Raw genomic sequence first — 126729 nt, 5'->3', positions numbered from 1 at the left:
TGTATGTATATATATATATATATATATATATATATATATATATATATATATATGTATATGTATGTATGTATGTATATATATATATATATATATATATATATATGTATGTATGTATGTATGTACGGTACGGTGATTTCTGTGTACCGTTTCATATACCGTACCACATATATATATACGGTACGGTACAGTACGGTATATGAAACGGTACACAGAAATCACGGTTCAGTACCTCGGTTTTGGGGTTACGATATGAGTTCGGTACATTTACATGTATATTGTATATCACTCAAAAGCGTGAGTCAAAAAGCAAAAACAATGGTCATAACAGTAATCATCAACAGAGATATGGTAGAACGCGTCGCTTAGTAAGGCAGAGAACTGGCTTAAATACCTGGTTACAGGAAATGATGAGACAGGAACAGGAAGTGACAGACTTCAATATTCAGGTGATGGCTTCCTCTGGTGGACTGGTGCCTGATCAAACGTTACAGTTACACTCTTAATATATATACATACTGTGTATATACACACACACAGGGCTTGACATTAACAACCGCCAACCCGCCAAATGCGTGTTGATTTCAGCAGTGGCATGTACCACTGTCACTCCTACTTGCAACTTTGTCGGGTTGAATTTGAGATATAATATAGGCTATACATTTTTCAATGGTAGTCTTTTAAAAAGGTATCTGAAATTACTAAGTGTAATGTAGTGTTGTCAAAAACAGATTTTTCGAATACATATCGATAATGAAATAATGCTTGCAATACTAATTTTCAGCAGAAAATACTAAAAATTATACTAATACTAAATACAGATACTAAAAGAATAAACATGTTCTGTAATAGGTTAGCAGATTTTGCAGAAATCAAATTAAAAGGGACTGATCTTGCAGTTTGAAAACTAACAGATGAAGCTTAATGCAACACTCTTAATACTCATGTAATTGTGTGAAGTTAGACAGTCAGAAAGTGAGCATGCTTTCAATCATTTGTGTTATTAAGAAGAGTGGATGTCCATTTTCTCATCTTCATACATTATCAAAACATCTAAACAGCTGCAAGCCTATTTTTTTTTATTCTCTATTGGACATTAAGGTAATTGTCTGTGAGTGCATACTTATGCTTACTTCCCTGCTACACAGCATACAAAAGCAGTCAAATGAGATGGAATATGGAATAATTAGTATTCATGATGCAGCAACCAAAGAACCGTTTCATAAGAGTCATTATTTTGGGAATTAGACTACACTCGTTAAGCTGTATGTTTATGATTCATTAAGAAGAATTGACTCAAAAGAGCCATTCATTCTGTAATCGGACCACACTGATCGCACTGTAGATTCAGCGGTGTTGCAGCATATGAAGTATTTCAGAAAGCTCTATCTGAGGATTTTATTACGGTAGCCCATTCACATTGATGGAAGAATGCATGTGCGAAAACTGATAATGGAACTAAACAGAGAGAATGTTTGAAAACAGTAATTATTTTTGCAGTTCTGTTCGAAGTTAGTGGTGCAGAAATTACACACATAACCTACTACACTCCTGTATACATAAAGAATGTGCTTCATCAGCATTCTTCGTGAAATTTAGTTCACTACTTCCGAAGTCTTTACAGATGGTGCAACATATTGTGCCAATGTGCAGTCAAACTGTGAGTCTGTATTAGTAACAGTACAGTACTAACTTATGGAGTCTAGCTTCTGCTGTGATTTCTATTACAATCTCTTATAGATTTCCTCTTTTGCTGCCCTACTAAATAAAGACCTTAAGAGCACTTAGTGCATGCTCTCTATAATCAATATATATTTAAGACACAAGTAACGCTCTGCTGGTCAATGGTGCTCATAAGTACATCAATGAAGTGCTTTCTCTAGTGGGTGAAATCTACAGGGAAGAATCTAGTGTGCTTTTCCAAGCTGGGCCACTGAAGATGTGCTACATAGATAGTGACAAACATCTGGCAAAATCAGCTAATATCCATTCATCCATCCATCCTCTTATTCATTCCTCATCCATCATCCTTTGTTTCCTCAAGGATTGCCCACCTGCCATCTGCCCCAAGTACAGTGTGATGTCTCAGATACGCTTTTACAGATTATTTTACATAACATTGCCCCTTAACTAGACCGCTGACCTGTGGACGACCCTTGAACTATTGGACAATGATTATCAGCAACTTAAGTGAAAAGCAATTATGTCTATCTCCATATGGCACAAGGGATTGACGGCAGACCACAGTCATTTGAATTAACATTGCTCTGCCATTGACAGGGGATGGTTCAGTGATGGAAGAGCCTCCTTTCACATTCAGTTTTACAAAGCACACAATACAAAGCCACTTTCATTATGTCTTACAGGAAGGGTCATACAGTACAAGCTCAATTTCAGCCCTGGAGATGAAACACAATGAGCTGGCATTTGGGGTAAGAGATAGCTCAGAGGGAGAGGAGAAATTCATCACGGTTTGGTGATAAATCAAGGAGAACCCATCACTAATTAAAGTGCATCAGCAGTGTGTCTCACGCCTCATGGTATCGCTTACAGTATTATAACTTTCAGTTCTGCAAATTATGTGCAAAACAAAGAAACTCATTTGTACGAGAATGAATCCAAGCGGTCTAAAATTGCCTTCCTTTTATCCACATACAAGACGACAGACAGCAATTGTTTTTTCAGAGCATATATTTTCCATTTACATAATGTTTAGTCATGGTAGGTATAATGAAATGCAGCTGAAGAAGTTTATGAGGTGCACCTGCTGGGCTGTTTTCAAATTTGTTTAATTTTCATTAGGCAACCAGTCGACATGATACATCTACGTCTGAAGTTATGACTGGCCTGAGATCCAGCTTTATTCTCATTTCCAGATGAGAGGAATCTCTCTCACTTCCTGCCCCTGATGATGGTCAGATAACAGTAATTAAGACATGTAATTATAATAAATGATGTTCCTCTCAATGGGCAAAATGTAGGTTGAGAATAAGTGCAAAATAATCAGCATGCTGCACACAAAACCAGAGAGACTAGCTGCAGTGCAATAATGACATTCATTTCCCATGACATGGCATGAATCATTACCGGACTGAAAAAATTAAACATCTTCTAATTGCAGGATGGTAATGCAACTACAGAGAGGTATATGTCTCTTAAAAAATAAAACAAAAATTCTTAACATTTGTTCCATTGGCCGTTTGAAAACAAAAGAAGACATTTTGAAGAAACTTTATGCATTCTTTCATAATGACCATAGGATTTCTAAAGTAAAAAACAAGCGGTGCATTTAACTCATGTGCTATATTCTTCTAAAGCCTTTAAAGCCATATGGTAGCTATTGACTTAAGCAGGATATGTTGGATTAAGATTAAGCCCAAATTTTAGGATTGTGTATAGAATATGTTCTCTCTGTTCTCTCCATCATCATGGGATTTCAGTTGGTCTCTCAGTTCCTGACATATGTTCCAGACGGAGAATAATCAAAGGTCTTATCAGAGCTTGATGGATGGTCAAATCAAACAACCCCATCTGTAGGACAGGAATCGGCCTTGGAATGGAAACTTGCTCTCTTTTCTCATGCTATCTCGCTCTCACTACATTTTCTTTTTCCAACAATAGCCGACTTACAGAAATTTATCTGCAACAGAAATTACGGCAACCCTTTTGTGTCAATATACATTTAAATGACTGACTTAGAGGGAAAAAAAAGAAAGAAAAAAAACTACATTAAAAAGGCTGTGGTTCACCTTTCCTTGACCTGCCTGTGTTTTAATGTCCTTTAAGTGGGTGTGATTTGTTCCACAGTGTCACTTGCACATGTGATGGATTTGGTTTAGTGGGCTGGTGAGGTACAGTGTGGGCGGACACGTGGGGACGTGTGCTTTGCACTGCATCACTGACCACTTCTTAATGGATACAGGAGATTTATGCAAGCAGTCACAAAGCATGGGGCTGTATCCCTCTCACATAGCTCAGCTTCAGAGTGGCCCATCTGAAAACCTGCATATATTTTATCGTTGCCAGTTTTATAGTTTGGAGGATATTAACTGAACTGAAACACAAAGCCGCCTCTGAATCTTACGGCATTTTCCAAAACATTCATTAGTTTCTTGTACTCATCTACAATGCTGAATAATTTATGAGGGCATCATCACATCATATACCACTCTTCACATTTAATTACTTCTGTTAGGTGGGAATATGCCAATTCAAGGGATTGTTTTTTCTCTGTATTCAGTCATGCATACCCTAGGCATTGTTAATAAACTGTGGTTTGGTGAAGGCATAGCAGGGGTGGGTGCATACATATAAAACATTTTAGCTAATTAAAAAATGCTAGAGCTTTCAGAGTTCCAAATGGCAACTAAAATTACAAAAAAAACAAAAAAAACAAACATTTGAGACAATGTCAACTCTATAGTCAGTCAAGAAACCTGTGCATGTACAGTCATGTAAAAAAAGGACACCCTATTGAATTCTGTGGTTTTATGTATCAGGACATAATAAAAAATATCATTGGGTCCTTGGTAGGTCTTAAAATTAGGTAAATAAAACCTCAGATGAACAACACCACATGCCATATTAAAATGGAAAAGCCATGTGTGACAAACTAAGAACACCCTTACTGCTTCCATATAGGAATTAAGAGGGTGAGTAGCAGTCAGGTGCTGCTAATCAAATGTCTTTGATTAATTGATCATTAGCAAGTGTGATCACCTCTATAGGGGCATTCACACCGGAGGAACCTTTTCATAGTTCCTAGACCTATTGGCGGAAGTACCTGGATTTTGGTGTGTTCGCACCGCAAGAACTAGGAACGATTTTAGTTATAGGAACTCCTTTTGGAGGAAGTCATTTAGCTCCTACTTCAGAGTAGGGTACTATCCGTGACATTAGCATACGCTGATTGGCCGAATGCACGCAAAAACACCAGCACCTGCCATTTTTAAAATATACTTACTCCACAAACTAACTCTACGAACATGGAAAACAGTAATAGATGGGCCTCTTAACCTTTACGCTGAGGAGAAAATCCAACGCAACTTTGAGGGGACCACGCCAAACATGATTATGTATTTTTGCTCAGCTAGCGACACTGGATATCAACCACACGGCATACGCTTATAACTTTTCATTACTCTCTACTTTCTATGTATAACAGTTCTCGGGGAACCACCCTGGTGGCTAGTTCCTAGAATTACCCGGAGCGAAAGCCCCTTATAAAAGCAGAAGTTTTGTCAGTTTGTTGGTCCGGAGCATTCAGGAGTACGTTAACACAATGCCAATGAGAAAAGACTTCAGCAATGATCTTAGAGAAGCAATTGTTATTGCCATCAATCTGGGATGGGTTATACGACCCTTTCCAAAAAGTTTGAAGCCCATCATTCTACAGTAAGGAGGATTATTGATAAGTGGAAAACATTCAAGACAGTTGCCAATCTTCCCAGGAGTGAACGTCCCAGCAAATTCACCCCAAGGTCAGACCGTGCAATGCGTGCAATGCTCATAGAAATCGGAAAACACCCAAGACCTACCTCAGACTCTACAGGCCTCAGTTAACATGTTAAATGTTAAAGTTCAAAGCAGTACAATTAGAAAAAGACGGGACAAGTATGGCATGTTTGGAAGGGTTGCCAGGAGAAAGCTTCTTCTCTCTAAAAAGAACATGGCAGCACAACTTAGGTTTGCAAAGTTGCATCTGAACAACCCACAAGACTTCTGGAACAATGTCCTTTGGACAGACGAGACCAAAGTGGAGATGTCTGGCCATAAAATTTGGCGAAAACCAAACACTGCATATCTGCACAAACGCCTCATATCAACTGTCCATCACGCTGATGGAGGGTTGATGATTTTTGGCTTGTTTTACACCTACAGGACCTGGGCACCTTGCATTCATGAGTAGGACCATGAAACTTCCCTTTTTACCGAAATATTATAAAGTCAAATGTGAGGCCGTCTGTCCAACAGCTAAAGCTTGGCCGATATTGGGTCATGCAACAGGACAATGATCCCAAGCACACCAGCAAATCTACAACAAAATGTCTGAAAAATAAAATAATCAAGGTGTTGCACTGGCCCAGTCAAAAACAGATGCCTACAAACCTCAATGAACTAAAGCAAACATTGTAAAGAAGAGCGGGCCAAATTCCTCCAGAACGATGCGAGAGACTAAAACTGTCATACAAGAAATGATTCCTTCAACTTATTGCTACTAAAAGTGGCTCTACAAGCAAGTTACTCATTGGGTGCACTTAGTTTGTCACCCATGGCTTTTACATTTTGGCTTTATTTTTATTACATAAATAATGACACAGTGTAATATGATATGAGGTTGTATTTACCTAACCTAATTTTAAGACCTGCTAATGACCAGATTATTTTTATTATGTTCTGATAAGTAAAACCATAAAATTCTAAAGGGTGTCCTTTCTTTTTTCCACATGACTGTATATGCAGTTTCATCTAATTCAATCTCACAAGAAAACATTTTATGAGGTGGTGATTTCATGTGAATTATGATTACAATGCCCACTTTAAAAAAAAAAAAACTAACTCCACTCCTAAACATAACCATCACTTGGGTGTAAGAAAATCATACAAAAAAGTACAAAGGAGATTGTACAAATATATTCAAATGAACCACCAGTTTGGCAAAACATTAAATAGTTATTATCAACCTTCAATTTGTGAACAAATTGTATAAACTGGTTCTTTTTAAAAAATGCATCTGTCACAAACTGGTTTGAATCAGACTCAGTCAGTGGATAGTTCAGAACTGAGTTCACAACTGATTCCCTCACTGAACCAACAGACATCTTTTGTTTATGTTCCATTCAAAATGATTTGTGATATGTATATCTTAGCTCCATGAGATTACTTTAAATTACTTTATGTTATGAGAACATGAATATTCACAATATAGCTGTATAAATTATGTCATTAATTGTATTTTTGTTCTACAATAAATTAATAATCCTTTCTGAAATAAACAAATGGTTGTGTAATACAACAGGTTTCATTCTAAAACATGTCATGTGGTGACAATTAATTCATATTCGATAGGTTTAGTAGCTGTACCTGTTTTTAAAAAATTGCATTTAGCATGACAGATTTTTTTTTTTAAAAAGAAGAGATATTTCTGCATTATACAGAAATGCATTCATGACATGACAAAAGATGTTAAAAGCAACTGGGTTATATGTTCTCTTTAAGACTCAAATACTGATTTATCTGAAAAACTTCACATCCCGAATTATGTTCAAGGGCACAGCAAATGTAAAGAAATCTAATTATTTTACAATAACTGGAAGAGGAGACATCTTGTGGTATTGTACCAAAAGCATTTCATTGTTCATCAAAAATCTATGTAGATTCATGTCAAGGGTAAAAAAGTAATGCTATAAAAAACCTCCATTTAGTTGAGAAAAGTGGTCCTTTGTAAAAATGTAAAAACTTCACATCCCACATTCTGTTCAAGGGCACAGCAAATGTAAAGAAATCTAATTATTTTACAATAACTGGAAGAGGAGACATCTTGTGGTATGGTACCAAAAGCATTTCATTGTTCATCAAAAATCTATGTAGATTCATGTCAAGGGTAAAAAAGTAATGCTATAAAAAAACCTCCATTTAGTGGAGAAAATTGGTCCTTTGTAAAAATGAGAGTGCAGGAGCATTTGCAATGGTAAACGCTAATTTATATCTTTAGAAGCTTGCAATCGATAGCTTTATTGACATGAATTAAACCCCCTCATAAAAAAAAAAAAAAAAAAACGTGTTGTGGAGTCACGTTGTGAGATTAATTTTGGCTCCGTCTTCTAAATTTGAACTGATGACACCCCAGCCCATTTGTCATTTGTTAAAGGTGGTCTCTGTGACACCACACTCACTGGAATTCTCTGTCAATTAGATCAATGGATTGATTAATCCTGAAGAGCTACAGATGGTTCAGGAGCTTGTATCTAAAATCTGCCTAACTAGACTGGACAAGCCTTGATGGTGTTTCCTGTCTTTCACCGACACCGTTTTTCCATCTTGCTGGCTGTGATATTTCTTTATATAACCGTTCTATAAACAAAAAGTTAATACAGAGTAACTTACATTGATTTTAGTCACAGTATAATGCGAGACAATTAGAGAAAATAGTTCCAAATGAAGCCACAGCAAAATTAAATACACGTCTCCGAGCAACAGGGGTAATGGGTATTTCTGCTTTTTTGTAAACGCCACTTACTGTCAGAGAGTGAATTCACTTTTTTATTCAGCCCTTCTGCTATTTCCCCTATTTAATACATTGGTCTGAACAGAAAATGTGAAAATCACGTTGAATCTTCGTGCTGAACATTCGTGTTTAAGGCAGTGGCATGCAGTGGTGTTCTGGAATGATAAAGCAAAGTCCTCAAAGTTTTTTTATTTTTATTAAATAAATCAAATGTAAATTCATATTATAAGTTGCCACATTTTCCTGGTTGAAAACATTAGCATACATCAAAAAAGAAAAAAGAAATACAATCAAGTTAGTGTTTTTAAGCATTTTTACATTTATTCCAAAATAATAGGCCTAACTAAAGGCAGTAACAAGTTAAACAATATATTTTATTTGTGATGTTCAGCTGTTCTTATTCAACTTAGGCTGCAACTCAACTTATTTTCAGATCATCAGTCATCAAGCACGGTAAACACTGGTCACAGACACGAAGATGCAGCCTACCTTTAATTTCTCCAAGCTGATTGCTCACTAAACCTCCTTTTCATCATGTTCTCAGGCCATTTCAAGTTTGATTCTTGTAGATAACTGATGATGTGCCATCCAGTATGTTAGGCTAAGACATGAGATGTGTTTAAGGAAGCTATGTTCATGGTCTTTTCCTGTGTTGGAGTGCCCCCTGGGGAAAAGACAAGTTATAATGATACAGGTGACTCGAGCTCTCCACGATGGCTAATAAAAACATGTTGTTCTCCAGCATATAAAAAGCCTCCGTCTCTATAACGAACTACAATTCTGACGTGACAAAGCGGTGATATCTAAATGATTGAGTTGTTTACTTACTTTTTAATAAAGTCTTACCATGAGCGTCATTTTGTTCATTCAGTCTGATTCACGAAACGCGGAAAGCACGAAACAAGAGGCGGGATTTATTGCACGAATCCAATCAAAGCATGATGGAGTATGGAGGCAAAAAAGTCTCAAATAAATTTCACGCAAAAAACATGATTCATACATGCATAGACAATTTCACATGCATGAAACCTAATTCACGTACACAAAAAAAATGTAAGTGCGTGAAAAAAAAAAATCATAAAAAGCAATTCACATGCGCAAAATAAAATTATATATTCGTATTTTTTAATTTCACAAATGCAAAACACAATTCGTAGATATACAGCTGTGCACAAAAACCTTTGAATATTTAAAATGTACAAGTTTATCCTTGAATGTGAATGTGCAAATCGTCATTCACGTGTGAATCACCTTGGATGTGTGTGTGTGTGTTTGAGACTTTCCTGGCAGCAGATGAGTCGTACTCTTTAGCCAATCAGATTTAAGCTTATCAATCAACCAATCAGTATCACGTGAGGGCGGGCCTACCTGCATGTTATGTCATCAGCTTTCGACCAGTTCATGGCTAAGCAGAGGTATGTGCAGTTGATCATATAGACAGTATATAAACTGGACACAGCGACCCCATTGGATTCAACGGAGAAAAGTGAAGTCAATTAGAAGCACTCACTTCCTGATGGCTGAGCGTACTGCGCAGACTCAAACTGAGCTTGACGACGTAGATGTGACGTGAGCAATCCGTCTGTCTTCTAGTAGCTGTGCCAAGAGAAATCTGAATCATTCCCTTCCGAATCTTGCAGAGACGGAGAGCGTGAGTAGGAGGAGTCCATGAGCTAGGAGCAGGAGAAACTTTTGCTAAGTATTCTGATTAATTATTTTGTCATTTTACCTCCACATCCCCCCGATTTCCCGCGAGCTTCTCCTCCTGTCCATACGGTAATTTCTCTACTGTGCGACAGAGAGTCGCGTGGTTATGACGCAATCGTTAGCCTATTTTTACAAAAACGGCTTCTACGGGACCATAACGTAAGATACAAGGTAATGGAGCCTTTTATACATTTTCGTGTTTCTTTAGAAATAAATAATGGACAAATGGAGTCTTTAAACGCCTCAGATGTAAAGTTATTCGCTGTCAAAGTGACGCCAAAATGAATGGGAGTCAATGGAATGCTAACAGCAGGTGATGGTCTGCTAATTAATGGGGGCGCCCAGGGAAGCTTCAATATTTTGTGAAACCCTGCCCCCCTGGTTGATCATTCATTTGTGTTAACTGAAGTTTAAGTTGTTAGAGATCAGTTGATCAGATAATCATCTGGATGGTCAATACCCACCCTAGTTCTCATAGCACTGGCCTCATCGAGATTGTTGTTTAAAGGTGCTCTAAGCGATGTTGGGTGAAGTCACTTCTTGTTGACGTTCAAAGTATTGTCAAACAAAACGGAGGCTAGCTCGACCCTCCCTCCTCCTAATCCCATCCCATCCCCCTCCCTTCCGTGCTTCCTGAAACAGTCAAGAACCATTTAGTAAAACCAAACTGGATTTACATACCTGTCCAGCAAAAACAGAGCCACCTGAATTTCGGATTGGAAGCCCTTCTGCCCACGGAGTTCTCGCCACCTTTTGAACGCTTTTCTGATGTAATTTCGGGACTTCGCGCATTCCTTCTTCTTTGTTCATCGGAATGTCATCTCTTTGGTCGTGTGTCAGCCATATCAAAATTCTCAAGAATATACATTTTTAATGTTAGTCGTTGTCGTTGTCTAGGACATCTCTCCTCTAGCTAACTTCCCTCTTCATGCTTCTCTCTCCTCCACTCCCCACACCCCCCTTCATGTGCACGTGCACCAACCCCCCAACTCCCACCCCCAAATCATTCTTGGGTGCGTTTCCCGAAAGCATCGTTGGCCAACTATGGTCGCAAGTTCCGTGAACTCTATTGGTAACGACGGAACTTGCGACCATAGTTGGCCAACGATGCTTTCGGGAAACGCACCCCTTGTCGGTTATTGGCTGGAACACTGTTTGTTATGTTTCGTGGTCCAGGCTGGGCCAGTTTGTTTTTCTTGCCATTTGTGGAGCCTGGGCTGTCTATAGAGATCGTGGTTTTTTTACAGCGTGTTCAGGGGACAGGCAGCTAGCGGATAGTGAGGAGATGTTTGCTGTATGTGACAAAAAAATTTTAGCCTAAAAAACATGTGACATCGCTTAGAGCAGTGGTTCCCAAACCTGTCCTGAAGGACCCCCAACACTGCACGTTTTCTTTGTCTCCCTAATCAAACACACCTGATTCAGCTCATCAGCTCATTATCACATGGGTTAATGAGCTGATGAGTTGAATCAGGTGTGTTTGATTAGGGAGACAAAGAAAATTTGCAGTGTTGGGGGTCCTTCAGGACAGGTTTGGGAACCACTGGCTTAGAGCACCTTTAAATAGCATATAGACCTATTTTAATGAGCACCCACTGTTTATTTGCCATTTGTACAATTTGTGTATGTTGGTAAATTATTAAACACTTGTTGTTTCCCTGCATTTTTCAGGATAACTCACCTTTGGCATGACATCTGGATAGCAGTCACAAACATCTTAATTCATGTTGTTTCTTTATTCTCTTTTATACTTTATTTTTTTGTATTAATGTCTTGGTAACACTTTAGAATAATGTTTCATTGGTTAACATTAGTTAACATGAACTAATAATGAACTGAACATATACAGCATTTATTATTTTTTGTTAATGTTAATTTCAACATTTACTAATACTTCATTAAATTCTTATTAACATTAGTTAATGCACTGTGAACTAACAATGAACAGCTGTATTTTTAACTAACGTTAACAAAGATTAACAAACACAGCAACAAATGTATTGATCATGGTTAGTTAATACATTTACTAATGTTAACTAATGAACCTTATTGTAAAGTGTCACCAGTATATTCAACATTCATTCCCTTATGTTTTTTGCTGTATTGTCATCTCAAGGCAATTAAGATTATACAACTACTCAGTTAAATCTATTCAAATACCATCACTTAATCTCCCACTTCATCTGTCTGCACCTCTTGTACTATAGGTTTTTACTATTTTAAATATCTGATATGTCCTAACAGAGAGGTCTACTGATGATTGAACACAATTCATTTGTTAACTTTTCACTTGATGTATTGCACTTATATTTATATACGTTAAAAGCAAAGAAGACTGACTGGATCTCACAACTCTGGAAGAGACGTATATTTCTCTGTACTGAAAGTTGTGCTTCATACTTAAGATTGTCAGTTCATGATCTTCATATGTAACAGGAACATTAATCATGATCAAGTCATTTTATAATATATTTTATTCCCAAAGGATTCGGAAACTTTCAAATGAATAAAATGTGTACATCAAATGTAACTATGTCTTTGAATCTATTAATTCTGACAAGAACATTTAATAATGCATGAATAGCAGGGCTTTATTCCTAAAGCGTGTACATAAAGTCAGCAGGAGACAAATTAATACAGTAACAATGCATCACTTTCAACCTCTTGTTGAAACAGCTGTCAAAATGGATGGCTTGCAACATGACGGTTTTGAAATAATTACGGTAGGAATGGTAAGATCACAGTACTGGTTGTCTGCAACTTCATACATCATCTGTCTCGGAAATCTGAAACAATAAAACTACATAATATATGCAGCTTAAAACAAAACAGATGTCTCCTATATATGCACGTCATTACATACATTATCATCAGTTGAATGTGTGGTGGACAGGACTTGAAAATTCATCAATACTAAAAATAAATGTTTATGTTCACATGTGGACTAAACAGCAGTTAACAAACTATTGCTTCAACTGATCTCTAAAAAACACGAATCATGTTTTTTGCGTGAATTATATTTGAGACTTTTTTGCCTCCATAATGGAGGCACGGCCTCCTCTCACATGACTTCCAACCGCACGCTTTGTTTCTTTCTTCTTCTCACTAACATTTAGATATTTAATAGAATAAAACACCAACAATAAAAAGAACTAGATAGGTTAGATGATTGCCTAAAAAGTAAATATCGCCGTCAGTTAATTCTGTTGTTAACACTTTCTCTGACAAGTGGATGCGATGACGAGACTATAGTTTTCCTGTTTATTCATGTGATGTTCAGCATATCTATGGGCTCGAGGGAGGTAAGAGAGATGTGGACTCCCACTGGTGTCGCTGTTGCATAGTGTTATTTGTTTCCTATAGGCCTACACTTTTTAACGTCACATTTTGTAATATTTGCATTATTTTATTTTTGTAATTTTGATTATTTTATTTTCTCATACAAATATGAGGCGGCGCTATACCTTCCTTGCCTCCTTGGAGGAGACACCCCTGATTTCCATTTATAGAACACATTTTAGCATTTAATGGAATGGAAAAAAAACCCTGCAAGGTCTAACTTGTTTTTTAAAGTTCAACTTCTTTTAATAACCTGAGCATGTAAAAGCAGTGATATGCGTTTACATAGAAAAGACATTAAGTTGTGATAGTCTTTTCTTCCCTATTGTGACGTATATATCCAAACGAAAAGGGCTTCTTGAACCAGAAAAAAAAATGTAGGGAAGGACTTGATTTTATGATTTTATCAACCATCCAACGATCAATTCCCCATATGGGAATTGATCGTTGAATGGTTGTGATTTTCTATTGCTGTGATCTCATGCGAGTGACAGGTTGGGAGGGGAAGTTCATTTTGATTAAATATTATGTATGTTATTATGTACAGTATATTAAATATATATATATATATACAGTGAGGAAAATAAGTATTTGAACACCCTGCTATTTTGCAAGTTCTCCCACTTGGAAATCATGGAGGGGTCTGAAATTGTCATCGTAGGTGCATGTCCACTGTGAGAGACATAATCTAAAAAAAAATCCAGAAATCACAATATATGATTTTTTAACTATTTATTTGTATGATACAGCTGCAAATAAGTATTTGAACACCTGTCTATCAGCTAGAATTCTGACCCTCAAAGACCTGTTAGTCTGCCTTTAAAATGTCCACCTCCACTCCATTTATTATCCTAAATTAGATGCACCTGTTTGAGGTCGTTAGCTGCATAAAGACACCTGTCCACCCCATACAATCAGTAAGAATCCAACTACTAACATGGCCAAGACCAAAGAGCTGTCCAAAGACACTAGAGACAAAATTGTACACCTCCACAAGGCTGGAAAGGGCTACGGGGAAATTGTCAAGCAGCTTGGTGAAAAAAGGTCCACTGTTGGAGCAATCATTAGAAAATGGAAGAAGCTAAACATGACTGTCAATCTCCCTCGGACTGGGGCTCCATGCAAGATCTCACCTCGTGGGGTCTCAATGATCCTAAGAAAGGTGAGAAATCAGCCCAGAACTACACGGGAGGAGCTGGTCAATGACCTGAAAAGAGCTGGGACCACCGTTTCCAAGGTTACTGTTGGTAATACACTAAGACGTCATGGTTTGAAATCATGCATGGCACGGAAGGTTCCCCTGCTTAAACCAGCACATGTCAAGGCCCGTCTTAAGTTTGCCAATGACCATTTGGATGATCCAGAGGAGTCATGGGAGAAAGTCATGTGGTCAGATGAGACCAAAATAGAACTTTTTGGTCATAATTCCACTAAACTTGTTTGGAGGAAGAAGAATGATGAGTACCATCCCAAGAACACCATCCCTACTGTGAAGCATGGGGGTGGTAGCATCATGCTTTGGGGGTGTTTTTCTGCACATGGGACAGGACGACTGCACTGTATTAAGGAGAGGATGACCGGGGCCATGTATTGCGAGATTTTGGGGAACAACCTCCTTCCTTCAGTTAGAGCATTGAAGATGGGTCGAGGCTGGGTCTTCCAACATGACAATGACCCGAAGCACACAGCCAGGATAACCAAGGAGTGGCTCTGTAAGAAGCCTATCAAGGTTCTGGCGTGGCCTAGCCAGTCTCCAGACCTAAACCCAATAGAGAATCTTTGGAGGGAGCTCAAACTCCATGTTTCTCAGCGACAGCCCAGAAACCTGACTGATCTAGAGAAGATCTGTGTGGAGGAGTGGGCCAAAATCCCTCCTGCAGTGTGTGCAAACCTGGTGAAAAACTACAGGAAACGTTTGACCTCTGTAATTGCAAACAAAGGCTACTGTACCAAATATTAACATTGATTTTCTCAAGTTCAAATACTTATTTGCAGCTGTATCATACAAATAAATAGTTAAAAAATCATACATTGTGATTTCTGGATTTTTTTTGTTTTGATTATGTCTCTCACAGTGGACATGCACCTACGATGACAATTTCAGACCCCTCCATGATTTCTAAGTGGGAGAACTTGCAAAATAGCAGGGTGTTCAAATACTTATTTTCCTCACTGTATATATATTAATTATTTATTATTTCTATTTATAATTATTTATAATAAATAGTGTAGTATCCCATAATTTTTTTTGAATAGTCCGTTTTGATTTCATGGTGACTTGCAGTGTAGTTGAACACAAACGCTCTATGAACAGGCCATAAGACAGTTCCTTTAAATGATTTGTGCTTGAGTTGCACTTGTACATCAGATTGTAGCTCATATCACATGGTGTTTACATTCTCTAAGCATTATATTCTGACACATTCTCATTCATATAAATGATGTACAGAACGCATCCTGCCAAATAAATATAGCTTTTACAGCACCAGCTATAATGCACTAATGTATGCAGCTAATGTAATGCACTCAATAAGAAAGCACTTTTACACAGTTCATTTGCACAGCCCCCCTTTAATGTGTTGTACAAAAGCAAACGGTAGAAGTCATTTGTCATGACTGAATATATACGGAACATTTTAATTGTTGTGGGATCGTTTTGTTATCATGCTCCCAGTGCAAATCACATGATGAATACTGTGATACATACATGTATGATGTGATTACATATAAAACTCCATGAACAATACTTTTAATGCTTCCTGAATGCTGCTTGACCAAATAAAAGCATTCATTACTTTTCTTTGTTCTCTCCTATTCTTGATTATCTTTTCAAAATCCAATACGTAAACATTTTTGCAAGCAATCTGCCTATTTTAAAACGATCCTTTCATAGAGCACTGTGATTTTCAAAGTAACCGATGAAGGCAGTCCACTGGTCTCCATAAAAAAGAAAAAGAAAAGAAACACTCACTTATGTGATTAGTGATAATCAAATTGTGCATATGGGGAGGTTGATTATGGCTTAATAAATAATGTGGGGTCTCCACAATGATATCAGTCAATTCACATTGGTCAATTCTCATTAGTTGTTGCTCTGAGCTACGGAGGGCAGACAATCATAATGGATTTTACTCTCTGCCAGTCAGAGATTTTTCTCTCACCTTTTTCCAGGGCTGTTTTTGGAGTCTTGCATGGGCTGAAGCCCCTGTGACAGGTGAAACAGCTGCCGTGCCATACTGTCCTCTCTAATGATGACCTAGTTTGCCAGGTGAGGCCAGGCCCACCGCAAAACACGTCCATGTTAATTACCGTTCAATTACCTTGGCAGAGACATCAGATCCATCAGAGGAGCTTTTAACTAAACCACTGGCTTGATATAGAGCACACTTAAAGTGATAGCCAAAGATGTGAGATTTGAATGTGTGATGACTAGAGTAGATCTTAATATGCTCATTACTTTAACATAGTGACTGAAATTAGGTTTTTGAAACATACTACCTTTCAAAAATTCGTCAGTAAGATTTTTTTTTTTTGGAAAGAAATTAATACTTTTATTCAGCAAGCATGCATTAATAAAAGTGACAGTAAAAACATTTATAATGTTACTAAATATTTCTATTTCAAATAAATGCTGTTCCTTTTAAACATTCTATTCATCAAAATAATAATATTGTCTCCGCAAAAGTATTAAGCAACACAATTGTTTTTAACACTGATAATAATAAGAAAGATTTCTTGAGCAGCAAATCATATTAGACTGATTTCTGAAGGATCACGTGACACTGAAGACTAGAGTAATGATGCTGAAAATTCAGCTTTACCATCACAGGAATAAATTACATTTTAAAATGTATTCAAATAGTTATTTTAAATTGCAATGATATTTCACATTTTAATCAAACAAATGTATTGGTGAGCATAAGAGACTTCAACCCAAAACTTTTGAACTGTAGTGTCATTCAACATGCATTTATATGAGTAGGTCACGTGATAAGGGCAATATGACGAATGTTGTACGTCCAGATTACATTTATACTATACATATTCATATTATATATACTTTTTTTAGTAATTACTTATTCAGAATAAGTCCCTACACAAGAGAGTATGTGATTTCGGATGCAACCTACATGACAAGTCAATGATTTCTGATACTGCAATTTAGGCCTCTAGGTGTCAGTGTAAGTCTGCAAAACATAATTAAATCAGCGATGATGTCAGACTATATTCACCATGGGCTCCCTCTGGAAATTCCAATAGGTTTTTAAAATCAGTTTTAGATTTATGTGTAAAATAAGGCCAGTGGATAACATTACTTAAAGATACTTTCACATTTTGTTCTAAAATATAACTTACTTAGCCTACAGTCTCTTCATATTTCGAGAAATTATGAAGCCACTGTGCATTTTAAAGGAACACGTCGACTTTTTGGGACTTTAGCTTATTCACCGTATCCCCAAGAGTTAGATAAGTCCATACATACCGTTCTCATCTCCGTGCGTGCCGTAACTCTGTCTGACGCACCCACCGCTAGTCTAGCTTAGCACAAAGACTGGAGGTAAACGGCTCCAGCTAGCATACTGCTCCCAGTAAGTGACAAAATAACGCCAACATTTTCCTATTTACATGTTGTGATTTGTATAGTTACAGCGTGTACAAATAACAAGGTCACATGAGACACAGCCATCTTCTAACCGTATACATACTGGGAACTATATTCTCAGAAGGCGAAGCACTGCTACTTGGGCGGAGTGATTAGCGCAACACCCGAGAAGCCCCGTGGTGAGGAGCAGAGAGTTCGCTCAGAGTTGAAGTAATAGAGTCAGCAGTGCTTCGGCTTCTGAGAATATAATTCCCAGTATGTATACGGTTTATCTAAGTATACATACTTAGACTGTCTAACAGGGTTAAAGTTTAGTTTTCAGATATAATATCTATATTTCAGATATGAATATAACTTTAAAAAAAGTCCAGTACAAACATTTGTCACACATCAACGGCAGCTGTCACAGTTGCTATAGCGACAAGAACAATCTATGTAGGCTAGACCGTCCCATTTAACAACGTTCGGTCCGACCTTCGAAGGATGCAGCCTCTTAATTGGGACACAGCTCTTGCCATAACTTTGAACTGTCACTTAAAGGGTCAAGATGCTGTCTCAACTCCACTGAACAAACCTGAAGTGTGTGTGCATGCTGGCCACCTTATATGTCTGGGGGTGTGGCCTGGCATGCAAATTCCACACACCGATATCCATTGGCCTTTTCTGAAAATGTCAGAGGTGCTTGAGGCTCCCAAGTGCGACCCCTATGGTGCGTCTCGAAATCGTGTACTGTCTGAGTAGGTGCTACATCTGAATTTGAACTTGGCGACGGTTTAAAAAAGTACATTCTATATAGTATGAATGTGTAATATGAATGTATTCCGGATGTACTGCATCCACCATGTTGCAATCCGCACTTCAGAATCTCGCCGGAAGTAGAAAGTCATCTGGGGACTTTTCGCCTACTGTTTTTCGAATACTATGTATTTGGACATACTACTCTGTTGGCGTACTGTACTCTGTTGGCATACATAGGGATGCGATTTCGGACACAGTGCTAGTGTCTTAGACTTCATTTTACTCTTAAGATTTCTGTTTCATGCCGACTTTAATTTAATCTGAGTAAAACGTCTTCTCGAACAAGAACAAGTGTAGGACTGGACTTAATTTTGTCCATCAGGAATTGATTGGATGGTAGTGGTTTGCTGCTGTGATGTCATGTGAGTGACAGGTTATCCTGCCCACACTCCAATACACACTTTATCCGAGGAGAGAAGAGATATCGCTGCAATGAATGTAATATTTCACAACTTTTTTCTGCTATCTCAGTTCCCATTTTCCCTCAGAGGCAGCTAATATCATAATGATGAGAGACGGTTCGGCAACAGCTGGGCAGTGTAATGAATATGCTCAATATCCAGCAGGAAGAGCACTCCTGTGGGTTCATCTTTTTTTTTTTTACTGTCATTAACCATATGCCACTTATGTCATGGAGTATTCTTTTTCCTTTCATTAGGTTTGGTATTCATAGAATCACAAAGTTGGATTTGTTATATTGGTGTGGACACTCATTGTTTAGACCACACAGTAAGAGATGTAAAACACAAGTTGTATTTGGCAATAACAAACTTTTACTCCGATGATTGCTCATTTACACCAGCCACTTTTGTGGTAAACCACATAACATTTCCTGTCACATTAATTTTTCGTTTCTTCGGAAGATGGATCTTGGTTTACTGAGCGGCGTTTTGGGAGATGACAGTACAAACATCTCTTTGAAGAGCCAATTGTTTGATGCTGAACTCTCACAAGGGATTCTGTCACAAGCTGACACCAAAACATCCATTGATCCATTTTCCACACAAGCTGTCCCATTCCAAAGAAGACTCCCAAAAGGTCTCCAGGCTTAGAGCTGTATATACTTTAAGACAGTTTATATATAAACAATGAATCACGATTTTCTTCAGCTGCGCTATTCCGCCCCCTAGAGGAACCAGAGCATCCTGTTGGGAGTACTGCCAGGAACAAATCTGTTACTCTTTTGCATTTGGGTAAAGACTTGTTGGAGTGATAACATTCTTTGTTGCTTCCATGATCCATCATTAAGCTAGGATACTGGCTTGAAATGTTACGAGGGGTTTAAACTGGTGGGTCACAACAAAAAATGATCACAAAATGATATATACATATATATCATTCACACACACACACACACACACACACACACACACACACACACACACACACACACACACACACACACACACACACACACACACACATATACACACACACACACACACACATACACACACACACACACATATATATATATATATATATAGTGTGTGTGTGTGTGTGTGTGTGTGTGTGTGTGTGTGTGTGTGTGTGTGTGTGTGTGTGTGTGTGTGTGTGTGTGTGTGTGTGTGTGAATGATATACTGTATATGTTTATATCATTCTGTGATCCTTTTTTGTTGTGACCCTGGTGGGTAAATTATAAAAGATAAATTATGATCTATTATCAACATCCCAATGAAACAACAGCAGATTGATGAACATGTGCAACAAATATTCATTGGGAACACTTTACATCTGCTGCCATCTACTGTTCATAATAAAAGATACAATGCATTTAAAAGGATTATGTCATATTTTCTAAGAGACAGAAGGACTACATTATATCTGTAAAGCTGCTAGGACTAATATTTTGCAAAAATAGAAAATAAAAAAGTGGACATTTTTATCTGAAATCTGTAGTATTTCTTAAAGCTAAAGTCTTGTACTATCATGATATTTCAAGAAGGCGACAAATGAGCAAATAATGAGTAGAATGTAAATCATATAGTACATGAATACATGAATATGAATGTGTAGTTTCATGATAGATATATTCCAAAGTAAAATGGCATTACCATCTGACACCCTTACAATTCCATGGTACAGCCACAGTATTTTTGGAGGGGGGTCAGTAGAAGTATAGTAAAGTTGCAGCACTATCCACAGTGTCAACAGTGCTTTTGAGTAACAAGTATTTACATCTACTTCAGTCTATTCAATAAAAAGAGAAAGCAATAAAAAGAGATGAGCTTTCTGACTTACTGTGGTGTTTGAAAAGTAGATTCTAAGAGCCCTTGATGTAGTACCACTAACAACCACAAGGAGGACTCAGATAGCCATAAACATTTTTGTCTGTTTTTTTCCTCGACATGAGTGGGTTGCAAAATATAAATCCAGAGCTCCTCCACCTCCAGTAATACACATTTTACTTCAGTCATCTCAGTAGTTCATAAAGTGTTTCTTTGACAAATGCAATTATTTTCTTTTTATGATGCTTGTAAAATGTAAAACTGATTGGCTTCTATTTGTATTGTGAACTACTGTCACAAAGTTAGAGAGCCAGTACGAGTTAGTGATAAAACTCCAGAACGAATGGCCCATATGAGCTTCTTTTTTTGAGTGATTCAAAAGCATACAACACATCAGTATAATTTACGTCAAGCGTGAATTCATGAACCCACATGTTAGTCGATTACAACTGATAGTTTATAATTTTTTTTTTTTTTTTAAGTTAAAAATATTAGACGTCAAAAGTTATATTAATATCGGACGTCATCATAGTTGGGTAAACTTTCAGTGGTAAATGGGAGACGATGGCAAATGTAATTTTTGTATCCCCATTTGCTCCAATAGCAAAAGAAAAAGTCCATGATACGGTTACCAGTTACAACAACTTTCCAAAAGAGGGAAAAATAAGCAAAAAAAAGGCAAAATATATGTATTAATATGTTTCTTTTTTAAAGTTAAATCATTAAATGCCATCCTTCAGCTAGAAAAATAGTCCCTGACAGTGACAGTAAACAGTAACAAATGTTTTAATGCCTTATTATTTAATGCCGCTCAAATAAAAAAACAGACTGGAACTGTTCTCATGTGCTGTGTTAAAAAATGTTTTTTAACACAGTATATGATTTTCCTCACACACATACATCTGCAAAGTGGTCTCAAAATTAAAGGTAAATGATGCAACATAACGCCAGGGTCAGTTCATTACATAAATAAAAGTTACTTTTGCTGAAATACATAATACTACATGGAACCGCAGCAACACAAAGGCGCAGTAATACTGATATAATGAGGTCACAGGTGTATGTTTGTAGATTAAATACAAGGCTTCGAACGCAGCTCAACCAAAAAGAATCAAGGACAGGAACTATCCGTTTTATAAACACTCGCACAGCAGTGTTAAAGCAAAGCCACTTGAAGGCAAAACTGCAATCTTTGCCAGAAAAAGTGTAAGGCTTGCTATCGCTGCGGTATGCAGGGAAGGAGACAAGAGGCCATTTTTTTTAATGGATGTCAATGTTGGAGAGGCTTAACTATGCAGAATAAACCGCTTTTGTGAGGAAATAGATTATCATTCATTGAATCTTCAGCATATCCAACCCGATCTCACGGGAAAACGTACAAATTCTACGAGGTGGCTAATTCGTAGGAATTCATACGACCTCACTCGTACGAATTAGTACGATTTTTGCAAAATCGTACATATTTTACGAATTGCCCAATTCGTATGAATTCATACGAATGACCTACCCCTGACCCCGCCCCTAAACCTACCCATCACGTGGGTTTAGAAAAATCGTACAAATTCGTACGAGTGAGGTCGTACGAATTCATACGAATTAGCCATCTTTTTATCATTCGTACGAATTCGTACGAATTGGTCGTGAGATAGTGTTGGCATATCAGCTAATCTTTAACATATTTTCTCTTAAACATTAGTTTCTGATTGATCTATTTTTAGAGTTTACAGTACACCATAAAAAATGCTGTTTTATGCAAGGGGGTAATGTTTCAGAAAAAACTGAAGCTTCCCCGGGGGCCGCCATTGATTAGCAGACCCCCACCTGCTGTTAGCATTCCATTGACTCCCATTCATTTTGGCGTCACTTTGACAGCGAATAACTTTACATCTGAGGCGTTTAAAGACTCCATTTGTCCATTGTTTATTTCTAAAGAAACACGAAAATGTATAAAAGGCATTTGTAAAAAACGTTATGGCCCAGTAGAAGCAGTTTTTGTACAAATAGGCTAACGATTGCGTCATAACCACGCGACTCTCTGTTGCACAGTAGAGAAATTACCGTATGGACAGGAGGAGAAGCTCGGGGGGACCGTATGGACAATCGGGGGGACGTGGAGGCAAAATGACAAAATAATTAATCAGAATACTTAGCAAAAGTTTCTCCTGCTCCTAGCTCATGGACACCTCCTACTCACACTCTCAATCTCTGCAAGATTCGGAAGGGAATGATTCAGATTTCTCTTGGCACAGCTACTAGAAGACAGACGGATTGCTCACGTCACATCTACGTCGTCAAGCTCAGTTTGAGTCTGCGCAGTACGCTCAGCCATCAGGAAGTGAATGCTTCTAATTGACTTCACTTTTCTCCGTTGAAACCTATGGGGTCGCTGTGTCCAGTTTATATACTGTCTATGTGATCAACTGCACATACCTCTGCTTAGCCATGAACTGGTCGAAAGCTGATGAGGTAACATGCAGGTAGGCCCGCCCTCACGTGATACTGATTGGTTGATTGATAAGCTTAAATCTGATTGGCTAAAGAGTACGACTCATCTGCTGCCAGGAAAGTCTCAAACACACACTTGTTTACTTCCGGTATACTGCACGCGGGGTTTTGTATGCGCCGTCTCTCCTCAAAAGACCAAGATTCCTTGCGAATAGAACATGCGCAGAACACAAATCAATGTTCCTTTTGATGGGGATATGCCGATACGCGTTTACATGACCAAATATTCGGGTTAGAAAAGGGGTACCCCAGGTATAATATCCGGGTTTTTAAAAACCGGGATATGAGCATATCCGGGTTTTTGCCGGTGTTCACTTGGCCGTGCGCGACCGGGTTATTGCTAATATTCTGGTTTTGAACGGGTTATTGGCTGCATGTAAACGTAGTCAGTGATTGACTGTCACACAAATCTGAACGGAATTCATCGACTTTGAAGCTGTAATGTGATTGGTTGTCAAGGTACACATGATCCAAATTAGAGTTATGCTTTCTCTAATAGTAGAGCCGCCGACCCTCGTATCTCCCAACAATAAGATCATCTCTGGTGAAAGTCGGCATGAAACAGAATTTATGATAGTCTATCAGAATAGTTTTCTTCCCTATATATATATATATATATATAAATAACACAATGTATAGTGATATAAATGTAGGCCTATATTACCCTTTTTTATTTAGGAATATATCACAATTGTGTAAACTGTTTGAATTTTTTTCAATTTTCTCACACACACTGATCATTTCACTTCAGAAGTCATTGATTCATCAAATGGGGTCATATGGATTACCATCGTGTTCGTTTTGCTTGGTTTTTAAAGCATCAACTTTGAGAGAATTTTCATTTCTGGTGGACATAATCCTTGCCTCCTCTAAAAGGACCTGTGCCCAAATGTCTTACTATACATTATGCAATATGTGCTCAGCCATCTAGTGTATGTGTCACAGTATGTTCAGTGTGTTTAGTTTTCATGGACTTTCAGTTTGTTTTCATTTGTCATGTGTATTCTTTGTTCAGATTCCCGCCACTCGTTTGTCCCCTCGGTTACGGTTGTCATTAGTTCATATGCGTCAGCTGTGAGTGATCAATTATCCTCGTTTGTGTTCCTTCTTAAGTTGTACCCTCAGCGGCACTCATTGTCTGGTATTGTTTGTGTTTACATTCTGTTTCATATGTTGGCTGTTTACTCTTCTGTTATTGAATCATCGTCTTCATCTTCCTTAGTGTTATATGAGGTGTAAATAGTTATTTTGTAATCAAACATCAGAGTCTGTTAGCCCTTCCTTTTTTGGCAACGTTGGGAAAGCTGTGACATTTGAGTGCATGAAGTGTCCAACATTCTATACTTTTTTTGTTTTGTTTTTTGGTTGAGTGCATTGAGTATTTAGAGTGCACTTTTTCTCTTTGGAATTTTCAGTGTGAAAACACAACTCAGTATTTATACTACAAAATGGATTAGAATAGTACATAAGTACTTGAACTTGGACACACCTTCTGAAAAGTCTGTGTTAACACCTTTTGTGTTCTAACAAACTGTATTAACGTCTATGAAAAAACAACGGTAAGGTAAGCCATACGACCACAGTGGATAAATCAACGTCTTCTGAAGTAAAACGATAGGTGTGTGTGTGTGTGAGGGTAAAATACTAATATTTTAAACTTTATAAACTATTTATTATTGTAATTTACTCATCATATGCCAAATCTTTATTAAGTACAAATCCTGAAAGCTGCTACATTCATTATGATTCCCAGCCCTAATGTAATGCTAAAGTATGTTCAGCACCCCCCCACCCCCCACCCACCCCCCACCCACCATCCCCCACCCCCCATGGACACACGCACTTGTGCAAATGCTGACGGAGCAGCTATACGGAACACACTAGAAAAATGTAGTCATTTAGTAGACAAATACTAATTCAGACACACCAATGCACGCTCTCAGCAAGTCCCAATTCTGTCCGGTTCAGCGATGATAAACAACACCCTGTGTATCAGCCATACAACACACACTAAAGGCTTTTGACAAACCATCAGGAGCTTTCACACACAACCATCCTATGTGATGTCAGAGACCATGCAGAACGATTTTGGACACCAGACAAAAAACGCATTAAATCTCTGCCACGGCAGCTGTGGAAGTAAATTGTGAGAGAGCATTAGGATTACGTTTTCCCCATAACCAAACTTGTTACCGAGGACAAAATTAAGCTAAACTGGTAGATGTACAGATTGTGGGTGACAACTTTGAGTAAAACAGAAGGGAATGGAAAGGAATGACAGATTAAGAGGAGCACAATGCTGCATATATGCTGTTTGAAGGGGCTAGACAAAGACCAGTCGCTACCCCCTCCACCCCTCCTCTCAGTGCCAGCTAAAAATACTTCCTTTTCAGGCTTGCGCGTGTCTGCCTTTGATCTGCGGGCCACTCCGGGCCCTGTGCGTCAGCAATGACGTCAATCAAGCTGGAGAGGGGCTCCTGTTGTAGGTGGAGCGGCTTGTGGGTGGGCTGCTGCAGCCGGCATGAATGAACAACCGAGTGCTGAGAGATCCGCATTGTCTGTGAAGCAGCGGCCCCGGATCCCAGCCTTATTCAACCTCACATGCTTTACATCGCCCGTTAATTGGCAGCCTCTCAACAACGTACACAAAATGTGTTTATTTACTTAGTTAGCATCGTTTGAGGTGCTGCTTGACATTGAGTGGGTCATTTTCCATTGTTGTCTATGTAAACGTGTGCTAGACGGACATCTTTGACCGTTGCACTCGTGTCTCGCACAAGACAGCTGTATGTTTAGAAACTATGCATAAATGCATGATGCCGTTTTGTTCATAATTGTTTATGCTACTTACGAAATTATATATTTGATTTATTAACATTAGTTTACACGTTATGCACTTTTTTTCATTGCTTTGAATTGGCCTAAACAATTGAATGCGGTGCGTTAATATTTTGCTCGTTGCGCCCTTTGCTCGTTGTGCCAACAACTGCCAACTGCTCGTTGTGCCAAAAGCTTTTTCCGCAAACTGAAATTATGCCTTTTAAATTCGAATATAATTAGAATATTAGTAATTTTTAAGTAAAGTAAATTTTTTCGGCCATTTTGACAGCCATAGGGCTTGTACGAAGATTGTTGGCTTTTTGGCTAATTGCTTTGTTCATCTTTTGCATTTTAGCGTCTGCTAAATGCATGAATGTAAATGCAAATGAATTGGTAGACAACCAAACAAAACTGCATCTGCATTTGTTTTCAACAGTTTATATTCAAAGGTTTGTATATTACATCCAACTCTAAACATGTTTTCTAGTTAAATTATTGCTCTTTTTCTATCCCAGACGAGGTCCACACTCTTTGTTTAGATGATAGTCATGTGTTGAATTATGCGCTCGTTACATCAAGCAGGGGTCTTCAGAGCGATTGAAGCTGGCAATAATGGCGACACAGTGACTCACAAGCCCTCACGTGGAAATCTGAATGTAACTCAATAAACACACACACACACACACACACACACACACACACACACACACACACACACACACACACACACACACACACACACACACACACACACACACACACACACACACACACACACACACGTGGTTACTTGGCAACAACACTGTTACTAAGAGACTGATTGCAAAGGAGGCTGGTTTCTATGGCAACAGCTGTGGCTGAGTCATCCGCAGTGCAGCATGTTGCTGGACCGGCAAGCTGATCAGTCTCTGGTGTCATGGTGAAAGTACAAGGCCCTGAAAATAAAATTGCTGTTATGTCACAAAGAGTGATGTGATGCAATGCAACACATTTTTATTCCTCAAATCTGCCTCCTAAGGGATTAAATTACACGGGACACATGGAAGAGGGCTGGTGTGTTAAAAGTAAGAACTATACACTAATACTCTGCGCCCTTGCATAAATTGCTTTATTATTCAATGGACAGTTACATTACCTCATCCATTAGGTTTGCTTGAATTGAATAGGTTACACACACCCAGCCTATTGTCATCATTCCAGCTGTTATGAGGCCCGTGGTCGGTGACATCTGGATGAAAAGTGAGGCTTGAGTGTAGAGTGATCTGATTGGCTGTTGTTGACCCATGGTACATAAAAAAACAAAGACAGCTTGAAATCCTGCTTCATGAATCATGCCATGTATCTCAAGTATGCTATACTAGATTATATTCACAAAAGCCTTTATGTTTGCAAAAGGATCATATGTTGATAAAACATAAAAACTGCATTTTTACACATCACAAAGTCCATGATGTGTTGTTGGCTTTACTATTTAGCAGTATAATTTCTCATAATCTCCAGTTTTCAAACTTTTTAATGCCAGGGACCTCCAAATAAATCAATCACCTTGAAGGGACCCTCTTCCTAACATAAACTGCATATATAAAATCAGTGTATATTAGGTCAAATCGCAATTAATAGCATCTAACATAAAAGTAATGTAACTGTAAATATACATTTGTAGATATGTGTACACACACAGACACACATATATTTACAAACTTATGATAGATGCGATTAATCGATTTGACAGCACTAAAATAAAGTAGAAAATATTTACCAATTATTAAACTGACATACTACAGTCTGATATAGTGCGTAGTTATTTGTACCACTATTGTAAAGCATCCTCGAGTTCTGTAAAGGCGCAATATAAATTAAACATTGTTATTATTAGTAGTAATTATATGCATCTATCATGATTTCAGATCAGTATTTAAAATGGATACTAGTTTTTTTTCAGCCCCACAGAGAATCATTTAAAACAAGCCAACTATACAGCTGGTCTGTTCAGTCTCTAGCCAGATGCATGGGATCAGTATGTGTGATTGTTATTCCGGTGAATGGGATATTGGATTTAATGTTCCAGGGCATGGAGTCCCTGTGGATTACACTGACCAAGATTCCCTTGCCTTTGTCCGGACTCAAAAAAATGATTTTATGGAAATAGTCATTTTCATATGGTTCAAATATCCTGCAAATGTTTGTATGCTTATCACATACAGATTGTCAAACTCACTCTCAGGTTTACTCTGTTAACTCTCCTGACCACAGTTTACAGTTGGTGGATTGATTTGACTGCCCAAATGAGCCAAGCATTGCCAGGTGTCTCCTACTCTGCACTCTTTGATTTTTGCATAATTATACATGATCCAGCTGTCATTTGCCACCTCAAGACAAAAATGAGATTTGCACCAAAAACATTAGATGGGAGGTTCAAACAGCCACATACTTTGCATTGTTGTCATGCTGGCTTTTGAGAAAAATTGTATGGAGGACTAGTTTCAAGTTTAGGTTATTTCTAGAGCACATCTAGAAATAATAGAGTTTTAGGTCAACACAACAGGAGTGTTGACCAAACTGAATTAAATGCCAAAGGAAAAAATAATGTTTTAGGATTAGATTTAAAGGCAGACAGTTTTGGGGCCAACCTCAGACAAAGGTAAGGTATTCCAGAATTTTAGGGCAGCAACTGCAAATGCATGATCTCCCCTGTGCTTCAGCCTTACTCTAGGGACAGTCAGAAGCATGTGGTCGGCAGACCTCAGAGACCTTGATTGGACATGCAGTTGTATAAGGTCAGAAAGGTTAAACCTTGAACCTTAAAAATCAATCCTAAAATGCACTAGAAGCCAATGCAGGGATGTCAATATGGGGGAAATGTGTTCCCGCTTGCGTGCACCTGTTAAAAGTCGAGCTGCAGCATTCTGCACCAACTGCAAGTGTGAGAGAGGCCTGCTGACACCAACATAGAGGGCATTACAATAGTCTAAACGAGATAAAGATAAACAAAATAAAGTCATTTATAACCGTTTCGAAGTCATTGAATGACAAAAAAGATTTTTAACAGTGGGTTCAGCATAAGTAAGTAGAGAGCCCGGATAAATGTAGAGGCCTTGTGTGTACTGCTTGCGCCAAATGTCATGATTTCGGTCTTGCTCTCTTTAAAATGTAAGACATTTAGAGACATCCATGCTTTACTGTCCTTGAGGCAATCAAACATTAGTTTTAAAGGGCTGGCATCTTTTTGTTTCAACGGTTGATAAATTTGTGTGTTGTCTGCATAACAATGAAACGAAATGCCATACTTCCTAAGAATGGACCCTAATGGGAGCATGTACAGGGAAAACAGCATTGGCCCAAGAATAGAGCCTTGAGGGACTTCACATTGAAGAGGTGCCGAAGAGGAAACAAAGTCTCCAAAGTGGACAGAGAAATTCCTGACTAGGTGTAAAATTTGCATTAAGAGAAGCATGTGTTTTAAAAAGACAACTTTTCTCATCTCATGTCATTGGCAGCCATGGCCCTAAAATTCAGTCTAAAGTTCATTGGCTTCTCTCATGTGTGAAATGTCCAATGCATTTTAAATTGATCCGCCAAAATAATGCATTTAAATGTTGCATTTAAAAATGATTTATTGATTTAATATTTATTGTAATATTTAACAACATTTGCTTCAGTTATTTACTTGTTAATCTGACTTGTATTGTATTTGTTCATTTGAAAAGTTTGTTATTGTTTTATTAATCAAAACAAAACATTGATGATTGTTTACCCTTGATGGGATTTAATTATTACATGCGTATGGCACTCCTAGTCTTCCATCTGTGTATTACTTTAATTTGTATTATAAACTACAGAACTGAAAAAAATTGGTGTATAAGATTTATAATTTTTACTAAATAATTACACAAATAGAACATTTCACAAAAAATTACAAAGAAATGGCAAGTAACACATTAAATTAAATACGATTTTTTAAATAAGAATGACAGTTAATATTTTCTTGTAAAACATACTCCAATAATCTTTAAATCATTCAGTGTAGTTCCTCAAAGAAAACCTGGACCACATTATTACTGAATTGTCCAGACAAATTCAAAAGTGTTAGTGAAGAAGCGAAGCAGAAGGTGGAAAACATCAGGTTTTGGCAGTTATAGCCTGGTCTCTCACATACCTCGTTTTTATTGACATACCATAACCGTCTCCCTCTCTGAGCTGCTTTGTACAATAATCCAGAGTAAGCACATCTTTATGAGATTCCCTAGACATGCAGTCAAAGTACACAAACACGCAAACCAATGGCGAGTCTGCAAGGACGGGGCCTGATTGTGAGGGAATCCTTTGTACGGCATGAAGTCATGACTGATGAGATTGGTGCCAGCCACGGAGAGTCCAAGAGGGGCCCTTCCATTCAGAGGACCACAAAAAACATGCAACCAAGGGTAGGAAAAGTGAGGGAACTAGATTTAGGACAACACTGCTTCCTTCTCATTTTAAAAGAACTAACCAAATCCCCAGGGCAGCCCCTAAAGAAAACAAATTCAGTATGCCAGATGGCTAGTGAGACCATATACCCTAAATAGATGATTAAACACAATACAGTCACATGCCCATCCACCCCACCTTCCTCCATCGGAAGAGTGAGGCACAGTTGCCCCTACACTCATGCATTATTAAGAAGGTGCACTTCTCCCCTCACCAAAATCCCTCCATTATTTATGCTGAAGGACTGAGTAGGATCCTAATAGGCATATAGGATTTCTTCATTTCTTGTGCAGGCTCCGTCCAATGAGGGAGGCTGGGAGTGGGTGGGAGCAAGTGAGCGGGCTATAAATAGACAGCTCTCTAGCTCTCTGACTCCGTGTGGAGGCTGACACGGGATGCGCTCAGCATGCATAACAAGTAAAGGTAGCACCAAAGGATTCTTGCGCCCAAGCATACAGTTGCACGCTGCAATTCACTGGCAGCCATCTGACAGACCTGCTGATTAAAAACAAGGTGTAAAGTGGAAAAGTCTGTCTGTCTGTGAGAAGCTCTAGTTGGTCCTCGGCATAAATTTCAGCTAAACTACTGCTGTAGGAGATGCCGACTTCTTGGCTGAGCACTGAAGCCAGTATGATGTTATGTAATGGCAGCTAAAATGGGCGTCGGATACATCCTATGCCTCTGGGCAATGCTGAAATGACTGATCGGAGTGTGCATGAGTCAAACAATCTGCTAGTGCACACCAGTGTCCTTAAATAATCCAAAATTTTATTTGTAATCAGTTAATGACAGATTCAGCTAACTATATATATATATATCGTGGCCACTTATTACGAATTCGTTCTCTCGTTTTAGTAAATCATAGCCACGATTTATTAATAATCTCATTTGTTTGAGTTAAATAGTGGCCAGGAATTAAGAATTTGTTCCCACAACTTTTTAATTTGTCCCCAGTAAATTGTGGCAACTTTGAACTAATTCATTCTCTCATTTTGATTGAACTAAAACAAGGGAGCAAATTATCCCTGATCTCTCACATACATCGCTAAAACGTCTATTTGATGTGTGTTTTCATCTGGGAGATGTATTTATTTGAATACGTCTCTAAGATGTATAAAATATGTTGAAGATTAAATAAGCATTATTTTCAATAAGCAATACAGCAACATAATGTATTATTGTGTAATTAATTGTTCTGTGATGCAGAGAATTTTTGATGTGTTAAGTTGCAGTCACATTTACCGATGTCTGGAAATATTTCCCCAGACAGATTTTTATGCACAAACATAAGCAAATGGGGGAAAATAAGTTGAAGGGGGTAAAACTGGGCTACTCCACATCGATCCCATTAGTCTGGAACGCCAACAAACAGATTGATAACAACACGGATAGTGACCAGTTAATACTAAATTAAAACACAACGCTAATCACATTTATTTAAGGACTAGAACGACCTGTCATATTAAGATTAATAATTGTATTGTGTAGCCTAATATATTATTAATCAATGCATCTGGATGCAATGCAAATACGTGGTTATATATAAAAAACAATGCCTTCATCTTTCTCTTACGGAAGAGTTACAACCAACGCTCACAAAACATCCAGTGCTCACCAGCCCAAAGCGATGCATTATTGATATTTTCGCTGCTATCTCTTTAAATGGGATTGGTCTGTTTTGTGTGCGTGTGCATGTGAGAGAGAGAGACAGCGAGTGGGAGGCAAGCTTTGTGTGGAGAAACAGAATGAACGGGCTGTTATTTTAATCTAGCGCATTAATTCACTTGTTTAATATTTTTTCCCATACACATATGAAGTGGCATTTTCCGGCTTTGGAACTGGGAGATGTTTACATCTCAAATTATCATCACCTCCGAAAGGAAATAACGGGCAGGGCTGCTGCTGCTGCTGCTGCTACTGGTATATTTATTTATTTTCCCTCATGCGTCCTGCAACGTTGTGGGAACCGCGATCGAGCCAGGCAGCGATCTCTGATTTATGATGGATTAATGATCGTGTGAGCTGCATATGAAAGAAAGGTAAGATAATCGACTGTTAATACATTCGATTATTGTTTAATGTGATGCATGTTTTGATCAAGCTTAGATGGCGTTTGACGCAAAGGATTCAAGGAAAACCAGGATACTGCTAATAACAATTGTCCCCGGGGAACAAGCCTTGATAGGAAGAGGATCAATAGTGGTGATCTAAAAAAATAAAAATAAAAAGGGTGAAAGGACAAGGAAACGAGAATGCAACATTATTACCGCTCGGGTGAACGTGCATGTATTTGGATGCGTCTCAAAACCTAATGTGCTGCCTACCCAGGCTGCATTTTTGGACATCAGTGGCGCATGCTGCCCAAAAATGCTGCACGCGACCATACACTGCAATAAATATTGCCTTAATGAGTATTGTCATAGCAAAACATCGTAATATACTAATACTAGTCCCCGTTGTCAAATAGTTTGGTTCACTTAATCCTCACTTAAGTTCGTTATATTGATGCTTTAAACAAAAATTGTATCTGTAAAATACTAATACAAACTTCTCAACTAAAATCATTTCTTGTTTAAAACCAAATAGAAATACTGATTAATTAGGAAAATAACATGTGATGCCCAGGCAGCTCACTGGGTTTTGACACGGCCTTTGTCTCGCTTATGGGATGCTGAATATTCCTCATGTACATGACGTCACCTGTCCGTCTTCCTGAGGTCGAGATACACACGTTATCCTCCGCGTTTCGCGCGGTTGTCATGACGTAACAGGCAAATGTTTTGTTCGACATACGGCAACGGCGTTTACACAATGATACAAGGCCCTACAGTGTTTGTTAATATTTAGACAACTGCATGATTCCACACTTGGCGCCAAGGTTGCTCTCTGTGCAGTGTTATACGACGACAGGAACTTAAAGGGATAGCTCACCCCAAATTAAAAATTCTGTCATCATTTACTCACCCTCCTGTCTTTTCAATACTGTATGATTGTATGTGAAACAGAAAAGATGTTTATAATATTAAGCATCTTTTTTTATACATTCAAATGAATTGAAGGTTTAGAGTTACAAAATGGTGATTAAACGATGACAGAATGCTTATTTTCAGGATTTCTTAACAAGTCTAGTCAGGGATTGATTCTGCTAAGCTGTTTAGAAGCTTGGAAGACCCTTAGTGATTAGGCCTACTATTTTAATTCAAAATCACCCGTGAGTTAATGAGAGTTAAGCTATGTTTAGAAAAGCATATGATCGTACTACTCTAACCATTACAGCTGTACAGAGTATTGTGCACTGAGCATGCACATTTTCTATATCAATACCTGGATGACCGACTACATTTGGACAATAATAAGCCGAATACTAGAGAGATTACTGCACAGAAAGCACCGGAACTCAATATCTGGTTGTCTGAATCAAAACCGCAGCACGTGTTGAAGCGCTGCCCACGAGGCTATGCGCTCTGACAACATTAAAACGTTAAAATTAAGATCTGGATGAAACATTAACAGTTGCACATTTTTTTCCATTGGTTTGTCAGTAATAAGACCAGAGTTAGCTGTAACTAATATCATGGGTTAAAGTGTGGAGCCACACTCAACCCACAGAACTTAGTGTACAGACAATCCCATTCTCTCCTGGTCAGTTTTAAGGCCTGTTCACACCAAGGATTAGAACTACAAAGTCTTTATAATCATTCTAATTCTGTGAGAATAGTGAAGTACACAGCACAACTATAATGATATGGACTTAGAGGAACAATGTCATTGAAATCACTTTAAGAAAAATTTCTTTCCAGCTGAAGAAAGCTAAAAACATTGACAGAGCCAATAAGAAAAGAGCTAATAAGAAAAGAGCTTGACTATTTAAAGATGACATGTCATTACTGCAGTTTGTGCTTATAATAAACAGAACATTATTGCCTGTTGTTGTGGACACTAATTTATTCTTGGTGTGAATGGCCTTTATATCAGGTGGCTAGTTTATCAGTCCTTTTTTCTTTCTATTTCGGTTTACCAAAAAATACATTTTGGTCTTTCCACACGGAACACTTCAAACTGTATCGGATCTACCTGAAGTTTTTCGCTGGCACCATGTGAACCTAATTAAGATGGTTCCTTCCCTGTTTTAGAGACTGTACATCATTCCTTATTTATCTTTGTACGACTGCAATTATAGGACACATGCTAGCAGAAGCTCTTCCAAAACACATACAGGTGCAGATTTTCTTTTTACATTAATATAATTTTGAAGTCTGTAATGGTAGAGTGAAACTATTCCTCAAAGAGTACAGATTTCATACCATTGTCCCACTTATAAACTTCTAAAGACTTGGTTCAACTTCATTCAACTTCTAAAACTTCATTTGAAATTCCACAGAGGAAGTCTCAGAAGTGTTCTTAAGTCACCTCTCGCTGAGAACACGACTAGATTGCGTGGTTGCTTTGAACATGCAAATCCCTCTCAAAGAGACCACTGCCAATCCTGTCCACTCCAAGGAGCTTCCACTATCCCATCTCCCCCGTTCCCTCTCTCGTCCCATCCCCCGCCCTCATTGTGTGCCACATCTATCCATAGCAGAAGTGCCGGGTCTCCATTCTTTGCTTGTTTGTTGTCGTAGGGCTTGTGTGTTTCGTCAGTAAATCCTAATAACATGGGTAAGGAGGCCGGGCCTGTAAGCGAAATGAAAAGGCTTGCAAAGTGGCAGAGGGGAGAACGGATTTACTCTATGCAGACGTGCTGTCAACAGTTGGAGAAATGCTCTAGAAAGTTTATAGTGGTTTGTCCTTGACTGATACAGACCAGTTCCCTTGTATTCGATAGCATTTGAAAAATGACATGTTCTATAATGGCATGTTTGTAAAGGAAAAACTTTCAGGCCAAACATCTCAAAAATCTCGTTTCTGGACAGGATAGTATATAACAGTATAGAACCATATTATGTAAAGTCCAAGTGTTATCTATCTATCTATCTATCTGAACACCCCAAAGAAGACCTTAAAAGATTAGTTCATCCAAAAAAACATTTACTAACACTAATGTTTACAAATGTGCATGACTTTCTCTGCAAAACACAAAAAAAGATTTTTGAAGAAGGTTTCATCTGTTTGTTTGTCCATATTATGAAAGTTGGCTTCCCTGCCACTTTGGGCTTACAATGACATGAGTAACCCTGAAACTGAAAAAGATAATGGCTTATGAAAGAAGGACAATATAGTTAAAGGCATTAGCATCTGTTCTTAATCTTAATTTGTGCTATTTTCAATAAAGTTTTTTTTTTTTTTTGCTCAGTTTTGGCTAGGAACAGACAATAATCATCCCTAGAAAAGAAGTACTCAGAATTTCTCAGAATTTGGCCTTGACCCAATGAGTCTTTAATTTGACGTCATTATAGATTTTTTTCAAAATTAAGAACAGTTAGAGGCCAGGATGAAATCATAAGCAATAACTGGAGGTAAAAGCTAAACAAACAATTTAATCAGTTATTTAGTAGATCCATTAGTAAAGAAGTAGCCAATGTATCTTTGATAAGCTAATTCCAGCTATTCTAATCCTCTCAGCTTGATTCAGAAAAGAATTTCTGTACGTGTGGTGCTTTTATTTGGAAAAGTAGAAAGGCGCTCAGCATGCGGACATAATTTATAAGCCGTGTGCTTTTAAAACACCCCCCTAATTATTTAAGAGGTGCTTTTTTCCCCTCCTGTATACCCAGATGAACTCCCTTGAACCCATCTGGATTGCAGCCATGCCCTTTCCATGTCTCACTTTCAAATTCTCTGCCGCTTAACTGTTTCTGGAGGTTTTCCCTGGCTACTTCCCCTCTTCAAATTCTTCATGGGGGCGACAGCTGAACTGATTTGTTCTAGTGCTGGATGTTAAGAGAAGAACCACACAGCTTTAGCATCTGAATTTTAAATAATCATGTGAATTTGAAATTGTTCTTCAGAGGTTTAATGACAAGCAGATACATCTATAAGGTGTTAACATCCTTTATGTAATACTGTTTTGGTGTATAAAAACCTATTGACTGAAACATGAGAACACACACCCAGAGGTTATAGTTAGACCTTTGTACAGAGAAGGGTTACTGTGTCAGAGAATTGCTGAGCAACATATACTGGTTTTTAATGCAGATCTGATGCCACAAAACTTCCTCTGTGAGTGAATCGCTCTTATTAATGTGAAAAGTCTAAATATTGTGAGGATATTGTGAGAATATCGTGAGAATATCACTACGGTATTTTGAGATAAAAATATAGGTTTAAATATAGATTCCCCACCCCAAGCTTTAATGCACATTACTCCTTTTTCTTTAAAACTATACATTTTGTGCTGAAATGGAAGGTAAAGACAGCATATCGATAGGGCCCTGGCAAGCTGCCACCACTTCTTACTTAGCACATATCTCGGTACAGAAAGTTCCCATCAAGCCCCATCCAGAATGTCAACTACTGTAGCCTCATTTATTACAAAAAAAAAAAAAAAAAAAACCTGCGTCCCTCGCCACTCAAACATTTGCTGCTCATGGTTTGTCATTGCATTGTTTGATTTGCCCCAGTGCAGAGGACCACTAGCCTTTTCTGTGTCAACTTATTGAATGGGGCCTCAGTTTTCATTGGGAACTCTCGACTGCATTGCCCACACAACATCTTGGTGGGCCAACGCGCTCCTCTGCAGTGCAGAAGTGTAGCTGAAGGCATTCTGATGTGCTTCATCAGGCAGTTCAGTTGCTCTCCTTGGTGCTGAAGTTGCACTAACAGGTTTCCCTCTCCCTCTCTCTCTCTCCCCCTCTCCTCCCTTTCTTCATCTCCTCCCTTTCCACCTGCTGCACTTTTCCATTTGCTTCCTCCTTACACATCACATAAATGCCTGCTATTTGAGATACATAGTTCCTCTTAATTCTGGCAATTTTTTGTCTTCATGCCAGTTTTTCCTCTTTGCACACTGCCATTTGAGACAAATTCTTTTGTGTTTTAATGCAGTGTTTTACAAAAGTCCCATCAGTAAAGCTTAAATCAGTAAAATGGCCATTAAAAATGTTTCACTTTAAATTTTAAATGAATCGCATGTGGTTAAAAATCACTCATCTCGTCAAGTCTCTTTTTAAAGAGACACCTGAGCTTGTTTGTCTTCACAGGTTTTGACACTTCTGGAGGAAATCAGAGAAACATTACTAGCAGATCTCTAGCAGAAACTCAAAACGTACATATTTTGTATTCTTTCCTTAAACAGCAACTAAATGATTTAACACAATAACTTAAAAAAACAACAACACAATATTAATTGTGATGAAAGTTTTACACACACACACACACACACACACACACACACACACACACACACACACACACACACGCTTCAGCTCAAATGTTTGGGGTCAGCACGATTTTTTTAAAAAGCTATTAATATTTTTGTTGCATCAAATTGGTAAAGACAAGTACTGTATGTTACAAAAGATTTCTATTTTAAATAAATGCTGCTCTTTGGACGTTTTTATTCCTCAGAGAATCCTGAAAAGATATTTTGGTTTCCACAAAAAAAAAAAACAAACAAACAAAAAAAAAATCTCTTAAGCAGCATATCATCATATTATAATGATTTCTGAAGGATCATGTAACAAAAAAAAATCTCTTAAGCAGCATATCATCATATTATAATGATTTCTGAAGGATCATGTAACACTGAAGATTGGAGTAATGGCTGTGTGTATGCATGTACAAACTACACAATATTAGTCAAAATATTCTAATCTATTACTCTATAACATTCTAATATATATTAATCTTAAATATATTAATATATATTTTTAATAATAATCTTTAAAAAATATTTAAATAAATTTCAATATAAAGTTTTCTAGGTTTAACAAAGTAGAAATATTATGAATTATCCATCCCTTGCTTAAGTACTCCTAGTTGGGAATCACATTCTTTTGCTCAATTTCTAATCAAATCAGTAAGTTCTTGCACTACTTCTCTGTTGATCAGATGTAATCTTAAAAAGCTTCACCTCTTGAGTGTGGGTGGAAATGGGGTTTGTGGTCTGCTCTTTAGTGTTTGGTTTCCTAGGGAAACAAATTAGATGTGTTTTTCACCCACTAGTTTTCAAAAGCTGTGAAATGAGTTGTGCATTTGCATAGTTTTTTACCTAGATTGTGTTTCTCTTGTGAAGGTCTAGTGGTCATTCAGTCAAAACACTCATGCGAAATCAACATGTTTTGCTTTTCTTCATGTAAATCCAACTCATTCTGCATTCAAAATCAGTAGGCTAAATGCTGGAGCGTGTTGGTATTTCAGCTGCAAAGATAGTCATGGGCTTATTGAGAAAAATGTCTTAAAGCAAGCAACGCTCATTGACATTTTACACTTGAACCATTAGTGCACAGAGCACGCACACCTGCACGGAGGGTTTTAAGGTGGACCAGGGTGTTGAAAAGGCAGCTCCGCTTCAGAGTATATTCTTCGGTCACTTCCTACAAGGCATTTCTCTGAACAATTCTAATGCCCTGTTTAGATATTTTATCACTGGCATAACTGATTTTTCACTGACTGTTTATTCTTTTTCATCATTTGGGGCATGATACAATATATTTATATGCTGAAACATAATTTACTGATTTTAACTCACTATGCATACAGTGAATGTGACTACATTGTGAATAATAAATGAGTCAGCGAGTAAGTGAGTGAACGCCTGCATTGATGTGTAAAATACGGTAAAGCACCTGGCTCTTACAGTATGTTGTGTCATGCACCTGCTGAGTTCACCATCATGGCGTGTATATCAAAAAGTCAAATTTCTAGGTTTTGTTCATTCTTTCCATTTCCATACTGAAATATACTATCAGTGTCTGTAAAAAAAGCAACTTATGTCATCATGCTTACAATTGCAATTGATATAGATATATAAGATATTCAACAAACAGGTCTGCTAAATGACAGTGTAGACAGTAGGTCTTAAAGATCGGATTTGAAACACAAATCTAATTTGGTCAGTGTTAACCAAGCCTCTGAATCTAAGTCTACTGTTACAAATATTAGGGTACAGTACAATATTAGGGTTAAAAAACCTTAAGCCACCCACAAACTGTGTGAAAAGAAATGGTCAAATTAGTTTGTTTTGATTAAAAATTAAAAAGGCAGATAAAAGTAAATTCTGTCATTGGAAAAACTGTTATTGTTAAGCCCTGCCATAAAAAAATAACACTTTTTAAAGAGCCCTGGTCATATGCATAGTGTGAAAAATAATAGTTTCTCTCAAGATGTTATTGCATCCAAGAGCAATAACTCGACTCTGGTCTATTCACAGGCTTCCAATGCTGAATATGTCCACTCCCAGTGACCTCAAGTCTCCCTGCGTGACGCGGAACGGCATGGTCAAGCTGCCCCCCCAGCCCAACGGCCTCGGTTCGGCCAGCATCACTAAAGGCACACCAGCTGCCAAGAATCGCCTGTGCCAGTCGTCCTCTGTGCCCACCATCTTGCCTCCCCCTAGCCTGCCGTATCACCTGGAGCCCCTGCCCACAGCCGCCTCACTGCTGGGCCCCGACCTGGACACGAGCCCCGTGACTGCCATCAAACCTCCCCTCCGGCAATTCCCCAAGCCCCTGCTGGAGAGACAACTGGTGCTGGACGAAAAGGTGCTGAACCGGCTCTTATGGTACTTCACCACAGCAGAAAAGTGCATTCTAGCCCAGGTTTGCAAGATGTGGCGGAAAGTGCTCTACCAGCCCAAGTTCTGGGAAGGTGTGATGCCCATTCTACATGCTAAGGAACTCTACACTATCCTGCCCAATGGGGAGAAGGAGTTTGTTAGCCTGCAGGCTTTTGCTCTTAGAGGCTTTCAGTCCTTCTGTCTGGTGGGGGTCTCTGATTTGGACATTTGTGAGTTCATCGACAACTATCCGCTGTCAAAAAAGGGAGTCAAGTCTGTCAGTCTTAAGAGGTCGACTATCACGGATGCAGGACTTGAGGTAATTATGTCCAGGAATTATTTGACTATCAATAAATACAGATAACATTTTCATGCAAAAGACTTTGTGTAGGCTATACTGTGCAATGGTAAATATCCATCAGCGGGTAGAGATTTATACCACAGTTATGGCTTCACAAACTGAATTAAATGTAGGGCTGGACTTGTTTTTGTCCATCAGGAATTGATTGGATGGTTGTGGTTTGCTATTGCTGTGATGTCATGTGAGTGACAGGTTGATCCCGCCCTCGCGCCAGTAAACACGTCTTCAGAGAGGAGAAGACATGTCACTGCGAGAGGGAGGGGAACTTATTCTGATTAAATATTACAAATGCACATGAATTTGAAAAACAATAATAATGATGTGCACAGATAAATAATTTATAATAAATACGGCAATATTAACAATAATTGTAAATATGGATTTCATGGCATTATTTAGAATTTTAGAATGCGGCATTGGTCCTGCCTTTTATTCACACAGGACACATTTCGGGACTGATCCCCAGGACCGGCATTGTTACTAGGTCCCCATCCTGGGATGTGTTTGCATTCACACAGAAGGCACTCTAGAAATTTGATGGCAATATTTTGGGATCAACGCTCTGTGTGAAAGGGAATATTGAATATATCCCCATCCCTCGCTCATAGCAGACTGACGGTTGAAGGGGAATGGTTAAGGAAATTCAACCCAAGCCGTCAAACTGATGTCATCAGAGAGGGGACGCCGTTCCAGAGCGGTAGCAAATTTTCCGATTTTTTTGAAAGAGAACCATGACAAACAATTTTTTTTCTGTGCATTAATTAGCATGGATTCTTATATTTTGCTCTACAACAATCCAAAAAAAAAAAAAAATCTTTGAAATGAAGTACATTTAATTTGTGAAGCATTTAATTCTATATTATTGATTCATTATGAAAAGTTGATGTAACATTTTTTTTGTTGAACCGCGATTACTCCTAAGAATTGCTCTTTATGATTGAAGATTTCCATCATTTCCCACCCACCCCCATTAAGTAGTATGACAAAATAATTAGCTGTATGGAAATACAGCACCTAACATACATGGTTAGAAATAAGTGTGTTTTGCAAGAACATGCAGCAATGATCACACATCACACTTGTCTCTATGCTGTTGCTATTCTAGGACTGGGCTTTTGTTGCCATGGTGAACTCTCAAATTGTTCGTGACGGCATCCAAGCTTTTTTCCCCCTCAGATATGCAAACCAGCATGTGCAGAGATAGAAGCTGGAGCTTCATCTGTCTGAGAGAGGACTGTGCACCTCGGGCTTGTTTGTGAATTATATAGGGCAGGGCAGATATCACAGCACAAGGCTTGGATCATGACCAAGTACTCAATAAAAGAGTCCTGCCTTCAAGAGTTGTTTTCTTGCTAAAATGAGCTCTTTCCCTTGCAATCTGTCTTAGTCTCTTCATTATAAATATAATATGTCACTGAAAACTTTAAGTGATTAAAAACAGAAAATGTGTACATTGTTCCCTCTTTTTTTTTCTTCTTCTTTGGCTTAAGGTCAGTGGGGTCACACAATCCATTAGTTGCAGTCCTTCTGAATGCAAACACTTCTTGTTGATCACAACAATTAGGTCAAAAATTCAGGTGTACATTATTTGAGCCATACTCTAGTTATACATTTTGGACTATCTTTACATTTAATACACATAAACTTAATTAACTGCATTTAATAGCATTATAAATAGCTCTATTGATCTTTCTAATTTGGAATATAGTCAGTTTTCCCATTGTACATCAGTCAGTTTAAGAAAAGGTTTCTTTCGTCAAGATATGTCAAGGTTCAAAACATATTAAGCTCTACTGACAGCATTTGTGATTGTTGATTACCACTGGAAATAATTTTGACCCTTAACTATTCTGTCTAGGGGTGTAACAAAACCCTCATGATGTCACCATTATATACATATCACGATACTGAACTCACGATAGGATATTATTGTGATACTCCAAGTCATATTATAAAAGGTTAACAATTTTTTTTACTGTTGATTAAAATGCTATGAAAATGAAAAGGCTTGGACTTGGTGCTGGTAACCCAATGCACAGGACAATGGTGACACCAGAATATTCAAGAATTATTTTAGACGAATATGCCTGCACTCTGTCACTGACTAGATACATTTAAAAGAATGTAGGCCATTTTTTACTGGTAACATAAGACATTTGGCATTATCAGGACCCACAAATATTCCCCCATTGCATTATTATACATTATATTAAACATTATATAGTAGTTTAATGTAGTACTGACACAAAAACTACCACAGTAATTTTAATTTTGTGTGAACTATACAGATTGTCACTATCCAAGATACATGCTGTTGCATTTTTGTGTTGCGATATTGTGACAGATATATTGTTACACCCCTAATTTTGCCCCTCATTACTTAAAAAAATTAGCAAAATAATCACCCTGCACACCTGGCCAAAACTGAAATCATGCATCTTGAATTATAATCTATTCTGTGACATAAGGGTTTGGCTCAAAAAACAAGTTTAGTTTGGCTAAGCAACGCTGCCACTCACCGGTGATATTGCAGGCATCCATGCATCAATGTTATTTCCGTCCTTTCCGCTTTGCTCAATAATTCCAAGTCTTGAGCTTTGTTGTCATTGTAGAGTTTCCCAAAAAGCGTCGAGACCGCACACTGCAAGCGTCTGCAACATCGAAGGAAAGCCCTGAGGCCAGTTGCATAAATTTAGCCACTGTTAAGACTATGCTAGTTGGACCAACTAGCAGTTAAGAGGTAACCAGTCTTACTTTTCCGATTCAAATTAGACCGATCTATATTATGTAACTGACTTTAAAAGTTAGGACCAGTTTTGAATTAAAAAAACTAGCTGAATAAAGAAACAATCGTGGTGCAGAGGAATCGTTTTGTTTGCTGTTCTGTTCATTAAGTAGACGTCATATATAAATCATATATACTCTCATAAGTAAATATTAAATAGCCTAAAGACATATATAAACAAGTGTGAATCTGTGAACAGGAAAAACCTGAAAACTGACCGTTAATCAGAGGTTGACAGTAACAAAGTACATTTACTTCAGTACTATACTTGAGTACACTTTTTGAGTATCTGTACTTTACTTGAGTATTATTTTTTCTGGAAACTTTTTACTTTAACTTCAGTACATTTGAAAGACAAATATCATACTTTTTACTCCACTACAAATCTGTCAAGTTACTTGAGTAGAAAATAGTAACGTCAGTCAGGGGATGATTTTGGTTGCAGGGGTTGCATCAGAACCCCATTTGTCATTGTTTTGGAGCACACAAGCTTATAGATAACAGTAAGGCTAACATATTCATACTAAAAGCCAAAACAACTTTAAATAGGGCACTATTTGCGGGAACAGCCATTTGGGTGTCCGAAACCATTGGACGTTATTGAGTGCACTTATTCAATCTCACATTCAATCCCACTACTGTAACTTTGTTCTAGAAATAAATTTGATATTGATATAAGGGTAGGTAGGCAGGCATAGATTCAGAGGCATATTACATACAAATGCAACAATAATAAAACAATGTATTGACATTTACTTTTGATACTTAAGTACTTTTAAAAACAAGTACTTCTGTACTTTTACTTAAGTAAAAATCAGTATTTACAAATTGTACTTGTAACGGAGTAATATTTGACCAGTAGTATCTGTACTTTCACTCAAGTAAGGAAGTTGTGTACTTTGTCCACCTCTGCCGTTAATTTATGAATTATGTGAGTGCACATGTATTAGACGTGCATATTAGTAGAAGAAAGAATTTATACATACATTTATGATTTATATAATAGGCCTATGTTTTTCACTCTATGCCATGGTCTTGTGTTTTCAGCGATAAAAATTGATTTTATAGCATTTATTTGTTTAAACATTTTGATAATTGTACACGTGTTGCCCTAATTTCTAGATTTAATGACAGCAGTAACAGTCGTGACGTTCTTGTAATGGCATTCTGAAAAATTTACACCATTGGCAAATGTCTTAGCTATTTGTTTTTGTCAAACAAAAACCAATAACCTCTCTGCAGCATTCTGGGAAAGTTAGGCTAGTTCATGCCCTGACAGCAACATAGTGTCTGCCCAGATCTGGCCCACATCTGGTGATTCCACAAGGTCCAGGAGCCTCATTTATAACCATTGCATAGCCTACGCGCAAAACAGGCCCTTAAAAAGGCGTACGCCACATCAGGCGCATATTGTGATTTATAAAAACAAACTTGACGGGAAAATTTGCGCACCTGCATGCAAACTTTGACCCATGCATACGAACGTTTTGGAGACGGAGCAGTTTGGCGACATCGATATGTATATGCAGTAGCATATACTGTATATCTTACAGCAGATGAGAAAATCTTAAATCTTCATTATGAGTCCGACTCCTAATCATAAATACAGTGCATGTTCACAATAACAGTTTAAATTAATAAAATAATGATTTAATCAATGTTTTACATCTGATATACACATTTAGATCAAATATGCCATTCTCATTAATGGAGTTAAGCACTTAAAGTTGCCATGAACCGGAAGTTACAAACGACTTTTCTCCAGTGTTGTGACGTATTTCCAAGTGAAACGGAATATTGAATAGATGGCAGGGTTTTACTTTAGCGCTCCTCCTCTCCATCTCTCGCTCATAGCAGACTAACGGTTTGAGGGGAGTTGCCACGCCCTCGCGCCATAGCACATGACAGGAAGAGAAGAGAAGTCGTTTCGAGGGGGGAGGGAAGGATAACGTATTTGATTAAAGAATATAAGGGCACATGAATTTTTAAAAATTAATGAAGTGCACAGATAAATCATTTATAATAAACACTACAATATTACATATAAAAATACGAATTGTAAAATTTGATTTCATGGCGACTTTAAATTACATTAAATCATTACTGAGAAGTTACAAAAAATTTATATTCAAATAAATAGAAGTATTTGTAGTGGATGTAATGCTTTTGAACACTTCTCCTGTGGCAAGCTGTGTTTTGATGTTTTAACTACAGAGAGGATTGCTTACCATGATAATAGCAGATTGTCTGAGAAAACATTTTCACGCAAATAATGCAAAATAAGGCCTATCTGTTTCCCTTAAAAATATAAAGAAGTTAAAAATACTATCTGGCCAGTGGAAAAGATTGAGAAAAACTTTCTCTGAAACGTATTTTATACTATTTTATTTATTCAAAAACAAGGCAAGGATAGGCTACTAAATCATTTTTAGCAATTTAATGTGACTGCACATACGTATCTCATATTTTCCTAATGTTTTGGTATGGTATCACATGGTATCACGTGGATGAATATGCATTATGCAAATTATATGCAGATGAGGATATGCATAGTAAAACTAGGTGTTGTAAACTCCATGTATAGTTATTTCGGGGAGGAGACGGGGTGGAGACGCATGTACGTACAATCATCCGCTGACTGGGATTTATAAAGGGAATTTTGCGCAGGTTCTTGGTTATGTTTTATAAGTCTACATTTTTTTTGCCGTATGACATTTTTGGCTTTCGGGCGCATGTACACTTTTAGCAAGGATCCTACGCACAGTATTATAAATGAGACCCCTGATGTGTGCCGGATCTGGGCCGACACTATGTTGCTGTCTGGGTGGTTATAAGAATAAATCCCCAAAAATAACCATTAGAGGACATTGTGTATCAGCTCTTATTTGGTTATCACACAAAACTTCCCTGAAACATTCTGGCAATTGGTTCTCAAAGAAATAACTAAATGGGAACCATATTAGGGCAATTTTCTGGTGTTTCAAATGGTTTCACTGCACATTTTAGATTTCCCCCATATTTAACACAGATGAATTTATTAATCAGCTGTTTGGTACTCTACTGAGCTGACCTGAGCTGGGTCTGTCCATTAAAGGAGACATCCAGAATGTGCATTGCTGAGAAGGCTCCAGGAATGGTCTTAAAAAAAACCTCCTCCAGGATAATGCTGTGAATATTCATTAAGCTTTAGTCAGCTCTCACTGAACTAGGAGCACATTTGCAGTTGTATGTGTATGTATTAAAATAACATTGCTCCTCCATCCTGGGCTTTTCAGGTGATGCTGGAACAGATGCAAGGGCTGATGCATCTTGAACTCTCCGGCTGCAATGATTTTACAGAAGCCGGCCTGTGGTCCAGCTTGAATGCGCGGCTTACCTCTCTCAGCGTAAGCGACTGCATCAACGTGGCAGACGACGCCATCGCCGCCATTTCTCAGCTCCTTCCCAACCTATCGGAGCTCAGCCTACAGGCCTATCATGTGACCGACACGGCCATGGCCTACTTCACCGCCAAGCAAGGCTACACCACCCACACGCTGCGCCTGAACTCCTGCTGGGAGATCACCAACCATGGTGTAGTCAACATGGTGCACAGCCTGCCCAACCTCACCTCCCTCAGCCTGTCGGGCTGCTCGAAGATCACAGACGATGGCGTGGAGTTGGTTGCAGAGAATCTGAGGAAACTCCGAAGTCTGGATCTGTCCTGGTGCCCCCGCATTACTGACATGGCACTGGAGTATATCGCCTGTGACCTACACAAACTGGAGGAGCTGGTTCTGGACCGGTGAGTCTGCTGAGTTTGCATTATGGAGCGGAAAAGAAATATTTCCTCCAAAGTAGTGATAGACCAATATAAGCTATCAGACTGGCTGATTCATTTGCTGGTGTATGTTTTCTTTTTTTTTTTTCTTTTTTTTTTTGAAAGTGCATATATATATATATTTTAAATCAATCAATCAATCAATCAATATATAAATAAAAATAAATAAAAATGTATTTAAAAAATAATCAATAATTGTTTAAATATATTACAATAATAAATATATATTTTCCCGCGAAGCGGAGATTCAATCACATTCGATTCAATTCACATTCTATTCACATTTGATTTGATTAACATTTGATTCACAATCGATTCGATTCACATTCAATTCACATTTGATTCAATTTACATTCAATTCGATTCATATTCAATTCGATTCACATTTGATTCTGTACACTACCAAAATCACATTTGCAATCATGCTGTGTGGGTGGGGTCACTTTAACGTTCTATTGCATCTAATTTTTTTGGCAGCGTTATTAGGAATTTTTTGCATAACAAGAAGAATAAGCTACACCAATGACAAGACAATTTCAAATACTACAGATTTAATATCCTTGTTCTATAACAATTTCAGTGGAGTGCTGTAATTCAGTGATGGTATCTTATAGCTAACAGCATGATATTTTGATACAAAAATAATGCATGTTAAAGTATGTAATTTCCGTGGTAATATCATGATATTTTTTGTAAGTGAAACTTTATATCTACCTACACTGAATAATTAATCTGAAAAAAAGAGTTTTTAATTAATTACAAATTACAAAAAAAAATATTTCTGGACCAATTATTGTATGCCTAAAGATGGTAAAGACTTAAAGTAAAATAACTCTCCTTCATATGACTATATTCAGATGTGTGAGGATCACAGATACAGGCCTGGGTTACTTATCTACCATGTCAACTCTGAGAAGTCTCTACCTGCGCTGGTGTTGTCAAGTAAGTGTCTGTACAGCTATCTCAGTCACCCAAATGGGATAATCTTACTATGATAAAAAAAAAAGAAAAAAGTATGGGTAGTTGACATTAGTTGTCCATTCACTTTTTTTTAATCAATCACAACACATTACTAAAACTGCATGTAATTTGATGTCAACTCCCCTTGTGTTCTTTTAGGTGCAAGACTTTGGGTTACAGCATCTATATGGCATGAGGAGTCTTCGTCTTCTCTCTCTAGCAGGTAAACTCACTCTTTCTCTGAAAGTACAGTGCTGATTCTGCAGGATGCACTGATAAAGTCCTGATGAAGCACAATAATGAAATTACACTATGTTTTGAAGTAGATCGTTTCTATGAATACCTGAGCTTAATCATGTTATGGAAAAAGCCCCATTAATCCCTCAATAACAGATAGTGCTGTCCGAGTAAAATATATTGCTTTGTAAAAGAAAGATAAATTTGACTTTTAGTTGATGAATACATAATCACAATGTGATATACAAGTCTAATTTTAAAGAACATTGTACATTTGCAGATCAGAAATATCTGCCTGTTTCAGCAACAGCTGCGCAGAAGGACCAAACGAGTTTCTTTTGACTAGTCGATGTCATTTATTTAGCATGAGATTTTTCATTTGATGGAATGAAAATAGGAAAGAGCGATTTTAAAAGAACACAAATTTTTTTCAGCATTATTTCTTGCTTAATTTCTATATATAGGTTTAACGAAGCAAAATCCCAATATATCAGGTTGGGAATCATCTGTGATGCAAATAGTGTTGTCACACAGCATTATAAACAGGAAGTGAGCGGCTCTCGTTTACTGTGTCTCAGGGTGCCCTCTGCTGACCACCACTGGTCTATCAGGCCTGATCCAACTGCAGGAGCTAGAAGAGCTGGAACTGACCAACTGCCCTGGTGCCACAGCCGAACTCTTCAAATACTACTCCCAGCATCTGCCCCGCTGCATGGTCATCGAGTAGAGCAAAGAGTTTCATGGGCACCAGCACCCACCACATCACCAAAACCTCCTCCTACAGACTGATGATAAATCCAACTTCATCCTGGACCCACAGGGAGAATCAATGAGAAAAATTGAAAGGAAGTTTATTTTCTGGAGGGGTGAAAAGGGATCACTGACGTGGAAGATAAAAAGGGAAATCTGAGAAAAGAGGTCGGAATGGGCCTGGAGTGGCGAGCGAGAGGGAAAATGTACAAAGCGCAGTGGCTAGATCTTTCATTAAATAACATGACACATAGGAATCAGCCCCCACACATACATGAAACATGTTCCTCCACTGAACTGTGAGACTAGTTTCCATGTCTCATCCAAAACTGTTTATCTTGAAGTGACAAAGGTGTGCGCTGCCTGTTTGAGCTGTCTTTCATACCCAGGGAAAGATAGAGAGGAACCGAGACGTTTAAGGGAAAGAACGAGGTTAAAGAGCCACTGCAACAGGGTCTCTTCACTTTTGTCCAACAGCACCTGGGTTCCTCGCTCCCCTCAGAGGTGCTGCCGCCGCTCCATGTCTGTGTCTTATCAAAGGAAAAAAAAATTAGAACTTTAGAGATGAACAGCTACGTAGAGTTTCACATCAACGCTACTTGCTTTTTGTCACGCGGTTCTCTTTTTTCGTCTTTTTTTTAAATATTATTTTTTTAAGTATTATTTTTGATGATAAGGATTACTGTGAAACATTTATGGCATGAGTTTGAGGTTTGGGACACTTTGAAATAAGATGGAAATCCAGGTACGGTGAAGGGTACAGTATTAAGAGGTACTGTCCTTTGAAAGGAACCAGCATAATCAGAAGTCAGGAGGTTATTTTTCCCCCCAGCAGATTGCTCTTTTAAAGACATTTCCAGATATTTTGAGTTGGGGAGCGGAGCGGATCGGATTGGAACTGCTCGTACATTTTAATGTGGTTCAAAGGGACTGTGGTTTGTACAAAAGATAGCTTGGCTTTTTCATCTGCCTGTTTTGCTTTAATTCCATTTGATGTCAATTGATATTAGTGGCTTATGTGCAGGTTTCTATATTAATCCTGATTCAAATGAAGATGAGATCTTTGAGTGATCCCATAATGCAGCGGAGCCACGTGACGGCCTTTCACAGCCTGAAACTTCACGTCATTGCTTACTTGTCACCAGGCCAAACCATTACAGCATGGCAATTCTACCATAGTTTCTTACTGTACAGGCGCAGCGACTCTTTCAGCCCAAATGCTTTTAAATACATCTGATGAATACAGTTTACAGTGATTTGCATCAAATGCAGAGGCAGGGCAGTGTAATTAAAGTGATCACAAACATCCCACACAAGATTATTACAGTAGTCTCTCTTCATCTAGCAGTTTTGCTTTCCATTTAAGCAATACCCACATGTCTGCTTTTAGATCGCCACATGCTATACCCACATGTCTCTTTTATTTTGAGATGCCAGGTTCTTCGCCCTCACAATTCTGCTCATCTGTGGTGCCTACCTCATTGTAAAATTGGGGTACATGGAATACAGTTCCGCAAGAGAATTTACAGAAACCAAACATTTGTTCTTTTCCAACCCGCTCCATACCCCATGCCGAACCCATTTGTCTTCTCAGGAGATTAATGTGCTGCTCAGATCATCTCAGATAGGTCTGCTGTGATGTTAAAACACTTAATTGTTCACCTACTTTACCCAGTCTCAAACTTAAGACATGCAAACTGGCAAAAAGAAAAAATGGCATGGTACACAGTTTTGGAGTCTTAGATTGGTGAATAATTTAATTAAATGCAACCCCTAAGTTCTAACTAGTGAAATGTTTACCTCTGAATATTATAATATATGTGGACAGTAGTGCATACAATTTGCTACTTTTTTTCTTCAGGAAATTGTACAAAAATGACTAGATTACTAGTACTTTTAGATCAAATGACTTGCAATAATGCACTTAAACCAGGGATTTGGCTGGTTAGTGCCCCTGCTGGTAAATGCGTGAACTACATTATCTGGACTTAAAAAACAACTTATTCTGACTAAATAACTCGCTTCCTAAAGAAGGATTTCATAGCGATGACATTGAAGAACCATCTTGGTTTCCCCATAAAACCTCGCAGTGAACAGTTTCTAAACCAGTTCTTGAAATTGGCCACCATTTTGCTAATAAAGAGCCTTTATTTATAAGAGCGAAACCATCGAGATGAATGAGACTTGTAAAGGACAGCTAACTTTCTCCAGCTATTATAGACCTCCTTGATTCAAACATGAAGAACTTACTGAGAACAAAACAGATGGATACTATGCCAAGTCCTAAATGATCTAGGCTTTAAAGATCACAGATTATATCTAGTTAAAGATACATTTAAACATTAGCACTCAGCTCAGACAGTCGATCTCTCTTCGTGTATATAGTGACCTGTTAAATGGGGGGGGGGGTCACAGCTAATCAGCGCTAGCAGCTGCTGCTTATCCAGGCAAGACCCCTTGAGACTTTTAATCTCACTACCTTGTGTGAATTTATCTTTTGAATCATTGAAGTTGTTACTTATTTATTTGCTTTTACTTAGTGGGTTAATTTATTGACACGATGCACATATTTATTTATTTATTACATTTACGAGGATGGTACAAGGTTGTTTATTTATGAGTAGAACAGATTTTTTTAAGGGGTAATTGAGAAGACAGGAACTAGTGTGGGAATTGGAGTTAAGTTTTTGTCAGATGAATTGGCCTTTTTTGCCGTGGTTTCAACGGTTCAACTGCAGCCTCTGAGGCTCTTGTTTTTGGCGGGAAAACTGTTGACACACAGCTGACAGAACTCACAAAAGAATGGAAAGGCAATAACTGGTTGACAGAGAGTTGACACGGCTGACAGCGATTTGACCTACCTTATCTAACCCTCCTGCAGCCCAATATTTTTTTATTGGTGACTAATTTTGTTTTTGTTTTTAAAATGGATGTCAGTTGAGTTATAGTGAAAGGGCATTGTCTCCAGGATTGGATGTTGAACATTCTGCACCAGTAATTCATATGAGCGCATTTTTTTTGCTGTGTTTGGTTGATTTGAGGTATCCTGATAACTGTTAGAAGACATAGCAGTATTTACACTCACCAATTGTCTTTTAAAGAAAAGAACAGCGTTTATATAGAGAAGGTTTAAAGGAAATCCCATCAAAGCTCTTTTCATTCCGTATGTCTCCATTGATAACATAAACAGAACCATTTGAGATGAATGAAATAAAAAGAGATTATTATTATTATTATTATATCTCTAAGGCATTGCATAGTATTTGAGGACAATTATATGAAACTGTCGGAGATATTGTATTAATCTTGTATAAATAATATTGTTTTCACTTCAAACCCGAGCCTTTTCCCTCTTTGTATGGAATCAGAGTTTATGTGTGTGGGATGGATTTTTTTCACCTAATAGAACCCGAAATATAAATATTATAACTCATGCACTAACCTCACTGTAATCTGTAAATATATATCAATATGTCAAGGTCATCTGTCAGAAGGTTTCAACTGTTTTTAAGGCTGCCTGGTTCGTGCACGTCTATACCCCTCTAAACAAAATGAGTCAGCAGAAAAACCTGGTCAAGGAAAGTGGCAAGATATGCAAAAAGGTTAATGTCTTTTAGCGATGAATCACATCAGCAATCGATAGTATAAGAGACTTAAGCTTGTTTCACTTTGTACATTGAGCTAATATCAAAGACATGTTAATACGGGCTAAATGCAAGAATATTAACAGATGTTTATTGTGTGTCTACATTGACACTGCGTGGGCAGCGCACACACACGCCTGCTGCCTTCCTCATATGATCGAGGCAGGGTTACTTTTCCGAGTCAGTGAACTACTGTGTAAATTTCGCTTACCTACAATTCTGGCTGGCAGATATGGAGTGTTTCTGTCTGATTTACACTGTAAATTTAGACCATTATCAAAGGCCAGTTTCCTTGAATAGTGCTCCTCTGTTCTTGCTCTCTAAAGGAGTTTTACTAGCTTACCACATCCAGAGTGTGTTGGCAGTTTCTGTTCACCCTCCAGCTAGCTTTTAACTCTAAATGTCTGGCGCTTTTAATTGTTAAGCGAATAGAATAAATCATCTGTTCATCTAACTCTTCCCAGCTAACATATGTCAGGGTTGTTTCTTTTTATAAATTTGAGAACGACATGATTCAATAACAGAAAGCGACTCCTTTGTTGGCTCTTTTATAGCCTATGTGTACATGTAATACTAAAACAATATTAATAATGCTTTTTACATTCATACAGGGTCAGTAACGATGACTTTTATTCTGGTGCAAACATGGTTTGGGTGAATGTGGTTCAACAGCCTAATGAGCAATGTTAGATATCCTCCTCACACTGATTATCGAAAATGTTTCTTTCATTTATTTGGTATTTTATTTCACTGGTGTGACACGGGCATGTCACAGTTCTTCACAGTAATTTAGGGTACATTTCTTTCTGTAAATACTGTTGTGGTGGTTAATTTAAAATGAAAGAAAAAAAAGACAAAGTTTTATGAACTCCATCTCATGGCTGCAGTGCCTTGTCAGACAAGCGTTGTTGTTTTCAATTGATTGGTTCCAGTCTGCACCGTTTTAGTAAAAGTTGTACAAAATAAGCACCATATTTGCGTCATTAATTTTCTTTGACGTTAAATTATAAAGGCATAGTTCACCCCAAACTTTCTTAAATGATCAAACTGTATTTGTTTCCGTGGAACAACATATAGGCTAAGGGTGAATAAATTACAGAATTTAAATTTTTTGGGTGATCTATCCCTTTAGCACATGCTGTCAGTGTGTTACTGTATGTTTTAACGTTGCTTTTAAATCTGCATGCACACAAACACAATTACCTTGTCTATTCTTAGACATACCATCTGTATTAAGTGTTTTGACCCCAAAGAGCACCCTTTTTTTTATGAATAAGGCTCTAAAAAGGAAGCAAAACTTAGCAGTGCTTTGCAGGTCATCAAAAACCTGTCCCGCAGAGCTTGATAAAAGATGTTCGTGGCTCTGCTTTATAAGCATGTGTTATATAAGAGTCTTAAGTAAGCTATTTTGGCAAATTTAGCCGGATGGTAACACTCCTGAAGCAAGTCACAATGAAAACATCTTCACTTGGCACCCGGTGGATTTCACAAATAATAAAAACGCAAATAAACGAGAATGTCAGAAGAAGAAAATGGATCAAAGGTGAAGCAACTGTTGAGGTACGATTATGAGGTAAGATGCCCGTCTTACTGTAAGCCTTCAGTAAAGCATTTTTACCATTCTAAAATGATGAGAGACTCCATTTCTAGTTTTTGTAAGTAGAACACAGGCAAACTAATTATGAGCACACTATCGTTCAAAAGGTTGGGGTCAGTAAGATTTTTCTTTAAAAGAATTTATTTTATTCAGCAAAGATTAATTAAATTGATCAAAAGTGACAGTAAAGACATTTATAAATCTTTCTTGAACTATTTTAAAGACCTCCCATGGTGAAAATCAAGTTTTTAACGTTGTTTTTATGTCTATGTGGTGTTTTTAATGTGCTTTAAGACTAACCATGTGCAAAGTCACAAGTCAACACCATTGCTGAGGATATTCTCCTAAAAACTGCAGTGACCCAAATACAATCTCAAAAACGAGGTTTGAAATTGCTGGTGTTTCTGACGTCACAAACTAATCTGTAACCAATCAGGTCAACGTGTGATCGTCAACGAGTGAGTCTCTGAGCTGGTGCGAGTGAGTGGAGGCGGGGTTAATTTGCATTTTCATAGAACTGCATATACTAAATGAAGCAAGGGTTTAGAGTTACATTCAAAGCTGTTTTAAGGCATGAGGATTTTTTTTTTTCAAGGAAAAATACAGTGTCATTTTGGTGATAAAAGATGAGTTTTAAGTTATAAAATTATTGACTACAGGGGGACTTTCTTTTTTAACTTCATTAAGCAGCACAACCATTTTCAACTGATGATAATGTTTCTTAAGTACTAAATCATCATATTAGAAAGATTTCTAAAATATCGTGTGACACTAAAAACTAGTGTAATGAGAAATGATGCCGAATATTCAGCTTTTACATTACAGAATAAAGTATATTTAAAAAGTAATTTTAAGTTTTAATAATATTTCGCCATATTACAGTTTTTGACAGTATATTGCCTTGCTGAGCATAACTTCTTTCAAAAACATAAAAAAAATCATACTGACCCCAAAATTTATAACAGTAGTGTATAATATTATGGCAATCTCCAGTGAAACCAATAGCATTGTCCAGTGGCTCCAAATAAATATTGAATGCTGGTGACAATTTTTTAATCATAAAACAATGGTGTTTACATGAATAGTAATATTAGTAACAAGGAAATCATGATGCCGCTAATACATGTTGCATAAAAAAACGTGTTGCTGTGACAGAAAATAAGAACACATTATAGTTATGTACAGTAGCTTTGATAAGCAAAAGGGCAAGACGGACTCCTGGTGTCCAGTGGAGGGAAGTAAACAGCACAATGTGTACCTTTAAACAGCAAGTTAACTAGTTAGAGAAAGAAAAACATATAACCGTAACCTTGACCTGTTACTGTACGACAAACATCAGTATGAATCGACTTTCTCTTGTTTCTCTACCCATCTCTGCATTATAAATGATCAATAGTATTCAATTTCATACCAGACCTTTGAGGTCAAAGGTTATATTTGAAATATTTCCCATTATATCAACACATCGGCTATCATCACAGCAGTCATGTATGGATAGCAGTAAGAGACTCTTTAAGTATCGGTTAAGAAAATACCTTCAGCTTCGAAGCAGCTATGGTAAAAAAAAATATTTGTCTAAAGTTTTTAATCTCTTCTTTTACAAAAGTACAGGTAAAGATCATATTTTTGCTGTAAAAATTATTTATGAAAATAAAAGAGCAAAAGGAGCATGTCACATTGCTGGTTCAGTGTTAATGTATAGGTGCAGTAACAGGGATTATGGGATTTTCTCATCTAGTGATGTCAGGCGTGCAGACACACACACACGCACACACATACACAAACACACGTTTTCCAACATGCCTCTGTTCCATTCATTCGGCAAAAAGAGTTTGAAAGATATCAAAAGAGAAAAATTACATAGAGGGAAACGTTCTCTTAGCCAAAACCTGGTTCAATTCTACCCATAATATAGATTAATTTCAAAAAATAGACTCATATGAAGTTTACATGCCTAAGCGGAAATGTCTTTAATCAAACGTGTCGATTTTCCAACAGTGGCAATCTAGAAGTGAAATGTTCATCTCTCCCATTCTGACGGGGGGTGAAGGCGGGTGCACACTTCATCTCTTTCAAAGGTGACTCTCTGCATCACTCTTCTCTAGGGTACCATTCTCCCGGTTCAAAGGTGAAAGTGCCTGTCCATTGGCATTGCTCTCGTTAAGTCTTTTCACTCTATACGTCTCATAGTGGATGTTGTGAGTGACGTCCTTCAAATCTTGCAAGTGGGACCTTGAAAGTAGAGCGCAATAGAGCATAAAATTAATTTTGATCCCACAATGACATACCCTAAGGGAAATATGCACAATGTAAAATAAAAGTCATTCTCCTATGTTGGAATTGAATTGTTTACTGACTACATTAGCTATTTATGATCCCTTTGTGTAATTCAGTTGGTGTTTCCTGCTCTAATTTGATCTCCGCTTCGGCGGGAGGCCGATCAAAAAGTGTGAAAGGCAATTCAAAAATGTGGAGCGTTATAACGGACATCCTTTGTATCCTGTTTCAGCAGGGAATCACTCTCACACCATCTGTCAATGGGCCGCCATCCAAGAGTTATGGTGAGAGGGCTTTGTGACCTGGCCTCACCTGATTGGACTCTGTAATTAACCTGTCCTTTACTGAGCTCACAGGATAGGGATGTACTCATGACCTTCTCAGCTACTATTCATATATTAACTTAACCAACACAACCAACTGATATGGTTGTATGCTTTCTTAAGTTACTAAGTTGTTAGTTATATGAAGATGTTGTGTTTTCAGTGCTGAGTTGCAAGGATGAAGATGAAAAAAAAAAAAAAAAACTTTAGAAAAGTGATGTAATTTGACCAAAAGTTAATTTGAACTGCTGCTGCATGAAACTCTGACATCTGTTGACCAATCTGTTGTTGAAATGCTAATGGAATTTCTGTCATAACTTGCAACAAACCATATAAGGGATCAAATAAAAATCCTCAAGAATCAAGTAAGATTATACAGGACACACACACACACACACACACACACACACACACACACTGGTTTTTATGTTTTATGGGGACTTTTCATATACATGAAGGATTTTTATACTGTACAAACTGCATTTTCTATCCCCTTACACTAACCCTAAAACTCAACCAACCCATCACAGAAAACGTTCAGCATTTTTACATTTTCAAAAAACATCACTTAGTATAATTTATAAGCTGTTTTCCTCACAGGGACCAAAAAATGTCCCAAAAAATACAGGGATTTCGGATATTACCATCTTTATGGGGACATTTTGTCCCCATGATGTAAGCTATACCAGAACCACAGCCACACACAACACACACGTTTCTAGATTGCAATGAAAATGAAGACAAAACAAAAAAAACAGACAAAACAACAAAGACAGAAAAGAATATAGTCTTGTTTAATAAAGGATGGATTTTTGTATGATCCAATGTACGACTGGTTCCAAATTATGATATAATATTATTATATGATTATATTTTTTTTTTTTACTAGATAGGCTAGATGAGATATAGATGAGATAATGTCTAGTTGCAAAAAAACAAAACAATACAAAACAACATTACTTGAGCCAGAAATGTATATGTTGGACCATAGCACCAGTGTTTACACTCTTCAGGAAGTTAGCCTATGAATACATACAGTTGTTCACCTATAGTTGACCATTAAAGAAAAAATGTATCCTAAACTACTATGGGATGTCATTGATGTAGCTGTTTGGATCATATTTTAAAAACTAAATTCTAAATTAAAGTTTAGGAAGAGCATGTTCTACATAATCTAATCCCATCAACCAGAATGCAAGGGTATAAATGGCTACTCCCACTTTACCTAAAAAGCAAGTCTGTCTATCATATGCTTATATCATTCTATTACGATATTTCAATACATGCAATTAAAAAATTGACTTACCTAATAAGAAGATCTCTCAAGTGTGCAAACTCGCAATGCGCAACATTTTCAACTGAAATAAAATACAAAGGCATATTCATGAATTCATCCAGGCATTTTGCATCACTGTACTTTCTATACATACCACTTGATGGCAGTGTTGAATAACCTAAATCACAGACAATCTTGCCTTGCAAAGCCTGTCAGCCTTCATTGTACAATTAGATTTGACAATTGTTACAGTTACCCTGCTGAAAAGACCAAGTAGGTCAACCAACAATCCTTCTGGAAAAGCTAGTTAAGAAGCCTGGCACCAGCATCCAAAACACAACATATTACTGGTGACCAGCAGTTCACGGAAGACATGATTATTTGTGAGACTCTCACCTTCAATGATCCCCCACTTTGTTTTTCTTCCCAAAACTTTGTTCCCGTTCACCTGGTGTTCCTTATCTGTTCCCACCACAGCAAAAGGGATGTTTTCCTGAAAGAAACATTCGCAATTTCATCAAGCACAAAGTATAAAACCACTTAAAGCAATTAAAGGGATAGTTTACCCCAAAACAATTTAAATCAAGTTATATTAATTGGTTGCAATGAAGTCTCAAGAGTAGCGTCATCATACCCTAATCTTATCGTTGAGTATCCGGTCTTCAGTGTCCTCATCATACTCGTTTTGGGGATACACTCTGATCCCATTGGCCTGGAGGTCCTGTCTTATCTGCAGAGAGAGGCTTCCAGTTAGATGGATTACACTGATTTTCACCACCTACCGCACAAACACATACATAAAAACCGTACAATCGCCCTGGGGGTGAAATATGACAGCAGTTCCTCTTCCTCGAGCTCTTCCCGCTGTATTTTACTAGTCTCAATCTCGATCCTCATGCATTCTTGCACTCGGAGGCCACAGTAAAGTTCACTTGGAAATTCTTTTTTTCCCCTCACAGACAGAATTTCGGGCCCGAGGTGCAAAGCATTAGAGTTTAATGCCTTTGCTGCCATGTGTGCGTGTGGGGGAGGATTTTGGAGTGCGGCTGTTGAACATGGATATGATATCTGCGATTGATATCTTGAGCACAGTGTGACGTCCGCCCCCGCATGGCGCTCTGCTCAGGCTATTGAGCAGTGAGAGACAGCTCTGGATAATGGGCTGAAATGACAGAGTACATCATTAGGAGTGTTGTTTGGTGTATATTGATAGGAGACACACTGCGTGCGGGGGCCGTTCTGGCCCTGCGGTCCGTGCCGTCGGAGCTGTCCAAAAGCGTTCCGTGGGGAGAACTGATGGCAAGTGGCCCGGGCTGAAGTAGCTGCTATACATCAGTCAGAGAAGAGACCGTCTCCCCCGACGGAGACATCGCAGACACCACTCGTAACCTTAGCTTGGCCTATTCATTTTTCCAAGCCAGAGCCAAGGGACCTTTGGAGATTCGAATGCAACGTACGGTTCTCTCTCAATCCATTCTGCCCAGGTTTTTCAATCCATCTCACTTTTTATCCACACAGCTGAACTGTGAATTCTAACAATTCCAGCATTTACAGCAGCAGGTCATCCATATTCATGACCTCAATTATGCGAAGAACTGAATATTTACGTGTTGGCGGGAAATATAGAGGATGATCCAATTTTGCCAGCATATGATAAAATGTGCGTGCGCAGGTGTAGATGACGGACAGCTCACCCTCTGTTTGAACTCTAGCCTCTCCTCCAGAGTAAGAGTGTCTGCTTTGGCGATCACAGGAACGATGCTCACTATCTTCCCCAGTCTCCTCATAAACTCCACATCTATAGGGCGTAACCTGTAGAAGGGCAGGATAGATCATTAATAAAGCCCATGTTTCACTGCTGACACATTTGACCTCATTAACACCCAGCATTACCATTGATTTTGACTCATCCTTTAAATACAGGTGAAAATGGGGTACACACCATACTTTTGATAAAAGCATCTGCAAAATTAAATGGAAATTAATCAATCTAGATCATTTGATGCTAAAATATCATTACATGAAGTAAGATAAAATAATACTACATTACATTTTTATAAAATAAAATAAAACTTTCCTTCAGCAAGGATGTGTTAAATTGATAAAACTGGCAGTAAAGACATTTGTAATATTACTAAAAATTGCTGTTCTTTTGAACTCTCTATTCTGTTTGGTCAAGCTGTTTTCTCATACAGAGCTTCACATCAGTGGAATACTGTATCTCACTCAATTAGAGAGTACTCATCATTTAACTCTTTTAAGCTTAATCTTAAGAAATGGCTTCTTCATAACCAACAATGTGAACATTAATGCTGCTCCTCTATTATTATTATTATTATTAATCTTATTATTAATTTTATTATAGACCTAATCAGTCATATTTAACTCATAACAATATATTTTTTTATTGTGTGTATATATGAAGAGTTCAGATGCAAAAGCCTCTAAGTGCCATCTGAAATGTTCTTCTAGAATGATCATTTTTATCAAGCTTGTATATTTAAGTTAAGTAATTTCACTCAAATGACAATTAATAGGTCATTTGCATTGCCATTTAAGTGAAATTATTGAACTTAAATATACAAGCTTGATGATCATTCTAGAAGAAAATTTCAGATGGCACTTAGAAGCTTTTGCATCTGAACTCTTCATATATATATATATATATATTGTCTTTTTGTATAATATGTTTAATTGTATTTTACAGAGGTGTTTACAAGTTCTAGTTTTATGATTGTTGTAGTGTATTGTTGTAATGTTTAACCCTTTTTTCTAGTTTAGAGCCTAATAACATCTGGAAAAGGGACTACCAATGAAAACTAGCCTTCGGGCTAATTTGGGTACATTTACATTTATGAATGTTAATGTACACTGTCCCTTTTCTAAATAAATAAATAAATAAATAAATAAAATATTCATCAAAGAATCCTGAGAAAAATGTATCACCGTTTCCACAAAAAGATATTAAGCAGCACAACTATTTTCAATGTTGATAACAATGAAGAAATGTTTCTTGAGTAGCAAATCATCATATTAGAATGATTTCTGAAGGATCATGTGACACTGAAGACTGGAGTAATGATGCTGAATAAACAGCTTTGTCATCACAGGAATCAAATCAACTGAATGCAGCCTTGGTGAGCAGAGACGTGAGAAGATGTATATAACACACATCTTTGTGTTTTGCAGCTAAAAGAAGGATTTTTCACGAAATCTCACTGGATTAGTGGGTTAAAATCTAAGACTTTCTAAAAAGATTCTTAAATGAAGCCTTGTCATATTAATGTGACAGACGCACAACAGCGTTTTAACATGTCTGGCTAGGTTTGAACCACATCATACGTGCAAGAAGTCGACACGCACCAGTGTCCAGTGGCCGGCAGGAAGTACACGCAGCAGTGAACGCGGGTGTCAGGGATTCTTCTCTTCCTGTTGACATTCAGCTCCTCCTTCAGGTATTTTTCATACTGTTCATTGACGTACTTTACAATGGGCTCCCAGCTGAGAAAAAAGACACAGGGAAGGGTTAACATTACAATTAACAACACATGCTTATACTTAAAGTTACTTAAAATGACTCTTAAAATAAATATTCTGAAAAACACTAAGGCATGATTTTAGTGTCAAATAAATAGTTACTTTTAACAGTAAAATCCCAAATGCTCTTTAATTACTAAGAGAATATATCTCGCACAGATTTGATCTCGCACTGCTTTAGAGCTCTCTTTGATATTGTGAGGTTCAAAAGCCTGAGACATCTAGTGAAAAAGCTTCTATTTGGCATTTTCATTGAAAATTATATTATTAGCATAACAATTTAAATGAAAAGTAGAATTAACATGAATTTCAGGATGTCTTTGTATTTGGTTTGTGTAAAACCTGATGATAGAGGTCTGCATTCCCGCGGGACCTGACCAGATATTTTGCGCCGCGGGATTAAATTTCCGACTAAAAAACGGTAGAGGTCGGTAACTCTGGTGTAATTTGAACGGGAGCGGTCGGTCATTCAATATCACGTTCCCGACGCCGACGTTCTTTCAGAACAGCATATCTTCGCTTTACCTAATCTTAATCTTATCGACCACCCGGTATAGGCTACAGTCTGCCCTACATATTGTTCGGTTAAGGCCTACATATTTTGCTTAATGACATGTCATATTTTCTTTCTTTCTCTGACACTTTTCCTGTGTTGACAGCAAAATGTTACGAATTTTGATAATACGTAAAAATAATAGCCTACACTTCATTTTTTTTTCGCTGCGACATTTTTTCCCCTAGCCTACTGTCTGCAGCAAAATGTTAAATTTTGTATATTGACAAGGCGAATAAAATAATAATAAAAAAATGTTTGTGCAGACTACATTTTTATTTTCTCTGTGAAAATGTACATGTGAAATTCTGGGAGATCTATATTAAGCGGGATGGTCGGGTCGGGAAGAAAATTATTCTAAGCAGACAGCGGGTGAACAAATAGTGTATATATAGCGGGAACGGGTGGGTGCGGGATATAACCCCAGCGGGAGCGGGACTTAAAAAACAGTCCCGCGCAGACCTCTACCTGATGATCATGTTCTCCGACATGATTTCATAATAATCCAAAGAACACCTTGTGCTTTCATGAAAACAAGAGCATCTGACCTTCTGTAAAAAGGCCACAAATGTCAGCCACAAATATACTTTTAAAATGTATTTTTATTAGTGACCTAGAAATAGTACAGGAATGGTCGGGAATGGTTGGTTTAGTATTTTAACATTTTAATTTTTTAAATGATTCACAATTCTAAAACTTTCTGCTTATTTCCAAGTTGAAATTACATTTTGAATCCCATATTTTTAATTGTGGCCTCAGACTTTTGGACTCTCCTGTATTTGTATATAGTATGAATTGTATATGGTAAGGTTTAAATGTTGCTTTTACCAGTTCTCATTGTTGATTTGGTCTCCAAATCCAGGAGTGTCAACTACCGTAAGCTTCATCTTCACCCCTTTCTCCTCGATGACTAGAAAATAACAAGACAAAAAGAGTTAGAGAAGAAAAGAATGAAAGGATCAAATGTCCTGTTGACAAGGATTTACCAGTCTTTTTTCCAGCAACATAAATTTCTTAGGGACTAATCAGTTAAAATCGCATACTGAAGACCCTGAGCTTTTAATTTAATCTCCATCTCTGATATAATACTGCAGGAATGCTTACAGCATTTGTCATTTTGCAGGAAGTCAGCCTGCAAAAAGTGTCTAATACGCTGTCTGTGCAAGCAGGGACCCCTACTGTATCCCTGGCATTGGTTGATTGGCATTTGTTGTTAACTCATCATGTTAATCTTTCTGGATGAGGCAATCAAGGAAAATATGACGAGATTGTAACGAGGAAAAATTAAACTGTCAGTCAACACTCCAGATTCAAAGTGCTATAACTCTATCTGATGATGATCAATTTTTCATACGCAGTGGGGCATTAGCAAAAGAGAGTGCCAGTTTTTGGATTGGTTGGCCAATGATTGAAAACCCCTCATGATCAGCTAATGGAAACACATATGCTCATCTTGGCGTGACTCAGCAACAAAGCAGGGCTTAGTTCCTCCCATATTCACACACATGGAGGGAGCAGAGCTGAATGGTGGCATTGAGCGGCCCGCCACTTCATTTTCTGCACTGTGTAGTCTTTGAGAAAAGGGGGGATTGTGTAACACTCATCTCCCCTGGCGGTCAGTCTGCAGGCCAGCTTTTTTTCACAGGCTGTGAGGGCCAGTGGGCCGCTTTGTAGTGTGTGGAGGTGTCAGGCACCCTGAGACTTTGGTACTCTTTGTTTTCCACAGGCCTGCTCTTTGGAAAGACAAAACTGCTGGGGAAGCAAGGGACAGCAAGACATCTGCTAGACGAAATGTCTCAAATCGGAGACTGCAAAGGCAATTTATTAGTTTAGCAGTAACACAGGCATTAGTTTTGTCATTTTGATAGAGAATACCAGAGTAGGTCTATCGTTTCAGCCTTTTTAAAGTATTTGCAGAAGTTATAAGGTCATGTTTACACTGATAAACACTGGAATGATCTGTAATGAAGAAGTTATCATATCAATTATGTTTCAACTCAATGTTTTGATAAGAAGAAAATTATAATAATAATACATATTTCTTGAGCAGCAAATAAGGATATTAGAATGATTTCTGAAGGATCATGTGACACTGAAGACTGGAGTAATGATGCTAAAAATCCAGCTTTACCATCACAGGAATAAATTAGGCCTATCATTTAAAATATACCACAATATTACTGTTTTTATTGCATTTATAAAAATCAAATATGCAGCCTCGGTGAGCATAAAGAGACTTTTTTCAAAAATATTTAAAAATCTAAATCTAAATTTAAAATTCAATTCAATTCAATTCACATTTATTTGTACAGCGCCTTTTACAATACATATCATTTCAAGGCAGCTTAACAGAAAAAATGTGTCTACATTACAGTTTAGAGTGATCTGTTATCAGAGGTGACTGTGTCAAGTTATGCATTTCAGAAATACAAATCATGCATTAAGATAACAATGTATTAGTTTAAACAATGTATTAATTTAAGGCAGAAACAATGAGCTCATTAAAGTAATGAATACATATTATTATAACAACTATATTACATATAGTTTAATGTGAAAGAGTTTAATGTTAAGAATGTTCCCCAATTGTAATCGTATAGATATTAGATAATAATAAATTCTCGCATGAGGGCTAATGCAATCGAAATAGTAAAATACAGTAAATATTTACATCATGTGTCAAGCGCTGCAGCCTTGCCTTTCTGAAGCTATAACATAAAAAAAACCCAAAGAGGAACAGGACACTCTCATTCACTGTAATGTTTACGTTGTGCTACGGTGAGAAGTCAGTGAGGGGTGTCTCCTGATCCATGGGGATATCTCAGGAAGTCACAAGCTGAACCAACTTATCGTCAATCTTCTTTTGTTAAGAAACAGCACACCCAGCGTCTCCCATTCTTTTATTCTCATCCACCCACTCTCTCATTCTACAAGTCAAACATTTATAAACTATTGGGCCATAAGTTTTGAGAGGTCTGTGAGAAATGAGGTTTGGCTATGGTAGGACAGAGATACAACAGATGCTGCTACTGCATACTGGATAGAAACCTCCTTCCACTTGCAATGACACTGCTACGCTAAAAACCCCCACTTGTTCTTGATCTTACACAGAATACTTCCAAAAGCTCCTAAGACTTTCCACAAATAAATATAACAGGCTGAGACAGCAACTGCGAAGATTTTGATGCACATCATTATAGGAAATTACAGTTTCAGATCTAAAAACAGATTTCAACATTTTGAACTATTTTGGCTAACTGAAGTGAAAGCTGTGAAGAAGCTAAGCTACTGTACTGCGAGACTATGATACTGAATAACATTGACATATCTAAAACCTGTCAAGGGGAAGTCAGAAACGGAAGAGAGATCAACAAGCAGATCTAGGTCTAAAGCTTTACCTGAAAACAAAATCAGATGACTAATTTCAAAACCAGTAGGCAGGAAACTAAAGGAAGAAGGATAGAGGTTTAGCGTAGCTGTTACGAAATCTGGCTGTATAGCAACAATTAACTCCATTGCTACGCCCTGGCATGGTACTAACTCTCTTTAGGGTTTTGTAATTGGATTTGTCTGTGCACATATCCAGACTGGGGGTAAAGTTCAGCGGTCTTCATACATTTCTGCTGTCACATAGGAACCATGGCAATTAACATAGCAGGCTACACTAATGACCCAGCCCAGCAAAGGTCTTTACACAGCAATTGACTGACACTTAAAACTACAAGAGGAGGCATGCTTCTCCGGCGTGTCGCAACATCCTGTGACAGAATCATTAGATTATGTTCTCTCTATATCTGATATGCTAAATTGTGGGTCATTCAATTAAAGGGCAGATTTGCAGTTAAACTACATAACCTGGGTAACTCCACAAACTTTTGACCCAGATGAAAATGGCAGGGGTAATTAGATTGGGCAATAGCATATACATTTTATTAGTTAGTCTCATTCTTGCAGTGTAACAGGCCTTTGCAATCCATCCAAAGAGAGTACATTTACTTTTCTTGTCTGACCGGGCTGTTTCTGAATACAAGACACAGAGAACCACTATCAAATTTTGTGTTTGTTAGACCCCTGTCAGCCGGTCTACAGTGAGAAATGAAGATGGATAGCTGGGTGCGAATACACTAACTACTGAGGGCAAAAACCCCCCACCCCACCCCACCCCACCCCACCCACACACACACACACACTCAAACACTCAAACAATACTTTCATTTAAAGGACTAGTGAAGTTGGCTACGCCATCTGCCTTTCACACCTCTTTCCAACGATGCATGGTGGCGCCGCCAGAAGAAAAATGGAGATTCATTGCTTTCTCATTGCATATGCGGGATGTTTGAAGGTATGTTTGTAGATCATGCATTTCTGCGTGATCTACAGCTCAGCTCCCTCTGCTCAGTACAAAAAGGAGTAGCAGGGCCTTTGTATAGCTACTAACATGAGTTTTTTTTTATTTATCTCATCGCTAATATTGTATATTTGATTGTGCATGTTAATTTCCCCTAATTTAACATTTAGATTACCTCTGGCACCATCTAAAGCCCAAAGTACAGGTGAAACTCGAAAATTTTTAATATCGTGCAAAAGTTCATTTATTTCAGTAATTCAACTTAAAAGGTGAAACTTATATATTATATAGAAAATTACATGCAAAGGGAGATATTTCAAGCCTTTATTTGTTATAATTTTGATGATTATGGCTTACAGCTTATGAACATTTTCATTTGGGGTTTTCATAAGCTGTAAGCCATAATCATCAAAATTATAACAAATAAAGGCTTGAAATATCTCACTTTGCATGTAATGAGTCTATATAATGTATTAGTTTCACCTTTTAAGTTGAATTAATGAAATAAATGAACTTTTGCACAATATTAAATTTTTTACTTAGTTATACTTAGTTTTTTATGCGTACTGTGCACGTGACATAAATTTAGACATCAGCAAAGTATGCTGGAGCTAAATGGCATCTAATTATGACATTTTGAAAAAAAACAAGGACAATAAATTGTTTAAAAATGAAATATACATAAATGAATCCTTCACAATAAGATAACATATTTTAGAAAATAGTTTGGGTGAATTTCCATTTCATGCCGACTTAACAGTGTTAAATGTAATCTTTAGATAATCTTAAAATAAAAAATCCATTTTCATACTGTACTTTCTAATTTTGTGATGCCTAAAATCACTATTTGAATTTAAAATGTAGAGCAATTAATTTAAAATGTAAGTGTTTTTTATTTTTATTTTAATGTTGATCAAAAAGTATTGAATTTTAACATTTATCGGTTATTGGCCATGTGGTAACATTTATCTGCTTATTGATACCTGATAGTGCCAAAATGCATTGTTTATTGACAATGTAATGATATATTTGAGACGTTTTGCTTTCAGGAAGAAATCAACCATAGTTGACCTCAAAAGCGAAGGAAAAATCCCTCAGTAAAAATCCAAATAAGCTTTGCTTCATTGCCAAAACAAGCCTAAATGAAACTTAACTCTACACATCTACACAAAAACACACCTGCCTGTTTGGAGACAAGAACCCAAGCCTCTATTGATTGTTACTCTGGAGGTAGTATGCGAGACAGAGATGGTACATTGCTCAATCAACCAATTCATTAACTCAGCTGAGCTTGCTTCACTGAAGTCAGATGCCGTGTATAAGTGGTGGCTTCCATTAGAGCAGTCATTTCCTGACCCATGCAATAAAATATGGCCCTGTGTGTGCTCTTCCTCTATCATTCTCTGTGAAAGAGAGCTCATGACGACCACTGTGGCCCGATCTCAAAAGTTGAAGTGTGATTGATCTCTCCTAATCCGTCCCCCTTGCAGGCTTTTTAATTTCTCTTTCCTTTCAGAGCACATGCTCCGATCACTCTGGCTCTTCTCCAAGTCAAACCCTACAAAACACTGAGCTCTGCCTCCAGCTCATCCTGTCTAAATGTCACTCGGCTTCCATCCTTTCAGAAATCACTCCGGCCAACACACTCTGTCATGCCGGGTTCAGACTACTCAATATTGTTGTCTGTTACGATAGTAACACTGTGACAGTAACACTGTGTCAGATTATGCGATTTTGACTCCTAAATTCATGTTGTGTAGTGGCCAAGAAACATGTCAGACAACATGTTTGCTTGCCGACCAATCATCGCATGCTGTCTTTAACAACGAGTGTGACGTCATCAAGATGGCGGAACTAGGGACTGACTTCCGGAAATAAGAGCATAAACAAACTATCGAAGCGTAACGGTATTTAGCTTAATGCTAATTCAAGTACTCCATACGTCTACTATCATTTGTCAGCATTTCTCACTCTGTCGTGGTAGTCACTCGAGGGAACATCATAAAGGCAGAAGTATTGTTACCATAGCCCCACGAACCTTTCCTCCATTGCATAATTCCACCAAACAGCACCAATACCAAGTCTCTCTCTCATTTTGCCCAATTTGAAAGCTGTGTATGGAAGAGCTTCTGTGCTCCTATTGGTCAACTTCACAGATGAGAGGGTCAGTGTTATTTGAATGCAAATGATGTTGTAGTTACGACTTGCCAACTCCAAAAACTTCCTAGGAGGACTTGAATGCACCATAAAATAAAAACACATATTGACAAAATGTCCTGTTGCGGCTGTTTAGGACAAAAGCACAATTTTGAAAGACCATCAATGTTCAAAGATATTTATTGGGTCCAAATGGTGGCAGGAGGGGCTGACAGGGCTATGTGAACCAGCTAATCCTTGACCCCGTGGGTGAGACAGGTGTGTGACGGGTATCTGTAAAGAAAGAAGTGTGTTGTGAGTTTTCAATACTCACTGTGGCTGACTGATTGCAGTTGGACAGTTTTCGAGATCTTCTCCTCATAATTAGGAGTGCAGGACTTCCTGCTGACCTTGGACTTGAAGAGTGTGTTTACGAGCGTCGACTTCCCCAGACCGCTCTGACCTGTCGATGAGAAAAAGAATAGATTTAATGACTTTTGTTTGCAAACTGCAGTAAAGTACAATTAACTGCATATGTAGCAGAACCTGAGCACGTTTATTTGCAGGACGACCTTTGCTTAGCATTAGCAGGGGGGATAAAACTTTATTACTGCACACAGATAAGATGGCACACATAAAATTGAGGTCATAAAATATCACATGACCAGGCAGCGCAGGCCTCCAGGGTTTACATAAGCCCTTGATACTGCAAATCATCAGTGATGTAATAAGACCAGGTCAAGCCACGGCAAAGTGCTTTAGTGTCTTATCTGGTGGGTGTCCAAACACACTGACAACACCACGCCGTTGGGAGCTTTGGGAAGCTTTTCCACTTAATGACTCTTTCACACTAGTCCTCACGGAGATCAGATCAGAGGGAGGAAGCTATTACCAGAGAGTGAGCCTTATCAAGGCCATCTCAATTCACTCAAATAAGGGTAAATCTATGGGGCCACCTTCATTGCCTCAAAGGACATGTGCTGTGTTAATGTGAGCTGCTTTGTATTGAGTGCTGATGATGAGCAGTGTGTGTGTTCTGTCTCGCTCAGAGGGCCCCTCAGGCCCACCAGTCAGCTTCCCTTTCGCAGGGCAGGGGTGGAGAATGTGCTAAACGCTCTCGCCGCTCCGTTTGCACCTGTTGAGAGGCCTGGCCGCCTCGGGAAGCTGTCAATGGATGAAAAGATTTGACAGAGATAGACGACAGAGCCGGGAAGATCTGGCCCCTCCATCATTGCCCACCTCAACAGAGGCTTTGATGGATTTATGCCATGGCCTCTTACCATGGGAGGCAGTTGACATCAAATTTATGAGGAACTGACAACCCACGTTGTGTGTCCTCCTGGGCCTCTTTGATTTAACAGTTCAGACAGTGGCTGAGCAAAGAAGGGCTTCCTGAAGCTTTCAGTGTAGTCACACATACTGTACCTCAATAGGGATGGGAATCAGAAGTTTTAATTACCTTAAATTTAGTTCTTTAACGATAGCATTAACAATTATTTTTGTATTTTGGATGAAATATTACAAAATATTTGGAAAAAAGAAATGCAATTCCATTGCTAGATGGTGAGATTTTTGTATTAATCTAATAAATAAATGCAAAACAATTATTCCATTGCAAAAGATTGACTTTTCAATCTTTCTAAAGTCTGCATAAATGCAATCCAATAATACTCAGACAAAACCCAACATGTGTATCTTTAATTACACTCTAAGAAAAAAACAGATAATGTCCTGGCAGAAATATATATATATATACAGTGAGGAAAATAAGTATTTGAACACCCTGCTATTGATACTTTGCAGTCACGTGATATCTGGCGGGCAACAAACGCGGTTAGAGCATCCAATCGCACAGCAACTATCTGACATGTCATGTACACCTCAAAACACCAACTTTTGTATATAAACTGGCAATGTCCTGGCAAGATCCTTGATTAGTTTACTGGTTTTCGTTGCTAGAGAATGACGTTCTTGCCCGCCAGCCAGTACAACTGACGTCACGTGCAAAGTATCAATTTAGCAAGTTCTCCCACTTAGAAATCATGGAGGGGTCTGAAATTGTCATCGTAGGTGCATTGTCATTGTCATGTTGGAAGACCCAGCCTCGACCCATCTTCAATGCTCTAACTGAGGGAAGGAGGTTGTTCCCCAAAATCTCGCAATACATGGCCCCGGTCATCCTCTCCTTAATACAGTGCAGTCGCCCTGTCCCATGTGCAGAAAAACACCCCCAAAGCATGATGCTACCACCCCCATGCTTCACAGCAGGGATGGTGTTCTTGGGATGGTACTCATCATTCTTCTTCCTCCAAACACGTTTAGTGGAATTATGACCAAAAAGTTCTATTTTGGTCTCATCTGACCACATGACTTTCTCCCATGACTCCTCTGGATCATCCAAATGGTCATTGGCAAACTTAAGACGGGCCTTGACATGTGCTGGTTTAAGCAGGGGAACCTTCCGTGCCATGCATGATTTCAAACCATGACGTCTTAGTGTATTACCAACAGTAACCTTGGAAACGGTGGTCGCAGCTCTTTTCAGGTCATTGACCAGCTCCTCCCGTGTAGTTCTGGGCTGATTTCTCACCTTTCTTAGGATCATTGAGACCCCACGAGGTGAGATCTTGCATGGAGCCCCAGTCCGAGGGAGATTGACAGTCATGTTTAGCTTCTTCCATTTTCTAATGATTGCTCCAACAGTGGACCTTTTTTCACCAAGCTGCTTGGCAATTTCCCCGTAGCCCTTTCCAGCCTTGTGGAGGTGTACAATTTTGTCTCTAGTGTCTTTGGACAGCTCTTTGGTCTTGGCCATGTTAGTAGTTGGATTCTTACTGATTGTATGGGGTGGACAGGTGTCTTTATGCAGCTAACGACCTCAAACAGGTGCATCTAATTTAGGATAATAAATGGAGTGGAGGTGGACATTTTAAAGGCAGACTAACAGGTCTTTGAGGGTCAAAATTCTAGCTGATAGACAGGTGTTCAAATACTTATTTTCAGCTGTATCATACAAATAAATAGTTAAAAATCATATATTGTGATTTCTGGATTTTTTTTTTTTTAGATTATGTCTCTCACAGTGGACATGCACCTATGATGACAATTTCAGACCCCTCCATGATTTCCAAGTGGGAGAACTTGCAAAATAGCAGAGTGTTCAAATACTTATTTTCCTCACTGTGTATTTTTTTTTAAGTTTACGGATATTTCCTTCAACCCACAAACACAATAATTCGAAATACAGGTAAAACACCTGTGAAAAATAAATACGGAAAATTTCTTCAAATTAACATCATACATTGCACCATATTTTTACAGACTTTTCTGTGTATACATTGTCATATGAACAACCAGTAAAAAACTACGCTGATACCAGACAGAACCAATTCATATGAGTCATATGAATCATTCATTCATGACTCAGACTACACCTGTGGTGCTATACATTTTTATTCAGAAAAAAGAACCACCTCATTCGGCAAATCAAACTGCACTGGTCATGCTTTATGTTTTGTATTGTATATCAAGAAGTGGTGTTATGGTGAATAGTAGTACACAAAACAACACTGCTAATTCTGCGAATTATTGCACAAGCAAGGACTGTAACTGTTAACCAAACCAAACATCATTTGGTTCAGGTATTCGCAAAAAAGTACTTATGATCTTATAAAGGACCCTGTGCCGAGATACTGTGAAAAGAATAAAGGCTAGACCCAGTCAGGTGCTTGTCTGAGTCATGCATTGACATATTCACCCAGAAATAAGAACTTGTCATTTACCACAACCACAAGAAACTTCAACAAATGCAAGTAGTAATTTTACCAGTGTCATATGTGTTTAACTCCGATTGATTTCTCAAAAGCATTTCAAATGGTGAAAAACACATCTCCCCTGAGACACTTTGATAAGCAGTTTACAAAGCTTTTCCTTTGAACACAATATCTACAAAGCCCATTGACTTGAGGGCGACAACAAAGCTGAATGTATTGACTGCATTGAAAATGTCAGAATATGCTAAACTCGTATTTGGGAGCAGACTGCTACTTGACTTTTGGGAAACTGGGAGACTCGCAGTAGTTTAAGCCCAGAGGCTACTAAAAGGTCCTGACCTATACAACCGAGGACAAACTACACAGACCAACAGACTCCAAGTGCTACCATATGTGTGTGCGACTCTCGGATAAGAGCACCCCAGGGCAGGAAAATGTGGACAGATGAGCGTAGCGGACCAAACTCATCCTGTAGAGTTTCCTCCGTTCCTGCAATTTCATCCTGTTGTGTGTATCTTGCTTTCGCACAATTCCTCCTCTTCCTGTATTTTGTCAAGTTTGCATTCGCTGTCATGTCATGTTAGCTAATACATACTAGTGTTCCCAAACACACCCTTGTCAGAACCCCTGCCCTTGTAATTTACAATGTATTGCCAAGGCAATAGCAAAATACACAAACCGAAAACTACACAAACCATTAAACTGATTCAAATACAAACATTCATTGTTCAAAATAATTGTCTTTTGCACTAAATAAAAGGTCAATGATTTGTCAATAGTTGTACGTTGTGTCGAGAGTGAGTCAAACAGCTCTTTCTTCTTCCTCTTTTACTGCCACTGTTTCCACACCTGTCTCTACCAGGAAAGGGAGGGAGAGGTTCACCTTTGATGTATGTCCAGAGTAGCTGTAGCAGGCATGGAGAGCACCACCATACTTACTACAGTACCAATGCTGTAACTACCACAGTTCACTAAGGCAAGGAGGAAACTCACACAGGCCACAAGCCAGCATTTGGGGAAGTGAGCACTGAACCAGAGCAATGCAATATTTGTATGTAATGTATTCTTATTGTACATAATTTCCAATTTTCGCAAAATTATTTGATAGTATGTATTTAGGATACATAAAAAAGTGAAAACAAGCCCTTTTTTTCAAAAGTATTTTTTTATTTTTTTATTTCCACTGTTGTCATTTTGTCCGAATGCTATAAATACAAAAAAATAATATAAAGGGGTACAACGCTGACAAGATGTGCTTTTAAGAAAACTTGGCTGTCTAAGCAGTAGAAAGGCATTTAAAAAAATAAGAAAATCTGTGCTGACTGACTAGGGAAAAGGGTTGTGATGTTCCCTTTTGCCAAAAAGGTATTGGAACTTCAATACCCATTATGCATTGGGCTCAATCCAACTGTCTGTAAGCAGGGATACAAAATTGTGTAATTACGATCTGTAGTTTTATCAAAAGCCCTGAAGCTGTCAAAAGTCAGATGTATCAGCAAATGCCGGAAATGAGACTGTTGTATGAATTTTCATTACTTACAGAAAAAAAGAATACCAATTCTCCTGGGATGAGGCTACCGGAGTGTCCGAAAAATGACAGATGGAAACAGGGCTACAGGACGGTTTTGGAAAAACAGTTTGTAATGCTAGTGGCGACTCCAGTGGTGCAAAAACGACCCATTTCAGCTTTAATTTGTTTTGCTGACAGCCTGACACTGTTGTGGAACAGCGGCTGATACTGTGTTTCTCCATGAGACTTGCAGCCTTTGAAGGATTTGGCAAAATGTCCTTTCTATTAACACTATGGAAGAACCACCGAGGGGAATGAAAGCACATGCAAGGGAGTGTGGAAATCCTGGCAGCTTGTTTAAAAAAAATAGGGAGAGAAAAAAAGTGGAAAAGAAAAATGGTTCTCACTGGAGAGCTGGATGGCCTTGAATTTGTGATGCTGGGGCCATCATAAATCCCCTTGGCTGGCCCAGTTGGGGAACACTCTAAGCCACATTTGGTTCCAGCCTGGTCCTGCCTCCCAGCCCACAGACAACACAACAATAGCCCTTGCCATTTAATTAGGTAAGGCCCACACTCAGCCAACACCCCCTCCTGGTCCTCCTCCTTCCTGCATGCTTACCCACACTCTCTCTAGAAACACAGGGGGATTTTGGGAGGCTCTAGCACTCTGATTGGTTAGGCTTGAATAAAGGTGGCCAGTTTGAATCAGGCAGATGTCCAGTAACTGCCCAAGACAGTTAATACCAGCAAGCTCTGCTGGGTCGGCAGAGTACAGCCTTAGTAGGTAACCTGGCATAAAATATGTGACTAATCAGAAGACTTAAGCAGTTCAGAGGGCCCTTACTGGACAAAACCAGTGTATTCTCGTGAATTTCATTCAAAGATTTTTATTTTGGTTCTTTGTTTGTAATTAGGGTTGACTAAATCAAATATTCACAATAAGGAAGATATAGATGTTTACATATCTTCTCTGATTTGAAGATTTGTAGTAAAATGTATGGTAAGTTTGATTAATTTCTCTGAATTCACCTTAAAAAAATAAAAACAAAAAAATATATTTGATATATTTGATAATAAATACACTACCACATACCACACACACATACTTTTTCTGTATTGTGCAAGGTTTGTGAAAAAAGTGCCTTTATGCTCACCAAGGATGCATTTATTTGATCAAAATACAGTAAAATCAGAAATATTATTACAATTTAAAATAACTATTTTCTATTTTAATATAGAAAATATTGATGTTTGATCAGTTTAATGCATCACTGCAAAATAAAAGTTAAATAAATAAATAGACTGACCTCAAACATTTGAACAGAAGTGTATAATATTGTGAAATATTGCCATATAATTTTGTCCATATCACCTACAACCTATTTAAAACATGTATAATGTTTGTTTTTCATAAAATAAGCCACCTTTAATAAATAAACATATTTAACAATTGCAATTGTGTGCCAAATGTCAATATGCTATATACACTATGCACTTATACTATGCTCTATGTACTCAACCATCCGTAAGGTTTAAAAGGTTATTTTGTCATGATATAATGTCTGATATAATATATATATATATATATATGTCCAGATATTTAAAGTGCACTTTTCCTTCTTGGAATTTTCAGTGTGAAGAACACACTACTTTAATTCTTCCTTGATAGTAGCTTGTCTTTTGAAACACACGTTAATAATGTCACTCTGTCCACATATTTCCACTTACGGAACATCCGTTGTCTTCGTCCATTCCTCACAACCAATACCACAGCCATTCTTGTACATGCTCTAGTTACTTCAAACATTGATTTCTGTAACTCTCTCCTATTTGGGCTACCTCTCAAACTTCTCCATAAACTTCAGTTGGTCCACGAATAATTGGTCGCCCGCATAATTACTAGAAACCTGGAGAGCACATCTCTCCTGTTCTTTATCAATTACACTGGCTTCCTGTTAAATATCACGTAGAGCACAAGATTCAGATTTTCACTTTTAAAGCTCTGCACAATCTTGCATACTCATATCTCTCTTGACTTAACAAAAATACTTAATGAAACTTAATAAAAAATAAAATGCATTATCACTCACACTATTCATACTACAAATGTGTGAAAATGAATAGTGCATAAGTACGCAAATTTGTGATGCACCTATAGTCTCTGAAAAGAGCTGAGTTTAAACCTTTCCCCTAACAGCCAATGACACTGAGACTGAACTATATATAGTCTGAAAGGTCTTCCTGCCCCCTTCAGCCCCTCTAAACCATACTCTTTGATTTTATACAAAGCTTTTTACCTTATTTGACGCCTCAAGTCCCCCCATCTCAACATAGCTCATTATGCAAAAACTACTCGAGTTGAAGTTCACACTTTGAGCAAAGAAAAAAACAGAGGTGTGAAGTTATTTAGGCCCAGCCGTTATGCATGCGGTTGGAAATTGATAGTTTTAATGCATGGTTAAGAAATCAGCTCTGAAGGGTTTGTATTGTTTTAAGTGCCTGATATTCTTCTGGTCAAATACAAACTGGACATATCCTGAATTTTTTTTCTCAACTAAATCAGACCAATGTTCCACTTACCAACCACCATGATATTAAATTCAAAGCCAGCCTTCATGGTTTTGCGTCTCATCTGGTCCAAGACTGCCTCAATGCCGACATATCCGAATAGATCTCTGCCCTTGATAATGCCTTGTGTGTCAGATTCAGTGAGGCATGGCAGAGGATGTTCTATCTCTACCACTCTCTCCTCCACCTCCCTCTCCTCCATGACCTCCTTCTCCTCCTCCATCCGGACAGGTGGCTCCAGGTCCAGGCCCTGCTCCTGTCCTGTTTCTGCCAAGAGAGAGAGAGAGAGACACCCAAAAGTTAGCATACAGGAACCTCACATGTTTCTTAAAAACAGTCTAATTAAAGCTCAGCCTGAGACACTTTAGTGATGTAATGTCTCATAGACTGTCTGGTATCAGTCTGATGTGCATTGCGGGCACCTAAATATAATAAATAGGACACTATACGGTGGCAATGTGCAAGGCATTAAATGAATCCAATTTAAATGTGTTGAAATCATTTATCATGAATCAAATTTAAAAAAAATTTTTTTAGGTGTAAATACCAAACATTTATTTTTATTTCAGTTTTGGTTTTTTAAATTGTAGTACTTCGACTTACTTCAGTTAGTTACCAAAATAACATTTATAATTTTCGTTTAAGTTTTTTAAGTTTAAGTTGTTGTAATATTTATATTTTATTTAATTTCAGCTGTATTTCAATTAACGGAAATTATTTTTAAGAGTTTTAGGTTTTAATTAATGATAACAGTATACATTATACAAATTGTATTTATTTATTTATTTATTTTTGGGGGCCAAAATGTTGGCAGGAAATTAGAAATCTGAACTATTTGGGAAGCAGAAAAAACCCTGGACCAGGATAGGTTATTTTCCTTTAAGCATTTTACATTAAGATTCTGTTGTGCACACATTTACCCAGCGCCCACGTTTCCTGACATTAGGTGCATAGCATAACGCACAATTCACCGCTGCAATTAATTTGAGGAAAAGATGTTAATTTTTTGCCAGGTTTGTTTATGAGCCAGAGAGCTGTGCGCTGTGAGCATGCAGGTGGAAATGAATGCACATTATGACTGACAGGAGGCAACTGTAGGTGAGGCACAGGTCAATTCAGACGGGATTTGAAATAAGGCAGCAGCTATTTGCACTAAGCACTTAGTGCTATTCACACTAAGTGCAAATAGCAATAGATGCTTTTTAAGTGTAAATAGCAACTAGATTTTTTACACTAAGTGAAAGTAGCATATTTCTTAGCGATAGCTGCTATTTACACTAAGTTTAAATAGCAATAGATTCTACTTACACTAAGTGCAAGTAGCAGCATTTCTTAGCAATCTGCTATTTACACTATGTAAAAATACTATTTTCTTTGCAATAAGTGTAAATAGTAGTTAGAGGATATTTATAAGTATAAATAGTGGAAGATACTATTTGGACCTCAGTGTTGTTGTAGCCTACATTCAATGGTATGTAATAATAACACATGTAAATGGTTATATTTATTAAAATGATTAAATGGATGGGCCTTATTGGGGCAATAAAGCCCTCCCTAAACCTACCCCTAACCCTAACTGATAAACAAACGTTAGACACTTTATTTCCACTTTTCGAATATTTTTTTCATTTTTATTGAAAATAAATGACTTTACAATCTGATAAGAGATGGGAAAAGGGAGTAGAGCGAATTCAGCAAAAGGCGAATTCGAACCTCAGGTCGAACCTAACCAGACGTCAGTAGGCGGAGTTAGTATAAATAGCATTTTCCAACAAGGCGGGCTATTTGTACTTATTGTAAATAGACACTCCGTTGAAATAATGAGGATGAAGAATTGAGAATTGTCCATAATCGTGCTTCCATCCTGGGCTGAAATGAGGCCTTAGATTCATTTGTTAACGTTAAATATATGGGTCAAGAAGGGGTTGATTTTATCTTAAGGTTTACTCAAGATTCACAGAATGGCAATGAGTATGGAAAGTACCCTCAATGTGCATTGAACTTTATGCAGCATAGTGTCAGCAGCGAAAAAACAGAACAGAAATGGCTTTGCTGCCTGCGCATCAGTTTGTTTAGCTCAATTGATTTCACTTGCGAGAGCGGCCAACACAGAGACAGCAGTTCACACGGCACTAGTTAACCACTGAGGCACGGACACCTGTCAGCTGGCTCGGACGGAGGATGCTCCATCTGACTGGTGGATAGTGTTACAGGACTAATGTTTGTCTTATCCCTGTATACTGTCATTTGTACTATTGCCATCTTGAGACAGCTCCGCTTTATAAGAGGATTGGAAACAATCCCCCCAATAACCACTGAAGTTGTCTTGTTGGAGAACAAACAAAATTGTTCAAAACAAAGTCAAAACCTTCACAAGTACACAACACTAGCTGCTCAACGTTGAACAAAATCCAGGATTTAAGAATCAGCTCACTCTCATTTGAATTGAATGTGACATTTGTACATTTGATTTAAAAATAAAAATAAAAAGATTTGAAAAAATAATACATCGATGTATCTGGATTTAATTTAATATTTAATTCATCCTTAAATTTAAATTCTGGGGAACAAATGTAAATGGCAACAAAACTTGGACACCTTGAACTTGGAAAACAGCACAACAATATCCTACAGTTGCGCTAAAGCTTGTGGGAATGAAGAGTATTACATGTAATCTTATGACAAGCTGAATAATATAAGAACTGACCATCTGAAATATGAGAAGACGAGTTGCATTACAAAGACCACAGCTGCTTTCACACCCATTTACAAAGTGTGCATGTGTATTTTAAAATCAGCTCATTTGTGTATGAAAATATGGAAATCTAAAATGATCCCCAGGAAATGCCAAGTCTACCATCCTTTATTATGCATTGCTAATAGCAGAGAGTGTGAACTACACCCAACATGACATCACAGATGCTCTGATTGCTTATACATGAGTGCGTCACATTAACAGGTCAACACAAGTATGCCAAAACACTATCACAATAGCATTATCTTAAAGGGATAGTTCACCCAAAATGTTCTCACTCTCATGTCTCACATTGATAATTTCATATAATTTCAATCATAATGTTTCAGCTGTTTTTGCCAATACAATGAAAACCATGGTGTCCCAAAAAAAATAAAAATCACATCAAAGCCCTTTGACTTTAACTGTATGGGGAAACAAAACACAATGCTGAATGAATATGATCATCCACCTCAGGCAAAAAATCATACTATGTTCAGTTTCTTGGCATCAGTATCTCTTAGAAGACGAACATTGTGCAAGTGTTGTTGCCAGAGGCTGCAAATGTGCTCACCTCAATATTGCTTTCTCATGTCTACTTAAAATACTTTCTCATGCTGTGGCTTTGGCCAGGTCACAACCCTGAGTCTTGATGAATCACACTTTCCAATTATATCAGCTTAAGATCTGAAAAATCATACGTCACATGCAGCAGCTGATAAATGTTCATTTTAGTGAGTCTAGAACTATGTGTAGTAAATCAGCATGCAGCACGTGCTGCGATTGATCAGCTGAGACAGAGAACAGTCGTGAACTGAGGAGCCCGTCTGCTGGTCCAGAAGACTTAATCGGCTATAAATATACTGTACGTCCTCCAGCCACCAAAATGGAACTAATCCTGGGCTTCTTATTGCCTAACTGTCTTCCCATCCAAGCGATTCATCCAGCACCTGAGGATCTATGCAAGACTTGAGGCAAAGCAACTGAATTACTGGTTTTGAACTTAGCGTTATTTTAAAAGTATATATTGTCATTATTGAACACATAAAGTTTGAAGTAAGACTTTTGTGAGAAGCACAACTTGTGCAACAAGGAGAAGAAACAACCAGACTGTGGACTGACAGATTTATTTATTTGATGCAGTCTGAAAACTGCCTGCACACTAATAGAAGCTGACAAATAGAGCCAGAGATTGAGAGGGTAGACACACTGTCTTCCAAAGGCTTGAGAAAAGCAAACAGAGAGAAAAAGGGCTAGAAAGTAGGAACGAAGTTGGAACTTTTTAATAAAAGCCTTGCATATTGTGTCCAAATAAAAGCCGATCTGTCCCCGGATTTGCTCAGTGTCTGTTCTTGCTCTTTAATAAAACTGTTCACAGACTTGGCCCATCTTCACTTGACATGACCAAGAAACACAGCAGTATGCAGCAAGAAAACACAAATTATTCTTACTTAATACAAAAAAAGCATTTCAGATATGGTGTGGATTTTTGGTATTTATCCCCCAAAAACCCCATCATTGAGACTTGAGTACTCCCTCACTGACACCAAACCATAAATTTGTTCATTTTAACTCATACATCACTGAAATAAAAAAGTGTGATATTTGATTAATTGGCTGAGACCTGGGCAAATACATATTGATAGTTCAAACTAAACTTCAGACTTTTACAAACTGCATTCAAAGCTTTTGAAATATTGTTTATATGCCAATATATAAAGGAAGAAAATAAATAGTAAATGTCAAGATAATCTACAACACACCAATGCCCAATGAGCCCATGAACAGACCAATGTCAGGAAACTGGCAAACACACACACACACACAGGGACGGACTGACAATCTGTGCGTTCTGGAAAAGTCCAGAACGGCCGTCCAACCGAGGGCCGTCGGCACAAAAAATAAAATAAAAAAATAAATCTAATAAAGCAATATGAACAGCCAACAGCAGGGGCACTAATACGATCACTTATATGCTACGTGTAAAAAACAACAACTGAGGAAGAAGAGTCGGCCTATAGCCACTGACAGAAAGTTAGTTTTATAAGGCTGCACTTTTAAATTTGCTTATATTATATTTGAATAGCAGTGGTCTCCAACGTGGTGCCTGTGAGCTGCCCGCTAAACACATTCTATAGCCCCAACTTGCCGTCGGGGTTCCAGACTTTGAATAAATGGTATAATTTTTGCGACCTTTTCAACTAAACATTTCAATTTGAACTTTTGCCTCTACAAAATTACCCAACTCTCTTTGATTATACGCTGTCATTTGCGTTGCGTATGAGAAACATCAAATGGCAAACGCTCAAAAAGCGGAACAAAACTTGTTTGATTTGAGCAGCGCATTATCAGCGCGGCCCAATAAACAGCGATCGCGGCCAAAGCACGTTACGCTGATCTCGATCACGCGAACATTATTACACAGAGCTGCGCGCGATCCACTGAGAAGCAGTTCAATTCAGCGCAGAATTCTCTATCTCTATATAAACCCACAAATGACTATGTGATTTAAGCTTGTAAAAAGCCAGATGAAACAGCGCTGATATTCTCAACATATTGACGCAAAAAAAAAACAGGCGAAACAGTGTTCCAAGAACAAACCAGCTATAAGACATTTCACACCAAAACTTATGAATTAACTTTAGTAAAACAAAATTTTTTGGCATAAATGTGCCTGTATTCATATTAAAAATGTAAAATGTAGCCTAATGCAGTAATGTTTTGTTTAGTTATGGCAGTTTATTTATTTATTTATATATATTTTTTTCATTTATATTTATACTAAATGTTTGGGCTACTGTTTTTGATAACACATACAATAGGTTTATAGAAAATCAACAAAAAAATCAATAAATATTTTCATAATTTTTCAGGAATTGTTTTTTTTTTTAAACGCTTGTAAGTCTGAACCAGAATATCAAGATATTTTATTATTTCCCATATGATGGTGAAAAGTAAAAAAGCTTCACCATGTTATGTATAATAAATATTGGAGTATAAGAAATAAAAATGACTTCTAGATTATTTTATCCCTTGAGGTAGCCCTCGCACACAAAAAGGTTGGACCCTGGTATATAGTAGCCTAACTATATGTTTTATAATTACAAGTTTGTGTAATTTGGGGTTACTGTAGCCAGTGACATTTCATTATTTGTATTTTATGGAATTGTACATTTTTTTGTTTTTATTTGAAGGCTGAGGCTTCATTAATAAACTCAACCCCAATTATCATCGTTTGTTTTGAGATGTTACTTGCTGTGAATACCTTGTCTGATGGGCTACAGTATTGTGGCATATAGTATCAGGACATCCTGGCTAGTGTCTGTCGCTAGGGGCGATTGGCCAGATGATGGGCCTATTTGGGAGAAAGTCCAGGGCTGTTTTTTAGCCCCAGTCCGTCCCTGCACACACACACACACACACACACACACACCTAATGTGTCACATACGTTTTCCCTTGAGCATCACAAAGACCCACAGAGCCATAAAAGAAAGAATGCAGAGCATCCATTTTACACTTAATGATGTTCAGTTCGGTTGTGCTAAATGCTAAATGCTAACATCTGATCTACAGCTCAAGATAATGAATGTTGTATGCCATTTTTGCCTCATAACCTCTTCCCATATGGAAATTATCATCATCATAATATAAATTTAAATGGTTTTAAACCACAGCAATATCTCTGAAAAATACACTGTATTTGGCAGAGAATGAAAAGGACAGAAAAAGAGAACGATCAAATAGCACATGTCAATATGAAGCACTGATAATGGCTATAAAAGTTTCCAAGGCCTGTGTTGTCTTTTATGTGGCTCTGTACAAATTTTACACAGTTTTGCTTAATTTAGCAGTCTAAGTAAAGGACACATCCAAAATGAATCAATCCCAGGACCATGTAAAAAACATTTTATCCATGCTAGTCAACAATACCACAAAAAATACCTTACATCTGAACCTCATCATGGAACCATTTTGGACTCCTGGGCTCTCTATGCCAACTTCCTGTTTATTTTCATCAGAAATGACTAAAACCTCAAAAGTTTACTTCTAAAATGTTGCACACAAGAGGAAATGACTCAAACGGTTTCATATGAGAGAGTAAGCATTTCATTATACTTGCTGCAAATGGCAAACACTCCTGTTGCATCTTGAAAAGGGGTAACCAATAACCATAACCAAGCTTCAAACATCAGAGTGTGTCAACCCTCAGTTCCTTCCTGCCTGAATATATATCAAATTACAAAAATAGAGCAAAACAACCCAACTTTGAGGACATCATTTTTTTTTTAAAAAGTGTCTTCTCGAGCAGCCATGAGACTCTCCCCTCCCCCTTTTGGCACAGTTGAAGTGCTCCATTGCTCTTGCTTCCATTGTTATCAGAAGGGCAGTGAAGCTGAGACACACGGAAAGCCCATAGGATAAAAAAATATTCTTACCTTCTCTCATTCACAAAGCTCTGTCCACACCACTCTCCCAACTGAAGACCCAGCGGCCCACACCAGGCAGTCCGCAACTGTGATGTACCACAAGACTTGTCCCTAAACTTCTGCTTTGTGCTCTGTGTAACTGCCCATGCACTTCTCCCCCTCTCTCTGTGTCTCTCTCCCTCACTACGGAGAAAGAGCGCAGGGGTAACGGCTAAAGCTGCTCACACTCATTCACATGCAGATCGCCAAGAAGCTTCCACTAATCCAAAAGAGGACTTCTCCCATCACCCCCTCCTCCTCCTCCCATTGCCTCTCTCAAACTCATTTGCACACGAGTGGAGCTGCTGTCAGTCGGCCGGCCCAGGCTCCCCTGCTGACCACACAATGAGGAAAATACGTAATTGACCCATAAAATCAATTAGGAGAAATTTCAGTGCTTCTTTGAGTTGGCATCCACAGATTCGCTCAACTGAGAGAAAAAGAAAAGCAAATTGAGGTTACTCGTTCAGTGCAAATTTCTGTGCTGGTAATAAGTGCCTCCCGTGCTGTCATGCTGGGATGTTTGGCTGTGGATTGCAGTTAAAAGACATGGTAATGGTCAATCAGATGAGAGTGTTTTTTATGCTGACAAAGAGCTTGTATTTTACCATTTACAGAAACGCAGCATTGGAGATTAAGTGCATGAATACTTATCATCGGTGCACGGAAAGCGTGATACGTTTTTATTTGAACAGTTATAATTTAAGCTGTTCTGTAAGTCTAGACCTTCAAAACTGCCCATCAAAAGTAGACAGGCTTTGAAGAAAAGCATTTGCTCAAGGAAGCAAAGTGTGATTTTAAAGGGACAGTTCACTCAAAAATGGAAATTCTGTCATCAAATACTCACTCTTGTGTTGTCTTGTTTTTATGCGTGGAACACAAAAAGAGACATTTACACACACACAAAACATATATATAATAATAATTAATCACACAATTCATGCACTATATTTAAGTCTTCTGAAGCCATACTCTTATGATGATAAGACTGCCATTTAAGCTGTAATTCATTTGACATCATTCATTCAGCCAGTCGGCTGTTAACTGCTATGACCTGACCACTGAGTCAGGGGATGAACTTGTGTAGAAAATCATCCAATGAATGAATAATTTAAGCCAAATGTGAACTGGAGCAAACGATTCACTGAAAGATGACTGAAAAAGAATGATGTTTATTAATACGTCTCTCATCTAGGGCATATGCCAAGATTTTCAGTGAATAACTTTTGGTCTTTCCCCACACAATTATCTTATAGCTTGAAATGTAGTGCTTGGACAATTTTAAGATACTTTTTTTTAAATATTTTTTTTACATTTTGTAGCTTGTCAACTCCAGTCCCCATTCACTTTCACTGTACTAAAAAGAGTGGCCAGGACATTCTTCAAAAATTAATCTTTGCGTTCTAACAAGGAAAAAAAAGTGGCACAGGTTTTGAATGGCATGCGGGTGAGTAAATAATGACATAATGCAGTGCTTGGACACATTTTTAAACACATTTATGGTGCTTTTTGTCATTTTGTAGCTTAACAATCCTGGTAAATCACACTCATTGTACTGAGAAAAGTGGCCAGAATATTCTTCAAAAATTCATCTTCCTGTTTTAAGGAAGAAATTCACACAGGTTTGGTACGACATGCGAGTTAGTTAAACAAATGACAGAATTTTCATTTTTGGGTGAGCTATCCCTTTAAGGACTCCCCTCTGGATCTGTTTAAACATGAGGAGGTGAAGCATCTCTGCACAGTTTCACTGAGGAAGTGTGTTTTTCTCACTCTCAAGCTGTCTGTCTGACTTATCACACAATCTGAGTGTTTAGTCTTTATGCTCTCCATAAAATGAAGTCCACCTCATATAAATTAAATTCAAGGAGACTGAACAAATACATCCATGTAAGGATGGGTCTTTTTCAAAATGTGCCTGTGTGTGAAAGAGAATGTGTGTGTGTGTGTGTGTAGGTCAAGCCCATGCTGAGACACTGTTGGGATGGTTTTATGTTTGAATCACAATACAGTTCCTTTGTTTGGAACTCAATAGACGGCTGATGTGTGATGGTGAGGCCCCAAAACAACACATTCACACTTCCACTCAAAATACACCAGCCAACAACTAAACCACAACATGTACCTAAAGCACTCCCAGCTCAATACAACAACCAAAACTCGCAAACCACAACTAATTATATTGAAATGACAGCTAGTTAGCAGATTACACAAACCAGAAACATTCCAGGGGAGAGATTGATACAGTAAAATATTAACAGAAATCAGTCTTTTACCTTAGCAGATAAGTGGGATCCTGGAGCAGTTGCCAGGCCCCACGTGCTGTCAGAGAGTGAATTGCAAACTGCTCAGGATGTCAGTTACGAGAATGTGTGAGTCTATGCGTGTCTGTGTGTGTGTGAGGGTGTGTCGTAGCATAACCACAGACAGCACTGAGGGTGATGCATTTCCTTGCCTTTTGGGCCTCTCTCTTCCTGGTTGTATTTTAACTAGTTTTATGCCACACAAAAGAAAGGCCGCTTCTCCAGCTCTGTTATCACCATGGTTACCTAAATAAGAGTGTTTCTCAAGAGTGGGATGGATGTTTATCCATTTTCCTTATGTCATCAGCACAAGTCTCTGTTAAAATCCCACCCTTGAGATACGAGGAAATGTATTTCACAATCCCAGGCAGGTAAAGTAGAAAAATGGAAATGCAATCCTTGTGAATTGAATACAATCTGCTGTGATGCATGAATGGAAATACGGTACGGAATGAACTAAAAGAGGTTGTGGAAGGTTCCAGAAGAGGCCAATTCCCATCCTACAGTGTCTAACTTACACACACACACACACACACACACACTTGTGCCTGCAGCATTTCACCACACAGCGCATCTCTGCTGTTTTGGGAATTCTCTCTTCACCGCTGACAGGAAAAAGCATTTTGATTAATGTGGCAATCGGAAAATGACCTTTGCATGCGGCGAGAGCTGTCTATTTTACATTCAATATTTAATCATTTGATAAAGTATAGAACAAGCCCAATGACAGCAATTCATCACTTTCATCTAAAAGCCTTTCGCAAAGCTCAGAGCCACATGCGGGGTCTGTATGCTCCGCTGCGTCTACAGCTAATTAACTGACTGAGGTTTGTTAATGGAGTTTCCTACAAAGTGCTCTCCACCGCCACATCGTTCTGGTCACTCCAGGTCATAATCTGATGACTAATGTATCTTTTCCTCTTCAAATCCACACACCCTGGACATCTATGCATGATAAGATACACTTACAACAAATCCAAGCCGCTTTTTCTGACAAGGACTGACATAAACAAACCTAAAAAAATGTGCAAAGAAAGTGACATTCTTTTTCTATTTATACTATCTATCTAAAATGATAGTTCACCTAAAAATAAAAATTCTGTCATTATTTACTCACCTTCATGTTGTTCCAAACTTGTAGGACTTTCATTCTTTTGGGACACACAAAAGAAGATATTTTGAAGAAGGTTTAACTGTTTTTGATCATATAATGAAAGTCAATGGGGTCCAAAAACAACATTGTATGGACAAAACATCATTTTTTTAAATAGCTCTTTTGTGTTTTACAGAATAAAGAAAGTAACATGAGAAATTAATGACCAAATATACATTTTTAGGTGAACTACCTTTTTAATTTCATAAAACCTTTGGCTGAAGAAACAGAGGTTATCTAAATGCAGCTGCTAATTTTTGCGGATGTTGATATGGTTGAGCAAAAAGGTGAGAGAGGAAGAGGAAGAGAGGGGGAGGAAGTATGTGTTTGCTGTGCCACAAGGGACAGTGAATTGCCACTAAATGTCTCTATTATCGCTTCTCTTTAATTAAAAGCACATGTACGCACAGACGCTGTCAGTTCATTCATACTGTTGCCAGGGTAACCTTCCCAAAGAGACTGGAAGTATCAGGTTATAGCGGAGATCTCTCGAGACACACCGTGAGAAAGCTTCTGCTTCTTTACTTCAGCTTTGCTTGTGTGGGTTAAAGGGGTAAATTCAATTAAAGCATCTTAACCTCATCCTAATCCAAGCATACTTAAAAGGACGTGGCAGACGGAAGAGAAGGATTCCTGAAGTCTGACCCCGTCCTCCCGTGCTTTCTCAGTGTCTTTCACACACAGAGGGAGGGACAGGTGAGGACATAGCAGGAGGACAGTGGCAAACGTCCAGACATCTGTTAGAGCGTCTTCTAAACTGAGCTGATGCACAGCTGGACTTTCTGCTGAGAACTTTTCAGAAGGGAAGAGCATCACAGCACAACAAGGTTCAACTGAATTTGAACTAGGCCCTAATGAGATGTGCAATTAAAAATGAATTTCAGCATTAGATACCTTCCTTTATACTGTATATTGTGCATAATGTTTATATAGTGTATATTCACTGTAATATTATTAGGGGTGTCACAATATATCGTGTCACAATATATCGAAATACAAAAATGCAACAATATGTATCGTGGATAGTTCACCCAAAATAAAATTACTGTGTGAGAAAAATGTCAAGTTTACAGAGTTTTAGTGTCAGTACTACATTAAACTACTATATGTAATGTTGAATATAATGTATATTAATGCAGTGGGGTAATATTTGTGGGTCCTGACAATGCCAAATGTCTTATGTTACCAGTAAAAAGTGGCCGACAATATTTTCAGCTTCAGAATCATGAATATGTTTATTCATCTTTGCGTTCTAACAAGGAAAAAAAAGTGGCACAGGTTTTGAATGGCATGCGGGTGAGTAAATAATGACATAATGCAGTGCTTGGACACATTTTTAAACACATTTATGGTGCTTTTTGTCATTTTGTAGCTTAACAATCCTGGTAAATCACACTCATTGTACTGAAAAAAGTGGCCAGAATATTCTTCAAAAATTCATCTTCCTGTTTTAAGGAAGAAATTCACACAGGTTTGGTACGACATGCGAGTTAGTTAAACAAATGACAGAATTTTCACCATTGTCCTGTGCAATGGGTTTCCAGCACCAAGTCCAAGGCTATTCATTTACACCCACAATGTAACACACACATGTTTTTTGTTAACCTTTAATCATATGTCGTGGAGAATCACAATAATATCGTATCGTGAGTTCAGTATCGTGATATGTATCGAATCGTGACATGAGGGTATTGTTACACCCCTAAATATTATGCATGACACAGTGCAGCAGTGTTAACGGCTAAACTGAACTAAACTAAACCACAAACCAACCAACTAACTGGTTTTAATCAGTCAGATCCCTTAATAATCTGGCTTGGATTACTAACTAACTACAAAACAACTGACTAATCAACTAAACATCCAACTGACTAACAAACTAAACATACAACTGACTAACCAACTAAACATACAACTGACTAATCAACTAAACATCCAACTGACTAATCAACTAAACATACAACTGACTAATCAACTAAACATACAACTGACTAATCAACTAAAAAACAAACCATCCAACTCATTCACTCAATGGACTGATCAGACCGCTTAATAATCTGTTTTACATTACTAACTAACTAACTAACTAACTAACTAACTAACTAACTAACTAACTAACTAACCAACTAACCAACTAACCAACCAACTAACTAACTGGTTTGAATCATGGTCAGACTATAATAATTTAGCTTTAGTTGCTAACTAACTAACTGAATGAAAGAATAACTAACTGCACAGCAAACTGACAAACCAACCAACTAAACTGAACAACAAACCAACCAACCAACTACCTACCTATTACATGCCTACTTACCTACCAACCATCTATCCACTGTAGTTAAACTATATTAAGTCAAAGAGTTCTACAGCAATTATTTTACAGTCATCACAAATCAAGGTTGTCGTTGTTTAACAGTGACCTGTTGATCTGAGAGAGTCACTATACACTACGACAGTCATGCGTAAAGTGTCCTTCACATTAAACCACTTTGAATGCTTCCTAGTAACAGCTGGTGATTAAGCTTAATCGGGATGACAAAGAGCAACTTACCATCAACAGTGCACAAAGAGCTGAGTCGCGTCCTGCCCTGACAGCTGCTGCTCCTGATAGGGCACAATATCCAAAAGCAGCAAAAACGACTGCATACAGTACAAGCACAACCACGCACACAAACTCCCCCACACACTTCTCTTTTTTCACTTTCTATTTTGCTTTCTTTCCATTAACAGTTCACTCTTGGATTCTTGCCAAAAGGATGTACAAGAGAAAATCACATGCTCAACATTCACTTTCATATTCTCTATCTAGTCTGAGTTTGTGTCGTGGCCTATAAAAGCCTATAATATACTCAGTGACATTCAGAAAAACATATCAATAAACGCAAGGTGACTTCATAATTATTACTACTAACTATGGACCGCCTGCTCCCTAGAGTGACTTAATCAAATTCATTTTGATAATATAATAGCTGACTCTTTAGCACTGGTTCAAGATGGCTCACCATGCTGGTTTTCACAACATATGGCTCTACTGAGTCTCGTTTCATTCTCAAAGCAGGATGCAGTTGTTCTTAGGGAGGGACGACCCTTCCAGGAAGCCCTGTCATGCTGTCCAAGAGGAAATCACCTTTCCCCTCTCCCCCTCATCCGGGCTGGGGAAAACGTGGGTCCAGAAGGCCCAGAACTTTGACCTTCTACACTAGATCTACAACACAATGTTTCAAGACTCATGGATGGAACATCTGCAGTGTGATTTGATGGGTTTTTAAACATTTAAGATGCCCTCTGCATTTTTTTAACAATCAAAAAAATCAGTAGGTCGTTTTATTTTACACAGAGCAGTTTGCCTCACGTGGGTGCCCATGTTGAAATCACATGACCAAATACTACTCCTTTTGCCTTAGTATTGTTCACACATGCTAGCTGAATCAATGAATCACATGCAAATAGTGTAAAATAAATAAATAAATAAATAAAAATAAATAACTGAATGCCACTTTAATAACCTTACTTAAAAATTCCCAAATGCTAGACAAATTTTATATAAATCTCTAGAAAATCAACAAACGTGGAAGTGGTCTGAAAAGGGGAAGTGTCACAGATGTTCTTTTCACTAACGTTTTCAAGTGAAAACTCAAAGTTAAACTTAACTTAAAAATATTTATTTCAAGTAATAAAAAAAAAAATAAAAAAACTAATAGTCTTTTACTAACATGCCAACTTTAAGAAGGCCTCTGCCAGGAATGTGAGTCCCAACGTAGCGAGTGTCAACACGTAAACACCCAACAGGTCGGGGCGAGAGACTCAGCACGTCGCTTAGAGCCGAAGAAAAACATTCAGATGGAGACTGCACCACCCCTGCCCAGAGCAAAGGCTGGATACATAGAAACCACAGTAGCATAGTAATGTTTTTTCTAATTGGGCCGTCCTCCAATTTGCTTTCAATGCAAGTAGTTTTGCAGTTTTATGGTGTTTTAACTGACAAGATAACATGAACTTATTGAACATGAACATTATATGTTCAGGAATGCCTTTGTCACACTGCCGGATCAATTTATCAGCAGCAAAAATTAATTAATTAATTAAAAAAGTAAAAATAAGAAGTGATCAAAATTGTAAAAAAATAAAATAAAAATAAACAAATAAACAAACATGAATTAATTAAGCACCTAAATCATAAAATATAAAGAAAATATAAAATAATATAAATTAATGAAATAAATATTAAAATAACATTAAATTAACATTATATATTAAATAACATAAATCAAATAAAATAACAATTATAATAATATAAATATAATATAATATAATATAATATAATATAAATATAATATAAAATAATATAATATAATATAATATAATATAATATAATATAATATAATATATGTATCCCACCAAATCACATCGGAGATAATAGGTCAAATAAGCAAACGGTCATGTGCAACAACCGAAATATACCCAGATAAGCTCAAAAGAACAGAGCTACAGTTTCCTAGTCCCCTAAGGTGTTCACCCTTTCCTTTCCACCCTTTTCCCCTCTTTTGACCCCCATTAGTGACACAAGGTCTCATTTGTACCCTTAATCTGTGCTAATGTGTAAGTTAACCCACTCATTTGCAGGGGAACGTAGATGAAGGGAACAGCATTCCAGATGAGCTGCCTTGCCAGATCAGCATTTCACAATCCCACCCTTATCCTATGATGTGAAGACAAGTGGGGTTTGCGTATGGGGTCACTAGAGATCGGGCATCTTTATGGGATCAAAGGAGATTTGACCAACATGGTGCTTAACACCAATGAGAATGGGAATTTCTGTTCGCTACAACCGAGTTAGTATGTATGTAGAATATACGCTTCTGGCCTGATAAAAATCATGCTCTCTCTCTTTTCTGCTCCAGGCACTTAGGAATAATTGACTCTTAATTATTGTTTTTATGTGATTAGAGGCTTATTTAAAGGGAAATAAGAACAAATCAGCATCTTTCAGTATGCCGTATAAATTCCAACAAAAAAGAGCACGCTCTCAAAGAGGCGTGCGTGAAGAGCTGATTACAGCTTTTTGAAAACGTATTAGTATCACTCTAAAAGAATGCGAGAAAGCATGTTTTCACTCGAGTGAGTAAATGAATCTTTCAGAATAAAGGATTTCAATCAGTTGGGGTAATCTGACATGAGAATGCTGCTACCCCCTAGTGGTTGATCTGATAACTGCAGGATCAAGCAAAGGCAGGCACTGCACTTTCATGGAGAGTGAACCTGTATGCCAGAATTGCAGCGGATGCAAAGGAAAAATTAGAATCCATCCATCAAACTATCCATCTTCTCTTTAAAGCTGCAGTTATTATCCAAAGTGATGTAGGTCAGTCTCAATGAATGTGTCATAAGAGAATGTGATTGCGTTGCTGTAGTAAGCACATGACTGGAATGAGAGAGAGAGAATATCACTGATACCTTTTCTGTTCAGTGATGCTTTTTTTTCTATAATTTCTCCTCTTTGTGGCGCTCTTTCACACTGAAACATAACTGCAATCTGTCAATGTTGCTCACTTTTTATGTTCAGGATATATTATAGATATTTTAAAAATACAATTTAAATCAAATGCAACTCAAAGAAAATTTGTAGATTTATTTTTTTTCTGGGGCAGAGATAAATTAATACTTATATTCAGCAGGATCACATTGACAGCAAAATACATTTATTTTGTAACAAAAGATACGACCTCAAATGTTACACAGTAGTGTATAATAAAGACCATAATTTTATGCTGTGCATGACTCAAAATTCTATATTTATTTTACTTTGAAATACATTTTTGAAGATAATTATGTTTTCAGAAGCAAGGAAAATATTTCATTAATTTTTACATGAAGGGTATTCAACCTGACCAGAACATTTTAAAAAATACCATTCAAATATTCATGAAACCAATATGGACACAAAGATTACATTTCAAGACCTTTTTTTCCAAAAAAGTCCCACTCCTCATCCCAAACTTCCTATTTGTCACTGACCCTTACATGATATATATATATATATATATATATATATAGATAGATAGATAGATAATGTATATACACACACATACAAATCTCCAAACATATACATGTAAGCTCATTCACAAACATTTCTACAAACACGTACACACTCCGGACCCAACAATACACCACCATGGAGCACAGCGGTATCCTTTTTCCCACTTTTCCTCTCCTCTAGAAAGGTTAGAGACGTTTAGAAAGCAGAATTTTGTGCCCCCCGGCTATGCCGTTTGATCCTGACACGTTGAAAAGAGGGTGTGATTTGTCCTGTAGTCGAGAGCACATCTGCTGTCTGACCTATATTTCCTGTGCTTTACGCAATTGATTGGAAAGACCACAGGGAAATGCGATGAGCAGGCAGCATCATGTTCCCAAAGCGAACATATAAGCGTCAAAAGTGTCAAAAGTCTGTATATATGCCTGTGTGTGTGTGTTGCGGAAAGGGGGAGTTCATGTATGTTAATGCATGTTTGAGCACAAACGCTTCCCTTGCCTTCCAGGTCGGCTAGAAAAGTCATCACATAAAGCCGCTGTCTTTACACGAGCCATAACTCTGGGTCTTTTCTATCAGCCTTGCCACTATTATAAGTCCAGCCTTGCACCGTTTCCCCTGGGTTTGTTTGTTGGTGGAGCTGAGACAAATTGCCATGCCTACAGGCGCTACACCATACTGTGGGAATACTGATGGTCCTGGCCTTTACACAGATCAGACACCGTATCAGGTATCCTGCAGAAAAATCTTACCCAAACTCTGCTTCTAATAACATGTCTGTTGCACACGGTTAATTACTCCATCACAGCTGCACACTACAACACAGAGTCAACAAGACAGCCAGAAATATGGCTGAAATTCTCCTGGGATCAGAGTCCAGCTATTGAAGCTGTAAGCACTAGGTGTGGCTAGGACCTGGTTAGGGGGCCCTGGGTGTTTTTTTTAGCTTCTCTACCCTAAAAATGAAGGTTCGTAATTTGGCATCTATGGTTCCATGGAGAACCTTTAAGATCCATGGAATCTTTTCACTGCACAAAAGGTTCTTAAGATTATTGAAATACTCTTTGCACTAAAAAATGGTTCTTTAAAAGAACCTTTCACCAAAAGGTTATTTGAGAAAACCCAAAATGTTTCTTCTATGGCATTGCTGCAAAACCCCGCTAAGAGTGTAGGTTTTCCGGCTCTGAAAGGAACAAATTCATGTATCCTCCAAAACTGGGCAGTTGTCTTTCACATTGACACACAGATACAATGCTATCTCAGCAATGGGACGCTTTTATTAGCATGTAATCAGTGACAGGTCTCACATACCCACCATGTTTGTGTAAGACGGTGCTTTGCTGTAGTCAAAGTGGTGGAAGGGATGTGTGTCATTCTTAAATGGAATGCCAAACAATTCCAAACAGAATCCAGAACTGCAATTTAAATTAAAATTTGCATTCAAGTACAATTAAAATGGAAAGAAATTGAACTAAATGTGATGCAACTGTCAAGACAAATTTAGCCATTAAGTCAAGTCACCTTTATCTATAGAGCGCTTTATACAATTTAGTTTGTTTCAAAGCAGCTTTACAGTGAAAAAGAAGGAACAAATTAAAATGAAGCAGCTCTAAAAAAAAAAGTCGAAAACCCCCCCCTAAAAAAAGTGTAAAAGCTGTGAAGGGTTTATATAATGTTTATTAAAAGTTTGAGGTTGGTAATATATATATATTTATCTTAAAAAAAAATCACATTCCATTTTCCTGACCCCAAACTTCTGAACAGATAGGGTAGAACCAAACTTAATTTCCCATAATGCATTCTGAATTGATTGTTTAACTTTTATTGAATTGCAATTCAGTAAATTCCCTTCCTGTCATTAAAAAAGCAGGCCAAGCTTTTATTCGGATCATTTTTTTGACATTTTATTTTAAAAACAATAATAATAATGAGTGTGTGTGATAATCCTAGAAATGACTGACATTTATAATACATCCGAGGGCATCAATCCCATTGTAACTGTTTCCTGCTCTGAGTCGTTTTGTCCCTCCGAAAAGCTCAAAACAGCCTCATCCTTATTCCGTTTCCATTCTGCTGGCTGTGGAGAGTAACTGGTCAAGGCCCTGTGAAGCTGGGGCTTTCCTTTGCACTAACAATAACCGGATCTCACCACCAGATGCTCTGTGTCTATCTCTCCCTTTCTCAGTAAAGATATCCACTACGCTCTCCCAACTTTCCCCTGGTCTCATCACTTTCTGTCCAAAGAACAGAAGAGAACAACACCCAATCATCAACACGGGCTCCATTCATATCTTATCAAACAACCCTGGACACAAAAGACTCAAGGAACCTCTTTCTTTGTGGTGCCCAACCCCCATTATTCCATGTCCTCCTGGCTTCAGCAGGGTGTCTGTGGTCCTTATCTCCAGACAGAAGGGTGAAGACTCTACGTAGCCTCAATTAATCTCCCTGTGAAATGAGCGTTAGCCTCATCAATTTGCTTAACTTACTTTGAGAGAGCAATCGCTGTAATTGAGTGCTCATCTAATTAGAAATCATTTACACCCACAAAACACGTTTAGCACGTCGGGTTCAGTCTCTTTCAATAAAGCCGTCTTAGATGATTGGAGTTCTTCTGGTCCAGGGTCAGGAAGGATCACACGGGTGGAATGATTCTTATTGGAGGTGGCAAACACAGCTTGTGACATTTACTTTTCGAATTGATTTTGAAAGTTGGGCTACACATGAGGTGAGGGACAGATAGGTTTGGGATCCAAGCTAATTTCCATGACATTTGGTTCTATTAACATACTTTACCACAGTTTCCCCTGCATTGCTATTCAGCATGAAACATACAGAGCGACTAGTGACAATCGATTCTCGATTAAATGACTCAAATCAGTTATTTTTAGAAAATCAAAGACACAGCACAACCAGTGAAATCTGAATCCAGAGCTTATTATTTTTATAAGCTGGTTCTTTTTAGTGAATCACAAACACAGCACAACCAGCAAACTCTTAGTCTTGAGCGAATGATTCTTATAGACCAGTTCTTTTAAAGGAATTATAAACATGCTGTTTGAATTCCTATTCCCAAGAAATTATACTGTTATGTTGTTCTTAAGGCTGTTAATATTCAAGTTTAGTTCCTGACTGTCAGTAGTATTTTATATATATATAAAAAAAATAATACTTTTAGTTTTGTTTTACAGTTAATATATTTAACTTTTTTTATTTCGGTTTTTCAAATATTTCTTAACCAGAACCAGAATCGGAATGGCTTCTGATTGATTCCCATTCCTAGGGACAGCGCAACAGCCACATATTTAAAGTATGGCTGATTTCTCATCATCCGAGAAAAAATGCATTATGTGGCATGGTTTGAAAGATTAATCATTGAAGTTTATTGAGGAGCTTATTGGTTCATTCAGCGGACAGGCCCGAGGAATGCAAATGCCAGCAGTGGGTTAGTGGGTTGTCAGTTTTAGACTACAGGCTGTTTGTAAGCCTCACTGTCACAGGCGGAGGAACGCAGGCCGAAGCTGGCACACATTTAGCTTTTTATGGTAGCTGGATGGATTTCAAAGGCAAGCATAAGTATATCTTGCAAGGGCTTATCTTTCATGTTTACACACTTGGTTGAGTTTATTACGGCTTTCAAAAGAGGGAAATACACAAGTTTAGTTCAGCACACGGATCTGGCATTTCCTTCCTCGCGAGTAGTTCCCCGTCCTGTCGGAAAGGATGAACACAAAAACAAGCAACCTCCCATTATGCACAGCTGATGCTGCTCTCCTCCCATAGACACTATCATCCTTTCAAAGAGAGGAAAACAGATGCTTGGAGTTAACAAGATTAGTTTGGGAGCTTCCCTGCCCATCTAGACCACGGCTGTGATAAGAAACTCTCTATGTTTATCCATGAACTGTGGTAGCTGGTTATGAATGACAGTACTGTCCATCTACAGATTCCAAATATTAGCATTATCATCTGGCACTTACAGACATATCAGGTGCTGGGGAAGAAGTATCAGCTTCAAACAAACAGAGGGCCATTTGGACAAAGAGACAGTTGTTTACCACAAAAGGCATATAAAACCTCCTTTGTGATGTGACTTCAGATTTCTGTTGCCCCCAGGAAATCTTGTTCAATTTGCACAATAAGTTTGTGTGTATTGAGACAGCTGGAGCTATGTGTGAACTGGTGAAGTATGTGTTAAAGCTTTCCTGTAATGTGATATAACAGCTTGAATTCATGGAAAACTCCCACTCACTCACTCACTGAAAAGGGGATATTCACAAATATTGGTGATAGTGACTTCATATGTATACGCGGGATATATTTACATTTATGTTACATGCAAGTATGGGATATTTATGTTTATATGTTTGTATTCACTAAAGAAATCATGCAAGTCCAGTAACAGTGCAAGACTTGTGAATGAGGTAATTTGACGCATTTGAACATGCATTTTCTGCTAATTTAGATATAATCGCAAAACAGTGATTGAGAATGTACACTACTGTTCAAAAGTTTTGGGGTCAGTAAGATTTTTCTTGAAAGAAATTAATACTTTTATTCAAGGATGCATATTAAGTTGGTCAAAAATGACAGTAAAGACATGTATAATTAATTGATAATAAATTAAATAAATATTAAAATAGAAAACCCTTAGCTTAAATTGTAATAATATTTAACAATATTAGACTTTTTACTGTTTTTTTTTTTTTGAGTTCTTGACTTCTTTCAAACAATTGTAAAAAATCTTACTGACCCCAATCTTCACCGAGATGCAAATAAAAAAAATTGCAAAAGCTCCCTTGAGGTGGATGCATTTTTATTCTCTAAGGGTACGTTTACACGACAGCGATATGCTTAAAACGGAGACGTTTTTCCATTGTCAAAATGATCACGTTTTACGTTTTTAGTTGTGTAAACAGCCCCTAAGCAAATGAAACACATTTACCACATTAATTCCTTTAGATGCACACCAAAAAGTCAGCTGATTGGCTATTACCGAACAGATCTAATGATACGTCATTAAGCACCTGGTCAGGTTGCAGGTGGTTCTCGTATAAGAATACAGCATGCAAAAGTGGCACAACCATTTAGTGAATTTGCCTCCAAGGATTTTATAAGTGAGTGTCTCTTTCCCATCTTTTCTTTTCAAGAACTATCATTATCAGTTCATTCTTCAGGCAATGTGATGTTATAATGTTTCGAGCTGTTTTTCACACATCAGGGCATATATTTAGGGGAGAGACTCATGGTTGCAACTGTCAAAAAGGGCACATAACACCCCTCATTACCCATGAGTCACTGTAAAGAATTAGTGAGAAAAAGCACTTCAGAGTTTACCGTTTCCTGTTTATTAAGATATGGTGCCTTGAAGGCTGATACAAACCCAGAGAGAATGTCAAATAGCTTAAAAGATAACAGCTTAAAAAAAATAACCAAGTCTTTCATTTCAGATCAGGAGAATAAACAGTCTGCTCTCAGAGTCTAACCCTCGGTCTGTGACTGCCATTTGTTTAGACGTTTACGCTAACAAAAATAATTGGCTCTCGGCTTCATCTATCAACTCAAAACCTGACTTTCTTTTTTGCAACTGTCAAGATAACCTTATTCACAAAGGGTATGGAAATGATGAAAAAACACCAGCCTGCCAATCACGCAAAAGCCCCCCTGTTGAAAGCTCCAATCTGAGGTCCTTTGGTATAAAAGTGGGGTTTGGGATTCAAGATGAATAAAGAGTGAGATTTTTCTCTCTCTTGAAACTGGAGTACCTGCAGGTCTGTTGTTTGACCCATCTATTTCCCACAGCTCTGTAAGAGAAATGGAAACTTAGGCCCAAGAGAAAGATCAATCAATAGCACATGTGAATGGCCTTTTCAGATCAAAGTCGGCCTAATGTGGGCAGAGAAGCTGTCAAAACAATGGACTCCCTGCATAACAACGTCTTTGCGACTGTGAGCGCAGTTCCTCATAGAGCACATAGTTCACAGATTAAATATAGAAGGCTTCACCAGGCATAACAAACAGTACATTATCGAAGGCACGAGCGAGGACCGGTGAGTCACGCCTGTAGAATGAAGGTGCGACATGTTATGACGCGGTGGAGCGGTTACTGTAACAGAAAGAGATGCTCAAGCCACACTCTGATTACAGTCACTGGTCTGTGATTATATCCTTGACGCCCAACATGACCGACAGCAAAGTCCTATTTCCGCTCGTGCCAGTTTCAAACAGCCCCTATTCAAACCTCTGGAGGTACTGTATCTCAGAACAGTCACCATGCGGAGCAACAGCTCCTTGAAAACCATACCAGAAACCATACCAAATTCCTTGTGTGCTTATGCACACTTGGCAAATAAAGTGCGTTCTGATGATGTTCAGACTTGGATGATCAAAGAAATGTTTGGAATGGAACAAAATCTTGGTCTAACAAATAAAGGGATTAAGTTGCACTTCTGATGACAGACTGATTCAATGAACCTTTGAACTGACACCTTGATTAAAAAATTCCATGATTCTAAAAAATAAATAATAATATTGAGAATATTTTATCACAGTAAAATGAAAACATTCTGGCTAAAGTTTGTCAGAAGCATCCATTTTTTAACTTCTTGTGGTCCATATTTAGTCATTATGGGCCAGATTTACTAAACAGGGCAAATTGGTGTTAGAGCGCATTAAGCGCAGATGGGAGTGGAAAGTTCTGCTTGTGATGTACTGACAGTGACAAGTGTAAATTAAAGAACACAGACACAGCCTGATAATTTCCATAACGCAATCTACCAGTTAGCGTCAGGTTTAAAGAAACACTTCGACTTTTTGGGACTTTAGCTTATTCACCTTATCCCCCAGAGTTAGATAAGTCCATACATACCTTTTTCATCTCCGTGCGTGCTGTAACTCTGTCTGACGCACCCACCGCTAGCCTAGCTAATCGGCTACAGCTAGCATACTGCTCCCAATAAGTGACAAAATAACGCCAACGTTTTCCTATTTACATGTTGTGATTTGTATAGTCACAGCGTGTACGAATAACAAGGTCACATGAGACACAACCATCTTTTAACCGTATACATACTGGGAACTATATTCTCAGAAGACGAAACACTGTTACTTCTGCGGAGTGATTTACTCCAATTCTGAGCGAACTCTGCTCCTCACCACGGTGCTTCTCAGGCGCTGCGAACAAATCACTCCACCCAAGTTAGCAGTGCTTTGCCTTCTGAGAATATTTGACAATGTTATTTGTACACGCTGTGACTATACAAATCACAACATGTAAATAGGAAAATGTTGGCGTTATTTTGTCACTTATTGGGAGCAGTCGGGTCTCTTTTTTTTTCTTTTTTTTTTACAGATTGGGCTTTGGTCGGACTCGGGCTCATTTAGCTTTTCTCCTTTCATCGTGCCCATAATATACGTGCAGAGCACAGGCTACTGTATGGAATATTGTTTTATTGATAGGCTAATATTATAAATATGCAACGCAATATGCGATCACGCGAGTAACGCGACGCGTGCAATGCATTAGATGACAGTTGACCATGCAGAGAGCATCAGGGAGAAGTTGGAGCATAAGGAGTCACTAAAAGTTCCCAATACTTCAGGAAAAGCTGCATTTTGAAAGAGTTTTGATTTGATTACCGAGCCTGAAGCCTTCAACAGTGGATGCCATTCTTTTTCTTCACAACGATCACAAATAAACAGTGAATGAACCTACTCAGTTCAACGGATTTTTTTTTCTTTATTATATTTTTATTATTATTTAACGTTAGCCAGTTGGCGAAGAGTTCTTTGAAACGTTGTTCTTCAGTAAAGTTACTTGACATCAAAAAAGGTAGGCCATAAATCTTTATTTACTGCTGGATCACATTTGGCTATATAATATTCTCTACTGCATGCTTATGCTTCTCTGTAATGGACAGTCTGTATTAATATTTGTGGGCATAATTGTCGGTGGTGGTAGTTATGTTTGAGGCCTATAATAAAATTTTACCTAGTAGCGCGTGTGTGTATGTGTGTGCGTCTTGTGTGTGCGTCTAGCAGAGACAGCGCGCATCAGAGAGTGCTCAAAGTGATATTGATGTTGGTCTCGGGTTGGGTTCGGGCTGAAAAATTGCAGACGTTTTCGGGCTGGGGCCGGATTAGGGCTTGAACACCACGGGCCAGGTCTCGGTTAGGGCTGGATGTTTTGCCCCATGCAGAGCTCTAGGCAGTATGCTAGCTGTAGCCGTTTACCTCCAGTCTTTGTGCTAAGCTAGGCTAGCGGTGGGTGCGTCAGACAGAGTTACGGCACGCACGGAGATGAAAAAGGTATGTATGGACTTATCTAACTCTGGGGGATATGGTGAATAAGCCAAAGTCCCAAAAAGTCGAAGTGTTCCTTTAAGACATGCTTTTTTTGGGTGGTAAATAATGGCGCAAATACCGGCAAATAAATTGGCGAGCGCAAACCTTAGTAGATCACCTTGCATGATTAATTTAAATACTCTCCTCCCACAAATTATGCATCTGAAAGGGAATCTCCAATGAATGCATATGCAATAAGGTCAGCTGCAAAAACAATCGTGTCCACGCCTTTTCAGCGCTAATTTTTCACTGCGTGTCTTTAGAAAATCCTTTTTTAACACCAAAAGAGGGTTTGTGCTGACACAAGCTGTTAGTAAATCTGGCCCTAAATGTGAAATAGTACATTTATTTACATAAAGCTGGCTTGGCTAAAAGTGACACTTCACCCAAAAATAAATAACAAGCCATCAGTTACTCATCCTCATGTCATTCGAAAACCATGTGATCATGTGAAATTATGTGAAATGATGGTCTGAACATTTAAAAAAGGAAATGCAATTTCATTAAACGGATAGTTCATTTTTCAAAATATCTTCTTTTGTGTTGCAAAGAAGAAAGACAAGTGTACAGGTTTGGATTGACACAAGGCCAAGTAAATTATGACAGAATTTTAATTTTTGTGTGAACTTGAAGTGTAACTTTACATTTTTTTAAATATTTGAAATTCATGCAGAGCATATGGTTTCTAAAAAAAAAAGTGTTTAAAATGCTTTAAAAATCCTTGTTTAAAAGATAGTTTCCATGGGTTCGAGTAGATTTAAAATGCATATGCCCTTTAATCAAAAATCTTGGCAGAGATTGGGGTTAAATATCCTCCACAACTGACTGTAAACTGGCATGGCATTCAGATCTGCCTCCAATTAGTAAGCAACACCCAACTTCCTATGATCCAATCAATTTCTGAAGAATGAAATCAAATCCTGCTCAACATTTTTTTCATCATTCCAGAAGCCATTTCACTTAGATATACTTCACAACAGGGAAGAAAAGACTAGCACAACTTCTGCTGAAAGGGTTAGGTCACCCAAAAATGAAAATTCTGTCAGTAATTACTCACCCTCATGTTGTTCCAACCCCGTAAGACCTTCGTTCATCTTCGGAACACAAATTAAGATATTTTTGATTAAATCTGAGAGCTGATCACTCCTCCATAGGCTTCTAAGACATTATAACTTGCTGGCCCAGAAAATGTATTAAAGACATCGTTAATATAGTCCAAGTGACTACAGTGACTCAATCTTAAGTTTATAAAGCGACGAGAATACTTTTTGTGCGCAAAAACAAACAAAAATAATGACTTTATTCCACTTTTAATTTCCTTCTCTCTGGGCCTCGAGTCTTTTCACGTAGTGTTTAAGCGTAGCGCGTCTGTGTTGTACGTAACCCCGTAAGGGTCTTACGGGGTTGGAACAACATGAGGGTGAGTAATTACTGACAGAATTTTCATTTTTGGGTGAACTAACCCTTTAATGCCGACTTAACTCTTTCCCCGCCATTGACAGAATATTGAAGGAATTTGTATTTATGACACACAACGCTTCCCTGCCATTGATGGACATTTCTGGCAATCCTTGTTTTCACTGTTATACAGAAGGGAGCACTCAGCTTTTTTGTTTGAAATGTTGCTTTTTTAAATAAACTTACCCACATTCAAGTGTTGATAAAAAAAGAATGCATGAAGCTACAATAAAATTAATCAAATTTAAAGCAGAGGCTCTGTTCTTTTTTTATATTGCATGCTCAGATATTTATAAAACAAAATAATCTGAGGGCCATGAAAGTTTTGTGAAAATGATAAAAAATGCTGGTGGTGGCTGGCAGCTTTTTTTCTTTTTAAATGCTGGAGTGGAAAGTGTTTAGAAAGTGTTAACAGTCTTATGCAACACTACCAAGGTGTGCAGCCTCTCATAAATGAAATCCTTTTAAAACAATTACGATTTATGTATGTAGCCCAGGAAAATATATTGGACACTCGCCGTCAGATTGTTGATATTCCTTGACTAATTATATCTTTGTCTGTAGAAAGACCTATGAAGTCTCAGAAGTAAATTCTCAGCTGAAACAGTTTTTTTCCCTCGTGTTAAATCATAAACTCCAAGCTGAGCCCTCATCCTCACACCCCATCATGGTGCCTGTTCGCCAGAGGAAAAAAAAACACAGATAGATCGAAAACGCCCCAAACCAGCTGCCATGTATTACTGCTGGCACTTTCTAAATCAGCAATTCTGTCCAAAGACCTGAATGATGTGCTCACTCCCTGTCACATGTTTGGAATGAGCTGTGTGCACAGCCCATTAGCAGATTGGCTGAGAGAGACAATATACAACTTGTTAATGGACAACATATATCATATCATATGCAAACAGATATCAGGTTACCAGCTGCGTTGGATCACACTGTCAAAAAGAAAGTTTACTTGTTAGTGAAAAGACAAACTTTGGTACAAAAACTGGATTATCCACATAAACTACATGAAACATGTTTGTTTCTGCTCCACTGAGACCTCATTCAAATTATTCATGAATACTGAAACCACAATTCTATACAGCTGGACTACAATGTCAGTATAACTAATGTCACTCTTAAGCACTTGTGGCATTATTTGTTTAGGAAGCAGGCCAGATTTAACAAAGATCCCCCAGTCTAAAGTGTAAAAAAAACCTCCCAGAGAACATTTTTCATCCACAATATCAGGGTAATAAAACCTGTCCTGTGTTGTTATCGGTGTTGTGTTGAACTCAACAAGGCTGGCTCCCCGCACAGACCGTCAACACAACTGAACATCTGAACTCATGATGTGTGCATACTTCCCTCAGGGTGGAAATATTTTTCCACTAAGAATTAATTAATCCCATTAAATTACCTATTTCTCCCCCCAAACATCCTCATTTCTCGTATCAGTTATGAAACCCCCTGGGCTGCTGATCTGAACTCATTCACATCAACACTATCAAGCTAACTCTAAAATAAGAATGGAGGGCAAGCCTGTGGGTCACCATGATGCCATTTATTTTTATCTAAATGTTCAACACAATCAAAAAAGTGCCCTAGCATAAAATGTCTTTACTGTCATTTTCAATTTAATGCATCCTTGCTAATAAAAGTATTAATTTCTTTAAAAAACTATACTGTAAAGATCTGAGCGGACCGCTCTCAGTGTTTTTAGATCCTATCTCTTCAACCCTGCTCTTGGTGACCCACTGCCCTGCAGAGTTCAGCTACAACCTTAATAAAACAGATCTGAACAAGCTAATCAGGCTCTTCAGGATCGCTTGAAAAATCACAGGTCAGGTGAACTGAAGCAGGTTGGAAATAAACTTTGCGGGACAGCAGGTTGAAGACCTCTGGTTTAGATGGTGCCAGGGGGGCTCAATGTTTACGCTTTTTGAGGAGATAAACCCATGGCATACTAATAGAATAGTAGTTGTCGTAGAAATTTTAAACTGTATATTAAACTAACCATGTTTCTAACATCTAACCTTATTTAACATCTAACATGGGAATAGGATGTACTGTACGAAACAAATGGAAAACTTGTGACTTTGTGTGTATGTAAAAATAACAAAGTTTGGGAAATGAAACTAGACAGTCTGTTAGAATCTTGTGATTAAATGGGTCATATAATGTCATTTTTGTACAAGCTAATATGATTCTTTAGGGTCTAAATTAAAAGTTTGTAATATACTTTAATAAAAAATTCTCATTAGTATTGTAAGAAAACACTCATTTTACCTGGTCAAAAACAGCTCTGTTTTCAGCACGCCGTTTCAGTGCATGTGTCTTTAAATGATAATGAGCTTTGCTCACCCCGCCCCAATGTTCTGTGCGTAGACCGTTTAAAATAATAATACAAAAACCATAACGCGTTGTTCATTATAAACGTGGGATTATGAATTATATTGAGAACGTCGTACATAGAAAACATGCCATAATGTACCCTGAGTGTAAAAATAGCCACATTCATCGTGAAGCGTGCAAGCTATTTGCAAAGATTAATATAAAGATTAATATAAAGGTCAATAAAACGTTACACTCACTTGTTCTTCTGGAGGTTCAGCAGGAACACGAATAGTTGGTACTGATCCTATTTTCTGGAGCAGCTTCTTAGCCAAAACAGCTTTATACTGACCCTCTTTGTAAAGCAGTCTTGAGTCTGGTGAAATGATTCGCGCAAACATGACAGCATTGACGTTGATCGTGGGGAATATTCCCTTCGAAAACAAACTCAGCCACTGCGTCTTCAGCTGTACGGATTTAGGAGCATCATCAATATGACTGCTGTGTTCGTTATTACACCCAAGAACAGAACACCACAATCGTTAGACGCCATTCTGCTCAGCACTCCAGCTATCAACAATGAACGCGCGTCGGCACGTGCTATGATTGACAGCTCGCTCACGAGGGCGGGTCTGTGTTTGAAACGCTGCTGTCAATCAGCCATCGTGGGAGGGGCGTCGATATTGTGACGTCACAATATCGAACAGCTTGATTTGAGACAGGAGGAAACATATAAGAAGATTTAAAAAAAAACACTGGATGGATTTTTATCATTTTATGATGGTTGTGTACAGGCACTGCCAACACACATTTCAGTACAATCAACTTGTAAAAGTGCATGTACCATTATATGACCCCTTTAACAAATGAAGTCATCATTAAAACAAAGTTTGCTTTACCTGGTAACAGAGGGGTTTGCATATGAAGAACCAATCAAATAGTGGGGAAATTATGTAATGCAGCCTGACATTTATGCCATACCTCTATACTATAAAAACTGTTGTATATGTGTTTTACGGTGGGATTCTCAATGGAATTTGTCTGAGATCCTCCGGCCTTGCTTCTTGGGAGAGATTCCCTGAGAACTGCTCGGGAAGATCTCCTGGCTGTGATTTAAAGGACATTTGCAGGTCTGTTTGTCGATTTATTCCTGCGCAGGAAGCTAGTTTAGGGAAGCAAGTTAGTTAGAAACTCGGCCAGTTGTCGACTGAAGACGCAAGAGCTAGAGTATAAAGGTATTGGCTGTCGATTAGTAGACGCCCCAGTTTAAGGTATTGGGTGTTGATTGGAGACGCCCCAGTTAAAGGTATTGGTGTCGATTTGGAGACGCCAGAGATATTAAGATCAGTTGGGTGTCGATTGGAGACGCACCAGATAGTTAGGTTTAGGGAAAAATCATAGTCATAGTCAATGAACAATCAACTGGGTTAAGAGAATGTATTTTAACATAAAAAAATGTACATACTTCACCGTTAAAGCTAATCTTTAAAAACACTAATCATTTAATAACAATGGTAAATGTAACCTTTAGCAAATCTTAACATGAATATTGATTTTAACTAAATTAACCCAAAATAACTTTAAAATTAATATCATTGATTTTTAGCTTTTTATTTTTAATTTATTGAGACAAATTGACTAACATGAAGACAATTACCAGTCTATATCAGCCAGAATTGGAATATTGGTGCTTTCCTAGAACTGAAAGTATTATGCAATTAATGGTATAGTAAAGCATAAAGTAGCTCAGATCATTATGAAACTAGCCAAAATATTTCATAAGCACCCTTGCAAGAGAATATTGTGAAAGACGTGCATGTGATATCTCTGGAGCTTTATGCAGAATTCTGTGGCAGTAGATTGATTCCGTTGCAGGTACTCCTTGCTTATTTTGTAAAGAATGTTGATCACGGCGGAGTTTAATCTTCATGCCTTAAACCTGATATCTCAACCAATTTCTCCCTAAAATATGAATTTTCCTTAATCTTTAAGCTGATGAATGTGAGGCCAAACATTATATTTAAAAGCTTGTCCTTCAGTTATCATCATTGACTTTGCTTGCTCAGAGGTTTAGATGAGGTCAAATGTGATCCAGAGGGCCATATTTTCCTCTCATGGAAATGAGTGCCATCGTGTTTAACTGAAATACCTTTACATGTTAAGTAAGCATTACAGAGCACCTGAAGGTTTCTATGGTAATTTGTAAAAGCTCCTCATGACTAAATACTGGGTTGTTATGGAATGGCAATACACACACACACATGCACACACACACACACACATGCACACGCACACACACACAATGCCAGTGAAACCCATAAACAGTGCTCATCTCTCCAGTGCCTCAGACAGCGTGCATGGGTAATAAATCATCAATGACAGCAAGCTAAATTATGCTAAACAGGGAGAAGACATCCAAATCTTTCTCAGAGAAAAGCACCAGGTTCTGGTAAACAGGCAAGTCAATCCCATCACTGACCCACCTCAATGGGCCTAAGATAAGAATACCGCTGCTTGTTAATGTTGTCTTATCTGCTAAGGAAACACATTTCATTCTCAGTACAAAATAAGCTGTGATATGACTGAAAATGGCACCAAGCATTGACCATAAACAGCCTTTAAAAAAGAAATGAAAAAAGAAGCTAACACCATATAGGAATTATTTCCTAGATTCTTAAAAATGAACTTGCACTCTATTGACTGTACAACATTCCACTTCTGCTCTCTGAACTTCCTGTCTTTTCAGAAACACAGAAATTGATAAAGTAACTACACTGTTTAACTCAAAGAAAGGAGATAAACTTCTATAAAGCCAAGCATTCTCTTGTTCTTTCTCTAAGCTGGAGGGGATAATGGGAGGGTGGCCTTAAACATCTGCTTGGGAAGAATTTATTCCCTAAATCATTGTCATTAGATCCAGAATAAATTGTGCTGTTAAAGGGACCAAAGAGCTTTCAGCCTTCATCAGACAAGTGGAGACATGAAGCCAAGACCTAGGAATTGGGGGGAGAAAGAAGAGAGAGACTTATATGGAAATAATCTTTTTCATTTTGACTGGATTTCAATACTGTAAAAAATGCAGAAAGCAGCACTTTGACTGAAATGAAGAAATAGCAAGGTTAATGGAATTTTACACTCCGGATATGTGAGGAACTTCTAAGGTCATTGTGATGAAAAGAAACGCAACTCATCAGCACATCAGCAGACATGCTTTATTTTACCACATATGTAGCTGTGGCAGTTTCAGAAGAGAATGAGTTGTCTGTTCAGGAGGTCTTGCTGTATTTATGAGCAGCTTCAAAGATGATTTCTCTCTCTCTCTCTCTCTCTCTCTCTCTCTCTCTCTGTTAGAGGAAGAGAGCAGAGGACGGCCCTTTGGCTGTTTTTGTAATGTTTTTTTTTTACTAGCAAACTCTTAACGCTTAACATTTTTTTTTATTTTTACAGCCAGTTGTAACATGATGGCTGATTTTACAAGACTTTCTATATATGTCTATATTAGTGTTAGACGTCAATAAATGCAAGGAGCAAGAAGAGTAGAACTCATCAAGATCTGCTCAAATTGTTTTCAGTCATAAGTAGTCTACTACAAAAAGCACATACAAATGTATAATAATGTATAATAAGATGTATATATTTTTTTTAATGTATAATAAGTAAGCAACATACCAAACCACCGATTGGCCGAATCCACCGCATGACAACGATCACGTGTGTTTTGTGTTTATTCTCACACCTTCAGTTGCACTAATGTTCACAAATCTGTAAAATCTATAAAAACCTGTAAAATCTCTTTTCATGTAGTCGTGATGTTATATTGTCATGTTTATCAATATAAAACTGATAAAAAAAACGTAGATCTCACTACATTGATATTTAAATAGTATGTTGAACATTATTCTTTGTGCAAACAGATGCTGTATAAGCATTACATAAAGTATTAAATGGAAATGTCTATGTATTGTGGCAAATATTGCATTTATTTCAGTTCAATTGTGACAAAGTATGCAAACGCAGTGCGAGAGTCACTAGGGGAAGCAGAAAGCATCCGACTTCACATCTCCGTTTGCAAACGCTATAAACGCAGTTGGGAGCATGTCATGTGTTTGGCCTCAACAGTGAATGATCTCTTTCCTTGTTATCACAGGAAACAGTGCAAAGGGCCTACATATAGCTCAATGATGGGTGGATGACGTGAAGCCTAAATATACCTCCATTTCAAAAAGTAAAACAAGTCATAATGCACATGGAACATGATGAAAACACGGGCGGGTATTTCCCATTGGCTTTGTGAAAGGGCTGCATCCGTATGCACTGCGCCCAGATATTTTGAGGGAAAAAAAAGAAAGAAAAGAAAACAAGACACCACAGAACTGCTGAAAAACACTGCCTGAAGCAGATAGCATGACATAAACAGCACCCACATCCCAGACTTCCACTGTTGCAACCACTGGGAAGCCGGTTTCATCTGAACCTATCAGCGCAGCCTTTACAGATCAACCATCTGACAAACAGCAAACAACACATTTCAGCCTGAGGTACAAGCCTGGGGCAGCACCCATTTTGCCACACTTACTGACACTGGAAATTATAAATCACTTGGTAAATGAAGTCATGTTTATGTTTCAGAGATGTTTCAGCGTGGGGGCTGGCTGCCTGAGATCTGTGCAGATGTTAAGACGCCCACCCTGATGTTAGCTTACTCGTGAGATGCACAACTAGCGCTGCTAAATAAGCTATACAAGTAGGATCTGTGTCTAAACACAGTTGTAGGCGCCCACCGATTTCCTCCAGTTCAATGCTCTCTGTTTTCTCGGGTCAGGAAATGCACCCCTCTCCTCTCTGCAACATGACCCCAGGAAATGAAGACGAAGGGAAAAACAACAGAAGGAGGCAAATATACAACATGTGGAGATGAAAAATCCTCAACTCATTTCTGGTCAGACTAAATCAAAACCACAGGTTTCCCAACATGTATTTTTGTCCGAAATATGTCAAAGTTCATTACAGTTTGTGGTACACCACAGTTATATGAACCATATTGCCATTTATGTTAATCCAACATGAACACGTCACCATTTTATTATATATTTATATATACATATACATATATATACATATATATAAAAGGTTGATAATGGTTAAACTATACAAAAATAGCACCTAAGCCACATTACAGACTAAACATCTAGCATCAATGCACAAACTATTTACTGAACACTATCAAAAGTGTTTGTTTTCAAGTTGATGGCAGCAATCTTCCACTAAACTATGGCACGTTTCATGCTTTCACCATGAATGAAACTGAGAAATGTACATAAAATGTTGCTATTTTATATAAACCCATATATAAATATCATTACTAATTTTGGCAAATCAATTTAAAAAAATGCCTTATATCCCCCCAAAACTGCACAACTGTAGAGTAAAAACATTAATAAAAAAGTGATAGTACATGCTTCTAAAAAACATGATTGTTACAAAATCACACTGTCTGGGGCCTCTGGAGAACCCAGAACAGCTGTTTGCATAAAATTTAAGGTAAAAATAACTGCCATTAATTAGCAAACATTATAGTATCTTACTACTATGTAATTATATAAACTGTTCATTAATTACATCACTTTACCTTTGTCTTTATCCCCGTTTTCCTCTTCTCTTCTTCTTTTTGACACTGTATTTATGGCAGACTATAATGCTAATTTATAATGTCATGTAAATTCGGCCATCTGTCACAATCAGGTAACTTTCACCGTGTCTACACCTGGTGCGAATGGCCAGGCCCACTTCTACAGGGGTGTTTGAGTGTGTTGAGCACCCTCAAACGAAAGCAATGCTGTCTACATTGAATGCGGCGAGAGGCGACAACAAATTCCCAACAGTAAACTGATAGCGCGCTCTATTTCTGATGCACTTCAAGCACTCGCTGGGCGGGGAAAGATTGATGCGGCAGACCGGGATGAGTCGTGGGACTTAGTTACGTTTTGTGGAGGTTTTTGCTTTATTTGGAAATATTTCAAATAAATAGTATTAGTAAAAAAACAAACAAATTTAATCACTCATTCATTTATTTTGGCGCCCTATGGATGAATGGCGCCCATAGCGTTTGCCTATTCTGCGGGCCGGCCCTGTATCAACTACATTTCTGCAAGCTTTTTCTTTACATTTTAAGTATTGGCATCTTTGTGGCAACTGATCTTTCAGTAAGCCCCCCCCCCCCCCTTTGCATCTGCAAAATCAATAATTGTTTAGTGTTTAGTGAAGTGAGCAGCACATCAAAACAGCGGTGTGGATCACACCACAAGCACTGAAGATAGGTTGTGGCAATGATATTTCAGTGCTATATCCTTTATAGTTTTACCTAAAGCCAAATACGCATCAAACAGGCCCTTTCAGCTTTATGCGCATTCTCTCGTTCTCCAGACGCATGCCATATTAACGGAGCTTAATGCTCAAAAGCAACCCCCCGATGTCATCGTCCATTGCAATGTTTTACTGTAGACATCGTCTGATGCCAATTTGGTAGACATCGCCCAACCCTACTATGAACTATATATGTGATGCGATCTGGGAAAACCCGTCGGATGTCATGCTGGGCCGTTTTCAGTAAATTCCAAAATAGTTTGAATGTCAGTTTTTTTGTCAATTTTTTTTTTTCATTAAATTATTATTCTATAACATCTTTTCTCTTATCTCTGAAAATATCTTGGCAAAATTCCCTTGTTTAGTGCAGAAAAACAGCGATTTATAGTGTCAAGCTGAAAATACTCTCTTTCTCTAATGCATATGCAACCATTTTCTCTAACGCCCGGCAGAGGTGAAAAAAAAAAACAATCGCCGTATATCCCATACACCTGTCCGTCTCTTAACACTACAAAGATAGTTTACCTTTAAAATAAACCACATAACATGTACAGTGAATGTGTATAGTGCGCATTTCGCGCCAATCCTGTTTAAACTATAACGTCACGCAGTTTTATAACAATCGCGAGATGGACAAGAAGCGTCCTGACGGTGACAGTTAATTAAACCTGTTTTTCTCAAAATTCCGTTCCAGAAAATCATAGTGATCGGCTGACTTCAGATAAACATAACTTTTGCTACCAACAAGCTATGATAAAAATAAAAACAGATTTGGAAAGGGCTTGATACCAGCTTCCATATGATATCAAAACCTGTAATAGGTAAAATTTCACCATGTGGTGGGTTTTCCCAGATCGCATCACATATGCTTTCCAACCTGATCCCTTTGATATCACTAAGCCTCAGTTCTGAATTCATTATTGTCAAATGTCAATTGCTATGTAAAGTCATACATAAGAACATAATACTAGTGCCAAGACTCCAAGCCCTGTCTGGATTGCTCTAATCCCAATGGTAAGTAACGTAGGCGTCTCTGGATTGGGTTGAGATCATTGTAGCAGAGATTGACACACCTGAGAAATTTAACTGTATAAGGGTATGATTCTGTAGCCTCTGGCACCGTTCGACTTAGCTATGTCTGCCAGGGATCACTTTACTGGGTAGGCAGTGATGACAGACTCCACTGAACTGTTATCACCGTTTGTTGATATGCCAGGAATTCCTCTTTTTTGTGTCTTTTTTCTTCTCTCCCATCACCCTTTTCTCTACAGTATGTCAGTAAGGTGCGGAAAGACAGCTGTGATGACAACAGCACTTCAAATAAAGTGCTGCCTTTAGACCCACATCGTTCTGTTTACTTAACTAATAAAATTCTTTGTAAAGGGCATACCTCCCATTTTAAGTGCACAACCAATAGAAAATCTTTTTCTGACATCTAGCATAACCACCAGGGGCACTGACCCAGTTCTTCCAGTCAACTTTAATAATTAGCTATTAAGGCCTGAACTGAAATATTAAGGACACTGTATCTCACCTTCAGATCTCTTGAGCTCCTTGTGTTGTATTGTTGGTGAGTCTTTCTTGATGCCATTACTTGGGGGGATGACCAGACTTGGATCAAACACTGGCAACTTAGTCTCCACTCTGGAGAAAGAGGCAATCCGCTGTAATATGGAACCCACGCTTTCTTTGGCATGGATATCGTCCTGATCAATATCATTATTGATCTCCATCTCTCCTGATGGGGAAGGAGAGGCAGGGGCCACCTGGACCACTTGGGGCTTAGAGACTACATTGAACTGAAGAGTCTGGGCTGGAGACAGCAGCACAGGAGATTCGCTGATATTGGGTACTGGGATAGCTCCAGAAGGAGTGATGGGCTCTCTCTTTTCGATGATGTTGTTATTGTTGTTGTGGGCCAGGGGTAGGTCGGTGCTGTCCAAGCTGCTGATGGATGCAGAGGGACTTGCAGAGACAATAGGACTGTTGGATAATGTGTGGAATCTTGGAGGTGGTTTAGGTGCTCCCGGAGATTCCATCTGAGACTTGAAGACTAGGTTGTCAAGGTCAAGAGGGAACTTGTTGAGGCGCACTGGATCTTTAGGTCTAGGAGACTGGTTGTTGAGAGAGGAGTCCCTTGCAAAGGTACTGCTGTTCTGGATATTATGAGGACTTGTGCTCCACTGTGGACCTGTATTGGTGAATCGTGATCCAGGAGAAATCACTCGTCTCATTCCTGAAGTCTCCATCTGGAGGTCCAGAGAAGGCATGGAGCCATGGCTAATACCCATTGGTTCAGTTGGGATGACCAGAGGACCCTCCAGCTCTGAATGGAACATATTCCCATGGGAGGAGAACTTCTTCAGTGCTGGGCTGCCTAAACGTTGGGCCTTGAATTCCCCAACACCAAGAGGACTCTGGGGAGGGCTTGTGTAGGAGTAGAGTTTAGAAGAGGCCTGGTACTCCAGACTGGAAGAGGAGCTATGGAGACTGTCGTTGTCACTTCCTGGACCTGAAGATGAAATGAAGCCATTGGGGTTAAATTTGTTTTGAAAAGAGGCAGCTCGGTTGATCCCAGAGTTGGCATTGATAGTGGGCTTTTCCAATATCCCTCGGTTGAAGGAGAGACTGGACACCATCCTACTTCTCATAACAGGGCTCTGGGCAGGACTGCAGCTGATACTAATCCTGGAGCGGTAGGGAGGAGACACCTGGTTCCCTGGACTCCTCACATCATTTGACTTGTTGAGGATTGCACTCGGGCTGATTGGCGATGTGACAGAAGATGTAGGGGAGAATGTGGGGATCTCATTCACGTCATCGATATCAAAGGACCTCTTCAAAGCTGTATAAGGAAAGAGGACACAAATTTGATTAATTTTCAGTGTTAAAATACACTCTTGAAGGCTCAATAAATAACTGACATAGCATTAAATGAGATAAGTTAAATTATACCTAATAACCAAAGGCTATAAGGCTATAATCCAAAAACACTACCCTATAATTTTCCAGGTAATATTTCTACATTTGTGATAATACTGATAATACATCAAAGTTTTGGATTTCTTTAGTGCTAGAAATTATAAATCAGCTAGGACAGTCATTTCCTGTATTTGATTGAAAGAGACACAAAACTTGAAAACACTTGACGGTAGGGTTGGGAACCGAGAATCGGTTCTTATCCAGAACCGTTAGTGTTTTTGAAAAAAAGAAAAGAAATAAGTTTCGGTTCCGAAGACAGTTCTGGTGCAATGTGTGGGCGAAGTGCTGGAAGCTTATCCTTTAATAGAATTTGAATATTCTCATGAATATTAAAATAGTAATGAATGCACTGAAAAGCCCTTGTGCTACTCATATATGTTTTGCATCAGATATCAACGCAGAGAGAAAGTATAAAGACAGTAGAGCTGCACGATTAATCTTTAAAAGATCTCGATTCAAATACCCACGCAATCTTATTCCTAAATAACAAAAACTTCACACCGGAACATTCAAATCTGTTTGCGCTGTCGCTGGCCCAGAAAGAGCAGTTGTCAATATATATGAAACAGTTTTACTTTGTCTTTTCAACCACACAGTATCGAAATTTCTGTGTTACAAATATTCAAATGATCACAGAAGTACTAAGATAAAAGTTTATAGTTCAAATATAAACACTGATGTCTACGGTAGAAACCAAAATATAGCAAATCACCTTTTGAAAGTCACTTCAAATAACGAGTGTATCGATTACATCTGATGCTTCAAAACATTCATAAAGATGACTGTTAAAGCTGCAGTCCGTAACTTTTTTGTGTTCAGAATTTATATAATGAGCGAGTACATCATGAATGCCTTTTTTCCAATGTTTACAATGTTCTTCCGCAAGACGCATACAGTTCTGTTTATTAACCGATAGAGTGCCGATTCATCCAGTAATGAAATAAGTGAAGTCTTTATGAATCAATCATTCAAACCGATTTAAAAAAATATTCTGTTTCACCTGTCTGTTTCTTACATGTGTATTCAAGCATATTCTACCCTTTCTGAGATGGTATTCTCCACTGCAGGAGATACAATAAGCTAGGAGAGGTCCCAAATTCTCCAAGAAAATGCAGAAATGTTTATTTTCCATCAGAAAAATTAATTATTTTTGCATAAATTGCTAAATAATATGTTGAATTTGTTGACATTACCAGTCTGTTAAACTCATTTGACAAGTATAAGAAATAAACACAAAAAGGATTGTGCATTTTTCCTTTACTACTAGTTTTTATTAGTTGTTTTAAATAATTTTTATTGAATGGGAACCAAATCCGGAATCGTTTGGTGGAACCGGAATCAATCCTACTTGACGGTGAGGGCAGCCTGGAGCCCTCACTGAATAGATGCCAGTCAGACAGTTTTTGATGGGCCAAGCCATAATTACACTGGTGTCTGTGCAATCTTGCTTTGAGGGTGACATAACAACTGTGAACAAATATGCTTTATTCTAGCATCGAGGTTATGTTTTTTAAGTCTTCTGGACAAGTAGGATAGGTAGACAGAAATGTTTGTACACAGCACAAACATCACCGATGATCTGAAAGAAGACAATAATTCAGATAATATATTATACTGTAATTATAAGACTAGATACATTACAGAAGTATTTTTTCTCCTCAAGTAAATGTTATTCTTTAAATTAAATTTTTATTTTTATTTTTTACTAGAAAAAAACATACTGATTAGGTATGATTTTTGCAAATATTAATTAAAAATACAATTTAAAATACCAGCTGCATCAAAATCCACATGACATAGATTGCGAAGTAAAAATTGTGAAGATCTTCATGTCACCCCTACATCAACTTTTAAAACATCATTACATTTTTTCTAAATTGAAAACATGTGCTAAGGAAATGTTAGGTACAAGAAGACAGTGGAAACAGTCTCTTGTGGGGCTGAATGCTAAGTCTACACCTGGAGCATGTAAATTGTAGTGACACTGTATAATCCCCTCATTCTCAGAAGCTGCAACACAAAGCCGACGGCAAACAGTGCTTTCCGACCTTTTCCCTTTGTGAAAGGCAGTGGCTTTTTCTCCAGCACAAAGGGCCAATTCAAAGACACAGTGTCAGGGGCTGAAGGCTTGGATTACAACAGCCCTTCATGACTGAGAATTCCAGTGGCGAACAGTACAAATGTCCTAACGGCTCTGTGGCAGACCCAATTAGAAGTGGCAACTTGAGTATTTCATGTAGACACCATTGTGCCATGTGATGACAATTGGATCTGCCTAGGGTGTGATGTCATGAGGTGATTGTAATTGCAGACTATCACAGCTTACATGCCATCTTTGGCATCTCAAAAACCCTGGTACCCTGACAGGATGTCAGAGGCAAAGCTAAGATTTTCAATCCTCTTCAGGTGCTGGCTTGTATAAACAAGCAGATATCAGTGTGAAGCTATCATAGCATCTCGCCCAGCAGCTCTGATTTTATCTTCGCCCGGCAGGGGGCAGGGCTGAAGCCGAGGCTGCCTGTCTTCCTGTATGGTATGCTACCAATTAGTCAAGAAGACTACAGGCACTAAATGAAATCAGATTTTTACGCAGGAACAGCCACCTCTTTTACAGTGAGGAGACCACAGACCCTTTGTTTCAGACCGCCCATCATCATCCGCACAGCTGTGAAAGTTTAGACCTAATCGAATTTCAGCAGCAAGTCCCTTGGTAAGGCCGCCTGTGCATCGCTACTACACACAATGTGTTTGTCTGCAGCACCCCAGAAGTCATTTCATATGAGAACACCACCATTGCAGTGTGTACTCTCACAATGGCAATAAAGTGATGGAGAAGTGCACTTTAGCAAAGAAGTATGCACTACTTTAACTGACTACAGTTTTGGAAACCGAAAGAAAAGACACAAAGTGGGACAGCAAACCAAGTGGCACAGTCTAACAGCTTCTTTTTTTATTTTTATTTTTACGGTGCAGCACATGCAAGTGTAAACTTGTACTACCCTTTGACAGAGATAAAAAGGGGCTGGTATCAGGTAATTACTGGCACCCTGTCAAACACTCAGGAAATAATTACACTGGCAGCAGAGCGCACCATCTCTGCGCTGTTCAATATTCTTTCTCTCAGCTTTGCTGCAGTTTAATCCTCTCTGTTAACACATGGAGCAGCACAATGCCTGAACAATCTGATAAAAGAGAGGAACCTGAGAAGCTCCTTCTCTCTGCTCCCTTTTTCCTCACGGCTAAGCCTTGTCTCTCCTCTGGATCAAGACTGTTTGCTGCATGTTATGGCTCTTTGGGAAACGGGATGGATGTCAATTCCTCCTGTGATGATTATATGCTTCCTGTGGAAGAATTTGTTGAAATTCCTTCATTAAGGACATTTTGGGCCCTTTTGTAATTTCCTGTTAACCATGTTCAATACAGCTTGGGAATGTTTGGCCCCTGGGTAAACATTTGATGGACTCATGGGCTAAATAAACCCATTGGTTTCTGAAATATGATCAAAATGGATAGTTCAACCAAAATTAAAATTCTGTCAAAACTCCAAACCTGTATGCATTTCTTTCTTCTGTGAAACACAAAAGAACATTTAAATTTTCAACTGTTCTTGTCCATACAATGAAAGTCAATTTGATCCAAAACAACACTTCATGTGACACAGACGCTTCATTGTCTTTCATAGTATGGACAAGAAAGAAAAAAACAGACTGAGAGAACGGTGCGAGGCCGGTGGCGTGATTGATGATGAGCGACACCTGCATGACACACCAGTCTCGTATCTCTCACGGAGGAGCGGAAGCATAAAAGGAGGAGCGACGACAGTGAAGAGCGAGAGAGGACCAGGCCTGGATTTTATGCTGTGTTCTGTTATATGTGACAGCAGTCGTCCGTGAGGGGCTGCTGTCTTTACTTTAATTTTGTATTGGAAAATTGTATTTTATTATTAAAGTTGTTGAATGTTCGCCGGTTCCCGCCTCCTTCTTCCCACAACATCTAACCTTGTTACATAGACAAAATATCTTTGCTCATTTTCCACAAAAGAAAGACAATCATAGAGGTGTGCATTGAAATGCACATGCCTATAGACTAAACACGTAATGTGTATGTGCATGCCAAGTTTACACAGAGATTATACCGGTATCGTTTTCAAAAACGTGCACTTTGAAACCTATTTCAATTCAAAGTTTGCATTCTCAGGCCACAAAAACACTTGTCGTGTAAATGATTGGCCAGAATGCTTTAAAAGGTCTGTTTTCAGTTGAAAACGGTGTTGTGTAAGTGGCCCCAAGTTAATAACCAATGATTTTTGGTTACGAAAAATTTATTAATCAAAAACTTACTTAAGCTGGACAATTAATTTCTTCTAGAGCTGCTGTACAGCCAAAAAAAACTCTGTTCCATTAATTTCCTATTATCACTGTAAAGCTGCTTTGAAACAATCTTTTTCGTAAAAAGCGCTGTATAAATGAAGGTGACTTGACTTGAATTGTGGTTTGTCAATATATCTCTGACCCCTTATAAAAGAAGCAGCATGTGGAAGAATAAAAGAGATGTTTCCTTATGTGTGCTGTGCATTCACATACAGGTAAATACAGGTGTAAAGGGGGGTCAAAAACTTTTTTCGAGCTTGTACACTTTTGACCACTTCCAGAGGTAGTCATAAACGCAATCGACCGGATTGCTTTCGTAGTGTAGATGCTCATGTGGTCAAATGCGTTCGAACAGCCAAAAAAGACCGCCTGCTCTCCACCTATTGACTTAATGCATAAACATTATGAGAAGCGCGCTAGCCAGACGGGATTTAAACTTTGTTGGCTGGAGACCCAAGTTTGGTTTGAAGATGAAAAACATGCTAGGCAAAATGTTCTCTCACCATTCCTGATTTCTTAAAGCAGAAACGAAAGCAGATGCTCTCTGTATGTTTTTACGTTGTCTCCGGTCGAGTTCATATGTAAATTGTGCAGAGCTTATTTTGTCCATTAGATCGAAATATCTGAAAAAAACTACATTTAACCACCCATAGACCCTCCCTTCGAAGAAATCAGTACAGAAGTGGTTGAATGCCAGGTGTAAACGGGTGTGTCTACCTAGCCTACTTGTGATCCGATCAGGCAAAACGCATCTTAATACCAGGTGTAAACAGGGCCATACATTCAGGATCATGCAGTTCATGTTTTTATGACACTAGCTGCCATGCTACTTTGGACCTAATGTTTATGGTGTGGGGCTGCAAGGCAAACAGAGAAAGACCTGGGGATGTTTGAGAAGTAAACAAGAAAGGTGGGGGAGGTAAAGGAGACACCACACAGTCTCTGATGGATGTGTATATACCCATGCCATTTCTGTTAATCACATGAAGATAATCAGCAACAGACAATATTTCCAGAGTAATACATGTGGGTTCTTTCCTAATCAGATAGCCCTTTGAGGGAAAGTTTTAGGGAGGGAGACTATACTGTGATTGGGGGGTGTGGTGTGTGAGTGTGTGTGTGTGTGTGTGTGTGTGTGTGTGTGTGTGTGTGTGGGGGGGGGGGGGGGGGTTGGGTTTAGGGGGGCAAGCCTGGGCCTGTTGTGGTTTTCCATCCCCCACCATCACATTCCTCACAGGTATTCTCAGACGACCCCTTGAAACACCACCCTAAGCACATAGCTCAGACGTTGTTCCGACCACCTCTGCTAAGGCACATCTGGAAGCTGAATTCCGAGCCGCCATTTTCAGCACTGCAGCGATGCGAATAAGGCGCTGCATTTACACCACCCGGGGGCCATGAAAAACTTTCATACAGCCACAGATACTCTCTAATACACCTTTTTAGCCTGAGTTGAATTTAGTTCCTCCATCATAATGATCCAGTATAACCACATGTGCCATTCAACACCAGTGTGTTTTCATTACCATTTCAGATTTGGTATTTAATGTTCCAAATTGTAATAAATAGTAAAAAAAAAGGAATGCATGGCTGATAATGGTATTTGATTTGCTTCAGTCGACATATTCTCAATGTGTGGTATCAGCTGTCAGGCAATTACATAGAAACATGCCTGAGCCACTTTGTGTTCTCCCAGATTCCTGTGTTTTTTATTTTATTTTAACCTGGCAGCTTTTTTTAGAATCTGATCTAAGGGAAATATCTCAAAAACGATAAGTACCTCTTTATAAATAATGATCAAAGGGTAAACAAAGGTCGATTAATGCAACACCCTCTGGTACATATGCTTAGTTCCGAGAAGACCTGTTCCTAGGAATAACAATCAAACCATGGCTGACCTGAGACAGAAAGAGACAGCCAAATGGCGGATTTAGAAGGTATGTGCACATAGGAGTCTTTGAGATGCAGCCAAGATAAAAAGAGCCCCCCAATCTAGCGCAATCATACATTAAATATCTATGACTGACATAACAAAATGCAACATCAAAAAGCTTGGTGCCACTGTTTACATGCTCTTCGTTTAAAAAAAAAAGGAAAATTATTAAAAGATAATGTATATATATATATATACACACACACACACACACACACACATATATATATATATATATATATATATATATATATATATTCATACTATGAATTCTGTGTATGAATAATACAGGGGCTAGCTGTGGTTGGTTAGATTCCACATACATTGTCCAGTAAACGGGTAACATATGGTATGGTATGACATTACATAGTGTAAGCTTGAACAGCCACTATTTGGACAACTATTTTGTGAAGTGGTATTTTCTATAGCAGAAAGAACAGATAACATCTCAAAATGACATCAGAAGGTCAAGTAAGTCTTTCCTTAAATTGCACATTTCTAGAGTTGAAGTTCAAGGTCAGTTTGTGTGTCATGTTGAGTAATATTATATACTCCAAAATTCAAAAACTTAACTTGGCACGGTCCAATTTTTTTCCTCCCCATGTAGTGCTCATACACACATACATAGACACAGTACATAGATATTTCACACAATCCTTAAAGCTTAGCCTTCCTTAAACCATAAGGCTTTACCAGGGCCCCGATTTCTCCTCAATCTTTATTCTATGACTCCATTTAATGCTACAAGGAATGTACAGGATGAAAAGCAATGAACACCAACGTCTTTTGTTTTAATCTAAACTTTAGTGAATCAGTACCATTATTCAAGAGCATATGACCCTGGCTCTGCTTGATCAAAAATGTAGCCTCAAGATACAGCATATGCCATTTCTAATGGGTCAGTCTCAAATGACACAACAGAAAGTTGTTGTGTTTTTTTTTGGGGGGGGGGGGGGGGGGGGGATTTTGCCTTTCCCTCATTTCCACACATTCACATTTACAGGAAATGCATCCGTCGTCACCCGCTGAACAGACATCTCTATGGATCACGAAAGTTCATGCCTACAATTAAACTTCTACTGATAAGAAATGGATGACTACGTTTCACAGTCACCCGGCCACAAATGGCCATATGAAAGAGCCAAGGATCTCCCTATACGTCCCACAACATTCCAAGAGGCGTTTTCCTCAACATGAACAGCGGTTCTGTCTATCTTCACTCAAGCACATGGCGGCACACTGGTCTCTTGTTCGGAAATGACCCTATTTGCTGGTTTGAGGTGAAGCTGAAAGAATGTAATATCTCTCTTGTGGCATCTGCTACTAGGAATCACATGGCCTGTATGAATTTGAGAAAACTGTAACGGCCAAAGCTAAGAACACTATGCCTTCACATCTATACTTAAAGGGACATGGATGGCGATGATCCAATCTTCTAATTAAATCCAATGTTGCCTTGTCTCAAGTCATAGTACTTTTTAAAAGATTAATAAAAGTTGGGTGCAACTGACAGAAATCAAGGCATGTCAAGTAATCTGTCGTTCTATTTCAGTTCTGGAAGGAACACACCCAGTGAACATATTTGTTTACTACTTAGCAAAAGACACCTCAATTTTCCCTGTCATCACGTGTAATTGCCACAGTCTTCTCAAGAATGATTTTCTGCTGAAGCATCTACCAGACAAACCACTCCACAACTTTACCAAGGCAGCTAAAGCTCTTCCTCAGACAGTATTTAGCCCACAACTGTCTCCACGTAGCACATAAATATAATAATAGATGGTGCTTTATTCTGAGTGCTTGAACTAATTTGTTTTTCCTCTTCACATCAGCACCTGTCTAAACACTGAGAGAAACTATTGTTCTCCAGTTCCCGCTGTGTCCGTCCATGACGGATCTATTGGAAAGGGTGCCTCTCTTCCTGAGAAATGTGTCAGATTCAATAGTGGACACGGCTGTGGTGAGGCTTGTGGAGATGCTTCTTGACACTCTGTAGTGTAAAAAGATGAGATTTGGATGCTAAGATACTAAGATACTTGCAGCAGAACAACAGTGGTGTCAGGCTCTTTACAAAGTACTGCCTTTCTAATAACTTTATAATAACACATCAAATACACTTTCATACTCATCCCATAATCAGCAGTAAATGTGCAAAATAGACTAAAATATCATTTTAAAAAGTTCTAAAATAAAAATATGTACTTCTTATTAATGTATCCATTTCCATATGTATTATTCTACCTACATACACGTGGTGAAAAAAAGTTATAAAAAAGTTTTTATAGACTTTATTTATTTTAAATAATCTATTCTACACTTGCAAAAGTTACCCGTAGCTCCATAAATCACTATAAAATGAATGCACTTACCCTCGAAATCAGACAATATCCCCTCCAGATGATCATTAACTGAGATATCTGACATCATGACTTCAGTCCAAGGAAAACTTCCAGATTCAGTTGCACGCAATCACAAGAAATTAACAATGCAAAACCAGCACAAAACCTCTTTAAAAAATGTCAAGCCGACCAAAGTTTATCCGACGATTTTTGGGCTTGTGATGCAACAAAAAAAGTTGCGATTTTGGTGGGAGTCGTTTCTCATTTGAGAGCGCAGAGCTGAACGTCAGATCCAATAGAGACTCAAAAGCAGACAAACCATCTGATAAACCTCCTCCTCCTCGTAAGTCCTGCCCCCCTCCCGAAAAGAGTGGTGGGTAAAGTACCTCCCCACCTTTCACCCCACCCTGCGGCTACACCTGGAAAAGGCAAGTAAAGTCCCCCTTCGTTTGCTTCTTCTGTTTGTTTTGTGTGTGGGGAACATGTGTGCCCCCAAAAGTAGACGACTCTTTGTCCTTATCTCATGAGAGATGAGGGAGGGATTCAGTCTAAGTGGATTTCTTGAGAAGCCGATTATTATCAATGAAACACTTTGAATGTGGAGCAGCAAGGACTTAAGATTTGTAATCGATTCATCCAGAACGTACGCCGCCATCAGCCCAGAGACCAGCGCTTGCTGACGGGTTTCCTCAAGTAAATTGAGAAAAATGTTTAGGGTACTGTAGGTTGGCGTTTGCCTGCAGGTTGTTACAATGACGCCCATTAGAAGTCCTGTAGGCTACTCAAACTTAAACAGTAAAACAATTAATGAAATGGCAAATATAACGCTAAAATATAATTTCTTTGGCCAACCAATATTGTAATGAATTTTAGATGTATAATATTTAATAAAACACGTGAAAATGTGACAGCCTGACCCCAAAACACTCCTGTCTTGACAACATAGTTAAACTTTTTAGGTCACTATTGTTGTTTTTTTACGTGAATTTGTGCTGCTGGAGAAAACACACTTGTGTAATTGGACTTTTTTTTGTGAAAGCCTTGTAGTTGCTGAGATATAACTCTTTGTGAAAACTATATCATATATAATTTATTTGAAAATAACAATATAAAATAAATGTTTTCTATTTTAATATATTTTCAAATGTAATTTCCTGTGTTGGCAAAGCTGAATTTTCAGCATCCATTACAATTACATCAGTCTTCAGTGTCTCGTGATCCAGAAATCATTCTAATATGCTGTTTTGCTGAAGTATTATTATAGTTGAAAACAGTTCATATTTTTGTGGAAATCATGCCATGGTACTTATTTTTTTCTTTTTCTTTTTTATTCCTTGATGAATAGAATGATTAAAAAATATTTCTTTGAAATTTCGGTACTATACGGTTATCCGGACCACACCTGATAGACCTACCCCAACCCCGCCCCTAAACCTACCCGTCACTGGGGTTACGACCAACCAAGAGCGGTTGTGGTCACGTGTCTATCAGGTGTGGTCCGGATAACCATATAGTACCGAAATTTCTGTCACTTTTGATCAATTTAATTTATCCTTTCTGAATAAAAGTATTAATTTCTTTAAAATTAATTTCTTACTGACCCCAATTTTTTTATATAGTAATAATGTATTTTCGTGTTTATTTAATGTGTGTGTGTGTCTGTGCACTATCTATCTGTTTGCTTTTATGAATGTAAGATGTGACTGGTCTAGGTATAATTTGCTTTGAGAGGGTGATTTAGGGACTTCCCTGTCCTGGATTAACACATGTATTGGCCCCTCATTGTTCTGTAATTGTCCAGAGGGCCATGTTCACTTCAGTGTAATGAAGAACAAGTGAAATGTATATTTTTGTCTTGTGTTTGTAGTAACACTGACTTGTTTTATAATCCCCCTATTTTAAAACTGAATTCTAGCAATGCAATTATACTCCGGTGTAACAGTATAACAATAAGTCTTAGATCAGGAAACGGCTTCAGAAGGTTTAATCCATTGTGGAGAGCCCCTCATCTGAAGGATAACTGAGAATTACTTTCATCTTCCACGACCTACTTTGAGTTTTCTGCTTATTTTCAAGAGATAGGGGGATTTATTTATATCAGAAACAGGAAATGTGGCAATTAAAAGTGGAAGGAGACTGAGAGTGACCATGTGACTGGGTTCCCAGACTCACATTTGAGCGTCCATGCGGAGGAGCCAGACAGTGATCCTCAGTGGCCCTCATTAGCCATTTGAGAGTTGTGTGCTAGGGATTAATGTCATGTAGTCTTTAATATTCAGACAGACAGGTCCTGACTAGGCGAAGAGTTTCTGGGCTTTGGTAGAAGATTGAGACCTTGACCGTGCCACTAACCACCTCTGGAAGTTGAAAAGTGCAGTATGTATTCGTGAGCTGAGCAGAAATGAAAGGGAAGGATTAGACTGTGTGATGTTTGGTATTGCCAGCTATTCTCCAACATGTCTAAGAGCACTGAAGTGGTAACGGGTTTGTTAGGGTAAAAATAGATTACAAACTTCAAGTGTGTTTAATTATTATGCCCTCTGAACTGGGGCCTGATGGCAAAGCACTTTTTTAACTTCTATGAATGTCTGCTTTTATGTTCAGTATCACAACATTCCTAAAAGTTTCTTGAGGTTCCCAGTATTTAGACAAAAGATCTTTGCAACTTTCAAACAAATTACCATTAATCGGAAATGTTTATACAGAATATATTAGATCTTTTGAAACAGCCTTTTTTTTTTTTTTTGTGCACACATCCGAGATAAACAGTAAATGTCAGGGAACTAGCAAACACAGCTGCTGCAGTAGTAAATTACTCATAAACTCACTCAATTTCCTGCACGCTGCAATTGACTGAAATGCTTCTCAAAACATTTGGGGAGCATTTAATCCTACAGCTCAGAGTTACTTTCCCACACCAAACAAATAAGCTTCTCAAGCATTGTTTCAAAGGTCATGACCAAGGTTTTTAATATTATTTATGTCAATGTTAATCCACATGATTTATGTAGTTTAAAAAATCATTAAAGCTGATTTCGGTATGGATATGTGACCAATGCAGCCTGAATTGTTATGGAATGCAAGAAAACAAGCATAAATAATTATGAATTAGCTGGTCACCAATGCTGC

At 38.1% G+C, this 126729-nt stretch overlaps 2 protein-coding genes across 2 annotated transcripts; one reads left to right on the top strand and one right to left on the bottom strand.

Annotated features, from left to right (window-relative positions):
• Positions 1-32379: 32379 nt before the first annotated feature.
• On the top strand, positions 32380-50963 carry fbxl16 (F-box and leucine-rich repeat protein 16). The gene is made up of 6 exons (XM_084115001.1): positions 32380-32732; positions 40004-40667; positions 46770-47278; positions 48172-48256; positions 48434-48497; positions 49090-50963. The coding sequence occupies exons 1-6, from the start codon at positions 32722-32724 to the stop codon at positions 49236-49238; spliced, it is 1482 nt and encodes a 493-aa protein (XP_083971127.1). The 5' UTR covers positions 32380-32721; the 3' UTR covers positions 49239-50963.
• Positions 50964-55538: 4575 nt separating this feature from the next.
• Positions 55539-124092, bottom strand: septin12 (septin 12). Its single transcript, XM_084125197.1, has 11 exons — positions 123631-124092; positions 113511-114821; positions 76818-77072; positions 69287-69415; positions 63297-63378; positions 61742-61879; positions 60073-60190; positions 59013-59108; positions 58775-58871; positions 58409-58460; positions 55539-56734 (listed from the first exon to the last, which is right to left on the bottom strand). The coding sequence occupies exons 1-11, from the start codon at positions 123686-123688 to the stop codon at positions 56575-56577; spliced, it is 2496 nt and encodes an 831-aa protein (XP_083981323.1). The 5' UTR covers positions 123689-124092; the 3' UTR covers positions 55539-56574.
• Positions 124093-126729: the final 2637 nt, after the last annotated feature.

This window comes from Abramis brama, assembly GCF_963993115.1.
Source record: "Abramis brama genome assembly, chromosome: 1".
In the NCBI taxonomy this organism is placed as follows: domain Eukaryota; kingdom Metazoa; phylum Chordata; class Actinopteri; order Cypriniformes; family Leuciscidae; genus Abramis; species Abramis brama.
This window is presented reverse-complemented; position numbering and strand designations above follow the sequence as displayed.

What these genes read in the sequence shown, in the direction of transcription:
- fbxl16 (XM_084115001.1), top strand. An exon ending in TCACGGATGCAGGACTTGAG is followed by an intron (nt 40,668 to 46,769) that starts GTAATTATGTCC and finishes TGGGCTTTTCAG; the next exon opens with GTGATGCTGGAACAGATGCA. An exon ending in ACCTGCGCTGGTGTTGTCAA is followed by an intron (nt 48,257 to 48,433) that starts GTAAGTGTCTGT and finishes GTGTTCTTTTAG; the next exon opens with GTGCAAGACTTTGGGTTACA.
- septin12 (XM_084125197.1), bottom strand. Translation starts at nt 123,688, where the DNA reads ATGATGTCAGATATCTCAGTTAATGATCATCTGGAGGGGATATTGTCT. An exon ending in TACTCAACGATAAGATTAGG is followed by an intron (nt 58,872 to 59,012) that starts GTATGATGACGC and finishes TGTTTCTTTCAG; the next exon opens with GAAAACATCCCTTTTGCTGT. An exon ending in TTGAGAGATCTTCTTATTAG is followed by an intron (nt 56,735 to 58,408) that starts GTAAGTCAATTT and finishes TCTACTTTCAAG; the next exon opens with GTCCCACTTGCAAGATTTGA.